This window comes from Eubalaena glacialis, chromosome 2 (assembly GCF_028564815.1).
Source record: "Eubalaena glacialis isolate mEubGla1 chromosome 2, mEubGla1.1.hap2.+ XY, whole genome shotgun sequence".
Lineage (NCBI taxonomy): Eukaryota > Metazoa > Chordata > Mammalia > Artiodactyla > Balaenidae > Eubalaena > Eubalaena glacialis.
In genome coordinates this window covers 131,328,862-131,442,492 of record NC_083717.1, presented here as the reverse complement: position 1 = coordinate 131,442,492, position 113,631 = coordinate 131,328,862, and the positions used below count along the sequence as shown (strand labels likewise).

General features: G+C 36.9%; 1 protein-coding gene across 3 annotated transcripts; it reads left to right on the top strand.

The window, feature by feature from the left end:
• Nucleotides 1–11,581: 11,581 nt before the first annotated feature.
• BAZ1A (bromodomain adjacent to zinc finger domain 1A) lies at nt 11,582–108,830 on the top strand. 3 transcript variants are annotated; one of them, XM_061180776.1, is made up of 27 exons: nt 11,582–11,785; nt 12,250–12,420; nt 23,133–23,411; nt 46,058–46,201; nt 48,787–48,888; nt 55,338–55,425; nt 65,307–65,441; nt 66,248–66,347; nt 67,141–67,307; nt 69,242–69,337; nt 70,035–70,173; nt 71,486–71,632; nt 75,863–75,958; nt 76,075–76,299; nt 77,756–77,921; nt 78,154–78,267; nt 81,257–81,381; nt 83,980–84,576; nt 86,334–86,497; nt 87,215–87,369; nt 87,694–87,842; nt 101,256–101,503; nt 101,596–101,822; nt 103,328–103,797; nt 105,463–105,605; nt 107,975–108,062; nt 108,514–108,830. In XM_061180776.1, exons 2-27 carry the CDS (start codon nt 12,308–12,310, stop codon nt 108,708–108,710), a joined length of 4,674 nt encoding a protein of 1,557 aa, XP_061036759.1. In that variant the 5' UTR covers nt 11,582–11,785; nt 12,250–12,307; the 3' UTR covers nt 108,711–108,830. The 3 variants fall into 3 exon arrangements, with proteins under 3 accessions (XP_061036759.1, XP_061036760.1, XP_061036758.1); XM_061180775.1 differs by lacking the exons at nt 11,582–11,785; nt 75,863–75,958 and having other exon boundaries at nt 12,276–12,420; XM_061180777.1 differs by lacking the exons at nt 103,328–103,797; nt 107,975–108,062; nt 108,514–108,830 and having other exon boundaries at nt 105,463–105,581.
• The last annotated feature ends 4,801 nt before the right edge of the window (nt 108,831–113,631 follow it).

The following is a 113,631-nucleotide window of genomic DNA, read 5'->3' as shown; positions in this document are numbered from 1 at the left end:
GAAATGAAATCTGACTTTTATACTAGCTTGTAGTTATCTCTACTTTCCAATGAAATACATGATACAATAAATATGAATTTGTGTCTTCTTGTTTGTATTAGAAAGCTCTTAAAAATGTGAAAGGACAGGGATATCAGCTCGGTGCTTTGTGACCACCTAGAGGGGTGGGATAAGGAGGGTGGGAGGGAGACGCAAGAGGGAAGAGATATGGGGATATATGTATACGTATAGCTGATTCACTTTGTTATAAAGTGGAAACTAACATACCATTGTAAAGCAATTATACTCCAATAAAGATGTTTAAAAAAATGTGAAAGGAAAAATTCCTCTAGTTGATTTCAAGAAAAAAATTCGCCCATTTTCTGACTTATTCAACATCTTACTGCGATGACAGTATTCACAGGAGATGGTCCTGTTCCTTTCTTAAAGATACTCTTATGGATGTAGAAATACAATTCTTTTAAAGCCAGGATAAGGTGACTTCTCATCAATCAAGGAAGGACTTTTCAGGAGTGGTCAGAATGGCATGAGGACTGTAAACAACCTTTCGAAGGAAAATGAGGTAGCAGACGGTTAGAAGAGTGCTGTGGAATATGGGGTATGGTGTGGAGCGAGAAAAAGGAATGGAAATAGGGACAAGTAGAGTCATTTTTCAAGACGAGACCTGTGTATTTAATGTAGTTGGATGGGTCCAGTGGAAGAGACAATAATTAAGCCAGGTTTCAAAGGAGACTTGCGATAAAGGTGATAAAATCAACAACTTCGGTGGAAGGGTTAATCTTGGGAGAGTAAATTCGTCTTTACTTGTGCAGATGGGCGGCAGGGGAGAAGACAGAGGAGTTGTCAGCTAACAAATGTAAACACCAAGAATGCAGGAATCTTCTGTCTTCTTCCCTGATGTAGCCCAAGTCTCCAGAACAGTATCTAACATATAAAAGGCACTCAGAAGTATTTGTTGAATATATAGACTTTGATGGCTAATCAATCTGAATTCGAATCCCAGCTCTTCCACTTGCACAGTGTGGGGTCTTGGATGATTTACCCTGATATACCTCAGCTTTATTTTCTCTAAGACAAGAATAATAATATAAAATGTAGTTTTCCGATACATATTTGTAACACAGACTTTTAATCTGAGCCATTATGACTTTCTTTTTTTTGAATTTTTGAATTTTATTTTATTTATTTTTTATACAGCAGGTTCTTATTAGTTATCTATTTTATACATATTAGTGTATATATGCATTATGACTTTATTATATTATACTTAAATATTAAGCTCAGTGCTTGGCAAAGTGCTTTATACCTAGCAGTTGCTCTCTAAATGATTTTTAATTGAACTTTTATACTTAATTATAAGGAATAAACTTGCTTTATTATAGGTCATAATATCTTTAGATATTTTTCAGAAGTTTTCTAGCTGCGGGGCCTTAATTTTGTTGAGATAACATAAAATACATATATTATTGTTGTAAAATTATAAAAATAACTTTTTCTAAAAGTTGGTTATACAAATTAATTCGTTTTTACATAGCTCATTCTTTAGCTTTTAAATCCCAAATACTTAGCAATACATTCTGGCATTTTCTCTAACTTCATCAACAATTAGGAAGGCAGCTATAGTGGACCAGGGCGAAAAGGTAGCTTTTTATGATAGAAGGAGAAACGTAGGTGTATGTGTAGCATACAGAGGGGAAGGCACTGTCAACTTTCCTGCTAGAAAGTTCTAAAACATAAATAACTTCTATGAAGTAAGATTAATTGTACCTAAATTAATAGTGGAAAAAAATTAGTGTTCTCAAGGTGCCTACTAGGTTTAAAACTTGACTTCCCACTTCTTATGTTAACTTCTACATTTGTTGCCATAGGGATTGCCCAAGACTCTTGCTTCCAGCCTTAAATGAGTATAATTGCTATTGTTATAGACATCAGAAAAATCCTGACTTATGACTAAGAGATAACCATCACATGACAACTCTAAGTGCATTTACAATTTTAACTCCTTCGAAACATAAAGATAAAGGCAAAGTAGTATTATATTATTTATTGTTTCTCAGAAGTCAGCATCCCAAATCTCTCACAACTATTTCTTGATTAGTCATAACTAAAAATATTTTATGATTAATTTATCACATGATTTCTGCCCTACTGAAACTTACATTTTGGAGACTATGACACAAACATATAGGACATACTCACATAAGTAAAACTGCTCCAGCAAGAATTCAAACCACTATCAAGATGACATATAGTGGTAAAGTTTATATTACTTAGTAACACCAAAAAGGAGGAATAAGATGGTAGCTCTGAGGAAATCAAATTGAAGGAAAAAAGGTTTTTTAAGGATAAGGTGGGCTTGAATTTGTTAGTAGGCAAAAAAAAAAAAAAAAGAGCAACTGAAGTGGGGAGATACAAGAGAAAGAAGTCATGGAATAAGAACCTAGAGGTTGAAAGAAATATGATCAAAGGCACAGCTGTAGCCCTGGAAAGGTGAAGACAATAGTGAAGGAAAAGAAGGTGGGGTGAAAAGAAAATTTGGGTTGAGAACAGAAGTTGTTCTCAATCTGAATGGCGCAGATTTTGTAAATAAATTAGGAGGCAAGGTGTGGCTAAGAAAGGAAGATCAGGTGAGAGGCTTGAGAAAAATGAAAAGAGGTTTAGAAAAACTGTTGTAGGGTGTTCAATAGAATGTCAACGTGAGATGACTTTAAAGGAGGTTAGCGTGTCTGTGAGGCCCTAAAATGTGTCTGTGAGGCCCTAAGATTAGAGAGCACGTTTTGTAGTACCTTCCAGTGATCAATCAGGAAGAGGCAACAGAAAGCAAATGCTGGGGGTTACCCATGGTGGGAACAGGAGTGCTGGTGAGTGTCTAGAGCATCCTGTTACTTGAGCTGAGCACTTGAGTAGAGGAAAGAATATCAAGAGGTTTATTTATTTAGCAAGGATTAACTATTTACTGTATACCCATCAACTTTAGTAGCTTTTAAAATCATATTTCTGGAAACAGTTCCCTAATCTATAGCCTCAATCCTGATTTCTCTTTTGATTTCAGAGCCCAGTCTTCCAACTGCTTTGCTATTCCATATCTAAAATCCAATGCTTCATCTTCCTCCCAAACCTATTTCTATACCCGATTACTCCAATTTTGTTAATGTTATTACCTTTCCAGTCTCCCAGATCTGAAATTTTTGAGTCATCTCTGACCTTTCCTCTCCTTTCTTTAATGTGTCATCAAGTTCTGTCACTAAATATGTCCACTGAAATATTTCCCCTGGCTTTAATTCAGCCTGGCAATAATTCAGGCTGTTGTCATTCCACACTCGTACTTTTCCTGTGTCTTCTCAATTGGTTTCCCTGCCTCCAGGTTCTACCCAATACAGTCAGTCTTACCTACCACACCCAGTTTAATCTTTATAAAATGTCAGTTTGATGACTCATTCCTCATCTCAAAAAATCTTCAAGAAGCTGTGGTAGAGTCCCCAAGGAAACAAGAAGACCCTAGACGAGCTCATATTCCAGTGAGAATAGGGGCAGTTAATGTAGTCAGGAGGAGATACTGGTTTAGAACAGGTTTCCCTGAGGAGTGACGGGAGACGAGAAAGGATGGAAGACAGCTGGGAAACACCAGGGTTTAGGGTAATAGGCTGAGGAGGAAGAGGTGATGCCAAAGAGACTCGGGGCAGTTCAGAGGGGTAGGAGGAAAACCAGGGGAGAGCGTGTCACAAAGGCCAAGGTAGGAGAGGATGTCAAGGAGCAGAATGAATGAGGTGGACTCTTCCTTCGTTAGAGTCTATTGGATTTGGCAATTAGGGACTCAAGAATCAAAAGCAGCTTTAGGGGAGGATGGGGAGGATACAGAGGGTTAAGAAACAAAAAAGTAGAAACAAGGAGCATAGGTTTCCTTTTTTAAATGTTGGTTGAGAAGAGAAGAGAAATAGTGCTGAAGATAAAGAAAAATGTACTTAATCCTCCACCCCCCACCCCCATGAAAGAAACTTGCACTAGATTACAGCCTAAGGGCAGAGATCTCAATGGTGAAGGAAAGCCTGATATTGGATAGAAGGAAGATTGATGGAGCAAGATCCCTTTGGAGGTCTGAGGAGATAGAAACTAATGAGGGAAAAAAGTCTTTGTCTGTTTATAATCATCCTCTTACTATATACATGCTAATTCTGACTCTATGTATGTTATGGTTGTATATGGTTAAGGTGAAGATGCATTATGAAATGACTAGATGAATTTTTTGCAATTTGGAGGAGTAGCAGTTGGATGAATCATGACAGAAAACTCTAGAAATAGGAGTTGCTAATAACCTCAGCTTGAAAAATCTAAATCTTTCATTAAAGTTCAAAGATATCATTCTTTATGATTTTCATTGCTATGAAAATCGGTTGAGAATTAAGAATATTTTCATGCTGGATGTATTCCTTTTCTATTGCGACTTTAACAAATTACCAGAAATTTAGTGGTAGGTCAGAAGTCCAACACAGGTCTCACTGGGCAAAAATAAAGGTGTAGGCAGGTTCATGTTCCTATCTGGAGGCTTCTAGGAGAGAATCCGTTCCCTTGCCTCTTTCAGCTTGTAGAGAGCACCACATTCTCTGGTTTGTGGCCCCCTTTCTCCATTCCAAACCAGCAACATCCTATCCCTCTAACCTTTATTCAATCCTCCTATCTATTTCTGACCACACCCAGAAAAGGTTCTCTACATTTGAGCACTCATGTGATTAGATTGGGCCCACCTGGATAATCCAGGCAGCTTGCCCCATCTCGGGGTCCTTAACCTTAATCACATCTGAAAGTTTCTTTTGCCATGTATGATAACTATTCACAGACTCTGGGGATTAGGCTGTGGACATCTTTGGGGGCTATTATTCTGCCTACCACACCGGAACTGAGAGTGAGGTCTTTATTTTAACAGGGAAGTTTGAAATGGTAAAAAGAGAGGTGTTTAGTATTGGGGAATTTGGTTTTTGTACTTGAAATAGGCAAGATGCTTGTTCTGGTAGGTAAACTAGTTCCTAGACGCCAGGTATGTGGTTTCTAGATGCTAAAAAGTTACTGAGAAAGAGTTTAGCTGGTAGCTAAAAAAGCTTTTTCAGCTGAAAAAGATAAATTTCAGTTGTGTCAAGACACAGTGCCAAGATACACCCAAAGATGTTTATTGACCTAAACATTTAGACTAGAGAAAATAGGATAGTAGCATGACTCCTGGGTTCTAGGTATGATGATGGCAACAGAGGTAAAAGGGAGAAAACCCTAAATATTTTATCTTATACTGCCTGTAGCATTAGCACGTGTTTCACCAGGAACTCTTAGATTAGAATTTAGCGGTAATATGTTCAGAACTGGTTTCTGAATTTTAACTGTCTTAATTCTGTCTCTTCATCCATAATTGCCAGGTAGTCCATGTATGCATTACAATATGGGGCTAGTTATCAGTGTCACACTTGCAGTATACCATGAATACCATGCTTCAACCACTTGAGCTAACTGGTAAAAAAAAGACATGGTCCTAATTATAAATATTATAAATTTAATATTATAAATAATATTTATTTAAATATTATAAGAAAATAAGAAAAAGGAAAGAACTTAGTACTTTTCTATAATAGGTTTTGAGTGCCTACTGTGTTCCAGGCATGGTAGTAAATCTTTTTTAAAGGATTTAAAAAATTATATAGTAATATCTAAAATAATATCTGATAATAGGTTATAGCCTGAACACTAAAGAAAAAGAGGAACAAAGTAGTATATTCCAGTATTTTATACTCAGTATTAACAGAAATTAGTAAATGAGATGGTAAATATTAGTGCAACTTTTATCTGGTAGCTATTTTACCAGATAAACTAAAACTTAAAAATTAGTTTTGCAGTTGATAAAAATAAGATAAAGAACCCTATACTTCAAATTTTAAAACCTTCTACTTGTTCCTTATATGTCTTACTTTAAAAAATAATAATAAGTCTATTTAGCTGAATATAGTATGACTTGTTCTGTAAATTGGTATATAGCTAATAATTAACATAAACAGTCTAGAGGGAGTTTCTTGGAAATGGGTAATCTAAATTCTATTTCTAGGTTAAGATGAAATCAGCCACCCATATGACTCTGTTTCTTTTACTATAATCAAATTAAGTTTGTATTTTATATATCCATCTAACCGTTCATCCATCCAACAAATTTGTATTGAACTTCATGGGAAGAGCACTATGCTAGGCCCTGTAAAATATTTAACAGACATTTTTACTTTTTATTTGCAGTTCTAAACTTATTTCCAATTGATGCATTGAGGACTTTATTATATCAGCTATCTGTCCTGACCTGCCGCTTTAGCATCTAATCTCTGTATCTTAAAAATTTTTATTCATCTTTCTACGAAGTGAAAAGTCTTCCTTTGATCCCTGTCCCCTAGCAACTCTTTCTCCAGAGGCAACAAATGTGTTATTTTCCAATATATCTTTCCAGGTCCATTTTATGTATCAAGCAAATATGTATATATTAAGCCCCCCATACATATTTTAATGAACTTTTTTTAACTTTCTCATTCTTTCTTATGTCTGCATACCATTCCATTGTATGAACACACCATAATTTTGTTTAATCATGGACATTTCCATTAATTTTAACATTATGCCATTCCTAACAAAGCCAAACTAAAGTTTTTGTGGGGTTTTTTGTTTTGTTTTGTTTTGTTTTGTGAATTTTTGGCTGCGTTGGGTCTTCGTTGCAGCGCGCAGGCTACTCTTTGTTTCTGTGCGCCGGCTTCTCATTGTGGGTTGCTTCTCTTGTTGCGGAGCACCGGCTCTAGGCGCGCGGGCTTCAGTAGTTGTGGCTCGCGGCCTCTAGAGCGCGGTAGTTGTGGCGCACGGGCTTAGTTGCTTCGCGGCATGTGGGATCTTCGCGGACCAGGGCTCGAACCCGTGTCCCCTGCACTGGCAGGAGAGTTCTTAACCACTGCGCCACCAGGGAAGTCCCTAAAGAGCCTTATATTCAAATATACTTGTGGGATATCTTCCTAGAGATGGAACGTTTATGTACATTTGTAATTTTGGATAAATATCACCAATTTGCCCTTTATAGAGGTTGTGCCTGTTTCTCCGGACTTACCAACATATGATGGTGATCTTTGCAAATCTGAAGGATGAAATGTGTCATCTCAGTGTAGTTTTAATTTGCTTTTCTCTTATTATGAGTGAGGCTGAGAATCTTTTTATATGTTTAAAAGCCATTTATATTTCTTTTTCTGTGTCTCTTAGGTTATTGTGATTTATTAGTAGATAGGGAAATAGGAAATTATATATTAGGGAAATTATCCCTTTGTCAGTGAGTTGCAAATAATTATTTTCCCAGTTTGATATTCATCTTCCAACTTTGTGGTAGCTTTTTTCATGCAGAAATTTTTAATTTTTATTTTATAGAATTATCTTTATGGATTCTGGGCTTTGTGTTATGGTACTTAGGCTTTCCCCACTCTGAGATAATTTTTTAAATTCTCCATGGTTTCCTCTAACAAACATTCTTGATCATTACAAGTTCTAAACCGTTTAGTGCATTGGCTCAAGTTCCCTGTTTCAATTTATATCTGAGCTAGATTAGCAAATCAGTCCCATGGAAATATACAGTAGTACAATAGTAAGGAGCTTGGACTCCAGAGTTGATAATTTTGGCTTTTCTGCTTCTGGGCTGTATGACCTTGGGCAAACTACTTAATTAACCTCTGTGTGCCTCAATGGCTTCATCTGTAAAATGGAAGTGATAAATAGTACTTTGTTGTAACAATTGCATGAGATGATTCACTTAAAGCCCTTAGCACAATGCTTGACAAGTTGGAAGCATTCACTAAATGTAAACTATTACTGTGATAATGATGATGGCCATAGACATTCTTTCAACCCCTCCTACCATCCCATAATTCATGACTATCCAAATGGTTGGATAAAAAATGAATTCCAAATTTGCCAACATTACTACTTCAGCATTAACAATCCAATCTCCTCTAAGCATAGTAGTTCTCAGCCTTGGCAGTACATTAGAATCATCTGAGTAGATTTTTAAACCCCAGCTGCCTGGGTCCCTACCCCAGAAATTGTTTTAATTAGTCTAGGGTATGACCCAAGCATCAGTATCTTTCAAAAACCCCTCTGGTGATTTCAATGGGCAGCTAAGGTCTAGCACCACTATCCTAATACTAGGCCAATGGTTTGATATTCATTGCTTCTAAAGAACAATATATATAAATCTTTTATAGGCAAAATGCCATGAATTAGAAAGACATTAAAAAGAGATCATAGAAGAGTTGAGACAGGTGTCAGGTAAAGATACTAAGGAAAGGAGTTACGAAGTTGAAGATACTCCTTGTATATATTTATAAGACATCTTTCTCAGCTATACTCTAAATACTTGTATCACTGCTACTTAGAGGTAAGGGACATGAAGTGTTTATATTTGTTAGATGTGTTAACTGAAGCATGGAGATAGGATTTGTCAGCTCTTCAATTGGACAAATTTAGGATTCGTATTACTCCTATTGCTTTTCTGGATAATTCTCAAAAACTATTGTTTCTGATCATGCGTAATATATCTTATCCCCATACACATTTTAGCAGTTCAGGAGGGATTTGTAATAGTATTTTAGCTCATTTACAGATACAGTGCAAGTAGGGTATACAAGAAAATTAGATATTATCAAATCTACAGAAAGAGCAGTGTGGTCTAAAGAGACTAGACAAGGAGTCAGGAGGCCTAGATTTCAGTTCCTGAGCTTCCATTTCCTCAGCTGCAAAATGAGAGAATTAAGAGTTCCCAAAGGTTTCTTTCAGTTCTAAGTAATTACTGTCTCACCAAACCACCTAAGTAAAGCCTTTCTTAATCAGTCAATAGAAGACAGGAAAAGTATACTAGCTCAAGCTTTTACAAATATATATATTTCATAGTCTTGTTTTATCTTTACGTATCCAAGGCAGTATACCTTCTCAAATATTAAACTAGGTCTTGATGATATTAGATTGATATATGCCCTAACTAGTATATTTACATTTTACATTTAAGTGGGGGCTACTGGTGTCTTCACCCAGAGAGGTGACAGAGGGTGGAGGGTTGCATCTTGAGACTGGGGAGGATATGCTGGAACATGAGCTTTATGTTGCCCTTCAAATCATGCCCTGCGGATAACTTCATTTAGGACCGACCCTGGGTCCCGCTTTTATTGTACATTTTCTTTTAATCTTTTCTACTTCTCTTTTTGCATTATATTACTCATGATCATTAGGACTCACACAATCCTTGTATTGTTTGTCTTTACATCATCTCTTACCTACAAGACTGTACATTTTTTGAGGCCAGGATACATTTATATTGTATCCCTTACATGAGCTAGTACAGTGTCTTGGCACATAAATGGAGGACAAATATTTAACTGAATTAAATTATTAAAAATTTAAATTAATTTGTTTCTCCTTTTTTCCTTTGTGATACCCTAACTTTTATAGTTTCCTTTACAATATTTCCAATTTTTTTTTACACAATGTCCTATTTTATGACAGTATCCTTTACTTTCTGAATACAGCAATGAGCTTTTCACTCTCAAAAGTCTAGAAGTAGTAGTAAAGCAAGGAGGTGATCATGATACCAAAATATGAAATAAATATTAGGTAAGTTTTTAGTAGTAAATATGTAGGATAACTTTAAGAGACGTGTTACTTTGAGGTAGCTTAGGTATGCTATCAATTTGATCAAACATTATAAACATATAAAAACTAAACCTTTTAATATATTATTTATAATTTACTAAACACGTTCTGAAATAACTATGTATAACATTGGTTAAATATCATAAATTAAAATAAATCCTATGTATGTAACTCAGAGAACCGAGTTATGATGGTATTGAAATTTGAGTATGGTAGTAGGGACATTGAGATGATAGTATTTTGAAGTCGAATAAAATTTCCATTTTAGGTGAGTATAAAAAAAAGAATCCAGTTGTTAAAAAATTATTTAATAAAAGTAAAATCAACATTACTATTTTTGATGGTGATTCTAACAAGATTATTTTAGCAGCTTAGCAAATAGTGAGATCTAAGAAAGATAAATACTATATAATCAAATAAAATTTCATCTATTTTTAGCTTAACAGTTAAGGCGGGATTTTGAATTTTGAGAGTGATGCTTCAATATCAGTTGAAAATTATCTTTCCTCCTTGTCCCCATTTTTTGTAGGCTCTAAGTTTTTCACCTGGGAAATTACTTTCTATGAAGGGAATTCTATATTGTCACTCAGTGTACTAGTTGGAGGCCAGTTTAAAACACCAAATCTTTGCATGCATAATTTTTTGAAGACCTTATCCAGGCTAAGGAATATACTTGCTACTCAGAGCATTTCCAAGCCTCTTTGACTTCTGTATCTGTACACTAAGATGCATTAATTTTATTAATGATTTTTGAATCACAAAATTTTATTTTGCTAGCCACCATAGAAGCATCTTAAAAGAAGTTTAAAAATAATAACTCTTGAGATTTGGATAGATTCCTTACATTTTCTGCTCCAATGTACATATGTACTTAATTTGAAGATACAAAGATTATCCCACGTTGTTTTTACAACTGAGATCATTTCATAGTATTAGTAATTAGTTACATCCTTTGTTGAAGGACTTCTTCAAACTTATTGTCTTTTAGACCCATTCTTACAGGTTAATCTGCAAATAAGCAAATGTCAAGGGCAGTAGCAAAAATGACCATTTAATACAAAGCTGGCAAATATTTGGAGTTATTTGTAGTTTCGAAAATTTTTTACTTCAAAAGTCACATGTATTATATACATTAAAATTAGTTCCACAAATGGAAATCATAGATATGGGACAGTTGTTTTAGGGGAGATTTCACTAGTAAATTCATAATCTTTAAAATTCTGAGTGATTGAATTAAATACTGATCCCTTGCATAATATATTCAGCGGCGTATTCCAAATATTACTTTTTAAAGGTGTGGTTTTTAGTTTTAAATATGAGCGGGTCCTATAGGCATGATGACATTTTCTGACGTATACTTTCTTGGTCTTTTCCTCTGCTAAGACTTTGAATTGTCCTAAGTATTAAAGAGCACGGTGTCAAGAAAGGTATTTTCAAGACGAATGTTTACACAAGCAAAGTATTTTTTTAGACAGGTGAATTCTAATTCTGAAGAAGAAAATTTTAAAATACTGTTCACTTCTTATTCCTCATCTCTCTTCCCATCCTTAAAATGCAAGTTAAATCTTAATTGGAATCCTTTTCCCATTGTGGAACCAAGCGCTGGTGTCAGACTTGAAGAGGAAGGCTTTACTTTGTTAGCTATTTGTCTGAAACCCCAGCGCTCTTCCCAGATCTTTGGGCTGATAATCGCAAACATGGAGGATGCTTCTGATTCTTCACAAGGGGTTGCTTCATTAATTAATAATGTAGCTCTCCCAGGCTCTCCGCCGTCTCTTCCTGTATCAGTGACAGGCTGTAAAAGTCATCGAGTAGCCAATAAAAAGGTAGAAGCGAGAAGTGAAAAGCTCCTCCCAACAGCTCTTCCTCCTTCTGAGCCGAAAGTAGATCAGAAACTTCCCAGGAGCTCCGAGAGGCGGGGAAGTGGCGGTGGGACGCGATCCCCCGCGAGGAGCCAGGCCGTGGCAGCTGGAGAAGCGGCGGCCGGCGGCGCGGCGGGGCCGGCGAGAAGCGACCCCCCGGGGGGACAGAGCCTCCCCTCGCCGCCTTTGTAGTTGAGAAGGTGGAGAAGTGGCAGCCGGCGTGCTCGCAGGTGAGGGGCTTGGTGTGGTCGCTCGGGAGCCAGCCGGCGCCGGCAGAGAAGTGTAGGCGAGCGGGGGAACAAAGCGGAGCGGCGCCGGGGTCCGCCCGCAGCGAGCTCCCTCGCGGCGTCGGGCCGGCCGGCTGCGCGCCGAGCACGTTGTGAGCCCCGCGGCCGCTGCGGCGGCGGGCAGGGAGCGGGCGCTGGGGGAGGGGGCCGCTGCCGCTCACGCACCGCCTGCGCGCGGCGGGGCGTTCGGTCCCATTGTGAGCCGGCAGCCGGGCGTGCGGAGGTGGGGCGGCTCCGCTGGCTCAATACCCCGACCGCGACAGGAGCGACCTCGGCTCGGGTGGCAGCCGTGGCGCGTCAATCACACAAAAGGCAGTCGAGCTTCCCCCGGCGCGCGGACCGGCCCACGCCGCCGCCGCCGAGCGCTCCCCACCTTACCGGTTTTTCTTTCCCTCCAATTTTGATAGGGAAGCGGGGCCGGTGCGGGCGGCCGAGGGTCCGGGTGAGCCCGCGGGCGGAGACGAGATGCCGCTGCTACACCGAAAGCCGTTTGTGAGACAGAAGCCGCCCGCGGACTTGCGGCCCGACGAGGAAGTTTTCTACTGTAAAGTCACCAACGAGATCTTCCGCCACTACGAGTAAGGGCCGGGCCGGGCGCGGGGGGTGCGAGGGAGTGTGGGGACTCCCTCCCCAGCGTCCTTTTGTCTCTCTCCTTTTCCAAGCCCCGGGTTTCTGGCGGGGCGACTGGAAAGTGACGGGTGGCCGCGGGCCCGCGTTTCTCTGGCTCCCGCGTCCGACACGGTGACTGCGCGGGGCCCCCGGGAGGCCTGATCGGCCGAGGCGTGCGTGGGGAGAGCCGGCCGGGGCAGTGGAGGCTGGGGTCCCTGGCCGGCCGCGGGGACAGCTTCTAGTCGCGGCAGCCGCCCGGCCGCCGAGCGGCGGAAACTCCCCGCCTCGCCCCTCCCCGCCGCGGCCACACGCGCGCTCCGGGGCCAGTTCCGGGATCCCCGCCCGGCGGCCGAGGGGATCCCCGCTCGGGTCAGCGGCATGGAGTCGCGGTCCCCCGGTCCGGGGAGGGAATCCCTGCCCCCGGGGGCAGGAAACGACCGGGCTGGGCGTCGTTTCCTCGGTCGGGAGTGGAGCCTGACGTTGGAGCTGCCCGGGGTAGGGGCGGGGGTGGGGTGGGAGCGGAGTTGAGACTCCGGGGAGGGGGCTCCCCGGCAAGCCCGGGACGCTAGAGCCTCCGCCGGCCGCCTCTGGTCCGGTGCGGCTAGGCCTCGGAGTGTGCGAAGCGAGCCGTGCGCTCTGTCACCGCCTCTTTTCGGTGACTAACTCCTGGCCCCGGGGAACTCGGCGTCTCCGCCCCCGGGAGACCGGGTGAGGAAGAAGTCGGGACTGGGCGGGGGAAAAGGAGGGGGAGAGAGCAGGGCCCTGGGCGCCCCCTCGTTTTCACTTTTGCGTAGCCCGGAGCGCGGCGGTGGGAGTTGGGGGAGGGGGCTAAGACAAGTTCAACTCCAACCCCAGCCAGCCTCCTCTTTATCCCCCTGCGCTTGGGGCCGCCTGACATGTGCCACTCGCTTTTGTTTTGACAAGAATCCGGAGCTGCTGCCTGTGTAGTTTCAACCCCTCAATTTTTAGTCCCTTGCCTGGTTTATCCCGAGAGATCCCCTTGTCCCGTGACACCAAATAACGGGGCGTTTTAGAGCTCTGTGTTTAAACAGGATCTCCAAGTGAGAACCTGAATTGATCAATCGCTGAAACAGCCTGATCCTCCCTTTTTCTTATGCTTTATCCTCTCCACTCAGAAGGAGTCCCTTTGTGGCTTAGAAACCAAGTGTTATAGCAACCAAATAAATTGGGTGTAGGAGGCACCTTTTCTGAGTGGGGGCTTGCTGGAGGGAGGGCGTTAAGCAAACTCTGCACCTGTCTGAGAAATGACTAGTGAAGTTAGAAAGGACAGTTCCTTTGAGCTTTTATTTTAAGCAAGCCTTCTTTTTTCTTCGGCTCCACAGAAGGAGTTACACGTAAACATGTCATATCTAGAGAAGTTTTTCAGCAGACAGTACTTTTAAATAGGAGTGCACATCTTACTCTGCTCCTGTACAGACTTGTTTTGTTACTCAAATAGAGTTCAGTCTTATAACTACCTAAGTGAATTTGGATTAAGTAACTTGACAAGGATGATGTCTTATTTTTAAAGACGATTTAGGTTAAAATCCTTGGTAATTCTGAATTTTTTCAAGAAGTTGTATTTAAAAGTGCCAACAAGATAGGAAATGGGCTTAAATTTAAACTTTTATGTAAGCAGTCTTATCTTTTTGAGACACTCCTCTCACTTTAGAAGGGAGCATAAATATGGCCCCTAGCCTCTTTGAATTTGAACACTTTTCAGATACTTAGGTTCTTGATGATAAAGGAAGAGATTTTTGGTATTCCAAACCTACCTTCCATTAATGTTAAGGAACTGTGTCCCCTGTAGTCTTATGACATTAAAATTTAAATGTTTTAATTTTGTCCTTTGTAGTCTTATGGCATTAAAATTAAAATGTTTTGTTTTCTCTTTGCTCTGTGCTGAAGCGTTTGGGTTTTTGGAAATTACAAGCAGTTTAGGAGAGGTGATTGGTTTGGGAGCAAAGATATTTAATCATTTACCCTGACCAAAGCAGAACTACTGATGTTCTTAGCTATTAACGTTTATGACTTGGAATTGGCATAAAACTGGAAGAAGACTGCCATTTAATTGTGTTAAAATTTGGATTACTTTCTCTTAGATGATTACAAAGAGATCTTTCTAAAAATGCATTCATGGTGGATGGTATATGGTGGTCTGCAGATTATGGTAATCTGACCCTTGCCACAAGTCTGGAGAAACTATGAAGGAAACATCTGTTTTCACTAATTCGTTAAATCACAAATTGGTTTATGTGAATTTGTTTGAAGATTATCCTTTAAGTACATTATTTTGAATATTTTTCTTTTGTATTTGTCTGAAGATCACTATGCTCACCTATTTGCTCATGTTTTTGATTTCTTGAATATAACTTTCTCTAATCAGTCTCAAAGAGTTTTACTACACCTCCGCACCTTTTTCATTTCCCAGCATAATGCGAAGTAACTGCCTCTAACTCTGGTTAGTACAGGTTGCCAGTGACCTTTTAATTGCTAAATAGTGTTTTGTGTGTCTTACCTGATATTATAGCCTAACACTTCCTCCTTTGTCCTTCTAGCAGCAACGGTCACCCTCCATTTTATCTAGTGTAACATCTGCAGTTATTGCACGGTAATACAATGTATTTGTTGCATCACATTTTCTCTTTTCCTAGACCCTGAGTTCTTTGAGACAGGGACTATGACAAAGATGGTTACTTGGTGATTATACAGTTCAAACTCCTTTATTTTGTTTGTTTTTTTTTTAACTATATGCTCTTTAACTAATTGCTAGCTCTTGTTTGACCTGCTTTCCATAAATAAAGAAGACTTATTAAAAATAGCACATTAACTGTAGGTGAATGCATAAAGTGCAAAAGAATGAAACTGGGCCACTGTCTTACACCATACACAAAAATTAACTCCAAATGGATTAAAGACTTGAACATAAGACCTGAAACCATAAAACTCCTAGAAGAAAACATAGGTGGTAAGCTCCTTGATATACGTCTTGGCAATGATTTTTTTTTTTAATTCGACACCAAAAGCAATAAAAACAAAAATAAACTAGTGGGTGGGACTACGTCAAACTAAAAAGTTTCTTCACAGCAAAGGAAACCATTAACAAAATGAAAAGGCAGCCTACGAAATGGAAGAAAATATTTGTAAATCTTATATCTGACAAGGGACTAATATTCAAAATATATAAAGAGATCATATAACTCAATAGCAAAAAAAAACAAAACAACTTGATTTAAAAATGGACAGAAGATCTGAACAGATATTTTTCCAGAGAAGATATTCAGAGAGCCAACAGGTGCTCTACATCATTAATCATCAAGGAAAGGCAAATCAAAGCCATAATGAGATATCACTTCACACATGTTAGAATGGCTGTTATCAAAAAGACTAGAAATAACAAGTATTGGGGAGGATGTGGAGAAAAACAAACCCTCATGCGCTATTGATAAGAATATAAATTGGTGCAGCCATTATGGGAAATAGTACGGGGGTTCCTCAAAAAATTACAAACAGAACTGCCATATTGATCCAGCAATTCCATTTCTGGGTATTTATCCAAAGAAAATGAAAACACTAATTCGAAAAGATATATGCACCCCCATGTTCATTGCAGCATTATTTATAATAGCCAAGATGTGGAAACAACCTAAGTGTCCATTGATGGATAAATGGGTGAAGAAGATGTGGTACATATACACAATGGAATATTATTCAGTCTTAAAAAAGAATGAAATCTTGCCATTTACAACAATACCTATGGACCTCAAGGGCATTTGCTAAGTGAAATGTTGGACGGAGAAAAGCAAATACCGTATGATCTCACTTATATATGGAACCTAGGGGGAAAAATATGAGAAAAACGAAGCTTGTAGATAAAGAGAACAGAATACAGTGCATAGTTTAATCTTTTAAAAGAAATAAAAATTTATTCTGTAATTTAGTTAGCAGACAACAATTTTGTTTAAAAAAATTTTTTTTTTTTTTTTTGTCTGTGGATTGTTCAAATAAGGAGCAGTCAAGTCTGAATACCAGAAATTCTAGCTTTGTGGGCTAGGAAAATGGTTTGTATTACCTAGTGACTTTAATCTCCTTAATAAAATGACTTCTTTTTTTAGGCATTTAGACTCTTGGAATTGGAATGTATTTCCCATCTGTGAGTGAATCACACTTTTCATATACAATGTAGGAGTCTCTTCCACAACATCACTGACAGACCAGCTTATGTTTCAACCTGGCTGTCCAGTGAAAAGTGTTTGACTAATTTATAAAGCATCCTGTTTTCATTGTTCATCAGCTCCTCACTTGTTAATTCAGTCCTTTCAACTGTCCTCTTTTTACAGATGAGGAGGTTGGGATTGAGGAAGGAAGAGTAAGTCCAAGATCAGTTCAAAAACTACCTATCTAGCAATTGGTGACACTAGAGTTCTCACTCACATACCTCAGACTCTAGAGTTTGTGTTCATATTTACCATCATGTAGTGTTTATCATAGAGAATTCTTCCTAATATTTGTTAAAGTTTGCATAAGTATGCACCAAAAACATAGGGGCATTGCTTGGAATTCAAGCTGGCTGCCTAGATCTTTGTGTAGGTACCATTATCTACAGTCTGCTCAGACATTTGACTTTTTTTACTACACTCCCAAGTGATTAAATTCTAGATACTATATGTAAAAACCAGAATGCCATTAATTTATAGTAGGGAAAAATGCCCTTCACATAGACCAGTCCCCAAACTGATAATCAGCTATGTATGAAATCTAGTTATTATCAGAAGGCCCTTTCATGAGAATAGGGTTTTCAAGGAGAGTAGGATAATCTTAATAGCTAGCGTCTTCAAATTAGATGTTCAGCTCCTCTTTAGGAATAAGTCTGCCACATGGCCCAGGTATTTGGGTCTATGAGTCCTTTTTCTGTGGATGGTATAACAGAGATTCCTAAATACTTTTTTTTTTTTTTTTGCGTTTTAACCTTTTATCTGCTTAGCAGGCTACCATGTTTCTTTTCTGCAGACGGAATATATCTATCAGTTATTTATAACACGCCACTCTAAAACTTAGTGGCTCAGACAGCCATCCATTTTGTTTGGCCACTATTCTTTGGGTAGCCATTGTGGTTTCTGCTCGTCTCTCTGTGCTCTTTCATTTAGGTGAAGTCAGATGAAGTCAGGCTTGGCTGAGGCTAGATGGAGTAAGAGGTGGCCTCAGTCATATGTCAGGGACCTCAGCTGGGATGGCTTTTCTTTGTGTGTGTGTGTTTTCCAGCTTCATTCAGGTACAAATATTGTAAGATATTTGAAGTGTACTATGTGATAATTTAATATACTGGGATGGCATTTCTCACCATGTGGTCTTTCATCCTCAGAAAGCTAACTTGGGCTTCTTCTTCCTGAGACCTTGGTCTCAGGGTTCCAGGAGGGTGAGAGTAGACATCTGTCAATGTCATTTCTGTATTTTGTTGGTCAAAGCCAGTCTCAGGTCCAGCCCAGATTCAAGGGGTGGTGAAATAGACTCTACCTCTTGTGAGAAGAGTATGAAAGTCATTTCTAAGGCGCCTGCACACCTTCAACCCTCTTTGCAAATAGCCTACCACTATGCACCTGATAAGATTTTATACTTGGGTCATCCAGATTGGATTTTGGATGTTCACTGATAATCCATCTACAGTTAATTCCTTTTCCTACCCTCCTTCCCAATGCCAAACTTTCTCTTCAAAGATTCTCAGGTCTTATATGTGTTCTTCTGACATTGTTGCTCTACCATACAGGTTATTCTTCTGTGTATTCTTGTAGGATCTCTCTGCGAATAGGGTACCTAAACAGTAAGAATTGATATGTTTATTGAGTGCACATATAGTATGTTGAGCATACTGTATTATTTAATTTTCATATTAACTGTTTATGGAACACATTGTCCCCATTTTACAGAAGGGGAATCAGGTTCAGTGAAGTTTGTATAAATTACCCAAGTCATATTGTACAAGTGACAAAGCTGAGTTTCAGATACTTTCCTTTCTTCTTCCCATTCACATGTGTACTTTCTCTTTTTAGATACACATAAAAGTAAATGTGGACTGCCAATGAGAATATATTTGCTTATTCTTGACACTGTACTTTGGAAAGTCTTTGGAGATGCTGAGATAATTTGTCCCCCTCTAGTGAGAAGTGAATGTATGTCTATAACACAGTGGCATAAATCACATATGTGCTGAAGAGCCAGTGTAATGGAAACATAGAAAATGGAACTGATAACTGCTGGGGAATTGAGGAAGCCCTCAGATAGGAGATAACATCTGAGTTGGGTCCTGAAAGATGGAGCTATGTTTCACCTTTGTTGATTTCTACTTAAGGCTTCAGTGTCTAGATTTTAAAAATCTGTATTGCTATTCCTCACCTTAATGTCATCTGCAGATTTTAGGAGCCTGCCTTGTATGTCACTATCTAAGTTTGTCTGAGGCAGCACTAAGTAAAGTGCAAAGTAATAGTAAAGTGTTTTTTTAAACTAAGCTTTATAATTAAACTTTCCCCCTCACCATTTATGAATAAATGTAATAAATGTAATTTTCATCTAGTAGTTATTTCTCCCTATAAGGCATGTATAGTCTGCCATGCCCATGATCACCTAATCTCCTGCTCTTGTAACCCCTTCAGTGAAGGAAATTGTTAGAACAACCCATGCTGTCTTTTAGCAATTACTACTTTTCTAAGCTTATAAACCATACTTTCCTTCTCTTGCATACCATATGCTGTTTTAGTCAGGAATTGTGTTAGTTTTTAACCTATGGCTGCATTTCTCAGTTACTAATTATTTTGTAGACAGAGGAGTTTGCTTATGTCCCTTAGATCTTTTCTGAAGTATTGGGCTGTATCTTTCTTACCTTGTTTTATGTCTAGTTAATACATTTTGGGCCATTAAGTAAATAGAGTATGCTTTGCATTTATCTTTTCTGAATTGTATTTGGTTTCTGGTTTTTATGTCGCTTCATTCTTAATCTTATTCTCTTAGGTTTTTAGTTTTCCAAATACCCAGCAAGTTAACAGTATGTTGCCCTTTGTTCCTTAATTTGTTGACTTTATTTTAGAAGTGTGTTCTTACCAGTACTTGACCTGGTAACTCAGAAGCAATTTTTCCTTAAGAAATAATGGCAAAGGGCAGAGGTCATCAAACTTTTTCTTAAAGGGCCAGATTGTCAATATTTTAGGCTTTTCAGGCCATTAGACGTGTGTTGCACCGACCCAACTCTACAGATGTAGTGAGGAGGCAGTCATAGGCAATACCTAAAGATGTGGGTGTGGCTGTGTTCCAATAAAACTCGAAAAACAGGTGGAAGTCTGGATTTGACCTCCGGGCCAGTGGTACGCCCATCTCTAGTAAAGAGGATTGTTGAAGGAATGTAGCAATAAATTGGAGACATAATAACCTGTATTAGTCTAAACTGATGTAAAATAGTACTTTGTATTTTATAAAATTTTACTCACAATAATAAAAATGTGCTTCTTGTAAAATTTTCATTATTTATATTCTTATAATATTGAAATTGAAGAGGCACTGTAACCTATCCCCTAGAGTTCAGCATTATTAACAAAATCCTACACATTTGAATGTGTATGATGAATGGGTGAAGAGCAGAATATAGAAGTGGAAGTAAGTGAAGGTATATAATGTTAGAGATGGTGCCATGATGAATAGGGAGAAGTAGCCTTGGGCTTTAAAATGGCCACTGTGAAAGAAAATTCCAATAAAAATTAATTTAAAAAAATGGCCGCTGTAGTAGTGTGTCCTACCTCCCTCCTCCTGAGGGTGGATCTTTGTGCACAGCAGGGATATAATGTAAGACCTTTGTCGGGTAGATAGACACAAAGGAAGCAAACAGAACAAACACTTTGCAGGAGGCTGTGGGAACCTGGGTGAAGAAGGGTAGCTGTACTGTCGCTGGTTACTGTCTATCCACATGTTTAGTGGAGGTTTGTGGCACTTGTACCATTCTTCTCCTTGGTATTTTGAACAATGGTAACAAATCTAAATAGTGTTTATTGCAGCTCAGTCTAAAGTCTGTCCGCCTGCCATGGCACCAAATACCCCAGGCTATCAAATACCCACCTGCTATGGCTAGAGCTGTGCTGTCCAATGCAGGAGCCATTGGTCATTAAGAACTTGAAATGTGACTAGTCAGAATTAAGAGGCGCAGTAAATGTAAAATACATACTGGATTTTGAAGACTTGGTACCAAAAAAAAAAAAAGTAAACTATTTCAATATTGATTACATATTGAACTATTTTGGAATATATTGGGTTATATAAAATATATTAATTTCATTAGTATTTCTTTAAAAATTTTTAAATGTGGCCACTAGAAAATTTTAAATTATATGTGTAGCTAGCATTCTACTTTTGATAGCACTAGCTTAGAGACTAGTTAATGTATAACATATCTAGATTTGAAATATATTTTTCTTACAGTTGACCATGGATAAGGAGGGCTGATGGTAAAGTTATACACAGATTTTTGACTGTGTGGAGATCAGCACCCCTATCCTCCCCTCCCCCCATAGTTCAAAGGTCACCTGTAGTACTAGATAAATAGTTTAAATTATTAGAATATCTCACACACGTTATATATGTGGCTTGGGAATCTGTGTTTGTTTCTAAAGGAAAAAGTTTAAAACTTCTATAAAGCTTTCTAAGAGAACTGCAGTTTTAGGCAGTAAAAACTAAATAAGACCTCTTTCAAGATCCATCCATTTATTCATTTTATTCTGCCCTGTTGATAACCCTCTATTGGGTATGTCTGTTGCCTCTCACTTAGCTATTTATCTGACATAGATTTTATTATAAGAATCAGATTATATTCATTTTTTTTCTCTCTGGCATTTTTTTTCCTTCAACTCCACTTTTCCTTTTCATCCTAACTCTTCATGCCAGTTCCTCCCAAAGATGTTCTAGCATTTCTTGATATTTTGTGCCTGCCTCTCCTCCTTCCCTTCCTCTGAATTCCAGAAGGATATCTGCCTCTGTTTTGTAAAGATGATCACTTTTTACTTTGTATTTTAATGATATACACCCATTACCTCCATTACTAAAGGGTACATACTTCAAAAGGATTTCCCTTGTACTGAATTAGTCATGTAAGTTGGCATATGTATATTATCTCTTTAGATCTCATTTATGTTAAGGTATGATTAGTTTCTCTTTACTTCCATAGATTTCATTTTTTGTTGTTCTCGTAGAATCTACAGACAAATTTGCAAATGAAACTATCTTAATGGAATTACTCCAAATCTTCTTTGGAGATCAGACTACTACAGGGGTAACCTGTACAGATATACTAACAAGGAAATAAACATGTAACAGTTTTAATAATTTTTAGAATGATGAGAAAGAAAGGGGTATTTCAGGAAGGAGAAAAAGTTAGAGAATAGTGAATTATGTTGGTTACATATAACTGTTGAAAAGTAGACTGAAATATAGAGGCGGGCAAAATATTTACCCATATCTTAACCACTTAGAGGCAACTACTGTTAATCTTTTTGCATATGTCTAACCTTTTCTGTTTAAAAAATATTTTTATTATAAAAACAATATGAATACATGCTCATTATAAAAATTCAAACAATATGGAAATATTTAGAATAACAAATTTTCCTCTTCCTTCCTTCCCAGTCCCTCCCTTTCTCCATAGGGAACATCTGTTTATGGTATTTGTATAAATATGAACATTTGCACATTTTTGCTATTATTATAATTAATGCATATGGAATTATGTCATTCAGTGAGTTTGAGTTTTTTTCTCTTTAATATACCTTAGAAATCTTTCCATATAGTAGGTCTCTCGCATTTTAAAAATAACTGAATAGAGTTTTTGAAAAGAAATTAGTGCTTATAGTAAGAAATCCCAACAGTGCAGAAAAGCACTGGGTAGAATGGTCCCTAAGTCCCATCCCCACTCTGTAGCTGTTACCTTGATTTTTGTATAACATTCCAGGAATATTTTACGCTTCCTTAAGTTATCTTTCTCTACTTTCCTTCCTTCCTTCCTTCTTTCCTTCCTTCTACCCTTTCTTTTTCTTCCTTTCTCTTTTTTAATTTTAACACAGGTGGGACCATATTATATATATTATTTGGATAAGCTTTTACTTTGAAAAAATATAGGAGGGAAGCAGACTGGAAAGTTGTTTTCCCTGTTTACATTATTTAGGAACTCTCCTTCTGTTTCATGACTGTGATTTTTCATTATATGAAGTACTGTAATTTATTTAACTTTTCTCTTATTGTTTGATGCTTAGATTTCCCAGTTTTTCACTATTATGTTAAAGCCTTTCAAAATTCATAGTTAAGTGCTTGAATTGACAATGTTTTGACTGCTTTGGAACAAAAAGCTTAAAAATTAGAAGGAAAAAAGAAAGGTTGAGTTTATTTTGTTTCACTTCAGTTTCAAAACTGATAGAAATCAAAGTCCAATTTTGGCTGAATGTACCTGTAAATTGCAAAATATAAATGTCTAGTTTAAATATACTTTCTCTTATGTTTGTAATATTAATGTGTAAGTTGACCAGTTACTAAACTTTTGTTTGAGTTCTATGATTCTATGTAAAATTTTGCAATAAAGGAACAATCCTTTATCAGCTTTTAATGTAAAATTTGTGAAATGATAGGTAATGGATTTTTGTTTTTGTTTTTTCATCAGTGACTTTTTTGAACGAACCATTCTGTGCAACAGTCTGGTGTGGAGTTGTGCTGTGACGGGTAGACCTGGACTGACCTATCAGGAAGCACTTGAGTCAGAAAAAAAAGCAAGACAGAATCTTCAGAGTTTTCCAGAACCACTAATTATTCCAGTTTTATACTTGACCAACCTTACCCATCGTTCACGCTTACATGAAATTTGTGATGATATTTTTGCGTATGTCAAGGATCGATATTTTGTTGAAGAAACTGTGGAAGTCATTAGGAACAATGGTGCAAGGTAAAGTACTTTTAATTTTTTCTTTTGTTATACATACATTCACATTGATCAAATTCAAAGTACACACAGGGATGAACTGAGGAAAAGCTTACCTTTTACTATTTTCCACCTACCATGTTACCCTCCCCCAAGATAGCCCTTGTGTTAACAGTTTCTTATGTATTTTTCCAAAGCTAATTTTTATATAGACCACCAAAAACATGTACATATGCGCGCGTGCACACACACACACACAATCTCCTGCTCCTTTCAACGCGAAAGGTAACATACTGTAGTTTATACCTTTTTTCACTCAACATATCTTGAAGATTAGTCCATTACTTTATAAACCACCTTCCTCCTCTTTTTTATTTACTGTATGTTCTATTATATCGAAGTTTCACCTCTATTTAAGAGTAAAAAATCTTAAAGATATCTACTGTGTTTTCATTACGTTACCTATTAGTTTAAATATGCCTGTATTTCTTGCTGGGTTTTAGTAGTTCTTTGATAAGATGAAGACTGAATTTTATATACTCTACTAAGTTCTCTTCTCTTTTACCCAGGTCTTCAAGAAAAAAGTGGGGTTTTCGTATTGCAAAGTTAAACTGAGTTTATCTATGGCACTAAATTAAAAAGTATCATTGCTTTCCTGAAATCTTAAGCATTTATGATTGGCTAGTCACTGATATTTATTACAGTAATCCTTATTTGCATTAAAACTTTTTATAGCCTCCTGACTTTTGAGGCAGTGACTATTTTGGGATGCTTTTTCCCCTTTGTTAACCTGAATGAAAATTTTTTTCTTTTTGAATTTTATTTTTTAAATATTTATTTATTTATTTATTTATTTATTTATTTATTTGGCTGCATTGGGTCTTAGTTGCAGCATGTGGGATCTTTCGTTGTGGTGCATGGGCTCTTCTTTGCGGTGCACGGGCTCAGTAGTTGTGGCACACAGGCCTAGTTGCCCCGCAGCATGTGGGATCTTAGTTTCCAGACCAGGTATCGAACCCACGTCCCCTGCATTGGAAGGCTGATTCTTAACCACTGGACCACCAGGGAAGTCCCTCTTTTTGAATTTTAAACTTTAGCAGTCAAAACTTACTATATATGTTTTTTTGTTTGTTTTTTTTTGTTTTTGGCTGTGTTGGGTCTTTGTTTCTGTGCAAGGGCTTTCTCTAGTTGCGGCAAGCAGGGGCCACTCTTCATTGCTGTGCGCGGGCCTCTCACTATCGCGGCCTCTCTTGTTGTGGAGCACAGGCTCCAGACGCGCAGGCTCAGTAGTTGTGGCTCACAGGCCTAGTTGCTCCGCGGCATGTGGGATCCTCCCAGACCAGGGCTCGAACGCGTGTCCCCTGCATTGGCAGGCAGATTCTCAACCACTGCGCCAACAGGGAAGCCCCACTATATATGTTCTTAATTATATGTCAATAATTATGTTCTTTATTATCTTATTTTGGAGAATCATCATGAGTTTTTATGCAATTTCAGAATAATGTCTTTAGTATAATCCATTTTAGTTATTAAATGCTACTCTGCATGAATCTTAAAAAGCCAGGAGGTGTTTATATTAAGATCTGAATTCGCTTGGATTTGATTTTGGTGAAGAATTGAAGTTCTTTTTTTAATTGTAAAAGCAACAAATGGTAAAAATTGAAGGATTTTTCATTTGTCTCATGACTTTTGGGGAAAAAAAATCTTTATTTTCAAGAGGAAAGATTGATATGTCACCAGTAATCCCACCGAGAACATACCAATCTATATCACCAAAAGGAATAATAGGGCCTGTTTGGGGACCAGGACAATTTTTTTTCTCCTTATAGTCATTGTTTTATTTGACTTATGCCAAAAGTGTTTTCTAACTTAAAAATCATTGGGATACGTTAACCTTTAACATTAGGTTAAATATTGCTTACATCTAGAAATATAGTTGTTCAGTGTTTTTTGTATAGCTTTTTTTGGTTGTACCTTAAAAATGGGCTTCAGATAGTTGTAGCTTTAATGACAGTAGTAAACTAGGGTACATTGTAGATGTGGGAAATCTGAGAGTCACAATTTTATTGATTATTCATTAGAAACATACTTCTTGGGACTTCCTTGGTGGCACAGAGATTAAGAACCCTCCTACCAATGCAGGGGACAATGGGTTGGATCCCTGGTCCGGGAAGATCCAACATGCCGCGGAGCAACTAAGCCTGTGCGCCACAACTACTGAGCCTGCACTCTAGAGCTGGTGAGCCACAACTACTGAGCCCTCGTGCCACAGCTACTGAAGCCCATGCGCTTAGAGCCTGTGCTCCACAACAAGGGAAGCCACTGCAGTGAGAAGCCTGCGCACTGCAACGAAGAATAGCCCCCGCTCGCTGCAACTAGAGAAAGCGTGCAGCAATGAAGACCCAACGCAGCCAAAAATAAAATTAATTAATTAATTTTAAAAAAAGAATCCTATAGTGGATTCAATGTGAACCTCAAAAAGAAAAAAAGAAAACACACTTCTTCCGGCTTATGAAGCTTTTAAATTGTAAAGTATAAGAAATTGGTACTTTTCTGAAAATTTTTTAAGGCTTAATTTTCATGATACATACTGGCCATTCTTAATCTTTGTGCGGGAAAGGAGGAATCTTGGATGGCTCATTGACTTTTTTGCCTTCAGCAGCTGGGTAGATGGTAAGATGCAGAGGCCTCAGGAAGTAATACTATCAGAGTCTAGCCATCTTTGCTCTCATCTCAGACCCAGATATTTCTGATTGCTCTGATTTTGCCTTTCACAGACATGTTGCTTAGGTGATTCATGAGTGTCACTTAGAGGCTAGACACTAGTTACTAGGGATATAACAAGGATTAAGATGTCCTTAAAGAGTTCAGTGAAGGGAGAGACAAACATGTCAACTTGCCGGGTATTAAAATAAACGTATGAATGAGGTAATTCAGGAGCATCCAGGTCCAGAGTGCCATAGAGGCTAGGCCTGGGTACCCTACGCTCACACTAACACTGGTTATTTTAGTCTTTTCATCTTTGCCAAATCTGATGATATCTCAGTGTTTATTTGCTTTTCAGGTCCTTTGCTCATTTTTCTTTTGGCTTTTTTGTCATCAGTAGATTTATGAAAGGTCTTTGTTAAATACTAGGCATATTAAACTCTTTGTTACTTTGTTGCAAATATTTTTGTTTCATTTTTTGCTTTTTCTTAAATGTGTGGTAAATGTAAAAAGGACTTAAAAATATGTATGAAGAATAATGATAGAATTAAGGAATAATGAATAAAACTTCAATAAATACACATTCAACACTTGGTTTTAATAGAATACCTTTATCTTTGATGTTTGTTTATAGTTTGAGAAAAGTTTTTTAGTTTTATGGGAAGCAGAATTGTGTGATAGTGAAGGGTTTAGGCTTTGGAGTCAGACTGACCTTGTTGGACAATGACATCCTTTCAGGTTATTGTGAGACTAAAATGAGTGTGTGTGTGTGGGGTACACATTTTTGAATTGCTATATAAGTAGAATATAGTGGCATTTTACTAGGGGAATAATGCTCCTGTTGACCCAAGAGGGTTATATAGAAGTTAGTATTTTTCTTCTATTATTGGCTAGGTTTTCTATTATTTTATATTATAATTAAGCTTCAAGCCTGACTTGAGATTTCTGCAACTTTCGATACTAGTTCCTGCATACACCTTTATCCTTCCACCTTTTTAACTTAAATTTCAGTTCAAATAACTTTAATATATAAACTTGACTAGATTTCCTTTGGTTGGAATTGTACCTCTCCCATCTGCGTACTACTTGTGTAACTTTTGGGGAAGTTATTTAACATCACTTATCTCTTCTTTGTGTATGTAGTAGAATTATTGTGAAGATTGACTGAGAGGCTGTATGTGATGTTCCATGCACACAGCAAGTATTCAATAAATGACAAGTAAAAAGAGTCCATCTTTTTCCATTTTGATTTTTTTGGTTCTCTGTCATGCTTGTAAACTCTTATTCTATTACACTGATACGAGGAGAGGACTTGGCATGATGTTTTTCATTTGGAAAGTGATCTAGACCCCAAGGAACATGTGTCCCTTCTGGCTTCACATCTGCTTGTGTAACTTTGGGGTTCAGTTCAGTTTTGAGGTGATGATGCTAGTGATAAGGTTCTGGCGTCCTCAGGGGGTCAACTAGGGCAAATCCAGCTTCAGTGATGAGAGAAGCTCCAGGTTGAGTTTCCTCAGTATCCCTGTTGACTTTTATCTGCAGGCTCCTGTGGCCTTTGTATCTGACTGTGGCTTGAGGCTTATCCTTACAGGGCTTATTTAGAGAATTCAGTGGATTTCTTCCAGTGGCTGAGAAATAGCAGGCACTTACTATCTTCATGGGATCCATAGGATCCACAGTATGAGATGTCTGTGCTCCTACTCCCACTTTCCACTCTTTGAAAGTTAGAATGTGACGTTAGAAGAATTTGCTTCCACAGGACATACATCTCCCTCTGCTTTTTAAGTTAAATGTGCTTTATTGAGATATGATTGACACACTGTAAAATTCGCCCATTTAAAGTGTACAGTTCAGTGGGTTTTAGTTACGTGATGATTTCCACTAATTCCAGAATATTTTCATAACCCCAATAAGTCCTGTACCAGTTAGCAGGCCCTCCCCACTGCACTCTCCCCTCAGCCCCTGACAACTGCTAATCTGTTTTCTGTCTCTGTGGATTTGCCTATTCTGGACATTTCATATATGTGGAATCATAAAGTATGTACCTTTCTGTGTTTGGTTTCTTTCACTTAACTATAATGTTTTCAAGGTTCATCGGAGTTGTAGCATGTATCAGTATTTCATTTCTTTTTCTTGAGAAACAAATTCTACTGTATGGATCTATCACATTTTGTTTATCCATTTGTCAGTTAATAGATGTTTGAGCTTCCACTTTTGGACAATTATAAATAATGCTGTTACAAACATTCCTGTACAAGTTTTTGTGTGAACATATGTTTACAGTTCTCTTGGGTATATACCTAGAAGTAGAATTGCTAAGTCATTTGGTAACTATGTTTAACACTTGAGGAATCTCCAAACTTTTCCAAAGCAGTTGCATCATTTTACATTCCTTCTAGCAATGTATGAGAGTTCCAGTTTGTCCACATCCTCACCAAGCCATATGTATGGACAATTTATTATTGTCCGTCTTTTTTATTTTGCCATCCTAGTGGATGTGAAGTGGTATCTCATTGTAGTTTTGATTTGCATTTCCCTAGTGACTAATAACATTGAGCATCATTTTATGTACTTACTGATCATTTGTGTATCTTCTTTGGAGAAATGTCTTCTCTGGTCCTTCGCCCATCTTTAAATTGGGTTATTTATCTTTTTATTACCGAGTTGTAAGAGTTTTTTGTGATTTGGGGTATAAGTCCCTTAGCAGATATATGATTTGCAGATATTTGCTCCCATTCTGTGAGTTGTCTTTTCACATTCTTTATGGTACCATTTGCAGTACCATCTCCCTTTGCTTTTTTTTTTTTAATTTTTTTTTTAATGAAGCTAATATCTCTGGTGATCTTTTATTATTTATTTATTTATTTATTTATTTATTTATGTCTGTGTTGGGTCTTCGTTTCTGCGTGAGGGCCCTCTCCAGCCGCAGCAAGCGGTCTCCCTTTGCTTTTAACTTTTGTGCTACTTGTCAATAACATCTACCTTTTGTTTCTATCTATGTTGGCAGAACTTACCAGTGGTCCTAAAGACTTCTTCATCCATTAGAATTACTAGATTAGATTTACTGGAAAGAACGTACTATGTTACAGAGAAGTGGATGGGCCCATTCTTAGGCTGAATTATTTCAGTATGGGTACTCTGGATCTTCTCACTTCAGTATTCTTATTGTCTCATTTACCTTTAGATATCCCTCCCTCTTTTCTTTTTGCACCTTACAAGTATAGATTAGGTGCTTCCCTCCCCACCAAGACTTTCTGTTTTGAAATTGGCAATCCGAAGACAGATTCTTCTAGAATATCCTTTGTCATTGCTATTGCAGATGAAGTAAAGAGAACAGCAGACTACTTGACTGAACCACACCAGTTTAGTTCTTTACATGCCCCATCCTGATTACCACCAGCTTGCCTGCCAGTCATGCTGCCATTTGTTTTCTGCTGCTTCCTTGGAGCCTATGGGAAAAGTGAGAGGATGGCTGGTCTTGTGAAGAAAACACTAAACTGGTAGTCAGGTCTGTTAATTCTTAAATAACTACCAGATGCTTTGTATATACATTATATCAGCAGATATGAGACAAGGACTTACGGTTTCTATTTACAGATGGGGAAACAGAGATCCAAAGAAGCTGTGTTTTTTTTGATAGTTGTTTACCATGTATTTAATGATACCTGCTATTTATTGATACTTGCACTGTTCCAGACACTGGAGATACAGCAGTGAACAAAGCAAAGTCGTGGAGCGTCCATTCTAATCTTACAAGCAGTAAATTGTAGGATTTAAATTCAGATAGGGCTGACTTACAAAATCATTTCTTTCTCAGTATCACTGTGTCCTTGGTTTTGGATTCTGCCATTTGTGATTAGCTGTACGGTTCTGTGCAAGTAATTTAAACTCTTAAGTGTTAGTCTTTTTTCATGTGTTAAATGGACCCCCCCACCTTACAGGGTTGCCTCACAGGGTAAAATGACATAATGAATGTGAATTTTTAAAAGCTGTATTATATAATATTGCCTTTTTAAAAAATATTTATTTATTTGGTCGCACCGGATCTTAGTTGCTGCAAGCAGGCTCCTTAGTTGCGGCATGCAAACTCCTAGTTGCAGCATGGGTGTGGGATCCAGTTCCCTGACCAGGGATCGAACCCGGGCCCCCTGCACTGGGAGCGCGGAGTCCCATCCACTGCGCCACCAGGGAAGTCCCAATATTGCCTTTTGATGTAGGTGTCTTGTTAGTATTTGAATCTGTTTATTGGTGGTCATGCAGTTTTGCTTTGTTTTTGTTTGTTTGTTGGGATATGCCAGTAGTGATGTGAGGCTGCAGTAGCTGCCTGGGACACTGTAACTTGGAATCAAATTTCTCTGTTGCAACTCTGAGCGGAAACCCCATAGTTAACAATATCAGTGTCTTAGAAAGACATAGTTGTTTGTTTTTGAAGACAATCATCCCTCATTTGTATGTGATCTTCTAAAAATGCTGCACAAGCAGATTTCAAGACATCCAAGTTTCAAGTAACTTTATCTTTTTTTTTTTTTTGACGAGCCTGATAACCATTGTTTAATAAAGGATTGGGAGGATGGTGAGCTAGAACTCAAATAATTGCATGGTAAACTCATCTTCTCTCCCCAGCCCTAGAACTGGTGAATTGAATCAGGAAAAAGGAGGTAGAAATCACACAACAAAAAACATTTTGGACTGTTGAGTCATCATTCAGTGTAAAGAAAGGACTAGAGTTTGAAAGAATTTTTAAAAATGAGTCAGAATATAATTGTATATTTGGTAATTTTTTTTAGTTAAAGTAGGCTTTGGGCAACTTGTTTTCAGACATTTTATAAGCACAGTCAAGATGTCCTGGGAGCTGAAAGATTCATAGGAAATGTGAAGCAGCAGGTGAGAAGGTACTTCTAAAAGTATTGGGTTGGCCAAAAAGTTCATTCGGGTTTTCCTGTAAGATGTTACGAACTTTTTGGCCAACCCAACAGATATACTGACAAAAGCAAGAAGTGGCACCTTATAGCAAAGGAGGACATGGAGTAAACATTAACTACAAAGTATACTGGCCTGGCTCAGTATATAATTTGGTAACATTAGAAAATGTTGCAGAATAAAAATATGCTAGCATTTATTGAACTTTTCCTGTATGCTAGGCAGTGTGCTAGATGCTTTCATTTTAATTCTCATGATATTGATGGGTGACCCAGAATTTTTGAAAAGGTTATTTGTTTGTTGGTATTTACCTGAAAGAGTTGAAAACTTATGTCCACACAAAACCTGCACACGAATGTTTATAGCAGCTTTATTAATAATTGCCAAAAGTTGGAAGCACCAAGATATCCTTTAGTAGATGAATGAATAAATAAACAGCAGTACATCCAGACAATGGAATATTATTCAGTGCTAAAAAGAAATGAGCCTTCAAGCATGAAAAGACATGGACGAACCTTAAATGCATATTACTAAGTGAAAAAAGCCAATCTGAAAAGGATATGGTATGATTCCTACTATATGGCTTTCTAGAAAAGGCAAAACTATGGAGACAATGAAAAGATCGGTGGTTGCCAGGGGTTGAATGGGGTAGAGGGGAGATGAATAGGTTGAGCACAGAGGATGTTTAAAGCAGTAAAAATACCCGGTGGTACTATGATGGATACATTTGTCCAAACCCATAGAATGTACAGCACCAATAGTGAAACTTAATGTAAACTATGAACTTCAGGTGATAATGATGTGTTAATCTAGGTGCATTGATTGTTAACAAGTGTTACTTCTCTGGTGTGGGATATTGATAGAGGGGTTATGCATGTGGCAGGGGCAGGGAGTATATGGGAGATCTCTGTCTTCCTCTCAATTTTGCTGTGAATCTAAAGCTGCTCTAAAAAACCAAAGTCTTTAAATTAAAAAAAAAATTATATGCTCTGCTTATCAAGGCTGAAGTTTATAATTTTTTAAAAATCTGCTTTTATTTTTCCTATAAAAATTTATATACAAGAGAGAAAAGTAAAAGGTGAAGGCCTGGAGTGCATTTCCCAAATGCTCCTTTCAGAGATAACCACAGTCAAAAAATTAGTGCATAGTTCTCTTTTTTTCTATACTACACTAAATTAAAAAAAAAAAGTAGCTTTTTCACTTAGTAATGATTTGGATGTCTTCTTACATTAGAAAACCACATGCACCACTTCTAATTGGTTTTGCATAAACTCGCTAAACTGTGTGTTCCTAAAAAGCTTACTTGGAATATTGCCTTTTTCTGAGGATGGAGAAAGTTAGTCCTTTTGTTAGCCTTTTGTGAATTTGGTATTTGAAAATAATGAACTGCATTTTCTTCCACATAATCTCTGACCTATGACTTAATGACAGACCTTTTCTCCAATGTAGGTTAAATCAATACAGTAGCAGAATTGGATGTGCACCGGAGTTTCACTGATAGCTAGATTTTCCCAGATATTATCCCCATACTATTTAGATTTAACATTTAGAAATGCTATCTAGTCAAGAAGCATAAGAGACTACAGTTCAGTATTGTTTTTAGAACTGCCTTGTAAAATAAAGATTATGAAATTCTTTTTAATCTTACAAACTGATATCAATTTTGGCATCAAATAGAGACCAGCCACCTAGAGCTCTTATCTATTCAGATATCAAGGTGTATTCCCTGTGGCTTTCTATGTTGCATTGGTGGAATGCTTCAAGCACTTTAGTCTAATGAATAAAAGAAAATTAGCATAAAAGCCTAAAATATAGAGAGTAGGTACTTATTATATATTAGAATTGGAAATGAGAAAATGGACTTTTTAATCTTTGAGCTCCTTTTTGTATTGCTAACCTAAATTATATTAGTGGATCATAATTAATTAAAATGCATTAATGTTGAGGACAAAGGGAAATACTAAATATATTGAGGAGATAAGATGAACATAAAAGGTGTAAGTGAGGAACAATACAGTTATTTTGATTTAAACATACATGCTTGGATATCAGTGAGTGGATCCAGGTGGGATTAATCCAAGGAGAAGTTTTTGGAAAAGGGTTATTTGACTAGAGATTTGAAGACAGAGAAAAATATAAATTAGTAGAAAGGATTGAGGAGGAAGGCTTCTTATTTAGGTGCAGATATAGTATATAACTTTTAACAACGTATATTAATTAAGTTTATTGTAGTTCTTTCAAATAGAAGGCTTTCTGTTGGTCAGCTTATTCTACTGCCCTTTTAAGGTCAAAATTCCTGGTTCTTAGCCAAGAAGAGTCCTAAGGAACATCCTCAAATTGTTGTTTCAGTCTTTAGTTCCTGATGACCCAAGTATGCTGATGATATAATTATTAATAGAAAAAAAAAAAGGCTATTTGGGACAGCTGTGCTTTCTTTGGAATTCCTAGTTAGAGTCTTCTTTAGATATATATTGTTGTATGTATCGGAGACCCAGACTTACAGCCTGACTGACTGCTGGATTGTTGTTGCAAGTTGAACAGTTAAAATTTAGAATCCTTATTTACTTGTATAATAATATAAATTGGAGGCCATCCTGGGAAACCCTTTTTATATCCTAAAAATCCCTATTAAGTAGTCACAAAAATAAATGAAAATGAATTTGTTTTTCTAAACGTGTTTAATTCAAATAACATATAAAGCTTCTGTTGTAAATATGTCTGTATGGATTCAACTGCTCAATTCTTAACAAAATAGTTCAGTGAAGTTTAGACTGATCATACAAATGTATTCATTTTCTTCAGTGTTCTAAGGACCTTCAAATTTGCATTGGCCATTAGGAGGATCTGCCTAATGCCTCTCAAAAGTCTTTGAATGGTAAATGTTGGAGGAGGGTGGTTGGTTTCTCTGGCAACCTCTTTATTGATCCTCTGCACTAATACCAAGTGCAAAGAGTCAGCTGAGTCTCCGCCAGGACTTAAGGTCTTTATTGTGGGAGTCTTACTGTAGTAAGAAAAGTGATAAAAATGGGGGATGGCAAGTAAATTGAGGTTCACCTCTTTTCTATTATAAAAGGAAAACAATGTTTACTTCAATTTGTGTCTCATTGAACTGGTTAGCAGCAGGATGGTGAAGTAGACTAGTAGTAGTCCTGAAGTTCTTAGTTCACTATGGCAGGAGAATATTAGAGACGAATCTCACAAAAGAGAGAAGACTATGTATAGCTACTTCTGTCCTGAAATCCCTGTTAGGAATAAAAGGGAAGTCCATTTCTACGTGGTTATTACACAGGTTCAGGCCTGGGAAGTTAGAGGTCTTCTGAATAAAATCTCTCTCCTACATCATCTTCTACCTCCTTTATGGTCTGTTCCATTCAGCCAATATAAGATCACAGTGGTTCTGAATAACCATTTTTAAAATGGGGTTATCTGGAGCAGAAATAGAGACACAGATGTAGAGAACAAACGTATGGATACCAAGGGGGGAAAGCGGCGGGGGGGTGGTGGTGGGATGAATTGGGAGATTGGGATTGACATGTATACACTAAAGTGCATAAAATGGATAACTAGTAAGAATCTGCTGTATAAAAAAATAAATAAATAAAATGGGGTTATCTGCCTTTCTTAGACAAATTCAGAGATTGTCCAAAGATAAAAATTAAAAGAGAACTAAGAGAAGTGACGTAAGCTAAAATAATTTTCAATGAAAGGAAAAGGAGAGATAAAAGTACAAAAAAAGTCTGCTCATCACTAAAGGCCAGGCAAAATCCTTTGTTTAACTCAAAAACATATGCCAAGAGAATAATTCCGAGTAGAGGTTGGCACACTTTTTAAAAAATAAAGGGCCAGATAGGAAATATTATAGACTTCGATGTCCATATGGTCTCTGTCACAGCCAGCCAACTCTGCTGTTATAGTGCAAAAGCAGCCATAGACAATAAATGAATGAGCATGGTTGTATTTATAAACACTGAAATTTGAATTCCATGTTATTTTCACATGTCACAAAATATTCTTATTTTTATTTTAAGCCATTTAAAAATGTAAAAGCCATTCTTAGCTCGTAGACCACACAAAACAGGCAGTGAGTTGAATCTGGCCCATTGGCCATAGTGTGCTAACTCCTGGTAGAGAGGAAAGATTACTGCTGAAATAAGGGTTAAAGAATAAAGTCCCCAGAGATACCCTTTTAATCTAGAACCTCAGAGTATGGCATGTAGATGTGGCTTGGTATGGTGGGAAAAGCCTTTGGAACCAGACTGAGTTGCTAGTTCTGGGAATCTTCTTTACTAATCTGTAAAGCAAGTAATATCTACATTCATATAGCGGTTGTATTAGTTAGCTTTTGCTGCATAACAGACCACCCCCAAAACTTAGTGGCCTAAATCAATAAACAGTCTTATGATTCCGTAGTGGGCTGGAATGTTCTTATTGTCTGGGGCTGTATTGTCTAGGTCGCTTACTCTAGCCTTGCTCACATGTCTGAGGCCTCAGACTGGGGTGGGTATTTTCATGTGGCCTCTTATCCTTCAGGAGGCCAATCCGAACTTGTTCCCAGGGTAGGAATAGAGTTCCCAGCAGCAAGAGAAGGCAAAGCTCCAATGTGCAAGCACATATCAAGCCTCAGCTTGCTCCATGTTTGCTAGTGTTCCCTTGACCAAAGCAAGTCACATGAGCAAATCCAGAGTTAATGTGTGGGCAGGGGGATCAAGGAGGCCTGTGACTCAGTGGGGGCCATAACTGCAACAGTCTGTCACAGTGGTTAATATTTTTTAGGAGCCCAGCATAGTGCCTGGCACATAAAGCACTCAGTAAATGTTAGATCCTTCCTGTGCTTGTCAGGGACAAGTGAAGAGCCTGCCAGCTGTGATGACTCATCTTTTTTTGTAGCCAGTCCCTAATTTTCTTACATCACAGTCACTGTTTTTCAGAGTTCACTCTATGTCATTTTAGGGAGATGATGACAATACCAGTAAACTTTTGAGAGCTTATTATATGCCAGGCACTGTTCTAAGCTTTTTACTTATACTATCTTATTTAATTTCCACAACAGCCATATGTGGTAGGTGCTCATTTGCTCATTTTACAGTTGAGGAGTTCATACACAGAGCTTAATTAACTAAAACTTGCCCAAGGTCACAAGTGATGAAGTTATCAAGCACAGGCAGTGCTTCTGTGTGGGCGGAATGAGTGTGAAAGAAATACTAAAAGATAGCCCTTAAGCAGGATTGAAAGATTATAAATTGAATGTACTTATTGATTACTCACTATTTACTTTTCACTTTATTTGCGCATTTTATAATTTCTGTCAAAGTGTGAAGCAACATAGGATTGTATATAATGTGGTCAGATTAAGCTTTTGATCATTCATTCTGAGTGATCCATATTGTTGAGTGTCTGAAAATCAGCATCATTTTATGATCATTGATTCAAAGGGAAAAAAGCTCCTTCATTTAAACAGGTTCTCCTGCTATTTATATTTTTAACCGCTGTACTCATCAGAGGGTGCCTTAATTATTTTACTTCTGCATTCTGAGCTGATTAAGCTTTCTTCTTTTCAAATATTTTGCTTGCAGGTGAAAGAATGCTATCTAGTGGCAACAAAAGGTGACTGCAAGCATGGGGAAAATAGAATTTTTTAATGTATTTTTTTGATAGGATTTTTTAAGTATTTATTTTTATTTATTTATTTGGCTGCATCGGGTCTCAGTTGCTTCACGCAAGATCTTTGTTGGGGCGCTCGGGTTTCTCTCTAGTTGTGGCGCGGGGGCTCCAGAGCACACGGGCTCAGTAGTTGTGGCACACAGGCTTAGTTGCCCCACGGCATATTCCCCGACCAGGGATCGAACCCGCGTCCCCTGCTTTGGAAGGTGGGTTCTTGACCACTGGACCACCAGGGAAGTCCCAGCATTTTTATTTATTTATTGTTTTTCTATCTTTTGGCACAGTTTCCAGGGATGAAAAATGCAATTACTTATGACTTTTTCTTAGAGGTGGTAGGGAATATTCTGATTTAGTACTTAAAGTATACACAAAGCCAATTTTTTGTGATTCATTCAATAAACATTGTGTGCTCAGTGCTATTGTAGGTATTGGGAAGAGGGTAGTGAATAAGATAAGGACTAGGGACTTATATTCAAGTGCAAGAGAGAAAAACACAAATCAGGATAATTTCAGATACTGATTAGTGCTGTAAAGAAAATAAAGCTTGATGGGATAGTTTTGAGTCATTTTTTGTTTTAGCCAATTAAATTCAGTATCTTCTCTGAAAAACCACCGTGTTAGATGCAAGCAGATAATCAAATATGAGAAAAGCATTAGTACTTATTGTTCTCAAACATTATATAGTCTGTTGGTAGTAGGAATAGAATTTGTAGGGCAAAGATAAGTAAAATACATATGAATGACTAATAAAGGACTAAATAAGATAAATACATTAAGAGGACATAGAGGGGAGGGGAATTGGAGGAAGGGTAGTCAAAAGGTACAAACTTCCAGTTATAAGTAAGTACTAGGGATGTAATGTACAACATGATGACTATAGTTAACACTGCTACATGATATATAGGAAAATTGTTGAGATTAAATCCTAAGAATACTCATCACAAGGAGAATTTTTTTTTCTGTTTCTTTTTTTTTTTAACTGTATGAGTTGCTGGATGTTAGCTGAACCTATTGTGGTAATCATTTCACAATATGTATAAATCAAACCATCATGCTGTATGCCTTAAGCTTATACAGTGATATATGTCAATTATTTCTCAATAAAGCTGGCAAAAAAGGGCATAGGTAAGTCTTACTTGGCTAGTGAATATATCACTAACATTGAAATAGAATGAATAAAAGGTACTGTAATGCTAAATTAATTTAGTGCTCCATTAATAATTTGCTGTGATTGGCCATTAGAATGGGCTGATGTTTACCGTTTATCTTTATAAAGATGTTTTTGTATCTTTCTTTATCTACTTCTAGTCAGTCAGTCAGTCAGCATGTTGATTTCATTGTTGTCATATTAAGAATGCTTATTGACCATAAGGATAATAGATAATATTCGGGTTATTTTGTTTGAGCTTCCAGCTCAAAAAATTCGAGAATGCAGGAAGTAATAAGTATAATTTTGTCATCTTAATTTGTTAGTTATATAATAATTTCTTTGCAAATTCCTGTAGTTATTTTTTGTGCACTGTATTTTTTTTTATAAATTTATTTATTTAATTTATTTACTTTTGGCCGTGTTGGGTCTTCGTTGCTGTGCGCGGGCTTTCTCTAGCTGCGGTGGCTTCTCTTGTTGCGGAGCACGGGCTCTAGGCGCGCGGGCTTCAGTAGTTGTGGCTCGCGGGCTCTAGAGCACAAGCTCAGTAGTTGTGGCGCACGGGCTTAGTTGCTCCACGGCATGTGGGCTCTTCCCGGACCAGGGCTCAAACCGGTGTCCCCTGCATTGGCAGGTGGATTCTTAACCACTGCACCACCAGGGAAGCCCTATGCACTGTATTTTGATGTACAGAAATCATCTGACTTTATTTGATTTGGTTATCTCACGTTGTAAGAGAGAACACCAATATATTGAACTTCTTCCATGAAAAATAGGGATTTCAAGATGAATTGTTATTATGTTTATAGTTGAAATGGAAACAAATTATAGAAAAGGACTCCCTTTATGGAGTTTTTGCATTACAAAGAACTCTCTGGCTAGTCTTCTGATAAGTATAGCAGGACCCATCTATACTTCAATAAGTTCTAACAAGTAGACCGACTTCAGTTAGCCATTTTCGTATATATTGTTTTAAGAAAAGGAATAAATGTTTTACTTTTAAGTTAAAGGATAATTTAAATTAAATAACTTACATTCAGATAGGTCTTTATCCTAAGTAATCTAAATTAATAAAGCTTAATTAAAGTACATTACTTTCTTATGATATAATTTATCCTTTTTATTATATAGCTCTGACTCTGACTTTTGATGCATAGTCATGTAACCCATCACACATTTTTACTATGGCTTGCAGGGTCTTAGTTCCCCAACCAGGGATCGAACCCATACTCCCTCCAGTGGCCTTTGTGCCTCTTTGTAGTCACCCCTTGCCCTCACCTTCTAGACTCTAGCAACCACTGATCTGTTTACTGTCCTTATAATTTTGACCCTTCCAGAATATGAATATAAATGGAATTTTGGGTCTATTTCTGGACTCCCTTCTATTGAGCTGTATGGCTATCCTGCCAAAACTACAGTGTCATTATTTACTGTAGCTTTTTAGTGATACATATACATTACTTTCGTCTTTTTATTGATTTTTTTCCCCCGTGATGTGAAATGTATGCTTTTAATTGGAGTTAATATTTTCCTAATGTTTATCATTAGCATTTTTAAACTAAACTTTCTATTTTGAGATAACTGTAGAATCACATAGAGTTGTAAAATAATACAGAATTTCCCCCAGTGGTACAGTATCACAACCAGGATATTGACATTAATATAATCATGGTACAGAATATTTCTGTCACTGCAGGGATCCCTCATATTGCTGTTTTATGCCACACCCACAAATCATAGGTTGTTAAATTTATTTTTCTACTTCGGACTTTGTTTTCTGAAACAAATATGACTTGAAAAATCTGTATTGCCAGTGACATGGTAACTTTCAAGTTTGAAAATCTTATTCAGCATTTTTGGCTGAGTTGAAGAATGCAGTACTCTGACTCAAAATAAATTTAACATAGATCAGGTTATAAACTGATTACTGTTTAATAAAAATACCTACTATACCTAATAGATTGCTTATATTGCTTTTCCTCAGCTGGAATTTGACTTGGGTGCCTATAATAGGAAAAATTTTAGGGACATTAACAAAATAGAAATTTCTCTCATGTAGAACTAAGTACTTCAGTTGTAGTGTTAGGGCAGGTCTACAAAGTTGTCAGGAACCCAGGCTTTTTCCTGTTTTCTGCTCTGTCATCCCAAGGTTGTGACCATTGTTTTCCTTGTTCAGGATGGTAGCAAGATAGAGGAAAGGCAAGAAGCCTGCTTCTCTTCCTTTCCTATCCATCCTTCACATTGAGGCCAAGTTAAGTGTTCTAAAATACTATTATCATTTTGAAACAGAAGTCACTTGCTGCTAAGTCTGTGGTGGCTTTTCATTATATTTAATGTTTTGTTTTCTCTGATCTGCGTGTGTTTGTCTTGCCTCCTCATGAGGTTATCATCTCTGTTGGCATCAGTATGTCAGATTAACATAAAGCTGAGCCCACAAACACTTTGAATATCTATTAATTTGAATACACTAATTGGAATTTTAAAGTATTTTGGTGAGGCTTTCATTTATTTGGTTGATACCTTAACCAAACTAACTCATGTGGCTTTAAGATGATAATTTTGAATACTAAAGAGTTTAAACAGTATACTGATAATATCCAGATGTTTGAAGCTTTAGAGGTATGTAGGATTTAACTCATATATCTTATATCTAGAATTTTCTTTCCAAAGATTTTTATTTGTATTATATATACCTTTCAATAACAGATTTAGTTTTTAGCAAGAATCTAATGATTCTAGTTGTCTTATGATATTTAGGCTTATAATAGATCAAATGCCAACTGGAGAAATAATAAGATGTGGTTCTCTGGTCCATAAAGAGTCTCAGAACAGTTCAAAATGAAACATTCTTTGAGCTGCTGTGACCAGTTTGTCTAAAAAGTGAGAGGTTACAAACAAAGCAACGTTTTCTGACTGCTTCTTCCCCACTGACAAGTAATCAACATAATTCACAGTCTTTTTGTTTGAAGTAGGCAGACTTGTTGAGTGGTCTAGTTTCCTCCACTTAAAATGAGGTATCACTTAACCTCCTTAACTTGAATTTTTTTTAACTCTAAACTTCAAATTAAGCAGGTTTACTCTGTTTCTACCTATAAAGTTGAAGTAATTATTCAAGCATAGCATTTTAAAAATAAATGTTCTTGGCACCTGTATTACAAGAAAATAAAAGGTTAATGAGGCAGCACAGGTGAGCAGGTGTGAAGCATGCCATAGAGTCAGCATATTCTATTTTTAGAGACCCAAACAGAGAGGGGCAGTCCTTTTATGTCAAGTAGGTCTCCCCAGGTTTCTATTCTTCTTTCCTTTTGCTGTTAATTATTTATCTTCTACCCAAATACCTTGTAAATATTCTGCATATATTTCAATTCTAGAATTTGCTTTTGTTTTAATGAATTTGTATTTTGAGATATAAATTGAACTATAACTATTGTTAAATGACTATTAAAACAAAAACAACTTTTGGGGGGAGATATATATATATACCATTCCAGAATATTCTCATAGAAGGCTCTTTCCATGTTTAGCTGGTCACTGTTAGAAGTTTATGGCGAACTTCCGCTCTAGCCTCATTCTGTGCTTGCTGCTGCTCCACAGACCTGCTTTCACTCTGAAACATGTTTAAGTTTGAAATGTGTTTCGGAGAGGCTCCAAAAGTGCCTCTTGACTGCCTGGACTTAAAGCTCTGAAATACACTTGGGTCAATATAGTGTTGTGTTACCCCTCGACTCCAGTAGTAGAGTGGAAGATTAGAAAATATATGGGCTTCAGAGTCAAATAGTTAAAGTTTTGGCTGTACCGTTACTGGTTGTGTGACCATAAACAAATGCTTTAACTTCTCTGACCCTGAATTTCATCTACTGAAAAACGTGTACCTTGCAGAGTTGATACGACGAGAGAAATATGTGAAAGTGATATACTTATCTGGCACACAGGAACGCTAATAATAATAAGGACCTTTCTTTGATTGTCAGCCTCCACTCTGTCCTCAAAGAATGGAGCATAACATTAATTTAGAGTTTCTGTACTCTCCAAGACCCACTAGCTGGGTTTTAATTCGTGATTCTTTAACCTTTTTTACACCCCAATCTTCTTTGGACTCCCTAGAACCAAGAAATTGCAGCAAGAGGATTTGAAAGACATAGACTAAGTCTCTTTGGAAATCTGTTAGAACGTGTTGACCTGACATCTTGCAGTTAACTGAAGTTTAGCTAAGCACCAGTGAGAGGCCTAGCCTTGATTAGATTAGCAAGAATTGACCTGTGGTTTGGGTGTGGTACAAAGTTAATAGTAGCATTGAAAATAACTAGGATAATTTATATATAAAACATTTACTACATTATAGACAATGTCTCTAAGCTGTACTGGTTTCCTTCTCCCTTATTCCTCTATCAGAGAATTGTATTTCTGTTAATTTTCTGTTAGTTTTAAATGAATTAGTTCTTAAATTATTGTAGCTCTGTGGGCCCTACTGGGATCATAGACTATTCCCTTCAATGGACTGTCAGACCATTTTAGGCACCACACCAACCATTCCTGTGCCCAGCGTAGACCCGTTTACTTTTTCTCTGATGACAACCACTACTGCCACTTAGGGGCACTCACCTGGACTCTGCCAAGTGAAAACTATCTCTTTTTCTAACTTGAAGAACTTTGTCACAGGTTCACTGAAAAGCTTTCTTTATCACCTCCTGGAACCCTGAGCCATATGATCCCTGGATGTCATACCTAGGCCCTTCAAAAGTGGATCCATTTGATTCCTTCCTTATTTTCGTGCAGTTCATGTCACTAAATTACAGAACCTTTTAACCATTAGACTACATAATTGCCTGATATAATTTCCTATAGTTGTTCCTCTTTAGAAACACTGGTTTATTTCTATCAGCCAGTGGCGAAAGTTAGCCTGCAGTTCTTTTGACACCATTTCCATTTGCTACCAATGTAGGCTTGGTAATTGGGCCTTCTTCAGCTTTACCCTTAGGACAAAAAAAATTTTTTTTTAATTGTGGTAAATAAACATGAACTTTACCATTGTAGTCATTTTTAAGTGTATAATTAAGTGGCAGTAAGTACATTCACAGTGTTGTGTAACCATCACTACTATTTCAAGAACTTTTTCATCATCCCAAACAGAAACTCTGTACCCATTAAGCAATGACTCCCCATTTCTCCCTCCTTCCTGCGCCTGGTAACCTTTATTCTACTTTACGTCTCCATGAATTTGCCTATTCTAGATACTTCATGTAAGTGGATTCATACAATATTTGTTTTTTTGTGTGTTTGGCTTATTTCACTGAGTATAATGTTTTCAAGGTTCATCTGTATTGTAGCATGTATCAGAATTTCATCCCTTTTTATGGTTGAATACTATTCCATTGTATGTGTATATACCACATTTTTTAGTCTATTCATTTGTTGATAGATACTTGAGTTGTTTCTGCGTTTTGGCTACTGTGAATAATGTCATTATGAACATTGGTGTACAGGTGTCTGTTGAGTTCCTATTTTCAGTTCTTTTGGGTATATACATAGAAGGGGAATTGCTGAGTCATATGATAATTGTGTGTTTAATTTTTTTAGGAACTGCCATATTGTTTTCCACAGCAGCTGTACCATTTTACATCCCCACCAGTAATGCATGAGGGTTCCAATATCTCTATATCCTCCCCAACACTCTTTATTTTCCATATTTTTTAATAATAGCCATCTTAGTGGGTATGAAATGGTATTTCATTGCAGTTTTGATTTTGCATTCCCTTTATGACTAATGATGCTGAGCATTTTTTTCATGTGCTTATTGCCATTTGTATCCTTTTTGGAGAAGTGTCTGTTTAGGTCCTTTGCCCATTTTTGAATTGGATTTTTTTCTCTTTTTTTTGAGTTTTAAGAGTTCTTTATATGTGTTGCCATATCTTTGTCTGGTTTGTGTATCAGGGTAATGCTGGCCTTATGAGTTAAGAACTGTTCTCTCCTTTTCAATCTTTTGGAAGATTTTAAGAAAAATTGGTATTAATTCTTTAGAAGTTTGGTAGAACTCACCAATGAAGCCATCTGGTCCTGGGCTTTTCCTTGTTGGGATATTTTTGATTACTGATTCAACCCTCTTAATAGTTACAGATCCATTTAGATTTTCTATTTCTTCTTGAGTCAATTTGTGTGTTTCTAAGAATTTGTCCATTTCATCTAGGTTATCCAGTTTGTCAGCATAGTTGTCCATGGTATTCTCTTATAATCTTTTCCAACTTTACTTCTGGTTTTAGTAATTTGAGTCTTTTCTCTCTTTTCTCAATTCTTTTTTTAGGAGCAAATTATTAAGGAGTCATATATGATACTTTTTTAAAAAATTAATTAATTAATTTATTTATTTTTGGCTGCATTGGGTCTTCGTTGCTGCACGCGGGCTTTCTCTAGTTGCGGTGAGCGGGGGCTTCTCTTTGTTGCGGTGCGCGGGCTTCTCATTGCGGTGGCTTCTCTTTGTTGCAGAGCATGGGCTCTAGAGCGCAGGCTCAGCAGTTTTGGCACACGGGCTTTGTTGCTCCGCGGCATGTGGGATCTTCCTGGACCAGGGCTCGAACCCGTGTCCCCTGCATTGGCAGGCAGATTCTTAACCACTGCGTCACCAGGGAAGTCCCCACATATGATACTTTTAATTGAATGTTTATAAGTCTCAGAGTGAGAGGAAGTGAGTTGAGAAGATAAGATGCTTTGAGAGTTTTAGATTCACCCACATAGTCTACATTTTGTTGATTCTTAAACCTCAGGGTGCTGTGGAACCAGTTGGTTTCTTCTATTTGTGTATAGTGCAAAGTTCCTAGCAGGAAATCCATGGTCCTGATTTTCTCTGTGCCTAATAGCAATATTAGACTTTGTTGGGGATACTAAAGATGTTCTCCTAAAGGAGAACATAAGCAAGCATACGCTAAAATGTACACTAATGAAAATAAGTGCAATCACCTTGTAAAAATTCACCAGCTTCCCAAAATGAATCAGCTCTAAGTATACTGTTTGTCTTTCTGGAATTGTATGATTCTGTTTTGGCTGTAAATGCAAAAATTTATTTTGAAAACATGTAGGCAAAAGGGCAAACTACTTGTAACCACTCGTCTACTTTCTGTCTCTATGGATTTCCCTATTCTGGATATTTCATATAAATGGAATCTTTTTTTTTTTAATTTTAAAAAATTTATTTATTGATCGATTTTTGGCTGCGTTGGGTCTTCGTTGCTGCGTTCCGACTTTCTCTAGTTGCGGCGAGCGGGGGGCTACTCTTCATTGCAGTGCATGGGCTTCTTATTGCTGTGGCTTCTCTTGTTGTGGAGCACGGGCTCTAGGCGCGTGGGCTTCAGTAGTTGCAGCATGCAGGCTCAGTAGTTGTGGCTCGTGGGCTCTAGAGCTCAGGCTCGGTAGTTGTGGCACAGGGGCTTAGTTGCTCCACGGCATGTGGGATCTTCCTGGACCAGGGATCGAACCCATGTCCCCTGCATTGGCAGGCGGATTCTTAACCACTGTGCCACCAGGGAAGTCCCTGGAGTCATATATTATATGGCCTTTTCCATCTGGTTTCTTTAATTTACCATAATGTTTTAAAGGTTCATCCATACTATAGAGTGCATCAGTATTTCATTCCTGTTTTTTGCTGAATAATGTTCCATTGTATGGCTATAGCAAATTTAAATTATTTATCAATTGAAAATCGGCACAGTAAAAATGAGATTGGGAAATATTTCAGTTGTGGTGAGTGAGTCTGAAATTGCAGCCTATAAAATCCAGACACAGCAGGCAGAGGTAAGGGAAGCCAAAATAGGGTAGAGTTAGTGAATAGAAAGCTTTCCAGAGATCAGAAATCACAATATAAGTTACAAAGAGAATAAAAAAGGTTACGATCAGGAGAATTTGAGAATTTAAAATATTGAATGCTTTGAAAAACTCTTGTAAGGCCTAATCTGTATAATGAGATATTATACCAGTATTTAATTTCTAAACAGTAACTTTAGTGATGAATAGAATTGCTAAGAATCGTGATAAATTGACTTTTAAAATAGTCTTGTATTGTGTTAAATCGTAGCTAACCTTTACTTAAATTGGATGTTACAGATTTTCTCTTTTATTAAATGGGTTATAGTAATCAGCCATAGTTTCTACAAAATTGCTTTTCATTTGTTCAAAATAGATTGCTCTGAAATGTTTGATTATAAAATATCAAATGATTTGCATTTTTAAAGGTATCATTTTCTTTCAGGTTACAGTGTAGGATTTTGGAAGTCCTCCCTCCATCACACCAAAATGGTTTTGCTAATGGACATGTCAGCAATATAGATGGAGAAACTATTATCATCAGTGATAGTGATGATTCAGAAACACAAAACAGTTCTTTTCAAAATGGGTAAGTGATTTTTAATAATTTTTAAAATGTATGAATTCCCTGGCTGTCCACGCTTTCACTGCCAAAGGCCCGGGTTCCATCCCTGGTCGGGGAACTGAGATCCCACAAGCCATGTGGCACAGCCTAAATAAATAAGTATGTATGTATGTATGTATTTATTTATTTAAGTAAGTATGTATGTATGTCAGATTGGGTACTGATATCCCATTGAAATAATTTTTTCTCTTCCTTTCTAGTCATACACTGGTATACTATGCATCTAAACAATATGGTTCAACAACACCTTAGAATTTGCAAAAACTGAAACTTACCTAGTTAATTCTAGTCAGCTGCTCAAGAACAATTGAAGCTCACTTCATTCAGTTATACATTCCACTTTTGTTTACCTGGGAAAATTCATTCTGTCCTTTATTATTCACTTTATGGTGCATATAGTAAAGAAACTGTAAGTTTCTGAGATTTAGTCAATTGACAGCTTTGGTCAGCTGAGTGCTCTTGGAGAAAAATCATATAAATCCATATAGATTGGCACTGTCTGCAGTGTGTGTACTGTATTTATATCACTTTGACTGTATCTTACTTTCATTACCCAATTGCCCAATGCTTCTGTTTATCATCCTTTATATCATTTTCTTCTCTATAACCCCCACTTATATCCCCTTTACATATACGATTGCATTCACAGAGGCAGCTTTTCCAGAATCTAACCACTTTTCTCTACTGCCACCACTACCCTCTTAGTCTGTACTGCCAACATTTTTCTCACTTAGTTTTATTGCATTAGCTTTCTAACTGGTATCCCTGTTTGCACTCTGTTCCCCTCATCCCAGCCAGAATGATCCTTCTGAAGTGTAAGTTAAATCATTATCACCCCATTATTCAGAATCCTCCGGTGTCTTTTTCTTTTTTTTTTAAATTAATTTATTTATTTTTGGTTGTGTTGGGTCTTCACTGCTGCGTGAGGGCTTTCTCTAGTTGCAGCGAGAGGGGACCGCTCTTTGTTATGGTGTGCGGACTCCTCATTGTGGTGGCCTCTCTAGTTGCGGAGCACGGGCTCTAGGCGCGCGAGCCTCAGTAGTTGCACTACTTGAGCTGGACTACTTGAGCTCAGTAGTTGCACTACTTGAGTTGGACTGCTTGAGCTCAGTAGTTGCGGCGCACAGGCTCTGTAGTTGTGGCACATGGGCTTAGTTGCTCTGAGGCATGTGGGATCTTCCCGGACTAGGGATCAAACCCATGTCCCCTGCATTGGCAGGTGGATTCCCAACCACTGCGCCACCAGGGAAGTCCCTCCTCTGGTGTCTTTACTCAGAGTAAAATTGAAAGCCCTTAATGATAACCCGTAGTCTGGCCCTGCTGCTGCCTCTCTGACTGAACCTTCCTCTTTTTCTCCCTGTTTATTCTGCTTCTTGTGCAAACCATGCATGCTTCCCCCTCAGGACCTTTACACACTCTTTTCTTTCTTCCTTTAAAAACTCATTTTCCCAAGAGTTTTTTCATGGGTTGCTCCCACATTTTTTTCAGATCTCTGCTTAAATGTCAACTTCTTGGAAGGCCTACCTGGTCAATTTATCAGGGATCATCACCCTATATGAAATAGAGACCTTTCACTCTGCATTCTGTTCCCTTCATAGCACTTACCACCTACCCTGTTGTCTGTTTTGTTTGTCTCCCCACTGTATTTCTATTTTGTTCACCAGTGAATTCTTATTCTTTAGTATTTGGGACATTGTAGGCTCTTAACTATTTAGTGAATGGATGGATGAATGAATGAATATACCCTCAAAAGAGAAGAAAAAATGAGAAATTGGTAGGGGTGGAAATTAAATGTGTAGCCTCTTTGCTAGTTCTTGAAACAGGGTAAACTACATTATCTCCACTTTTGCTCTTGGATTACATAGCTAAAAAAGGTTTAAAAGTAAATCCAAGAGCTATTTGTTTGTTTATAAATTTATCTAACCTAAACTGGATAGTCTGCTTATTAATCTGGAGTTAATTTCTTCACCCAAGGAAAATTTATTGAATGAGTAATTAAAGTACCTACCAAACATAAAATAGTGCTTTGTACTATTTTGGCTAATAAAATAGTGAGGCATATCAGTAACTTATAAAATCATAATTAAAATTAAAATGCATTAGATTCTGTTATAGTATGTCCTTAGAAACTAGATTTCATGTAAAATATCATGTTTCCAAACAAATTTTTTTTTTAATTTTTTATTTATTTTTGGCTGCGTTGGGTCTCTGTTGCTGCGTGCGGGCTTTCTCTAGTTGCGGAGCTACTCTTCGTTGCGGTGCGTGGGCTTCTCATTACGGTGGCTTCTCTTGTTGCAGAGCATGGGCTCTAGGCACGTGGGCTTCAGTAATTGTAGCGCGTGGGCTCTGTAGTTGCAGTGCATGGGCTCCAGGACGCAGGCTCAGTAGTTGTGACACACGGGCTTAGTTGCTCTGCGCATGTGGGATCTTCCTGAACTAGGGATCGAACCCATGTCCCCTGCATTGGCAGGCGGATTCTTAACCACTGCACCACCAGGGAAGTCCCCCAAACAAATTATTAACTTATTTTGTGTCTTTGCTCTTTTTAGGAAGAAGAAAGATACAATCGATCCCTTATTATTCAAGTACAAGGTGCAACCCACTAAAAAAGAATTGTATGAGTGTGCTATTGTTAAAGCAACACAAATCAGGTAAAATTCCATATCTTCTGTATGGTGGTTTAAAGTAGAATAATTATGTTCAGTTAAGGAGATTTGCTGTAGAACAAATGGGTAGTAGCGAGTGATTGCTTCCCTTTTTAAAATACATGTATATTTATATGCTCATAGCCTGATAATGTGATTCCTAATGAACCATGAGCCCTTTGTCTAGTTTAGTAACTAACTCCAAATAGTCTTCACATCTAAAAAATTAAGAAGGATTCTATTTATGAAGCACTTCTCATGAGAGAACTCAGTTTTCAAAGCTGAGAAACTTGGTGCTTAGAAATACATCACATTTGTAATATTATGTTCATTAGACACAAACATCTGATCAGTCTCTGCCCATTTCTGAGGAAGTTAAATAATAAAAAATGAGTATGTTTAAAAATTCCTGTTTGTGACCTAATCAAAAGATAGAGGTAGTCATGAAACAACCTAAATGTCCTTTGACAGATGAATGGATAAAGCAGATGTGGTATATATATATACAATGGAATACTACTCAGCCATAAAAAAGAATGAAATAATGCCATTTGCAGCAACATGGATGGACCTAGAGATTATCATACTAAGTGAATTGTCAGACAGAGAAAGACAAACATCATGTGATATCTCTTATATGTGGAATCTAAAATATGACACAAATGAACTTGTCTACAAAACAAAAACAGACTCAGACATAGAGAACAGACTTGTGGTTGCCAAGGGGAAGGGGGATGGGGGAGGGATGGATTGGGAGTTTGGGATAAGTAGATGCTTTGCATTCTATACATCTGTTATGTATAGAATGGGTAAACAACAAGGTCCTACTGTATAGCACAGGGAAATATATTCAATATCCTGTGATAAACCATAATGGAAAAGAATATGAAAAAGAATGTATATATATGTATAACCAAATCACTTTGCTGTACAGCAGAAATTAACACAACATTGTAAATCAACTATACTTCAATAAAATTTAAAAAATAAAAAAATAAAAGGAGAAAGAGAGGTACTGAATTGTTAATATTTAAAAGAACTGGCTCTAGGTTACATTGATATATTTTAGGAAAATCCCTGTTGTTGCCTGTTGAGGTTAGTCTCTTAGTCACCTGAAAGTAAGTAGTTGACATCGTCAGCCAACTATCAACTTGCCACCTAGGAATCAGTCTTGCATTTTGTTTTATGTAAAATAATTTTATTTATTCTCTCATCCCTGTTGCCCCCCCCCCGCCCATATACTCATAAGTCCAAAGAAAAGTGATAACAATATTATAAATATTGAGTGGATCCTGAGTCAGGTATATTACTTTCTATAAACTGTATGGGTCTGTGCAGTTTTTTGTTTGTTTTTGGGGGCCTATCATTAATGTAAGATCTCTGGAGCATTCTCCACTTTATTGTATATTGAAAAATAGCATTTCCAAGATAATGCTCATGAATTATTCAAACTTTTGAATTTATTCAGTTTATGGGCTAATGAATAGCATAGATGAGACAACCAATGTTTTCCTTATTCACTGTTGAGTTTTTTCCTTTTTTTTTTTTTTTTGGTTTTAGTTCAAGATATGTTTTTTATGTAATGTAATTCCCTATTTAATATTTTTCACTTTTCTATTTACTTTTTGACTTATACTGTAAATATAATTCTGCTAGATCTTGGCTACAGTTGTATTAACTCATTTTCTTCTTAATTGGTGAGGCAAAGAATTATAAGGTGGAAAGTTATACTTGATAATAGAAGACTTAAATGACTTGCAGCTCTTTGTTAACACCAAAAGATAATACTGTTCCATAGATGCAAAACTCCTCAACAAAATACTAGCAAACAGAATGCAACAGAACATTAAAAGGATCATACACCATGATCAAGTGGGGTTTATCCCAGGAACGCAAGGATTCTTCAGTATATGCAAATCAGTCAATGTGATACACCATATTAACAAATCGAAGGAGAGAAACCATATGATCATCTCAATAGATGCAGAGAAAGCTTTCAACAAAATTCAACACCCATTTATGATAAAAACTCTCCAGAAAGTAGGCATAGAGGGAACTTACCACAACATAATAAAGGCCATATATGACAAACCCGCAGCCAACATCATCCTCAATGGTGAAAAACTGAAACCATTTCCACTAAGATCAGGAACAAGCCAAGGTTGCCCACTCTCACCACTATTATTCAACATAGTTTTGGAAGTTTTAGCCGCAGCAGTCAGAGAAGAAAAAGAAATAAAAGGAATCCAAATCGGAAAAGAAGAAGTAAAGCTGTCACTGTTTGCAGATGACATGATACTATACATAGAGAATCCTAAAGATGCTACCAGAAAACTACTAGAGCTAATCAATGAATTTGGTAAAGTAGCAGGATACAAAATTCATGCACAGAAATCTCTTGCATTCCTACACACTAATGATGAAAAATCTGAAAGTGAAATTAAGAAAGCACTCCCATTTACCATTGCAACAAAAAGAATAAAATACCTAGGAATAAACCTACCTAAGGAGACAAAAGACCTGCATGCAGAAAATTATAAGACACTGATGAAAGAAATTAAAGATGATACAAATAGATGGAGAGATATACCATGTTCTTGGATTGGAAGAATCAACATTGTGAAAATGACTATACCACCCAAAGCAATCTGCAGATTCAATGCAATCCCTATCAAACTACCACTGACATTTGTCACAGAACTAGAACAAAAAATTTCACAATTTGTATGGAAACACAAAAGACCCCGAATAGCCAAAGCAATCTTGAGAAAGAAAAATGGAGCTGGAGGAATCAGGCTCCCGGACTTCAGACTATACTACAAAGCTACAGTAATCAAGACAATATGGTACTGGCACAAAAACAGAAATATAGATCAATGGAACAGGATAGAAAACCCAGAGAGAAACCCATGCACATATGGTCACCTTATCTTTGATAAAGGAGGCAAGGATATACAATGGAGAAAAGACAGCCTCTTCAATAAGTGGTGCTGGGAAAACTGGACAGCTACATGTAAAAGAATGAAATTAGAACACTCCCTAACACCATACACAAAAATAAACTCAAAATGGATTAAAGACCTAAATGTAAGGCCAGACACTATCAAACCCTTGGAGGAAAACATAGGCAGAACACTCTATGACATAAATCACAGCAAGACCCTTTTTGACCCACCTCCTAGAAAAATGGAAGTAAAAACAAAAGTAAACAAATGAGACCTAATGAAACTTAAAAGCTTTTGCACAGCAAAGGAAACCATAAACAAGACGAAAAGACAACCCTCAGAATGGGAGAAAATATTTTCAAATGAAGCAACTGACAAAGGATTAATCTCCAAAATTTACAAGCAGCTCATGCAGCTCAATATCAAAAAAACAAACAACCCAATCCAAAAATGGGCAGAAGACCTAGATAGACATTTCTCCAAAGAAGATGTACAGATTGCCAACAAACACATGAAAGAATGCTCAACATCATTAATCATTAGAGAAATGCAAGTCAAAACTACAATGCAGTATCATCTCACACCGGTCAGAATGGCCATGACCAAAAAATCTACAAATAATAAATGCTGGAGAGGGTGTGGAGAAAAGGGAACCCTCTTACACTGTTGGTGGGAATGTAAATTGATACAGCCACTATGGAGAACAGTATGGAGGTTCCTTAAAAAACTAAAAATAGAACTACCATATTACCCAGCAATCCTACTACTGGGCATATACCCTGAGAAAACCATAATTCAAAGAGTCATGTACCACAATGCTCATTGCAGCTGTATTTACAATAGCCAGGACATGGAAGCAACCTAAGTGTCCACTGACAGATGAATGGATAAGGACAATGTGGCACGTATAGGCAATGGAATATTACTCAGCCATAAAAAGAAACGAAATTGAGTTATTTGTAGTGAGGTGGATGGACCTAGAGTCTGTCATACAGAGTGAAGTAAGTCAGAAAGAGAAAAACAAACACCGTATGCTAACACATATATATGGAATCTAAGGAAAAAAAAAAAAAGGTCATGAAGAACCTAGTGGCAAGACAGGAATAAAGATGCAGACCTACTAGAGAATGGACTTGAGGACACAGTGAGGGGGAAGGGTAAACTGGGACGAAGTGAGAGAGTGGCATGGACATATATACACTACCAAATGTAAAATAGATAGCTAGTGGGAAGCAGTCGCATAGCACAGGGAGATCAGCTCGGTGCTTTGTGACCAGCTAGAAGGGTGGGGTAGGGAGGGTGGGAGGGAGGGAGACACAAGAGGGAAGAGATATGGGGATATATGTATATGTATAACTGATGCACTTTGTTATAAAGCAGAAACTAACACACCATTGTAAAGCAATTATACTCCAATAAAAACGTTAAAAAAAAAAAAAGAGGTAGAGGGGAACCTTCAGAGACAGATCAACCCATCATAATATGCAGACCTTATATGGATCTTGATTCAAATATACTAACTGTACAAATGAAGCAAAACAACTAAATCTGAACACTGAAAGGACATTGGATGATATTAAGGAATTATTGTTACTAATTTATATTTTACATAATGCTTTGGTGGTTATATTTTTTAAAGAGCCACTCTCTTTTAAAGATACATACTGAAAAACTTACAGATGAAATAATATGATGTCTGGAATATGCTTCACATAATATGGAAAAGAGGAAGTATTTGAGTTATTGCTGCAAAAAAAGAAAAAGATAATACTGTTCCTATAATAAAGAAATGTTAATATTCCTGTAAGGAAGACTTGATATGATAGAGTAGCTCTGACAAGTAGAACTTTCTTCAGTGATAGAAAGGTTATATGTGTGCTGTCCAGTATGGTGGAAATGTGGCTAGTAATAGTGAGGAACTGAAGTTTTAATTTTAATTTCATTTATTAAAAAAAACCAAAAAGAACAAAACAGGGACTTTCCCTGGTGGTCCAATGGTTAAAACGTCACCTTCCAATGCAGGGGGTGCGGGTTCAATCCCTGGTCCAGGAGCTAAGATCCCACAAGCCTCTTGGCCAAAAAAACCAAAAATATAAAACAGAAGCAATATAGTAACAAATTCAGTACAGACTTTAAAAACTGTCCACATCAAAAACGTCTTAAAAATATATATATATATGGCTAATACGTGCCAGGTAGGACAATACATTTCTTGAGGACTAGTATATTTAGTCAATAGTCAAAAGATAATTACCTTCTCAGCTACTGTATGGTGCTGGGATCCTTTTTCAGATCCTTTTATTCGTATAGTCCTTCCTGTAGTTTAGGAAAAGAATATATATTTGGGGAGGGCTACTACTTTAAAACTCCTATATTGTTTGTTTACTCATAGAAGCTTTTAACTTGGCTTTTTCTTGAAAGGAATACTTTAAATTTAGTTGAAACATTTGCTTTCTTTCCAGAACCTTTCCAGAAATACTTGTGTGTTATTTTTTTGTTCTGCTCTGTGTATGGTGGTGGTGCTGTTTTTTAATTTGGGAGCAAGGGAAAATGAAAAGGTGTATTTTTAGAATCACAATAACTCTAACTCTCTTTAATTTTAATCCCATGAATTTGTTGGCTGCCATATGATGTTTAAATACAAAATATTTTAGAATTTGATAAAAACCCATGTTCAGTTCTATTCTCAATATCCTTTTGAATGTTGATTTACATAGTATTATGTGATAATATATGGTAATCTACGAATTTTTATTATGTTAAGAATTTTAATGGTGATACTTGTAGGAATGATCATCTAATTTTATAAAATTTGGTTTACTCTGTGTGGTATATTTTCCTTGAGGTTTATTTGATTTCTGAGTGGTTCCTAAGCAACAAATGCATATGCTGTTTTTTTTCTTTTTTAAAGGTCAAAGTGCTATGGCGGGCAGTGGGGGAAGGAAAGTTTTGTTGTTGTTGTTGTTTTTAATTTATTTATTTATTTATTTATTTTTGGCTGTGTTGGGTCTTCGTTTCTGTGCGAGGGCTTTCTCTAGTTGCGGCGAGCGGGGGCCACTCTTCAGCATGGTGCGCGGGCCTCTCACTGTCACGGCCTCTCTTGTTGCGGAGCACAGGCTGCAGACGCGCAGGCTCAGTAGTTGCTCAGTAGTTGTGGCTCACGGGCCCAGTTGCTCCGCGGCATGTGGGATCTTCCCAGACCAGGGCTCGAACCCGTGTCCCCTGCATTGGCAGGCAGATTCTCAACCACTGCGCCACCAGGGAAGCCCCATATGCTGTTTTTGTAATGGACTTTTATGGTAGATCCACTCAAGCTGATTTTATAACATTCTACATAAATACTTCTATATGAAGTTTCTCATAACTTCTACATAACTACTATTGGAAAATGAAATTTTCTTCTTTTCCTAGGCTTGAAATTGAGGTTATGCATTCAAAAGAGATGATGGAGTTCAGATTGAATTCTTTGATACTAACACTTTCTTCTTTCTCCTCCTTTTCCCCTTGTAGCCGGAGAAAACACCTATTTTCTCGTGATAAACTAAAGCTTTTTCTGAAGCAACACTGTGAACCACAAGATGGAGTCATTAAAATTAAGGTAATCAGAACAGTGATATTATTTGTTGGAAAGAAGGGGAAAAAAGAGAAAAATGAGCGGTGTTATAAAGTTGTAACATTGCAGAAATGTTACTCCAAATTTGGTTGAAAATAGCTCTCTTTTTATCTGGAGCCAGTTTTAGTAATTTTCATTGGATTAAATACTGTTTTCTGCAATTGCTAGAATTGCTAAGTCAGGTACTTCCACTTTTTTCCTTGTATAAAAAAGATCAACCAAGACAGATGAGAATAGAGGGAAAACTTGGAGAAAGAAAAGTTATGGGGAGAATTCCCTGGTGGTCCAGTGGGTAGGACTCCACCTTTCCACTACAGGGAGCGTGGGTTCAATCCCCGGTTGGGGAACTAAGATCCCGCAAGCCACGCGGCTAAAAAAAAAAAAAAGTTATGCGTGTAGGGCAACTAGTGCTTTCTAATAGTGTAGTACTGGCTCACAAAAACAGAGTCAAAGAACAATGCTAAAATAGATCCTACTAGATAGGAAAACAATATATATATAATAAAAAGAATCTCAGAGACCAATACTAAGCAGGTAGATTATATTTTATTCATAACCATTCAGAGGGAAAAAATCAAGTTTAGAAACCTCACATTGTATACTAAGTAAAAAGTTAAATGGTGAAACTAAAATTGATTTTTTTAAATGAGAAATATTTAACTCATACTGGGAGAGAGACACTAAGTAAAAAAGCAAAAGAATGGGTTAGAGAGATGTATGCATGTGTCAAAAATCAGCTACTGTATGCTTAAGATTTGTGCATTTCATCATATGTAAATGTTACATCAAAAGAAAAGATATGAAGTAAAAGAATAGATGTATTTATTCTATGTGAAAAGTAGCATTTCAAATCTAGAGACCAAGATAGATTATTTAATAAATAGAACTGGGACCCTTGGTTAACTATTTGAAAAAATAAAGTTGGGTCTAACTCAAAAAAAAAGGACATGAGATAACTCTTAATGTCATTTATGCTGAAGTACTTAGAAGGAGCAGTAGAAAAGAAGTACCAAAGATGAGATTGATTTGACAGTATAAACTTAGGTAGGTTTAAAAATGTCATGAATATATTTCAAGGGCAAGTGCTGGAGGAAAAATACTTTCAGTGAATACAGTGAGGAGCTCAAATCAATTATAAAACATAAACACCCCATTAGAAAAATAGACAGACATGATCAAAATTCACAGTGGATGAAGTATTAAAACTTGAAAACACATAAGATAGAATCATCTGAAAGAAATCATTTCTAAAATATTTGTCTTTGATAAGAGAACATAATTTAAGCATTCTGTCTATATAGTATTGAACAGGTAGCCATGTAGAATGATGCTTGCAAAAAGTTGATTTAGATACTTGTGATAAGTGGCTAGAACAGTGCCTGACACTTGATAGGCAGTCAGTGAATATGTGAATAGTTGCATATGTGTGTCATAAATAGCCAGTTGGCTAATTCACCTAACTTTCTAAGATCTCTTACACATCAGTGAACAAAAACAACCTAATTAGGGAAAAAATGTCGAAGGACATCAGCAGTTATTCACCAAGGAAAACAAAGTCAGTAAACATGAAAAGAAATTCAACTTTACTTAATAAATATTGAAAGTTAAGGTGACAGTAAACATTTTTCTCTTAGAGTATAATGAAAGATGGTTAGTGGATATTCTAGTATACTTGCACACATGCACACACCCCCTCAAAACAACAAAGTTCGGGGACTTCCTTGGTGGTCCAGTGGTAAAGAATCCATCTTCCAATGCAGGGGACGCGGGTGCTATCCCTGGTCGGGGAACTAAGATCCCACATGCCGCAGGGCAACTTAAGCCTGTGTGCCACAACTCCTGAGCCTGTGTGCTCTGGAGTCCGCGAGCCACAACTAGAGAGCCTGTGCACTGCAATGAAAGATTCTGCATGCCACAACTAAGACCCGACGCAGCCAAATAAATAAATAAGTAAATAACAACAACAACAAAGTTTGATACCCTGTGTGTGAGTGTAGACTGTTGTTACGAGTACCTGCAAGAACACAAAGATGTGGTATTTTTGTTTATTGTGTGTGTTGTGTGTGTGAATGAGGACACCTTGGCAATTAATATATTAAAACCTATTTTGACCTTTTTTGGGTATGTATTTGAGAAGAAACCACCCATTCATACTTAAAGGGCAGTTCTCTACATTCACAGGTTATTTAAGTGGGATAGTAGACAGCCATCTTAATGGAATTTACTTTAATGTAAAATCTTAATGGACTCTAGATTTACTCTGATGGCCAGAACTGATTGACTTTTAGGTGTTAAAAGCTATGTTCTACCAAAAGTAAAAATATTATATAGAAAATTGAATTCCAAGTAGAAGCATTCCTATTTTGTTAATAACTTAAAATTTTGTATCATCACATTTTCTGTATTTCTGTAAATGGCATTTTTTTTTTTGGAGAGAAAGAAAGAGTGATGATCTTGGCTGTTAGACCAAAAGTAATCTTCAGAATTGCTTAATCAAAATTAAGAAGTTTAGGGACCTCCCTGGTTGTCCAGTGGTTAAGAATCCACCTTCCACTTCCCTGGTGGTGCAGTGGTTAAGAATCCGCCTGCCAGTTCAGGGGACATGGGTTTGAGCCCTGGTCCGGGAAGATCCTACATGCCACGGAACAACTAAGCCCGTGCACCACAACTACTGAAGCCCGCGCGCCTAGAGCCGGTGCTCCGCAGCAAGAGAGGCAACCGCAGTGAGAAGCCCATGTACTGCAACGAAGAGTAGCCCCCACTTGCCGCAACTAGAGAAAGCCCGCGTGCAGCAACGAAGACCCAATGCAGCCAAAAATAAATAAATAAATTTATTTATTTATTTATTTTAAAAAAGAATCCGCCTTCCAATGCAGGGGACGCAGGTTCGATCCCTGGTCGGGGAACTAAGATCCCACATGCCACGGGGCAACTAAGCCTGCGCACCCTAGAGCCCACACGCCACAACTAGAGAGCCCGCGCTCTGGAGCCTGCGCACCGCAACTAAAGATCCCGTATGCCACACCTAAGACCTGATGCAGCCAATTAAATAAATAAATATTTTTTAAAAAGAAGAAGTTTAGAGTTGGACATAGATGAAAGGTGAACAAGTTCCGAATACGAAGTAGAAGGAGAGAAACTCTTGATTTTAGCAAATTATCCTAGAACCACACCACTCATGGTAAAGATGAGGTTGACTTCTCCGAACTTAAATTTTGAGTTGAAACTTTATAGGAATTGATCAATATTTCTGCTTTTATCCAGACCAACTTTAAAATTTGATACATAAAGTATCTAAGTTATCACTCCAAACTGGGGGGGAAATCTAAATGTTCAGCAGTTAGAAATGGCTAAGAATGTATTGGTTTAATACAGTGGATTTTTTAATATTAAATATATGGATTATTTACTTACATAGAAAATCTCATACAAAATTAGTCAAAAGCAAACAAAAAAGATTATTGTATAAATGTAATTTTGAGATAGTTTTAGAATTCAGGAAACTGTTGAAGCATTCTTTTTTTTTTTTTTTTTTTTTTTTTTTTTTTTTTTAAACATCTTTATTGAAGTATAATTGCTTTACAATGGTGTGCTAGCTTCTGCTTTACAACAAAGTGAATCAGTTACACATATACATATGTTGCCATATCTCTTCCCTCTTGCATCTCCCTCCTTCCCACCCTCCCTATCCCACCCCTCTAGGTGGTCACAAAGCACCGAGCTGATCTCCCTGTGCTATGCGGCTGCTTCCCACTAGTTATCTATTTTACATTTGGTAGTGTATATATGTCCATGACACTCTCTCACCCTGTCACATCTCACCCCTCCCCCTCCCCATAACCTCAAGTCCATTCTCTAGTAGGTCTGTGTCTTTATTCCCATCTTGCCACTAGGTTCTTCATGACCTCTTTTTTTTTTTTTTTTTTTTTTTTTCCCTTAGATTCCATATATATGTGTTAACATACTGTATTTGTTTTTCTCTTTCTGACTTACTTCACTCTGTATGACAGACTCTAACTCCATCCACCTCATTACAAACACCTCCATTTCATTTCTTTTTATGGCTGAGTAATATTCCATTGTATATATGTGCCACATCTTCTTTATCCATTCATCCGATGATGGACACCTAGGTTGCTTCCATGTCCTGGCTATTGTAAACAGAGCTGCAATGAATATTTTGGTACATGACTCTTTCTGAATTATGGTTTTCTCAGGGTATATGCCCAGTAGTGGGATTACTGGGTCATATGGTAGTTCTATTTTTAGTTTTTTAAGGAACCTCCATACTGTTCTCCATAGTGGCTGTATCAATTTACATTCCCACCAACAGTGCAAGAGTGTTCCCTTTTCTCCACACCCTCTCCAGCATTTATTGTTTCCAGATTTTTTGATGATGGCCATTCTGACCGGTGTGAGATGATACCTCATTGTAGTTTTGATTTGCATTTCTCTAATGATTAATGATGTTGAGCATTCTTTCATGTGTCTGTTGGCAATCTGTATCTCTTCATTGGAGAAATGTCTATTTAGGTCTTCTGCCCATTTTTGGATTGGGTTGTTTGTTTTTTTGTTATTGAGCTGCATGAGCTGCTTGTAAATCTTGGAGATTAATCCTTTGTCCGTTGCTTCATTTGCAAATATTTTCTCCCATTCTGAGGGTTGTCTTTTGGTCTTGTTTATGGTTTCCTTTGCTGTGCAAAAGCTTTTAAGTTTCATTAGGTCCCATTTGTTTATTTGTGTTTTTATTTCCATTTCTCTAGGAGCTGGGTCAAAAAGGATCTTGCTGTGACTTATGTCATACAGTGTTCTGCCTATGTTTTCCTCTAAGAGTTTGATAGTGTCTGGCCTTACACTTAGGTCTTTAATCCATTTTGAGTTTATTTTTGTGTATGGTGTTAGGGAGTGTTCTAATTTCATACTTTTACATGTACCTGTCCAATTTTCCCAGCACCACTTATTGAAGAGGCTGTCTTTTCTCCACTGTATATGCTTGCCTCCTTTATCAAAGATAAGGTGACCATATGTGCGTGGGCTTAACTCTGGGCTTTCTATCCTGTTCCATTGATCTATATTTCTGTTTTTGTGCCAGTACCAAATTGTCTTGATTACTGTAGCTTTGTAATATAGTCTGAAGTCAGGGAGCCTGATTCCTCCAGCTCCATTTTTCGTTCTCAAGATTGCTTTGGCTATTCGGGGTCTTTTGTGTTTCCATACAAATTGTGAAATTTTTTGTTCTAGTTCTGTGAAAAATGCCAGTGGTAGTTTGATAGGGATTGCATTGAATCTGTAGATTGCTTTGGGTAGCAGAGTCATTTTCACAATGTTGATTCTTCCAATCCAAGAACATGGTATATCTCTCCATCTATTTGTATCATCTTTAATTTCTTTCATCAGTGTCCTATAATTTTCTGCATACAGGTCTTTTGTCTCCTTAGGTAGGTTTATTCCTAGGTATTTTATTCTTTTTGTTGCAATGGTAAACGGGAGTGTTTTCTTAATTTCACTTTCAGATTTTTCATCATTAGTATACAGGAATGCAAGAGATTTCTGTGCATTAATTTTGTATCCTGCTACTTTACCAAATTCATTGATTAGCTCTAGTAGTTTTCTGGTAGCATCTTTTGGATTCTCTATGTATAGTATCATGTCATCTGCAAACAGTGACAGCTTTACTTCTTCTTTTCCGATTTGGATTCCTTTTATTTCTTTTTCTTCTCTGATTGCTGTGGCTAACACTTCCAAAACTATGTTGAATAATAGTGGTGAGAGTGGGCAACCTTGTCTTGTTCCTGATCTTAGTGGAAATGGTTTCAGTTTTTCACCATTGAGGACAATGTTGGCTGTGGGTTTGTCATATACGGCCTTTATTATGTTGAGGAAAGTTCCCTCTATGCCTACTTTCTGCAGGACTTTTATCATAAATGGGTGTTGAATTTTGTCGAAAGCTTTCTCTGCATCTATTGAGATGATCATATGGTTTTTATCCTTCAATTTGTTAATATGATGTATCACGTTGATTGATTTGCGTATATTGAAGAATCCTTGCATTTCTGGAATAAACCCCACTTGATCATGGTGTATGATCCTTTTAATGTGCTGTTGGATTCTGTTTGCTAGTATTTTGTTGAGGATTTTTGCATCTATGTTCATCAGTGATATTGGCCTGTAGTTTTCTTTCTTTGTGACATCTTTGTCTGGTTTTGGTATCAGGGTGATGGTGGCCTCGTAGAATGAGTTGGGGAGTGTTCCTCCCTCTGCAATATTTTGGAAGAGTTTGAGAAGGATAGGTGTTAGCTCTTCTCTAAATGTTTGATAGAATTCGCCTGTGAAGCCATCTGGTCCTGGGCTTTTGTGTGTTGGAAGATTTTTAATCACAGTTTCAATTTCAGTGCTTGTGATTGGTCTGTTCATATTTTCTATTTCTTCCTGGTTCAGTCTCGGCAGGTTGTGCATTTCTAAGAATCTGTCCATTTCTTCCAGGTTGTCCATTTTATTAGCATAGAGTTGCTTGTAGTAATCTCTTATGATCGTTTGTATTTCTGCAGTGTCAGTGGTTATTTCTCCTTTTTCATTTCTAATTCTATTGATTTGAGTCTTCTCCTTTTTTCTCTTGATGAGTCTGGCTAATGGTTTATCAATTTTGTTTATCTTCTCAAAGAACCAGCTTTTAGTTTCATTGATTTTTGCTATTGTTTCCTTCATTTCTTTTTCATTTATTTCTGATCTGATCTTTATGATTTCTTTCCTTCTGCTAGCTTTGGGGTTTTTTTGTTCTTCTTTCTCTAATTGCTTTAGGTGCAAGGTTAGGTTGTTTATTCGAGATGTTTCCTGTTTCTTGATGTAGGCTTGTATTGCTATAAACTTCCCTCTTAGAACTGCTTTTGCTGCATCCCATAGGTTTTGGATCGTCGTGTCTCCATTGTCATTTGTTTCTAGGTATTTTTTGATTTCCCCTTTGATTTCTTCAGTGATCACTTCGTTATTAAGTAGTGTATTGTGTAGCCTCCATGTGTTTGTATTTTTTACAGATCTTTTCCTGTAATTAATATCTAGTCTCATAGCGTTGTGGTCGGAAAAGATACTTGATACGATTTCAATTTTTTTAAATTTACCAAGGCTTGATTTGTGACCCAAGATATGATCTATCCTGGAGAATGTTCCATGAGCACTTGAGAAAAATGTGTATTCTGTTGTTTTTGGGTGGAATGTCCTATAAATATCAATTAAGTCCATCTTGTTTAATGTATCATTTAAAGCTTGTGTTTCCTTATTTATTTTCATTTTGGATGATCTGTCCATTGGTGAAAGTGGGGTGTTAAAGTCCCCTACTATGATTGTGTTACTGTCGATTTCCCCTTTTATGGCTGTTAGTATTTGCCTTATGTATTGAGGTGCTCCTATGTTGGGTGCATAAATATTTACAATTGTTATACCTTCCTCTTGGATCGATCCCTTGATCATTATATAGTGTCCTTCTTTGTCTCTTGTAATTGTCTTTATTTTAAAGTCTATTTTGTCTGATATGAGAATTGCTACTCCAGCTTTCTTTTGATTTCCATTTGCATGGAATATCTTTTTCCATCCCCTCACTTTCAGTCTGTATGTGTCTCTAGGTCTGAAGTGGGTCTCTTGTAGACAGCATATATATGGGTCTTGTTTTTGTATCCATTCAGCCAGTCTGTGTCTTTTGGTGGGAGCATTTAATCCATTTACATTTAAGGTAATTATCGATATGTATGTTCCTATTCCCATTTTCTTAAATGTTTTGGGTTTGTTATTGTAGGTGTTTTCCTTCTCTTGTGTTTCTTGCCTAGAGAAGTTCCTTTAGCATTTGTTGTAAAGCTGGTTTGGTGGTGCTGAACTCTCTCAGCTTTTGCTTGTCTGTAAAGGTTTTAATTTCTCCATCAAATCTGAATGAGATCCTTGCTGGGTAGAGTAATCTTGGTTGTAGGTTTTTCTCCTTCATCACTTTAAGTATATCCTGCCACTCCCTTCTGGCTTGCAGCGTTTCTGCTGAAAGATCAGCTGTTAACCTTATGGGGATGCCCTTGTGTGTTATCTGTTGTTTTTCCCTTGCTGCTTTTAATATGTTTTCTTTATATTTAATTTTTGATAGTTTGATTAATATGTGTCTTGGTGTGTTTCTCCTTGGATTTATCCTGTATGGGACTCTCTGTGCTTCCAGGACTTGATTAACTATTTCCTTTCCCATATTAGGGAAGTTTTCAACTATAATCTCTTCAAATATTTTCTCAGTCCCTTTCTTTTTCTCTTCTTCTTCTGGGACCCCTATAATTCGAATGTTGGTGCGTTTAATGTTGTCCCAGAGGTCTCTGAGACTGTCCTCAGTTCTTTTCATTCTTTTTTCTTTATTCTGGTCTGCAGTAGTTATTTCCACCATTTTATCTTCCAGGTCACTTATCCGTTCTTCTGCCTCAGTTATTCTGCTATTGATCCCATCTAGAGTATTTTTAATTTCATTTATTGTGCTTGTCATCGTTTCTTGGTTCCTCTTTAGTTCTTCTACGTCCTTGTTAAATGTTTCTTGCATTTTGTCTATTCTATTTCCAAGACTTTGGATCATCCTTACTATCATTATTCTGAATTCTTTTTCAGGTAGACTACCTATTTCCTCTTCATTTGTTAGGTCTGGTGTGTTTTGACCCTGCTCCTTCATCTGCTGTGTGTTTTTCTGTCTTCTCATTTTGCTTATCTTACTGTGTTTGGGGTCTCCTTTTCACAGGCTGCAGGTTCGTAGTTCCCGTTGTTTTTGGTATCTGTCCCCAGTGGCTAAGGTTGGTTCAGTGGGTTGTGTAGGTTTCCTGGTGGAGGGAACTAGTGCCTGTGTTCTGGTGGATGAGGCTGGATGTTGTCTTTCTGGTGGGTTCGTCCACGTCTGGTGGTGTGTTTTGGGGTGTCTGTGGCCTTATTATGATTTTAGGCAGCCTCTCTGTTAATGGATGGGGCTGTGTTCCTCTCTTGCTAGTTGTTTGGCATAGGGTGTCCAGCACTGTAGCTTGCTGGTCGTTGAGTGAAGCTGGGTCTTGATGTTGAGATGGAGATCTGTGAGAGATTTTCGCCGTTTGGTATTACGTGGAGCTGGGAGGTCTCTTGTGGACCAGTGTCCTGAAGTTGGCTCTCCCACCTCAGAGGCACAGCCCTGATGCCTGGCTGGAGCACCAAGAGCCTTTCATCCTTTTGGGAGGTCTGACGTCTTCTGCCAGCGTTCAGTGGGTGTTCTGTAGGAGCAGTTCCACGTGTAGATGTATTTCTCATGTATCTGTGGGGAGGAAGGTGATCTCCGCGTCTTACTCTTCCGCCATCTTGCCCCTCCCCTAAATGCTAATTACTTATTCTTCATTTCTGTTTCTTTGATCAGCCCGAGAGGCTTGTCTGCTCAGCCGCCGGGGCGGGCGGGGGCTGGGAGCTGGGGCTCGGGCTTCGGTGCTAGCCGGGAGGGAGTCCGGGAAAAAGACTGCAGCTGCCAAAGAGGCAAGAGAATTTTTCTTGCCTCTTTGTTTCGCGGCGCGCAAGGAGAGGGGATTCAGAGCGCCGCCTAAACGAGCTCCAGAGACGGGCGCGAGCCGCGGCTATCAGCGCGGATCCCACAGCAACAGCTTGAAGCATTCTTGAGTACTTTATGGTGAAGCAATCCTTTGAATTGTTGTTTTCTTTATGGTAAATCTGATTAATTATATAGTTTTTAAAAGGATCAAGAAATAAAATATATGTTACTGCATAATACACATAAAATTCTAATGGTTTTGACCTGGTCTTTAACAGTAATCATATGACATGTTAGAGCTTATCTGTATATGGTTTACTAATGTGTTATTATTGTACCGTGTCTTTTTTTAATGAAGGCATCATCTCTTTCAACATATAAAATAGCAGAACAAGATTTTTCTTATTTTTTCCCTGATGATCCACCCACATTTATCTTCAGTCTGGCTAACAGAAGAAGAGGGAGACCTCCCAAACGAGTATCTGTTAGTCAGGTAAGTAGAGAATAGATAAAAACTACATTGTAGTTCTTAATAAAACTAACCAAAATTAAGAGTGGGATTTGGCTCCCTTCACCTCTGTAGCCTGTAAGAAGGAACACATTCCTTCACACACAAAAAAGGTGGGTACTGTATGTTAATAACTGCTTAGCAATGAGGCTTGTAGAAGTTTCAAGTGTGAATTAGGCGTGATTCTCATGCCACAGGGATTTTATACTGAAGTGGAAGCAAGCCTATAAGCAATCACTAAAATGTAAAGCAGAATGAAATACAGGGAATAAGTTATGGAATTGAAATGTAAAGATCATTTAAAAGATACGAGATAATGGTATCACAATTAAGCAGGCTAGAGACCTTAATCTCCCAAGAAATAAAGTAAAAATAAACTTTTGACATGTTCAATATTGGCTACAAAAATGTCTCTGACACGTCTTTTCTCTGTCCCTTTCTTATTTGACATCTACACCATCTAGTTTATAAAATACCCTGGAAGATTTTTGTTTGTTTGTTTTTCTAATGCATATTTTTAAGCCCCCTCTTATATATTACTGGTTGTTTTTCCTGGGAGGTTTTTGTACTAATTTGTAGAACTATAGGATTAACTCATATTCTGTATGTTACTATGATTAGAGTTAATAAATGTTCAGTTATACTTTAGAGTAAAACCTTAGTATAAAGTATAATTGAATTTTTTGTTTTTTATTTTTACTGTGAGAACAAAGCAGACCATCAGTTTACAACTTTAGTGGTTCTACAACTTTAGTTTTCTGGGTTTTTGTTTTTGGTTTGTTTTTTTTTAGGAGGACAGCATTGCTAATAAACAGACTGTTGCAGGTTATAGGAACAGAGCTACTAAAGAAAGAGACAAACTGTTGAAACAAGAAGAAATGAAGTCACTGGGTGAGTTTTAATGTAAAGGATATACCAAAGATCTTGGCAAACAAAACAGGCTTAATAAATGTTAGTTCTCCAATTCCTTCAACTTCATTTGTTGTCTGCCTTCTTAACACCTTTTTTCTCTCCAAAAACTGTTAGTTATAGGAAAGAATATTTCTCTGTGCCCAGGCAGGGCGTGTTTCTAAAATGGCATATTTCTGTTTTTGTTTTTCTTAAACATAGTTTTTTCCCTCAGATTATAATTAATTTCTTTACTAAATGAGACCTCTGTTTATCTCTTAAAACAGTATTTCAGGGTATAACATATCCCCTGTTAAACTGACCTAATGCTAGATTAAGCACAAGTTGGCAAGTTTCTAGGGCTTTCAAACTGTTTTGGGCCATTTTTGTTTGATTCCTACAGCCTTATAAAACATTGCTTCCCAAATGTGACTGTACACAGGAATCTTAGAAATCTTACTAAAATGAAGATTCTAAATTAGTAGGCCTGGGTGGGAGAAGAGATTCTGCATTTGCAACAAGGTGATACCTTGCTGCTGGTCTTAGGACCACACTTTGAATAGCAGGGCTTTCAAAGGCAGGTATATGTTTGTCCCACCGCAGTAGTTTGTCTTAAACACAGTCAACTTGCTGTTCCCATTTTAATCACTTGCTGACTCCCTCCAGGAATTTACAACCCCTGGGAGTCTCTCTTGATCTCATTTAACCTTAAGATATTTCAGGGATTCTTTTGTTACATTAAAAAAATGTGTTATTTTCTGTCTCTGTACTTTTCTAAGTTTGACCTTCTCCACAGCTTTTGAAAAGGCTAAATTAAAAAGAGAAAAAGCAGATGCCCTAGAGGCAAAGAAAAAAGAAAAGGAAGATAAAGAGAAAAAGAAGGAAGAATTGAAGAAAATTGTTGAAGAAGAGAGACTGAAGAAGAAAGAAGAAAAAGAGAGGCTTAAAATAGAAAGAGAAAAGGTATACTCAAGTATATTAGTTATGCCCTCCACAGATAGTTAATAGTACTTTATATATTTAAATTCATGGTTAATTTTCAAATGCTTTTATCACTTTCATTTACATTTATAGTTGTGCATAGAGCACTGATAAACAGTACTGGTTTATCTCCCTTTTGCTTTGGAAGATTTAATGAATGATTTAAGGTTCAACATATATGCATGCCTTTACACCTCAAAGCCTCTTCTAAAGTACAATTCTAAAGTTGATTTTCTTCATTATTTAGACTTCCATATTTAGGGAAGACAATATATGTAAAACTTTCAAAAGTAAAATACATCGTTAGAAAAGTACAATAAAATGCATGATTAATAAGAATTAGTGCAGTGTTCTTATTCTCCTTAAAGAATAAGGTATCTGTGATAATAGGTATTTCAGCAAATCTTTGATTATAACCTTCAGTGGTAGATATTCCTTAGAGAATTCTGTAGCTGGTTTCTTCTAAAGTCAGTCATTGTCATTGGTTTTCTGGGATATTCACAAGTAGCCTAGGTGTTACACATTGTGCTCATTTAAATTGCATGTGTTTCTTGAATTATTTCATATAGCCCCTTGGGTGGGCGTAGGGAGTGTCTGATACATGTTTACTCCAGAAAAAAGTAGAAAACAAGAAAAAAAAAAACCACTTGTAATCTAAATGGTAACATTTAGAGATAGCATTAATGCTTTGATTAATTTATTTCTAGTCTTTATTCTGGGCCTTAAAGAATAAGATCCAGTATTTATAATTTTGTATATATATTTTTTGTTTAACATTATAAACATTCCATCATGGTATTAAATAAACTAAATAAGTGAGGTGGAATTTTTAGTGACTGCATATAATCGTTAATCAAATAGATATAGGTAAACGTTTAAAAATTTTTGCTCATAAATAATGATACTTTGTTCAAATTTATGAACAAAAGTCTTTCCTCTTTTTGGATTGTGTCTCTGGATAAATTTGTAGAACTGAAATAATAGGTCAAGGGTAAGAACATTTTTTAAACTTTCTGTACATCGTGGACATAGGTATTTGTTTGCCAAATGTACTTATGTATATTCACTTAGCAACAGTGAATGAAAATACCCATCTCATTACATCCTGCAAGAATTATTTGGGAGGAGGGGGAGTTTATTTCAGCAGACCGCTCGAAGCACAGTTAATAAGTTCTGTAACTATCTAGTTGTTTCATGTTAAATTTGATAAGTGTATATCTGTTTACTTTCAGTGTTACTAAATTTCAAAGAAAGAATATTAACGTATATTAAACATATATATTATTACATACAGTAACATATATTTATTGGAAATAATTATAATAAAATATTTTGTTTACATTTTGCTTTATTAGAGACTTTTTAGGGTCAGTATTTATCTTGCAGTTTCAAATACCAGAAACAAGAAGTAAGGGTTTCAAAAGACCAAGTGAGCAAAAAGTTCACCAATTGTATACTGTCCCCTCTGTGTGTCTCTAGGCAGTTAGTCAGGTTTAAATGAATCTTGAAAACAAATGTATTACAAATATAAGGGGAGGTTTTATTTTAGGTACTCTAATAACTTCTTACCTCTTTAGTTACGATCTAATTGATTTAAAGTAGAGGGAGAGCTGCCATAGACAGGGTTGGATTGAATTAATATTTATCCAGGAGCTGCTATGTGTTGAACATTTTTCGTCTTTGTAGCAGTTCTATCAGGCAGGCATTGTTTTCATCAGTGGTTTTAACACTTTAATGTGCATCAGAATCACCAGAAGTGCTTATTAAAACATCAGTTGCTGGGTCCCAACCCCAGAGTTCATGGTTCAATAAGTCTAGGTAGGGCTCAAGTAATTGTATTTCTTACTAGTTCTGAGGTGATGCTGATGCTGCCTTATAAATTTCTTATAAGAATTTTTATTAACCTTTTGTTTTAGGAAAGAGAGAAATTGCGTGAAGAAAAGAAAAAGTATATGGAATACTTAAAACAGTGGAGTAAACCTAGAGAAGATATGGAATGTGATGATCTTAAGGTATGAGCTTGTTCTGTGATGTTTCACACACCTGTGTAACAGAGGAAATAGCCAGTTAAGCAAATGCTTATATTTAGAGTTCCGAAGTAACATTGTTAGTATTTTATAACAAGCTTTGATAATGATTCTTAGTCTGTGGAAATAGTTGGTCATCTGTGCTATCCTTGGTAGTCCAGTAACCACTGGGGCCAGGCATACATTTAGTTTGATTGCTAGACAAAGATTCTGCTCATCTCCAGAAATAACCAAAGTATCCAAACCAAACTCATTCATCTCAGTTTATAAGGAACCATTTCTAAGTCAATAGATGATGGATTAATTCTGTTCCATATCCTAAGGAAAATACTGCATTGAAGATCATATTGACATGGCTAATGCCTTGACCTCAGAATCTAGGTTAGGAGTCCTTCTTAACTAGGAAAGGTAGTCAGAAGTATAGTTCAGCCTAAAGTTATGTTCTTAGTTTGATGAAGGAAAAAGTCCCTAGAGACTGTGATTTAGTAAAGTTGGAATAAAGCCACAGCATCTATAATTTTTAAAGTTCCAAAGGGGATTATGATAAACATCCAGTGTTGAGAACCACATGAAATAGTTCTTTACATGAAATTATTCTTTTAGGTAAAGAGTATATCATATCTATCTTTTACAATTTCCTGTACTTGGTTCAAATAGTTATATAAATTGTTCAATCTTGCAGGAACTTCCAGAACCAACTCCAGTGAAAACTAGACTACCTCCTGAAATCTTTGGTGATGCTCTGATGGTTTTGGAGTTCCTTAATGCATTTGGGGAGCTTTTTGATCTTCAAGATGAGTTTCCTGAGGGAGTTACCCTAGGCAAGTGCTATTGCTGTGTTGTAGTTCACGCTAAAATTAGTGGCTTAAAGGAACAAGTTATTCTCTCTCAAAGTTCTGTGGAGTCACTGGACCCAGCTGTCCAGTCCTTTCTTGGGGTCCTTCATGTGATTACAGTCAGACAGTGGCTGGGACTGGAGTCATCTGAAGGCTCACCTGGCTAGATGTTCAAGATGGCTTCTTCACACACGTGCCTGATGCCTCGGTGCTCCTCCACATGGTGTCCCACTCCATCAGAGTAGCCTGCACTTCTTATGTGGCCGCTGAGTGCTCCAAGAGGCTGGAAGCAGAAACTGCCAGTTTTCTTAAAGGCCAGGCCTGGAACTAGCAAGCCTTACTTCTGCCATATTCCATTAGTTAGGCCTGCTGGGATTCAAGGAGGCAAAGGAATAGACTCTACTTCTTGAGGGTGGCATGGTATGTAAGTGCAGGGAGGGGAGAAATTGAGAGCCGTATTTGGAGACAAGTTATTGCCTAACTTTAATTTATGATTCTGTTTTGCCTCTGCACTTACATACTATTACTTTTTATTTACATCATTTATAAGAGCTAAATTAGTATGAGAAGGGCTTTGGATCCCATTTTAGATTTTTAGCTGACCAATAGCAAAATAATTTTCTTAAGATCCAAATAAAGATTCTCAAAGACAGAATTATAATGCCACTCTTATTTTAATAAGAGTAAATTCTTCAGGAGGGCTTTCACATTCCCTCAGTTTTTCTTTATGAGCTAGGTGAAGCATGAATCATTGTGCCTTACAGATCAAGAAGGTCTAAACAACGCTGGTTTAGGTAAGAAGTTTAGGTTAGATGAATTAGATGAGAAACATTTATGACTTGAACACAATTTTAGGATTACACCTAATGCTGATGATTACCTCTTATGTGCACTATTTGGTAAACAGTAATGTCCCACATAGCTCTTCAGAACAGTGGGACAACAATAATAAATCTTTGGCATTGTTATTCAAATTAGAGTAAAATTATAATTTTTAATATATGCCTTAATTTGCGTCTCAAATTTAAACTTAGATGAAATACTGTATCAATCTACTGAGACTAATTTGGCTTTCTCTGCAGTGATTTTGGCTTTTGATTTTATTGTATTTTATTGTAATCATTATAAATTATTTTTGATTTTGGCTTGAATAATACTTGGCTCTACTTTGATAAATGGGCAGTTAAGAAAATAGTTACACAGGCTATTGTTGATTAAAATGTTTATTATTCCAATGGAGTTGTTTTTTCAGTACATGACCAGAACTTTAAATTCATTTTAAACATTTTATTCGCAGAAGTGTTAGAGGAAGCTCTTGTAGGAAATGACAGTGAAGGCCCACTATGTGAATTGCTTTTTTTCTTCCTGACTGCCATCTTCCAGGCGATAGCTGAAGAAGAAGAGGAAGTAGCCAAAGAGCAAATAACTGATGCTGACACCAAAGGTCAGAATTCAGTGTTATTGCTTGCTGATAGTAGCTTTGTAGTGAAACTAATTTTTGATCAGTTAATTTTTAACTTTACTTGGCTTTTACAGTTATAAAATTACTTGATTTTTGAGTCATATACTAGCAACACATCATCAGTTGTCTTAGAACAACTTTGTTTTAATGTATCCTGTTTCTGATGGCCTTAAAAATGCTGCAGCCCCCACCCCACCAATCTGTCTTGCTTTCTACTCCTTTAGATTTCTCCTGCTATTTAGGAGCATTGCAGATTTCATTGACTAGTATCTGTAATTCCAGGAAATTCTACTAAATAGCACTGATTTTTTTCCCCCACCTAAGGAATTACTTCAATTGTTGTTATTAATACTTTAAATTGAAAATATTACCACTGATTTCATTTCCTATCTGACAATTTTTAGACCAGAGTTAAGTAAAATTTAGTTTTTAAATTTCAGTAATAGGTTTGAACTAGAAATTTTGCTCTTTAAATTCTATACAGTTAAGTATCTAGAGTCAGCGTGTGGTACATATTAATGTAGGAATAATTCTTGGGGAAACCCTTTTTTATTTTTAATACAGAGTAGAGTATGTTCACTGTTTTATTTAGGATTTACCTCAATCAGGGGAATTGTTAAGCATTTATATTAAAAGGTTGATTTGACTTCCTGAATAATACTCTCTGTGAATTTTGCCACATTATGAGATGAGACTATTAAACAATACTTTAGTGTATTCCATAAAAATTTACAATAAGAGATAACTATTTGGAGACATCTTGATAGCAGAATCTTGGTAGAAAAAAAATGGGACATTCCTCCATTCAGATAGCATGGTTGGCCATAGATAATTTGAACTAATTTCCTTTATGCCTGGTCGATGAAGCAATAGGATAATTATGAGTATGTAGCCAATGTCAGCTGCCTTTTGATTTTACAGGCTGAATTCAAGCAAAATATATTCTCTGGCTTGAGTGCTAATCACCATAGGTCCCTTATCAAGGCCATTTTAGCAATGTGGTCCTCATTGTCATCTCAGATGATTTAGTCAATTAAATGAAACTCTACTAAAGGGAAGACAAAAGGGTAAATCCATTTATAAAACACCTAAAGATTTTCTAGTGACAAGTATGAGCACTAAAGACGGATTATCTAAGAGAGACAATGTAACATATATTCGTTCTTTTAGCCTTTAGGTTTTCTTAATGACCAATAACATCACAGGGTTATTGACCAAATTCTGACCTTAATACAAGACAAAAAGCTTTTTTTAATTCAGGATTTGAAGCAGGTGAATTTTGTAGTTTTGGAAATCCTGATGACAAACAGTGGAGTCAAAAGGAAATTGTATTGGAAAATCAGCTAATGTAAAGGAAAAATATATGTAATGTTGACGTTTGTATTGCCATTGTATTTTCTATTCATGATTTGTTTGATCTGCAATTTTTATAGCTCTACTCCTATACAGAACTGTCTATAAATATAAAGTCTACCTCTGAATATGTATTGACCATTAAATAAAGGTTTTAATGCTCTTTTTGAAACTATTTAAATGTTAGGGAGGGAGAAAAAAATACTCCAGGAATTTCACCCTTCTCTCACTTGTGTATTATTATTGGCCACATTTTAAATGGTTATTTCAGTTTCGTTAAGGGCCCTAGGCTGTTCCCCTGGATATTTTTCATATGTTCTCCCATCTCAGTAACAAAAAAGCTCTTCCATAGTCTTCCTGAAAGCCACTGAATAATCAAATGGGATTGAATATTCTTTTACTTCCTCTTTAGCTGGTCTTATTATGTAAGGTGTTTCTAGCTATTTTTAGAAATCGGGAAATTGGGCAGAAGATAAAAGCATGAATTTACCTTAGTGATGAAAAAACTGAGGTTCAGGGAGGTTATTTGCTGAAGATCACAAAGATAGTAAGTGACCACAAAGCTAGTAAGACACTATATATGCGTTGTTTCATTTAATCCTCATACCACCCTTGTGAGGAAGATGTAATTATTTTCTGCCTCTTACACATAAAGAAACTTAGTCTTAAGGAGTCTAATTAACTTGCCCAAAGACATTTGGCTAATAAGAAAGTGACAGGATAAAAACTCAGGCATTCTGGCCTAGAGCCTCATAATGACTGTTATATTACCTTCTTATATGGCAAAGAAGTAATTATCTGTCTTCAAGAACATCTAGTTTCTTTGGTCTTTGGTCTCCCTGTTTTTATATCAAATCTTGGAAATTTTGACCAGCAATTTTTTAACTCTTCTATTAAAAATATCAATTCCTCTCGTTAGTCTTACATCATGAACTTAATGCCTTTCAAAGTACAGGAAAAAGAGCATTCTCCTTATATAGAATAGTTTTGTGTATTTGCTGAGATGTTATTGTTTAGTGTTGAAATTGTGTGCACCTAATTCTAGATTATGATGGTGATAAATGTATCTGTTTCACATAGTCAAGCCATATACAGTTCAGCTATATTCTCTTGGTATGATGTACCTGAGTGACTGTCTCGGCAAATCCTAGAATGATATTTACAGTTTCTTGAGAGTGCAATTTGGTAGATAACTGAGTTAAAGAATACATATTTTAACATGTTAAACACAACTAAAAGTAAGCTGTCATTTTGTTGGTTGTCCATTTCCTAAGGCCTTTGTCCTAGGAAAATTATAACTTACTATAGATAAAATAGGTTGAATTGCTGCAAAGGAAGAGAACCAGTACACTTATACAGCTCTGTAACTAGGACTGTTGTTAATTTTAGACTGCCTGTATTAATTTTAAGTTTGTTTGGCTTTATATGTAAAATGAAAATTGAAAAAGTTTTAGGTCTAGTATTTCCCTAGTGAGGAAGAATATAACGTCTGTCATTTTGACTAGATTCATGGCCTGGTAGGAATAACTTATGCATATATGTAACATTTAGTCAGATAACTTCTCCTGTGTGGTAGTGTTTATGCTTTAAATGCCATGAAATTGTCAATGACTGTAATCGGACATAATCCCAGAGCCGCCTTTTTCCTTTAGTAAAGGACAGCACTTCTGTTCTCTAAGGTTCATTTTTTCAGCTTGTGAACTTTGGGGAGGGAATCATATAGTGGAAAGTTAAGGAACCACAGAACCAGGTTAGCCCAGTGATTTTCCAGCTCTAATCCATGGAGCTCTACAAATTGTACAGGGATTCCTCTGTGCTACTGCAGCAGAGTTGGAAAAATGAATGGGCAGGATTGTCATCTCTATTCCCTACTTTAACAAGGGCATCTTTTATCTCTTTTATATTGTACTTCCAAGAAATACTTGAAGAATTTGAAAACTGCTGATCTAGACTTACCCCTGTAAGAAAAATGAAGCCAATTAAGTGACTGGTCTAAAGCCTACGTAACTAGGAACTAGGGATTGGCAGAGTTAAGACTAGAATATACATTATCTGACTCTTAGTCTGAAGCTGTGTCTGCTGTACTTTGGTATAACAGAAGGGCTTTTTATCAGCTTAAAGTTTTTTCATAGGTGACATTTTAATTTTATTATCTATGTAAGGAATAATTATATATCCTAATGGTTTAAATACATTTGTGCCAGTAGATTTGCTCTTTAGTCCTATTTGTAGGCTAAGCACTGTTTTCAAAGCTAAAGGAATTTACTTTGAAAATACAGGGATATCTTCCTATTGTTTCATGGATCGGCAAGTTTTCAAAATAAAAACAAGCAATTTAAATGAAGAGGATAAATCTCTGGTTAAGTGACAGCAGTACTGTCTTTAAGTTCTTTTAGCTCTTTTTCTGTGCTGGTTTTGTGATGATTACAACTTATACTTTGTTATGATTCAATCTTAAAATATTTATAAAAGATTTGGGTATCTTCAAACAGATTCTGATTTTCAAAGTAGACTTTTCTAAAGTTATGTTGAGCAAGGAGATTTGTTTTTCATTCTAAAGTGTATTTTACCTTTTTTTTTTTTTTTTGGAATGTGTATGTGCATCTTGTTTGTAACTTGGAAATTGTCTTCTCTCTGTTAAGTAAGGGAAAAATTAGTGTGTAGTGCATGTCTTAGGATTTATAGTTTTAGTTGGATACTAGGCAGAATGTGAAGGATGCTTGTTGTACCTAGTGTTGGTTCTTTTGAGGTTCCTGAATGTTAAGCTGTTTGCTGTTTCTTTCATCATTTTAAAAGGGTATTATTCCCAAATATTCAAGCTTTCATTTGCACTAGAATGAAGTATTTATTTCCTTAAAGATTTAACGGAGGCTTTGGATGAAGATGCAGACCCCACAAAATCTGCACTGTCTGCAGTTGCAACTTTGGCAGCTGCATGGCCGCAGTTGCACCAGGGTATGTGTAGGTTTTATTTTTTTGTTTGCTTTTTTATTTTTATAAAGGTATATTTTACATTGCTGAGGACTTATTGTTTATATTCTAAATGACTATATCATTTTTAACAACTATAGGCTGCAGTTTGAAAAGCTTGGATCTTGATAGCTGCACACTTTCTGAAATCCTCAGACTACACATCTTAGCTTCAGGTGCTGATGTAACATCAGCAAATGCAAAGTACAGGTATCAAAAACGAGGAGGATTTGATGCTACAGATGATGCCTGTATGGAGCTTCGTTTGAGCAACCCCAGTCTAGTGAAGAAACTGTCAAGCACTTCAGTGTATGATTTGACACCAGGTAAACTTTGCAAGTTAGAATTTGTATAATCTGCCTACTTCCTACCCTCTTATCCTCTTACGCCCAGAAAACTTGGTAGCTGATGAGAAAATTTTTGGTGATGTTCAGTTTTAAAAGAGAAGGAGAGGGATTTGCCTGGTGACGCAGTGGTTAAGAATCCACCTGCCAATGCAGGGGACACGGGTTCGAGCCCTGATCCGGGAAGATCCCACATGCTGCGGAGCAACTAAGCCCGTGCGCCACAACTACTGAGCCCGCGTGCCACAACTACTGAAGCCTGCACGCCTAGAGCCCGTGCTCCACAACAAGAGAAGCCACCCCAATGAGAAGCCCACGCACCGCAACGAAAAGTAGCTTCCACTCGCCGCAACTAGAGAAAGCCCGCGCACAGCAACGAAGACCCAACACAGCCAAAAATAAATAGATAAATTTATTTAAAAAAAAAAAAGAGAGAAAGCAGTCTTTAAAAAAAAATTGTTGGAATACAGTGATGTAAATTAACTACTGTTGTTATTCATATTAGCTTTAATTATTATGATTTTTTCTTTTTCTATTTGGATTTTCTATTACTTTAAAAATTTATGGGGACTTCCCTGGCAGTCCAGTGGTTAGGGCTCCGCGCTTCCACTGCGGGGGGCGTGGGTTCAATCCCTGGTTGGGGACTAGGATCCCACATGCTGCGTGGTGAGGCCAAAAAAAAAAAACAAACAAATTGTGGTTAGTTTACTACATCTACTAAGTTTAGAAGGATAAGTGAGAAGTAGCTAGCTTTCACTTTTACTTATTAGTATATCAGAAATTTAAGCTGTAGCTGCAAAATTCTAATATTCATTTGAGTGTTTGTGCCTCAGTTTTACATATGAGGCACAATATGTAAAAATAAGATGAAGTTATTTTTCCCTTACTTTTCTAAATAAAAAATTATAATGTACAAATATATAGAATTGAATTTAATATGCTTAATGGAACATATAATAAGGGTACCTAATTCCTAAGATTCATATAGTTAAAAAAATTTTTTTTATTGAGATATAGTTGATCTAACATATAATTTTTATAATTTATAGTAGTGTTTTTATGCAGTCTTTTCAGAGTAGCAATTTGCGTATTGCCTTTTTTTGTTTTTAATTCATGTGGTTATAACTTAGTTTTGATTTGAACTTCATACATGAGCCTGAAAATTAAAACTTGAAAATTAATTCTTTGCAATTAGAAAATTTTTCACATCTGTTTAATTAGTATATAAGGTAGTCATTAGTATTCGAAATGCCTTGTCTATCACATAACTGTTAATTGGATTCAAAGTTGCTTTTTTTCCATACATGCCATTGGCATGTTTGATCTTCAGAAACTTTTCCCTGGTCTTTATTAAACATTTTCACAAATGTTTATGAGCCACAAATTAAAATTTTTCTTGTCATTGATAATCCAGAAGTTATTTACCAATTTTTGACAGGAGAAAAAATGAAGATACTTCATGCTCTCTGTGGGAAACTACTGACCCTAGTTTCTACTAGGGATTTCATTGAAGATTATGTTGACATATTACGACAGGCAAAGCAGGAGTTTCGGGAGTTAAAAGCAGAACAACATCGAAAAGAGAGAGAAGAAGCAGCTGCTAGGTAAGAAATAATTATAGTCAGTTGTGCTAATGAAAGCTGTTTATTTCTTTGCATCTGAAACCATGTTGGGCTGCAGTGTGGCATTGGCTCACACTGAGAGGTTATGAATAGATTAACTACTTTATGGTTTTGTGATAACATTTGGAGCATTTTCTATAATTTTATGATTAAAGGCAAGATACTAAAAGTTAAAAGTATCAGATAGACTATAATATTTTATTTTAACTTTCAGAATTCGTAAAAGGAAAGAAGAAAAACTTAAGGAGCAAGAACAAAAAATGAAGGAGAAACAAGAAAAACTAAAGGAAGATGAGCAAAGAAATTCAGTTGCAGATATATCTATTGGGTATGGTTTGAATTACACTGCTTATCTGGATCACATAAAGAATAAAAATCACCTTAAACTCTAAAATGCTTTCAAAAGTTTTAGAAAACATATAATAGTGTCAGCAAGCCTATGAAATTTACATACAGACAGTCCTCAGATATACATGTGTTATGTTTAAAAAGAAAAAAAAAGCACTTCTAGGGAATCTAGAACTCATTTTCTCATAGAATTAATGTTATAAATTATAATTTCCCAGAAAACTTTCAATAGGCTATTGTTAACCAGTTTCTAGCATTACTAGTAGGATCTCTCCTCTCCACCATCATCATCACAGTTGTACACTGTGTTTACAGAGCTCCTTCAAGCCTTTTGAGGAATAGAGATGAGATTGGAGCTTTTGGTAGAAGGTGTAGGGAGAGGATGTCAGCATCTTAAATAATTTAGTGACTGCCTAAGTATTTCATTGCATTTCAGCATATTAGGGATGAAGATTGGCTGTGAAGACAAGTCGGAATTTTTCCCATACTGTAGATGGCAAATCATCTTCAAATTTAGCAGAAATAATCATTTTTAAATAAAATCTGCCAAGGAAGTTCTAAAAATCTCTGTATTCCAAATTTAGTGTATTGACTTTTGATTATACTTTCATGTAAAAATACCTATTACGTCTTAAGATGATAGGTCACAAACTTGCATCAGTTGTATTTTATATGGCCATCAGTAATACTTTAAGGAATTTATTTGGATACCTTAAGAAAGTTAATAGATATGACACCTAAAGTACAAGCAACCAAAGAAAAAATAGATAGACTTCACCAAATTTGAAAACTTTTGTGCTTCAAAGAACACTATCAAGAAAGTAAAAAAAAGCAACCCAGAGAATGGGAGAAAATTTTTGCAAATCATATATCTGATGATGGTCTGACGTCCAGAATATATAAAGAACTCATACAACTCGACAGTAAAAAGACAGCCCAATTTAAAAAATGGGCAAAGGATTTTAATGGACATTTCTCCAAAGAAGATATACATGAAGCTCATAAAAAGATGCTCAACATCATTAGTCATTAGGGAAATGTATATCAAAACTGCAATGAGATACTACTTCACGCTTACTAGGATGGCTATAATTCAACTGAGGGACAGTAACATATGTTGGTGAGAATATGAAAGAATTAGAACTCTCATACATTGCTCACAGGGATGTGTAAAATGGTGTGGCTGCTTTGGATAAGTTTGGCAGTTCATCAAACAATTTAAACCATATGTTACCATGTGACCAGCAGTTCCACTCCTAGGTATATACCCAAGAGAATTAAGAACATACATTCAAAAAAAAAAAAAAGAACATACATTCACTTAAAAATGTATACACGAAAGTTCATAGCAGCGTTATTCTTGATAGCCAAAAAATGGTAACAACCCAAATGTCTATCAGTTGATGAATAGATAAACAAAATGATATATTCCTTCTGTGGTATATCCATATAGCAGAATGTTATTCAGCAATAAAAGGAATGGAATTCTGATACATGCTACAACATGGATGAACATATTATGCTAAGTGAAAGAAGCTAGTCACAAAAGGCCATGTATTATATGATTCCATTTATAGGAAAAGTCCAGAATAGGCAAATCCATAGCAGAAAGTAGATGAGTGGTTACCAGGGGCATTGGGGGAAGAGGAAATGAAAATGGCTATGTGGTTTTTCTTTTGGGATGGTGAAAATGTTCTGGAATTAGATAGAGGCAATGATTGTATAACCTTGTTAATATTACTAAAAACCACTGAATTGTACACTTTAGAATGGTGATTTTTATAGTATGTGAATTATCTCTCAATTTTTTTTACATTTTGTAAACTTTTTCCAATTATATTGAGATGTAATTGACATAAAATATTGTATTCATTTAAGGTGTATAAAACAATGATTTGATAAATGCATATATTGTGAAATGATTACCATAGTTTCATTAATATTCATCACCTCACATAGTTACAAATTTTTTTTCCTTGTGATATCTCAAATTATTAAAAAGGGAAAATAGGCATGTTACAGATCCCACCACTTCATATTTTTTGTACTCATCTAGCCTCACTCATTTACATTATCTCTCTGGTTCCTGAATACATTTGAGTTTACAAAACTGTCTTTGAATGTAGAACATAAATGGTAGAATTAACTCAGGTTTCATACAACTTTAGTTTTGATTTGGACAATATAGTGGATTAGATAAAACATCCACATTGTGTTCATTCTTCCTACTTATTATATCTGAAGTTTGTCTGCTTCCCTCCTCCACTGTTTGTCTGTTTATCTCCTTTATACTCTGAGCCACCATCACCTCCCAGCCAGCTACCTGGACTATTACAGTGACCTCTTTACTGGTCTCCCCTCATCTACTTTCTCTCTCAGATGATTTTCCACATAGCAGCAAAAATGCCTTCTAATCATGTCATTTTCCTTTTCTAAACTCGTCCACGTTTTTCCCATTGCTTTTTGAATGATGCCTTACAAGGCCCAGTATGACCTAGCCCTGCTTTTTCTCATTCATATCTTGAATTACTTCTTTTTTGTTTACACCTTCTCAAAATTATAAGCTCCTTCCTTTTCCCTTGATCTCAGTGCCTTAGCATGTTATCCCCTCTGCTAGAAATGAAGATTTCTTCTTACCTGCCGCCTTACCCCTCCCCAGTCTCCATAGTCTCGCAGTTTATATGTCACTTCTTTAAGCAAGCCTCTCTTGATCCCTGAGACTAGATTTGGTTCTCCTGGAAATGCTTTCATAACATTTTGAACTTCTCCTTTTTTAGTATTTATTACATATTTTAATTTTACAATGATTTATATAATTATCTGTTTTCTCTGCAAGACTGTAAACTCTGTGTTATCTCGTTCACTACTTCCTAAGCATAATGCCTGGTACTTCATACGCAGGCAATAAATATTTCATGAATGGAATTATATATTCATTAATGAATATTATTTTTGTTTTCATCCTTAAGGGAAGAAGAAAGGGAAGATTTTGATACTAGCACTGAGAGCAAAGAAATAGAGCAAAAGGAACAAGATCAAGACACAGTTACTGAGGATGAAGATGACCCAGGATCACATAAAAGAAGCAGAAAGGGTAATACAGAATTTCTTAAGGGCATTCTTGCTTGTTTTTAATTGATAAGGCATTTTATTAATTCACTATTCTGAAATATATATTAGATTGCTTCCATTTGAGATTCCAAGGTGTGTTTGTTGAGTTTTCATATTTACTACTTTATATTGACCAAATAGAAATTTTTATTCTATAACATACTCATTCTACATGCATTGAATGCCTCTTAGTTGCTAGAGGTACAAGAGATCAGTAATGCTTGTAACTGGTGTCATATTGCTGGGAATGGATATCTCTGCTGCCGTAAAATAATTTCATAAATTGCTGGATCAAAGGAAATACATTTTTTTGAAAGCTTGGTACAAATTACTTCTGAGGATCTCTAACCATCTTCATTTGATAACTATTAAGGAGATCCTTAAGTTTATTCTGTGCCTCTATTTTGGATGGTATCTTTTTTTTTTTTTGCTTTATTTTCTAAATGGTTATTGTAAGTAGACAGAAAATCTCTTGTATCATGGAGGCTGTACTGTCTGATTACAATGCAGTTGATTTAGAAATCCAAAGCAAATAAACCTCATATTATTAGAGTTTAAAACAAACTTCCAAGTAATGGGTCAAAGGAGAAACCCTAATGGAAATCAGAAAATATTTAAAACCAGTTAATACTGCATATTAACACTTGTTGGATACAGTCCCTCTATTTAAAGGAAAATTTATATAGCTTTAATGCAAATTAGGAAAGAAGAAAGGCAAATTGAGCTAGGCATTCATTTAAGAAGTTAGAGGTAGAAACTGGAATAATCTCCCCAAATATAAGGAAACAGTAGATATGAGTAGAAATTAATAGAAGATAAAACTGCAGTAGAGAAGAACAACAAAGCCAAAAGTTTGTTCTTTGAAAAAGACACAAACTGGATAAACCTTTGTTGAAATTGATTTGGGGGGGGTGGTCACAATAAAAAATTAGGACTAAAAATGGAAGCAACATAACTACAGATGGAGCAGAAATTTAATGATAAGGGGATAACATAACAATTTTATAGCAGTAAATTTGAAAATGGAGGCCAAAAAGGAGCAAAATCCTAGAAAAGTGCAAATTATAAAAATGGATTAAAGAAAAAATTAAAAATGTGAATCGTCCTAAACCATTAAACATCTTGAATTCGTGTTAAAAGCCTTCCTATAAGGAAAACATCAGTCCTAGGCAACTTTATGGTGAATTCTGCCAAATTTTAAAGAAGCAGATAATTCCAATCTTACACAAACTCTTTCAGGCAAAAGAAATAGAAAGAAGAAACACTCCCCAACCATTTAAGCAATATGACAATGACTGAAACAAGAGAGAAGTCTAATTCTTCAACACAGCATAAAAGTCCAGGCAGGTCACCAGGAGTCCAGGCTCCTTCTGTCTTGTTGGTACTGTCATCCTTAGGGTTTTGCTGCCATCCTCATGTTCCAAAATGATTTATCACCTTGTCTCCATTCTATCTAGTTGGAAGAGCGAAAGAAGAAAAAGAGGCATAACCCAGAGGTTACATATAATGCTTCTGCTCCCACCTCTTTGACCAGTAGTTTCTAATGTAGCCATGTTTACTAGGGAAAGAGGGTCTGGGAAATGTTGTCCTTCTTTTGGATTGCTAGGTGCCTAATAATTAAGGGTTCTGTTACCTTAAAGCAAAGGTTAGTAAACTATAGCCCATTGGCCAAATCTGCCCTGCCCCCTGTTTTAATATTACCCATGAGCTAAAAAGAGTTTTTACAGTTTTAAATAGTTGAAAAAATTTTATGAAGAATGATATTTTGTGACGTGAAAATTACATGAAATTCAGACTCAGTGACCATAAATAAAGTTTTATTGAATATAGCCATGCTCATTCATTTGCATATTGTCTATGGCTGCTTTCATGCTACAGTGGCAGAGTTGAGTAGCTATGACAAAAACCATATGACCCACACAGCCTAAAATATTTACTAGCTAGCCCTTTACAAAAGTAGTTTGCTAACTCCTGCCTTAGAGGAAGGACTGAATGTATGTTGCAAATAACTAACAGACTGTGCCCACACTCTCCAGTATGGAGATGGAAGATTTTTGTGTGTCCCTTTATATTTAAGTGTGCCAGTTTCTTATTAACATAGTATATTAGTCTATTCATGCTACCATAACAAAATATTACAGGCTGGGTGGCTTAAACAACAAATTTATTTCATCACAGTTCTGGAGGCTGGAAGTACAAGATCAAGGTGCCAGCAGGGTTGATTTCTGGTGAGGCCTCTCTCAGCTGGTGATAGCACCTTCTTACTGTGTCCTCACATGACCTTTCCTCTGTGCCCACAAGTGGAGAGGGAGCTCTGGTCTCTCTTCCTTAAAGACACCAGTCCTGTCGGATTAGGGCCCTGCCCTTATGATCTCATTTAACCTTAATCACCTCGTTAAAGGCCCTGTCTCCAAATTCAGTCACATTGGGGTTTAGAACTTCAACCTATGAATTGGGGGTATGGGGGGTGGTGCATACAGTTTAGTCCAAAACGTGTAGCAACTTGGGGTAGCTTGTATCATATTTTTCTAATGAAAATTTAAAGTATGATGATGGTGATCAAAGGTTGTTTCGATTATAGGGAAAAGGGGACAAAATGGATTTAAAGAATGTACAAGGCAAGAAGAGGTCAACTGTGTAACAAGAGAGCCTCTTACTGCTGATGAGGAAGAAGCTTTAAAACAGGAACACCAGCGAAAAGAGAAAGAGCTCTTAGAAAAAATCCAAAGTGCCATAGCATGTACCAATATCTTTCCCTTGGGCCGCGACCGCATGTATAGGCGGTATTGGATTTTCCCTTCTATTCCTGGATTGTTTATTGAAGAGGATTATTCTGGTCTCACTGAAGACATGCTGTTGCCGAGGCCTTCATCATTTCAGGATAATGTACAGTCTCAAGATCCTCAGGTATCCACTAAAACTGGAGATTCTTTGATGTCTGAATCTACCTCCAGCATTGACCAAGGTCCGTGTGATGATTCTGTGCAGCTGCCAAAACCAGTGCATAAGCCAAATCGGTGGTGCTTCTACAGTTCTTGTGAACAGCTGGACCAGCTTATTGAAGCTCTTAATTCTAGAGGACATAGAGAAAGTGCCTTAAAAGAAACTTTGTTGCAAGAGAAATGCAGAATATATGCACAGCTAGCCCGTTTTTCTGAAGAGAAATTTCATTTTTCAGGTAAATTTTCAATGGAACCTATTTCCTTTATTTTTCTTTCCCAATAATCTCTGGCTCAGGATTAAACATTTTTCAAACTATTAGAGCTGTGTTTAAAACAACTTCTCTTTCATTTGGACTATGCTCTCAGTTCCTAAGTTAGGGAAAGTTTGCCAGTTAGAGAAATAAGGTTTTCTAGATTCCACTGGCTTCCATTTGGATTATGAGAAACACAGCTGACAATGTGAGAAGTTATGTACTCTTCCTGATCTCATTCCTTGATCAGTAGATTGAATACCTGAGGCACTAAGGTTACCATCGGTTTTTGAGATCTAAAGGTTTTGGCTGAGGGTCCAGGGACAGGTTCCATTAGTGATCACGCCTTTGGAGATGGGCTGCAAGGACAGATCAGGTAGCAGTATTTCTTATTTGATGGCTGGTCTATTGATGACAGATAAGAGAAAGCAGTAAGGCATTTTTAGGTGTAAATTTTAGCAGTAAGGCATTTTTAGGTGAAATTTTCTAGGTAGAGAACTCTTAAATTTAGGGTCATATTATTACCATGACTACTTTAATTCTCTTCAGGATTAAAAACTGTTGATCACAATTCTTTAACAGCTTTAAAGCTGAGATTTTAATTCATAACACTGTACAATTCACCCATTTAAAGTGTACAATTCAGTGGTTTTTTTTGTATATTCTTAGATATGTGCAACCATCACACAGTCAATTTTAGAACATTTTCATCATCTCAGAAAGAAATCCCATACCCTTTAGCTGCCACCCCCGTAGACCTAAGCAACCACAAATCTATTTTCTGTCACTGTAGATTTCCTTGTTTGAATATTTTATATGACTGGTATCATATAGTATATGGTCTTTTGTGATTGACTTCTTTCACTTAGCATAATGTTTTCAAGGTTCATTTAAGTTGTACTTCATTCCTTTTTATGGCCAATTAAATGTTCATTGTATACTACATTTTATTTATCCATATGTTAGTTGATGGACATTTCTGTTGTTTCCACCTCTTGGCTATTACGGATAATGCTGCTATAAACATTTGTGTACAAATTTTTGCTGACACATGTTTTCATTTCTCTTGGGTATATACCTAAGAGTGAAATTACTGGATCGTATGGTAATTCTGTTTAATCATTTGAGGAACTTCCAGACTGTTTCCTAAAGTGGCTCACCATTTTATATTGAGGGTTAAAATTTCTCCATGTCCCTGTCAACACTTGTTATTATCTGACTTTTTGATTCTAGCCATTCTAGAGGTGTGAAGTGGTATCTCATTGTGGTTTTGATGTGTATTTCCCAAATGACTAATGATCTTGAGCATCTTCTCATGGTCTTATTGGCCATTTGTATATCTTCCTTAAAGAAAAGTGTGTTCAGGGGAATTCCCTGGCGGTCCAGTGGTTAGGACTCAGAGCTTTCGCTGTTGTGGGCCCCTGGTTGGCAAACTAAGATCCCGCGAGCCTCGCAACACAGCCAAAAAAAAAGAAAGAAAGAAAAGTGTGTTCAGATCCTTTGCTCATTTTTTAATTCTATTATTTGTCTTTTTATTGAGTTGTAAGAGTTCTTTACATATTCTAGATACAAATCACTTATCAGATAAATGATGTGCAAACATTTTCTCCTTTTTTTTTTTTCCCCCACACTTGAGGATTTACTGAGTGTTTTTATATCCATTGTCTCACAATCATACAGTCAGATGGGTAACTATTTTTTAATGAGAAAATAATAATAAAGATATTTGATAACTATTTCAGACAAACCTCAAACTGATAGCAAACCTACGTATAGTCGGGGAAGATCTTCCAATGCATATGATCCATCTCAGATGTCTGCAGAAAGGCAGCTTGAGTTGAGGCTGAGAGATTTTCTTTTGGATATTGAAGACAGAATTTACCAAGGAACATTAGGAGCAATCAAGGTTTGTACCTGTTCCCATTTTAAATTTGCCTAATTACCAGAATTTTGGCCATATTTGTTAATTTATTTGATGTAGTCAAGGCATGTGTGTTCTGAATAAATACCAGGAAGTGATATATTTTTTATGAAAACTAACTTTATTCCCCTGTATCAAATTGTTTATATATAGATAGAAATCTTTCTTTAATATGCTGTATGACTATCTGCTTTCTTAAACAGAATTTAATGAACATAATTGACCTTTTTTAATATTAACTTTTGGTGTTTAAAAAGTATCTGTTTTATGGCATTTTCATCCGAGATGTTGAAATGTGTAAGGATATTTTCTTCTTCCTTGACTAGCTCCTGCCTCCTCTGCTGAGTCTGGTTTGTTTATTGGTTTCTTTGTTACCTTTTTAAAATCTGTAAGTAATTCATGCTTGGTATGTGTGTTCTGTTCATTCCTTTGCTATCATCTGTCACTTTTTTGCTCCTGTCAGGTGACCAATCTTAGAATTGTTTATGATTTCACTATATAGAGAGTAAGGTATTAAAGCTTCCATCTATGAATGATATGAATTCCATTTTGGCCACTTAGTAACCTTATTTTTAGATCCCTTTTTGATTCACAATCTGTTCTAGAATATTCATGACTTTTTCATATGTACATTGAACCTCGTACTTCTTAGGAACAGTATATGTCATTTATCAGGGTTAGTAAATTTGGGTTTTGTTACAGGTTACAGACCGAAACGTCTGGAGATCAGCATTAGAAAGTGGACGGTATGAGCTGTTAAATGAGGAAAACAAGGAAAATGGTATAATTAAAACTGTGAATGAAGATGTAGAGGAGATGGAAATTGATGAGCAAGCAAAGGTCATAGTAAAAGACAGGTACAAAAAGGATTTTCTAAAGTAATCATCACTTTTCCTTGCCATTTTATACTTTTTTTTTTAAAGTAAATGTTTCTTTTTCTTCAAAAAATTGTTCTAAAATCTTACTGTGAGAACCTTAATATTTGTAACCACTGAAGATCCTTGTTGTATGTGGCTGTAGATATGACAGATTTAAACTGGGAGTATTTTTCAAGTATTCCTTAGTTGCCTATTCTTTATTTTGTGGATTCGATTGAAGACTTGCTCTTAACAAAACTTCATGTGTGGTGCTATGGGGAATAAGATAATCCCTGTGCTCACTGTTCAATGTTTTAATTGTAGACTTTTGGGCATAAAAACAGAATCTCCAAGTACTGTCTCAACTAATGCAAGTACACCGCAGTCAGTAAGCAACGTGGTTCATTATCTTGCAATGGCACTCTTTCAAATAGAGCAGGGCATTGAGCGGCGTTTTCTCAAAGCTCCACTTGGTAAGTATCTGTTTTTAATTCAAAATATTAGTAATATTTTAAATGCTTTTGATTTGTCCTTTAATTGATAGAACTTTATTGGCTGACATAATAAAATTGATTGACTAATTTGAAAATTTTAAGATTGCATTTTCATTTTAAAATATGAGTTCTTTCAGGTGAGATTTATTTTTTTAATAATACTTAAATACTTTAAAAAAATTTTTTCTAGGTATTCATTCATTTTAATGAATGTCTATTTAACTATTTCTGTCAATCTCTTCTTTTATGAACTTTTCTTCTGAAGAAAGATTACCAAATCCTGTGACTAGCCAGACCCTGAATAATCAAAGACTATACATAAATTCGTTGTTGTTGTTATTTAAAACAGAACCTCAAGGAAGCTACTTAAATGTCCCCCATTAGGGGTATGGTTTAATAATGTGGTCACTCACCTGAGCACTGTGTACGAAGTACCAGATCAGAAATACCAGGTGTTAAAGGGTACACAGATGAGGAAATGCTCTATAATTTATGGTTAGGATGACAGAAATAATTCTATCAGGAATGTGTTTCAGCAATTGTGAAATTAATATGCTTTTAGGGACTAATCTAGGAACATACTCATTATGTCTTTAGGAAAATATATGTGTCAAGTTCCAAATCAGTTTTCATGTCATAACTGCCTCTACTTCCCTGTGGTCTTTCTGAAAAATGGAATTCATTTATAATTCATCATATTGAGAGAGTTTGTATCTCAATAGTGGGGTACTAGAAGAAACAATTTTTTTAAACCATATCTTTTTGGTCTCATATTGAGAGAGCAACTTGAGGAGACGAAAATCCTTTAAAAATGATTTGAATGTTACTTTGTTGAGTAGTAAGAACAAAGCTTTCATAAATAGATGGTGCTATCAGAGCAATTTTGGCACGTCAATATATTTGTAAAATGTTATTTTTAAATTGAAGGATTTGTGGCTAGTATCTCATTGTTCTAATAAACCTATCCATATTTTTATATTTTTTATAAATTGATAATTCCACCATGAGCTTAATAACTCACTTTTCACATCAAAAGTAGCACTTGTAAGAAATAAAATACATATGATCATAAAGATATTCAAGTTTGTATTTGTTGAATCACTGCTATTTTGTCTTCAGTATTTCTTAATATTTTCTGTGTTCAAATCAAATTACGTGTACAAGGGATCTCTGTATTGTTTCTTACAAACACATGTGAATTTACAGTTATTTCAATTAGAAGTTATTTGTAAGTCATAGAGCTCTTATAAATGTAAGATGTTATTACTACTCATTAATTCTGTGATTCCTAAAGGGGTGAGGGATAAAATGCAATTCTGCTGATTTTTCCACTTCTGAAATTGCCATAAATTAAAGTTATTTATAAGTTTGGGGGGGGATCAAATTAATTATTTAGTGTGTTTGTATTTTCTTCAGTACGTTTTATTAAATATTTACACAAAGGGAAAAAGTTAACACTGAGAGATGTTGCAACTTACATCTCCTAGGTTATGTAAGAGCAGAGAACTATAGTGTTCCTTATGCTTGTTTGTATACAGCAGCATTAGAACATTCATTTCATCCTGAGACATAGAAACAATTTTAATTGGGGAATCTTAAAAAAATAAATGAAATAAGACAAGTTCAACTTACCTTACTTACTTTGTAAATGTTGGTCAGAGTCAGATGTTGATCATTTGTAATATGGATGTTACCATCTACCATTGCTGCCTCAAAGTTAATAGAAGAACTGGTGTCTGTAACTCTTTGTTTAAGCCTTTGAACGGTCTGTTTTGAATGAGAACACAGAAAATGGAGGTACCTCTAGAGTTTTAAGATAGTCTAAATATTTGGAGCAAGGTAATCAAGAATATCCTTAATCCGGAAGAGAAAAGGGGGCTCCACTTCATGAATGTTTGAGATAGAATATTTATTAAAATCCTCCATTCTCCCGATAATTTTTCAACATTTCAGCAAATTAACTATAGTAGGAATTTTCCCAGCTTAGCTTCAGAAATTATTTGTTTCTTGAGGAAGCAAGTAAGAAATAAAATTTCTACTTATGTTCGACCTTCTCTAGTATGTCCCTCTTACGCTAGTGATCAATCGCATTGATAAAACTAGGCTTTTTTAACTTGGGGAACATAATCATATTTCAATTAATGATTTTAGGTAACATGTGAGAATTGTTTAAGTTGATAATTTAATCATTTATAAAGTCATCCGTATGGTTAAACCCTTAAGCTATGGGGAAAAAAATTGTCAAACTAACTTTATCAATTTGAAATTAGGTAACACAGAAATTAATAAAGATCAAAAGAGAGATAGAAAAAAAAAGACAAGAAAAAGAGAGAGGAAGATCAATCTAGTGTGACAGATGGTAAATTTTTAACTTTTTAAAGAATTCTGTATTTTTAAAGAACTATGATTTTACTTTCTTTACTGCTGAATACTGGTTTACATATTTAGCTTTTGAAGGAAAAACCTTGGATTTGGTTTTTTGGAAGAGAATGGCGGTGGGGGTAAATATCATCTTCCTAACATTTTTCTTTCTACATTTCATACCTCAGCTAATCAAACTCTTTTAAGCTGGTATATAAAAAATTGACATCGTTGAACCTTAGTATACTTAGTTATTAGTTAAAAGAATTAACATCTATGGAATGTATATTTACTTATTCTACATATAGTATTTATTCACAGCATTTTTTTTTCCTTTACTAGCATAGGGAGAATTATGGAGTAGGAGATGTTATTGTTTTATCTCCTAGAGAAGCTTACATGGCATGGTGACATGGATTAATGTATAGTGGCAGTTAACAGTATAAAATCTCCCAGTGTGATATTTGATCATATGAATCTACCATTACTTTATATTAGTAAAATATTTTTATAAATTTATTTATTTATTTATTTATGGCTGCATTGGGTCTTCATTGCCGCACGCGGGCTTTCTGTAGTTGCGGCGAGCGGGGGCTACTCTTCGTTGCAGTGCGCAGGTTTCTCATTGCAGTGGCTTCTCTTGTTGCGGAGCACGGGCTCTAGGTGCGCGGGCTTCAGGAGTTGTGGCTCACAGGCTCTAGAGCACGGGCTCAGTGGTTGTGGTGCACGGGCTTAGTTGCTCCGCGGCATGTGGGATCTTCCCAGACCAGGGATCAAACCAGTGTCCCCTGCATTGGCAGGCGGATTGTGAACCACTGTGTCACCAGGGAAGTCCCTAGTAAAATACTTTTAATTAGCAATATCTTGAGGAATTTATCTGTGCTAGCATAATGGAAAATAAAACAAGACATTTCTGCCCTTGAGAGCTGTATAATCTGGAGAAGCAAGGTTTAATATGAAAAAACAATTAACAGAAAAATGGAATCAATTTTATGTACTGTTTTTTATCCTTATTTAAGTACTTATATGAAAATAGAAAAATGTGGACATCCATTTATATCTTATATTTAGAATATTTAAAATGGATAGGAGTAGGTGGGATAAAAATTGGTCCTTGAACTACCACTGGTTTAATTTTCTTAAAGCACCTTTTTGATCAAAACCCATAGTGTTTCACCAGCCTTTGAGTTAAGAACCATTCAAACTGACTTTCTAGGTTCCAAAAGTTCTTCATAATTTTTCTTCCATTGTTCCACATTGGCCTCTGCAACCTTATTTCTTGCCATTACCAATAAGAATGCTCTCTGATTTATACAGAAAGATTTCTTCAAGATCTTTGAACTAGCGATTCTTGTTGCCTTCTTCCTTGGAGGTCCCACTCAGGCCAGAACTTTTCATGAAGACTTATATTAGAAAATTAAGATAAATAGAAAGCTCAAAACGAGAGGGTGGAAATAAATCAAGTGGACTGTATTATTGCATTTATATCCCTGTTTGCTGATATTTCTCTTTAGCTTTGTCTAAAGAGTCATTTGACCCATCCATTTTTTTTCCCTCTCTCGTTGAGTTATAAATCTCAATTATCTTTAGAGGTCCAGATGCTTTTTCAAACAGCTTGGTCATTTACTCATACTTTCAAATGTTTATTTCTTAAGATATATTAAACATAGTTGTTTTTCTTTACAAGTTTGTGGGGGTTTTTTGTTTGTTTGTTTGTTTTGGCTGCGTCAGGTCTTAGCTGTGGCACGCAGGATCTTTGTTGAGGCGTGCAGGGTCTTTCATTGTGTCGCTCAGGCTTCCCTCTAGTTGTGGCGTGCGGATTCTCTCTTGTTGAGGCGCATGGGCTTAGTTGCATGTGGGATCTTAGTTCCCCGACCAGGGATCGTACCCGAGTCCCCTACATTGGAAGGCGGATTGTTTACCACTGGACCACCAGGGACGTCCCAAACATAGTTATTTTGTATTGTGTCTAATTCTGCGTCTCTTGTCTTTATGGGTCAGATTCTGCAGGCTCTTGCTTAAAATGTTTCCACATGTGCCTTGTGGGTTTTGACTATTAACTCTCATTCCTCAGAACTTAGTCTATGGAAATTTCTTCAGAGAGCATTTGCAAAGATTTGCCCTTGTTTCTGCCATTTACCTGAGGTCACTATGAATCCTGGACCACTTTAAAATCTTAGTTTGTGTTTTTTCAGGTTTTAAACCTGTTCAAGGCTTTGCTTGTAGTTACATAGTAGTAGACTTATTTCCCCTTTCCACCCAACACCAAGGTCCAGATGAGCAGATTTACTTGCTACCTCTTTCTTTGTAGCAGCTGTGTCCACCCTGATGCTTTCAGGTGTAGCCTTTGGGGGTCCTAACTTTTAAGAGAGGACTCACCACATTGAGTGGGCCCTGGGTTTCATGTCCTGTCTCTCCCTCCCTGCCCAACATTCAGACAGAAGTTCGAGATCCACTAGTGTTTGGCAGGTCTGTTGCTTTATGACTTCAACTCATTGTGTATATCTTCACCCTCCCAGCTATATTAAAATTTTCTTAAAGTCAGGGGCCATAGAATAGATTTGTTTCATATCTTCTAAAGTACTGCATATTGGAGGAACAGTATGATGGAGGAGTAATGATAACAACAATAGCATTTACTCCATGACAGACAGTTTACATGTCTTATATGTATTATCTCATTTAATCTTCCCAACAGCCCTCAGAGGCATAAACTAACCACATACTACTGCTGAGGCACCTGAGGCACAGAGGGGTTGAGCAACTTGCCCAGGCTCACATAGGGGAGCTAGTACTCAACCTCAAGACAGACTGACTCCATAGCCTACATTCTCTTAATTATTATGACACGGCACATGAGGTTTTATTTGAGGATAATAGTAGAAAATATGGTGTGATAGGACCAAACTGTGTGTGGAGTCATATATCTTGCAGAATTTTGACATGATGTGGTAGGCCCTGTATAATTAAGTGTAATGTCTTGGGAAAACTAAGGTAGTTGCAGTATTGAAGATCAATCGAAGGTGGATATCACAAGCCAATGTACAATGATAGACGGCCTAGATTAATGGCATCCAATTAAATGACTCATTTTTTTTTTTTTTGGTGGTGGTTTTTATTTTATTTTTGTTAACATCATTATTGGAGTATAATTGCTTTACAATGGTGTGTTAGTTTCTGCTTTATAGCAAAGTGAATCAGCTATACATATACTTATATCCCCATATCTCCTCCCTCTTGTGTCTCCCTTCCACCCTCCCTATTCCACCCCTCTAGGTGGTCACAAAGCACCAAGCTGATCTCCCTGTGCTATGCGGCTGCTTCCCGCTAGCTACCTATTTTACATTTGGTAGTATATATAAGTCCATGCCACTCTCTCACTTCGTCCCAGCTTACCCTTCCCCCTCCCCATATCCTAAAGTCCATTCTCTAGTAGGTCTGTGTCTTTATTCCCGTCTTGCCACTAGGTTCTTCATGACCTTTTTTTTTCTTCCCTTAGATTCCATATATATGTGTTAGCATACGGTGTTTGTTTTTCTCTTTCTGACTTACTTCACTCTGTATGACAGACTCTAGGTCCATCCACCTCACTACAAATAACTCAATTTCGTTTCTTTTTATGGCTGAGTAATATTCCATTGCCTATACATGCCACATTGTCCTTATCCATTCATCTGTCAGTGGACACTTAGGTTGCTTCCATGTCCTGGCTATTGTAAATACAGCTGCAATGAGCATTGTGGTACATGACTCTTTGAATTATGGTTTTCTCAGGGTATATGCCCAGTAGTAGGATTGCTGGGTAATATGGTAGTTCAATTTTTAGTTTTTTAAGGAACCTCCATACTGTTCTCCATAGTGGCTGTATCAATTTACATTCCCACCAACAGTGTAAGAGGGTTCCCTTTTCTCCACACCCTCTCCAGCATTTATTGTTTGTAGATTTTTTGATGATGGCCATTCTGACTGGTGTGAGGTGATACCTCACTGTGGTTTTGATTTGCATTTCTCTAATGATTAATGATGTTGAGCATTCTTTCATGTGTTTGTTGGCAATCTGTACATCTTCTTTGGAGAAATGTCTGTTTAGGTCTTCTGCCCATTTTTGGATTGGGTTGTTTGTTTTTTTGATATTGAGCTGCATGAGCTGCTTGTAAATTTTGGAGATTAATCCTTTGTCAGTTGCTTCATTAGAAAATATTTTCTCCCATTCTGAGGGTTGTCTTTTCATCTTGTTTATGGTTTCCTTTGCTGTGCAAAAGCTTTTAAGTTTCATTAGGTCCCATTTGTTTATTTTTGTTTTTATTTCCATTTCTCTAGGAGGTGGGTCAAAAAGGATCTTGCTGTGATTTATGTCATAGCGTGTTCTGCCTATGTTTTCCTCTAAGAGTTTTATAGTGGCTGGCCTTACATTTAGGTCTTTAATCCATTTTGAGTTTACGTTTGTGTATGGTGTTACAGAGTGTTCTAATTTCATTGTTTTACATGTACCTGTCCAGTTTTCCCAGCACCACTTATTGAAGAGGCTGTCTTCTCTCCATTGTATATCCTGGCTTCCTTTATCAAAAATAAGGTGACCATATGTGCATGGGTTTCTCTCTGGGCTTTCTATCCTGTTCCATTGATCTATATTTCTGTTTTTGTGCCAGTACTATACTGTCTTGATTACTATAGCTTTGTAGTATAGTCTGAAGTCTGGGAGCCTGATTCCTCCAGCTCCGTTTTTCTTTCTCAAGATTGCTTTGGCTATTCGGGGTCTTTTGTGTTTCCATACAAATTGTGAAAATTTTTGTTCTAGTTCTGTGACAAATGCGATTGGTAGTTTGATAGGGACTGCATTGAATCTGTAGATTGCTTTTGGTAGAATAGTCATTTTCACAATGTTGATTCTTCCAATCCAAGAACATGGTATATCTCTCCATCTGTTTGTATCATCTTTAATTTCTTTCATCAGTGTCTTATAGTTTTCTGAGTACAAGTCTTTCTCCTCCTTAGGTAGGTTTATTCCTAGGTTTTTTATTCTTTTTGTTGAAGTGGTAAATGGGAGTGTTTCCTTAATTTCTCTTTCAGATTTTTCATCATTAGTGTATAGGAATGCAAGAGATTTCTGTGTATTAATTTTGTATCCTGCTACTTTACCAACTGCATTGATTAGCTCTAGTAGTTTTCTGGTAGCATCTTTAGGATTCTCTATGTATAGTATCATGTCATCTGCAAACAGTGACCATTTTACTTCTTCTTTTCCAATTTGGATTCCTTTTATTTCTTTTTCTTCTCTGATTGCTGTGGCTAAAACTTCCAAAACTGTGTTGAATAATAGTGGTGAGAGTGGGCGACCTTGTCTTGTTCCTGATCTTAGTGGAAATGGTTTCGGTTTTTCACCATTGAGAACAATGTTGGCTGTGGGTTTGTTATATATGGCCTTTATATGTTGAGGTAACTTTCCTCTATGCTTACTTTCTGGAGAGTTTTTATCATAAATGGGTGGTGAATTTTGTCAAAAGCTTTCTCTGCATCTATTGAGATGATCATATGGTTTTTCTCCTTCAATTTGTTAATATGGTGTATCATATTGATTGTTTTGCATATATTGAAGAATCCTTGCATTCCTGGGATAAACCCCACTTGGTCACGGTGTATGATCCTTTTAATGTGCTGTTGGATTCTGTTTGTTAGTATTTTGTTGAGGATTTTTGCATGTATGTTCATCAGTGATATTGGCCTGTAGTTTCCTTTCTTTGTGACATCTTTGTCTGGTTTTGGTATCAGGGTGATGGTGGCCTCGTAGAATGAGTTTGGGAGGGTTCCTCCCTCTGCTATACTTTGTAAGAGTTTGAGAAGGATAGGTGTTAGCTCTTCTCTAAAGGTTTGATAGAATTCGCCTGTGAAGCCATCTGGTCCTGGGCTTCTGTTTGTTGGAAGATTTTTAATCACAGTCTCAGTTTCAGTGCTTGTGATTGGTCTGTTTATATTTTTATTTCTTCCTGGTTCAGTCTCAGAAGGTTGTGTTTTTCAAAGAATTTGTCCATTTCTTCCAGGTTGTCCATTTTATTGGCATATAGTTGCTTGTAGTAATCCCTCATGATCCTTTGTATTTCCGCAGTGTCAGTTGATACTTCTCCTTTTTCATTTCTAATTCTGTTGATTTGAGTCTTCTCCCTTTTTTTCTTGATGAGTCTGGCTAGTGTTCTATCAATTTTGTTTATCTTCTCAAAGACCCAGCATTTAGTTTTATTGATCTTTGCTCTCGTTTCCTTCATTTCTTTTTCATTTATTTCTGATCTTTATGATTTCTTTCCTTCTGCTAACTTTGGGGGTTTTTTCTTCTTCTTTCTCTAATTGCTTTAGGTGTAAGGTTAGGTTGTTTATTTGATATGTTTCTTGTTTCTTGAGGTAGGCTTGTATTGATGTAAACTTCCCTCTTAGAACTGCTTTTGCTGCATCCCATAGGTTTTGGGCCGTCGTGTTTTCATTGTCATTTGTTTCTAGGTATTTTTTGATTTCCTCTTTGATTTCTTCAGTGATCTCTTGGTTATTTAGTAGTGTATTGTTTAGCCTCCATGTGTTTGTATTTTTTACAGATATTTTCCTGTAATTGATATCTAGTCTTATAGCATTGTGGTCAGAAAACATACTTGATAACAATTTCAATTTTCTTAAATTTACCAAGGCTTGATTTGTGATCCAAGATATGATCTATCCTGGAGAATGTTCCATGAGCACTTGAGAAGAAAGTGTATTCTGTTGTTTTTGGATGCAATGTCCTATAAATATCAATTAAGTCCGTCTTGTTTAATGTGTCATTTAAAGCTTGTGTTTCCTTATTTATTTTCATTTTGGATGATCTGTCCATTGGTGAAAGTGGGGTGTTAAAGTCCCCTACTATGATTGTGTTACTGTTGATTTCCCCTTTTTATGGCTGTTAGCATTTGCCTTATGTATTGAGGTTCTCCTATGTTGGGTGCATAAATATTTACAATTGTTATATCTGCTTCTTGGATTGATCCCTTGATCATTATGTAGTGTCCTTCTTTGTCTCTTGTAATAGTCTTTATTTTAAAGTCTATTTTGTCTGATTTGAGAATTGCTACTCCAGCTTTCTTTTGATTTCCATTTGCATGGAATATCTTTTTCCATCCCCTCACTTGCAGTCTGTATGTGTCCCTAGGTCTGAAGTGGGTCTCTTGTAGACAGCATATATGTGGGTCTTGTTTTTGTATCCATTCAGCCAGTCTGTGTCTTTTGGTTGGAGCATTTAATGCATTTACATTTAAGGTAATTATCGATATGTATGTGCCTATTACCATTTTCTTAATTGTTTTGGGTTTTTTATTGTAGGTCTTTTCCTTCTCTTGTGTTTCCTGCCTAGAGACGTTCCTTTAGCATTTGTTGTAAAGCTGGTTTGGTAGTGATGAATTCTCTTAGCTTTTGCTTGTCTGTAAAGGTTTTAATTTCTCTGTCGAATCTGAATGAGATCCTTACTGGGTAGAGTAATCTTGGTTGTACGTTGTTCCCTTTCATCACTTTAAATATGCCCTGCCACTCCCTTCTGGCTTGCAGAGTTTCTGCTGTAAGATCAGCTGTTAACCTTATGGGAATTCCCTTGTATGTTATTTGTTGTTTTTCCCTTGCTGCTTTTAATATTTTTTCTTTGTATTCAATTTTTGATAGTTGGATTAATATGTGTCTTGGAGTGTTTCTCCTTGGATTTATCCTGTATGGGACTCTCTGTGCTTCCTGGACTTGATTGACTATTTCCTTTCCCATATTAGGGAAGTTTTCAAGTTATAATCTCTTCAAATATTTTCTCAGTCCCTTTCTTTTTCTCTTCTTCTTCTGGGACCCCTATAATTCGAATGTTGGTGTGTTTAATGTTGTCCCAGAGGTCTCTGAGACTGTCCTCAATTCTTTTCGTTCTTTTTTCTTTATTCTGCTCTGCACTAGTTATTTCCACTATTTTATTTTCCAGGTCACTTATCCATTCTTCTGCCTCAGTTATTCTGCTGTTGATTCCTTCTACAGAATTTTAAATTTCATTTATTGCATTGTTCATCATTGTTTGCTCTTTAATTCTTCTAGGTCGTTGTTAACGTTGTATTTTCTCCATTCTATTTCCAGGATTTTGGATCATCTTTACTATCATTACTCTGAATTTTTTTTTCAGGTAGACTGCCTATTTCCTCTTCATTTGTTTGGTCTGGTGAGTTTTTACCTTGCTTCTTCATCTGCTGTGTGTTTCTCTGTCTTCTCATTTTGCTTAACTTACTGTGTTTGGGGTCTCCTTTTCACAGGCTGCAGGTTCGTAGTTCCCATTGTTTTTGGTGTCTGCCCCCAGTCGGTAAGGTTGGTTCAGTGGGTTGTGTAGGCTTCCTGGTGGAGGGGACTAGTGCCTGTGTTCTGGTGAATGAGGCTGGATCTTGTCTTTCTGGTGGGCAGGACCACGTCCAGTGGTGTGTTTTGGGGTGTCTGTGACCTTATTGTGATTTTAGGCAGCCTCTCTGCTAATGGGTGGGGTTGTGTTCCTGTCTTGCTAGTTGTTTGGCATAGGGTGTCCAGCACTGGAGCTTGCTGGTCATTGAGTGGAGCTGGGTCTTAGCGTTAAGATGGAGATCTCTGGGAGAGCTTTCGTCGTTTGATATTACGTGGAGCCGGGAGGTCTCTGGTAGACCAATGTCCTGAAGTCAGCTCTCCCACCTCAGAGGCACAGGCCTGACTCCTGGCCGTAGCACCAAGACCCTGTCAGCCACATGGCTCAGAAGAAAAGGGAGAAAGAAAAGAAAGAAAGGAAGAAAAAAGTAAAATAAAATAGTTATTAAAATAAAAAATAATTGTTAAAAATGAAAAAAAAAAGTAATTAAGAAAAGAAAGAAGAGAGCAACCAAACCAAAAAACAAATCCACCAAGATAACAGTGCTAAAATCTATACTTAAAAAAAAAAAAAAAATGGACAGACAGAACCCTAGGACAAATGGTAAAAGCAAAGCTGTACAGACAAAATCACGCAACGAAGCATAGAAGCATACACATACACACTCACAAAAAGAGAACAAGGAAAAATATATATATATCGTTGCTCCCAAAGTCCACCTCCTCAATTTGGCATGATTCATTGTCTAATCAGGTATTCCGCAGATGCAGGGTACATCAAGTTGACTCTGGAGATTTAATCGGCTGCTCCTGAAGCTGCTGGGAGAGATTTCCCTTTCTCTTCTTTGTTCGCAAAGCTCCTGTGGTTCAGTTTTGGATTTGGCTCCGCCTCTGCGTGTAGGTCGCCTGAGGGCGTCTTTTCTTCGCTCAGACAGGACGGGGTTAAAGTAGCAGCTGATTCGGGGGCTCTGGCTCACTCAGGCCAGGGGGAGGGAGGGGTACGGAATGCGGGGCGAGCCTTCGGCGGCAGAGGCCGGCATGACATTGCAACAGCCTGAGGCGCGCCGTGCGTTCTCCTGGGGAAGTTGTCCCTGGATCACGGGACCCTAGCAGTGGCGGGCTGCATAGGCTCCCGGGAGGGGAGGTGTGGATAGTGACGTGTGCTTGCACACAGGCTTCTTGGTGGCTGCAGCAGCTGCCTTAGCGTCTCATGCCCGTCTCTGGGGTCCGCGCTGATAGCGGCCCCTTGCGCCTGTCCCTGGAGCTCCGTTAAGCGGTGCTCTTAATCCCCTCTCCTTGCGCACCAGGAAACAAAGAGGCAAGAAAAAGTCTCTTGCCTCTTCAGCAGCGCCAGACTTTTTCCCGGACTCCCTCCCGGCTAGCTGTGGCGCACTAGCCCCCTTCAGGCTGTGTTCACGCCACCAACCCCAGTCCTCTCCCTGCGATCCGACCAAAGCCCGAGCCTCAGCTCCCAGCCCCTGCCCGCCCCGGCGGGTGAGCAGACAAGCCTCTGGGGCTGGTGAGTGCTGCTCAGCGCCGAGCCTCTGTGCGGGAATCTCTCCGCTTTGCCCTCCACACCCCTGTGGCTGCGCTCTCCTCCGTGGCTCCGAAGCTCCCCCCTCCGCCACCTGCAGTCTCCGCCGGCGAAGGGGCTTCCTAGTGTGTGGAAACCTTTCCTCCTTCACAGCTCCCTCCCACTGGTGCAGGTCCCGTCCCTATTCTTTTGTCTCTGTTTTTTCTTTTTTCTTTTGCCCTACCCAGGTACGTGGGGAGTTTCTTGCCTTTTGGAAGGTCTGAGGTCTTCTGCCAGCGTTCAGTAGGTGTTCTGTAGGAGTTGTTCCACATGTAGATGTATTTCTGATGTATTTGTGGGGAGGAAGGTGATCTCCACGTCTTACTCTTCCGCCATCTTGAACACCTCCTAAATGACTCTTAATAGGTTCAAATGTTTCTGTATAAAAATTGGTGCTGAAAGTTCTTTTTAAGGGGGTATTAACATTTTTTTAATTTACCTTATTTTAAAAATAATACTTTCTTAGGTATAGAAGACAGTATCGTTGGCATTTATACATAATCAATATTTTTAATAAGTTAGATTGAGATATATTTCGCATATATAAAATTCACCCTTTTAAATTGTACAGTTCAGTGGTTTTTAGTATAGTCACAGTTGTACAGCCATCCACCACTATCTAATTTCAGAACATTTTCATTATCCCCAAAAGAAGCCTTAAATATGATTTATACTTAGAGAGCAGTCCATCTTTTATCTGAAATGAGGCAGTAACATTCTTGATTCAAATGAATAGTAGCTGACTTGTAATCATATATAGCGAGCTTTCTAAATTACGTCAAGATTTGATACAAAGAACTAGATTACTAGATTGAGAACACATTGCCTAAGTTATTTTTCTCTTTTAACTATTGAAATCCCCCAGCATTTGGTTTATGGATTTAAGTAATTCCTTATGTCATAAATAAGATGTGGCTCAGCAAATTTTCTTTAACACGAGGTTTTTGTTTTGAATATCAACGTGGTCTTTTTGTGAAGTATTAGGAGAGAAGAACTGTGAATTCCAACCTATTTACACTACCAAGAAAATAGTTCTAGGAGATATCTAGGGTTTGCCTAGGAAGTTTAATCACTTTCCCTTTTCATTTAAGATGCTAGTGACAGTGGGCGTTCTTATAAAACAGTCCTGGACCGTTGGAGAGAGTCTCTCCTTTCTTCTGCCAGTCTATCCCAAGTCTTTCTTCATCTCTCCACCTTGGATCGTAGTGTAATATGGTCTAAGTCTATACTGAACGCCCGTTGCAAGATATGCCGAAAGAAGGGTGATGCTGAAAACATGGTACTTTGTGATGGCTGTGATCGGGGTCATCATACCTACTGTGTTCGACCAAAGCTCAAGGTATTTTTTTCTTCTTCTGCTTCTCAGATTAGAATTGAGACACTGAGATTTTGAGTGACAGATGATTAATGATCATTTATGTGATTTATCAGACTGTGCCTGAAGGAGATTGGTTTTGTCCAGAGTGTCGGCCAAAGCAACGTTCTAGAAGACTCTCCTCTAGACAGAGACCATCCTTGGAAAGTGATGACGAGATGGAAGATAGTATGGAAGGTGAGGATGATGAAGTTGATGATGATGATGAAGAGGGGCAAAGTGAGGAGGAAGAGTATGAGGTAGAACAAGATGAAGATGATTCTCAAGAAGAGGAAGATGTCAGGTAAGTCCTACCATGCAATAAAATGAGAGTTCAAGTCTTTAACTAGACAGTCTCTTGACTTTTCAAATGCAAATGGAATGGTTGGGGCCCGTAATTTAAAAACAAAAAACTAGTGTGCAATATAGTGTCATAAAGTTCCCCTTGCTTTTTATGTATTATAAACATATGAAATTATTCCCAAGGGAGTATAGTCGCTTTGTGAATTTAGCCAGATCATAAAATCAAGTGTAAGTTTAAGTTTGGTTAGGATGTCAATTCAGAGCCACATCGAGGTTGATATTACTTAATTTTTTGCTGAAAGCAGCAAATAAGCAGTCCAGAGGATATTCATGAGATAGAGATGAATGCAGCTCCCGATGCCTCTTTTGCTTTTCTCAAGGAGTTATACCCAAATATTGGTGATCTTGGCAGTCTACAGAGAGAGAGAGAGAAATGCCAGGAAGCACATTGTATTTTTATACTCCTACCGCATCAGCACCTAGAAACAACTTCTATACTACTGTATAGCCAAGTATTCTGCAGCTTAGCAAGCTGTGTCACCCAGGCCTAATGAATGGCTTTGGTTATTCCTGCCGTGGCAGCACTGGGGCCGTCTCCCTTTATTTGTCCCTAAGACCTCCCCTTGTTTTTAACATTTGAACTCCATTCTTGTGGAATCAAGAAAATGAATGTGAAGCAAGGGCAACCTAGAACCAACACAGTACAAAAAGGCCAAAGACTGAGGAGGATGAGTAGAGAGAGCCACCCCCTCTACTTTAAACAAGTTGTTCAATAGCTCCAACTAGCAGGAGCCATTTTCCCTGTAGCTTGTAATGACAGTATTGTGTTAAGCATAAAGATGATAAGGAACTTGGAGAATTTTTGGAAATATTTTAAGTAAACTGGAAGTTCAGGTATGGGGGGAGATGGATATAAGGAGGCTTAATGGGGTTGTATCATCCTTGTCTACAACTTAAAGGCAATTAAAGGGTTGAATCTAGTTTTGTATCTTACAGTAAGAATCAAAAGATGGCAAAGAGATTCTTGGCTTAGTGTTGAGGAACAGTAGGTTTAAGACCTACTTTTGTGGGATCCATTGGCCAAAAGTGTAGGTTACCTCAGTATCAATAGTAATGAAAAGTGACAGTTTCCTGTAGCATAAGGAGACAAAAGATTTGCATTTTAAGTTTTTCAACATGATTAAGTCCATTTTTTCGGTTCTCCTGAGGATTTTATTACAGTTTATCACAACCTAGGATTTGATTTTCATGATGATGTCCTGGAGTTACCAAGAAATTATTAGACATTGTCTTTGCATTACAAAGAAATATATGAAAGCACATTTTAGATTTCCATGAAGAGTTTGCTGATTCTAAGTTTAAAGAACTGAGTACAGGATAAGTCTCAGTAACACAAAAGTTATGTATGTAGAACTCATTGGCTGAGTAGTAGAACAAGGGGGATAGAAGTAATTCATATGTTCATCATTGCTCTGTACAATAATTGTTTCCTAACACTATTTATAGCCCACCAAAACGAAGAAGAACACAAGTTACATTACCAATTAAAACAAGAGGGAGACTTAGCTCTTCTTTCTCAAGTCGTGGCCAACGACAAGATCCTGGAAGATATACTTCAAGGAGTCAGCAGAGTACACCAAAAACAACTGTTTCTTCTAAAGCTACTGGTAGAAGCCTAAGAAAGATAAAATCTGCTCCTCCTACAGAAATTAAATCTTTAAGAATTGCCAGTCGTTCTACTCGCCAGAGTCATGGCCCACTGCAAGCAGATGTATTCGTGGAACTACTTAGTCCTCGTAGAAAACGCAGAGGCAGGAAAAGTGCTAATAATACACCAGAAAATAGTCCCAACTTCCCTAACTTCAGAGTCATTGCCACAAAGTCAAGTGAGCAGTCGAGATCTCTAAATGTTGCTTCAAAACTTTCTCTCCAAGATAGTGAATCCAAGAGAAGAGGCAGGAAAAGACAATCTACAGGTATGAAGAAGTCTAATTTAAGCTATTCTTACCTAAGAAAATTGAGTAATTTGGAAAGATTGAATGTTGAGATACTTTGTATCATTTTTGAAAGGCTGTCCACTATACAGAGTTATTAGGGAGCAACCTGACCTGAAGCATAATGTTCAAGGAAGGGGCAGGTATTTGGAATAAAGGTAAACTACAGTACTAGTATTTCTACTAGTGTAGTAGGGTAGTTGCAAGAAATTTGCAAACAGTGTTCTGTGTTTAATGGAGAGATTTGGCCAATACTTGAACAGCCTCAGTATACCACATTATAACACGTTTCATTCTCTTCCACCTTTGCTTCCTTCAAAACACATGTACTTATCGTCACCTAGACAAGCTACATTAGGTAATTTGATAAGGTTCCCACCTGACATACTGAATTTCGGGGCAGGGAGAGTTGGGAACAGTAATATTGTTAGGGAGTGATCGCCAGCTGTCTTTTTGATTCTGATAATTGTTGTTTTAATATTTATATATATATTATATAAATTGTTTATATATTATATATATTTATGTAAGTTGTTGGTAATATTTATCCATGTAATAATCTCTTTACCCATTTATTTCTAATCCTATCCTCTTTTTTCTTTAATGTCAGTAGTAGTAAAACTTTGATATTTCAAAAAATGAAGTTAAACATAAAAAATGGTACTACTGTTCTTTGAAGAATTTTAGATAGTTTGTATTGCATTATTCAAACCCATGACAGGATTAAGGAATTCACTGGTGGAAGAATGGAACATAATGCAGTCGCCAGGTCGTCAGGTTTGGCAGCGGGGTGGGGGTAGTATCAGGTAACTTTGCACCGAGATCTAATTTAGCTTTTCCTATCCCCTTATGTGTTTTGCTCTTCCCCAATCCTGAACTCCAAGCTATTTGGAAAATAGTACACCTGAAGCATTTTTGTTTTAAGAAAGAAAAAAAAAAAACTCTGCTGAAAAAAATATTGTTGTTGTTAATTGATTTGTGAACTTACTAGCCTGGTTCTAAGGACAAATAAAGGGGGAAATGTGTGGATTAACATTTAAGCAGAGAATTTAAACACCTAGATCTATATATGGACTATACTACTCTTTTCTACTAATTAATTCACGTTAGATCTCATTATATACCTTACATTTTATGAGAAAGCATTTTGCTTTAAGAAAATTCTCCATATAAAATTAGATTTATAAGAATAATCTTTTATTTCATCATTGAGAAATATTTTCTATTATGCAAGGTAATTTATAAAGAGGCCAAGTTTCTAAATCTGAAGAGGTTATTTTCCTAAGGTTGTATTTCAGGAAATGCCAGAGGATTTCATTTTACTGTAGTTAAAAACATATTTTTAATAAAATGGAGTAACAACCCACAAACTTTGTGTTCTAGAATTTCCTTTTGTATTACACTCTTTTTACAATCTGTTCCCAATGAGTGTTTATTTCAATTGGAAATTTTTAAGATCGAAAGGAAATAACGAATACTTGGTCCAGATTTACCTGTCTCTCAGAATGTAAGTCAGTTTAACATCTCAGTGTGTAGAGTGTCGATTTTCTGTTTGAATTTAGTTTGTATTTATATGTCCTGATTAGTTTATGGTGATCAAATATCTTGTTTTGTCATCACCTAAAGTTAACATAATTATTTATTCAGAATCATCTCCTATGACACTTAATCGAAGGAGTTCAGGTCGACAGGGAGGAGTTCATGAATTGTCCGCTTTTGAACAACTTGTTGTGGAATTGGTACGGCATGATGACAGCTGGCCTTTTTTGAAACTCGTTTCTAAAATCCAGGTAATACTACTAGACTTTATAAAATGTATTCATGTGTATTATCTGATTTAGTCTGCATGGCAACTTTAAGGTAGTCAAAATACTTGTTTAGTCACTGTCTACTTAAAAAACAAAACAAATCTTGGAACGTTTGTTCCTATATTGAAAAAAATGGAGCTAGCGTAGTCTCCTCAGTCCCTTCTAGTCCTGTGACTGATTCTTTTTTTTTTTTAATTAATTAATTTATTTATTTATCTTTGGCTGTGTTGGGTCTTCGTTGCTGCACGTGGGCTCTCTCTAGTTACGTCGAGCGGGGGCCACTCTTCGTTGTGGTGCACGGGCTTCTCATTGCAGTGACTTCTCTCATTGCGGAGCATGGGCTCTAGGCACGCTGGCTTCAGTAGTTGTGGCACGCGGGCTCAGTGGTTGTGGCTCGTGGGCCCTAGAGCACAGGCTCAGTAGTTGTGGTATACGGGCTTAGTTGCTCCACGGCATATGGGATCTTCCCGGACCAGGGCTTGAACCCGTGTCCCCTGCATTGGCAGATGGATTCTTAACCACTGCACCACCAGGGAACCCCTGTGACTGATTCTTATAAATGGTGACAGTGTGTTGAAATAACCTCACTTTTTATTCTGTGTAATGAATATGAATAGAGTTGATTCAACTGAGTACCATTATTGGCATTTCTATTATGTAAAACAGTGTTTCTTAAACTTTAGCATACACCACAGTCAATGGAGGGCTTGTTAAAACACAGCTGACTGGGCCCCACCCCAGTCTGTTTCACTAGGTCTGGGATGATGCCCAACCATTTGCATTACTGACAAGTCCCCAGATGATGCTGATGGTGCTGGTCCAGGGACAGCATTTTGAGAAACACTGATGTAAAAGATGGGTACTCTTGAATAACAGAGATAGCCTGACCTAACTAAGGGATTTGAGCTGTTATTTATATATAGGTATGGCAGAATGTGATGTGCCATAGCAGAGGTAGGACAGTGTTAGTTATACTAGAAGTTTAATGGTCTTTCAGAAGTAGAGAAGAGAAGGAATTGATTTGAGCATTTCAGGAGGAAGGAATAGCAGGAATTAGAAAGTTTTTTTATGGAAGAACTATTTGATCTGGTCACTGAAGAAAGATGGAATTTCAACAGTGAGAAATGGAATGAGGACATTTTAGGAAGAGGGGACAACAAGTTAAGACCTAGAAATGAGAATATGGGAATGATGGATGGTTTGAATGGAGCAGAGGGTGTGTTAGAGGGGCCCAGACACAACTAGATTGTAAAGGGCCTCACTTGTCAGTATCAGGTGAAGGTTTCTGAATGAAAAAGTGACATCGTCAGAATTCTACTTTGAGAATTTTAGAACCAGAATGTGAAAGATTAATTAACATTGAATAGCGTCTTATAAAAATTAACTCTCTGGGACTTCCCTGGTGGTCCAGTGGTTAAGAATCCACCTTCCGGGCTTCCCTGGTGGCGCAGTGGTTGAGAGTCTGCCTGCCAATGCAGGGGACACGGGTTCGAGCCCTGGTCTGGGAAGATCCCACATGCCACGGAGCAACTAGGCTCGTGAGCCACAACTACTGAGCCTACACGTCTGGAGCTTGTGCTCCGCAACAAGAGAGGCTGCGACAGTGAGAGGCACGCGCACCGCGACGAAGAGTGGCCCGCACTCGCCGCAACTAGAGAAAGCCCTTGCGCAGAAACGAAGACCCAACACAGCAAAAAATAAATAAATAAATAAATAAATAAATATTAAAAAAAAAAAAAAAAAAAAGAATCCACCTTCCAACACAGGGGACACAGGTTCCATCCCTGGACGGGGAACTAAGATCCCACATGCCACGGGGCAGCTAAGCCCACGTGGGGCAACTAGAGAGAGGCACACGCGCCGCAACAAAAGATCCCACATGCTGCAACTAAGACTCAACGCCGCCAAAAATAAATAAATAAATAAATATTTAACAACAGCAAAAAAATTAACTCTCAGTTGGACTGTAACTTATTTTTCCTGAGTAGTTTTGTGCTGAATTAAGTTTTGTTACATGTATTTTATTCTTTATTACAAATTCAGTCATGGTCATTATAGAAATTTCTTTATAAATACATTTATGTATCTATATATAGAGAGAGAGACAGAGAAAGGAAGAGAACACACAAGCAAACCCATAATCTGTTTTTTCACAATACATTAACGTTTTTTATAGTATCAAATAAGCTTTTACAACATTACAATGACTGAAATGTATTATGTAATTTTAATGGAATAATAGTATTCAGAAGTTAATATTCAGTTGCTTTTAAGGGCAAAACTTGCATGTATTTGACTACTTATCTTCAATAAATTTTCTATAGGAGAGATATATTTGAATTATTTTACAGGTCCCAGACTATTATGACATCATCAAAAAGCCCATTGCCTTAAATATAATTCGTGAAAAAGTGAACAAATGTGAATATAAACTAGCATGTGAGTAATTTATGTTTTTCTCTGATAATTATTTTCCTTTAAGGAGGTAAAGGCTGTTTTTCTTTTTATTTAAATGATGTATATTAACGTAATTGTGTAGATGGCATCCCAAGAAATCCCTAAAATGCTTATGTATGCATATATGGAAATGAAAGGTGGATGGGGATTGAATGAGTTAAAGATATTTTATAGAATCTCATCTCAATAGATGTTCTTTTCAGTTATATAAAATACATCTAATTAAATAATTGTATAATTTCAATAAAACAGTTTTTTAAAGTATTTATAAACAATTTTAAGCTTCAGTTCTGCCACCTTGTTTCAGAGTCTTCAATTTCTAAAGAAAAATGTGGACTTCTGTTTTCTTAATGACATTTCCAGATATGATACAAAGATTGTATTTATAATTTACTTTCTTTCATTCTAATCTCATTTGGTTTTTTCATTCTAGCTGAGTTTATCGATGATATTGAGTTAATGTTTTCGAACTGCTTTGAGTACAACCCTCGTAACACAAGTGAAGCAAAAGCTGGAACTAGGCTGCAAGCATTTTTTCATATTCAGGCTCAAAAACTTGGACTCAACATCACACCTGGGAGTGTGGATCAAGTTAGCACACCACCAGCTGCAAAAAAGTCACGAATCTGATTTTGTCTTTCTAAAGGATATATTTGAAGAAAACAAATTGTTCATGAAAATGGAACATTAAATCATGCTCTAAAGCAGACATATATGTATAAAGCAATAACAACTGATTGACCACATTGAAGTGTGGCCTGCACTATATTCTCAACTTTAATATTAAGCACTCAGGAGAATGTAGGAAAGATTTCCTTTGCTACAGTTTTGTTCAGTATCTAATAAATTTGATAGATGTATTGGCTACAGTACTGGTTTACAGAGATTTTTGTGCATTTTGAGATCATTCATGTGTCCCAGTATCTCAAAAAATATTTTTTCACCTATGATTTATTTTGTCATTGACTTTTTTTTAGAAGTGTGGTATTAAGGGAGATTTATCTACACAGATAAATCTTCCATGATAGCACAGTTTAGAAAAAAGTGTATACATCTAAGAATTGTTTAATGAGCAGATTCTTTCAACACTATACATGAATGAATCCAACTTTATTCCTTGAAGTGCTGTACCAGTGCTGGCTGGAGGTATTGAGTCTGAGTTTATTAACTAGATATTTATTTAGCATTCAAAGTAATTTGTGAATTTGTTTTGTATTTATAAAATTTGTACCTGGAAAATGTTCTTTAATTTTTTAAACATTTTATTGTGTTTTTGTTTTATTTCTCTAACTTCCTTAATGATCAGTCAATAAAAGGTAACACCCTCCCTTTTCCCTGGCAATTCTTTCAGTTTTACAGAACTGTATTATAAGTTTCTATGTACAACTTAAGTGTACAAATAAAATGATACTTTTTTTTTCAAATATTCTGAATTTCTGGAATATTTTACAAATCAGAATTGGACTTCTACATGTGATAAATAGACCATAGGAACCATTGTTTTATTGTACCTGAGTCTCTATAGCAGTGATTTGCATCTTTTTCTGCCCAAACCCTTGAGGAGTAAGATACCTCCCATCAGTAACAGTAACATTCTATGGCAGGGATTCTCATTAAAAAGAGAAAAGAAAGTTTGGAATACGCCCACAACCCTGAAAATTTTTTAAAAATAAAATAAATGCTCTTTCCTAGGTATGGAAAACATAGGGGCCTCAGTTTTGGAGGAATAGCTGTTCCTTTTTAGGATGCAGAAGGAAGTCAGGTATCCTCTGTAGGGCTTTTAGGGAGTCAGGAAACAGAACCATCCCTCTATTTTCTCATCTAAAATCCTGAGGATTTAACGAGGTTCATTTGGGGACTTCCCTGGTGGCACAGTGGTTAAGGATCCGCCTGCCAATGCAGGGGACACGGGTTCAAGCCCTGGTCCGGGAAGATCCCACATGCCGCGGAGCAACTAAGCCCGCGAGCCACTAAGCCCGTGAGCCACAACTATGAGCCCTCGTGCCACAACTACTGAAGCCCGCGTGCCTAGAGCCTGTGCTGCGCAACAAGAGAAGCCACCACAATGAGAAGCCCGTGCACTGCAACAAAGAGTAGCCCCCGCTCACTGCAACTAGAGAAAGCCTGCGTGCAGCAACGAAGACCCAACGGAGCCAAAAATAAATAATTAATTAATTAACTAGGTTCATTTGTTTGGGAAGTTATCCCTCTTTGCTTTCATTTCTTTTTCATATACTCTGAGATGATCAATTCCCTGGCTTCTTTACATGAATATGTTCATATCTGTAACCTTTGGTAAATTTGTAATAATTTCATATGCCAATAACCAAATTTCTTAGAAAGTTTTACTTAATAGCATTTAAGGGAATTCCCTAGTGGTCCAGTGGTTAGGACTCCGTGCTTCCACTGCAGGGGGCACAGGTTTGATACCTGGTCAGGGAACTAGGATCCCGTAAGCCATAAGCCACAAGCCATGTGGCCAAAGAGAAAAAAAAAAGCATTTAAATATTCAAAAGAGAATTCTAAAATATAATTACATTTTAATAGTAAATTACCTGATTACTTAATATTCTTCACTCTTTAATAACAAGTAACTTTTATATTTGTTTTTCTTCTAAGACAAACGTAAAAAGGGGTCATTTCTGATCAACTAATTGTTGAATTATTCAGTCTGAAAGTCAGTCTTAAAACATGCAATTTATCTTATATGTTGCCTTTCTCAGACTCAGTTAAAGTAGAACACTGACTTTTTGGGGAGCAGCGGGGCACACAGCTTGCAGGATCTCAGTTCCCCGACCAGGGATTGAGCCCAGGCCATGGCAGTGAAAGCCCAGAATCCTAACCACTAGGCCACCAGCGAACTCCCAGGACATTGCCTTTTAACCTCCCAGCCAGATTGTCTTATATACAAAAAGCAGCATTTATTCCCATACATATCTGCAGTAATTGAAATTTTACAGAGCAACAAGGTTAACACACAAGGACGTGTGGTAATGGCTGAGAATGTCACATTGCCATGATCAAGAAAGCAGTCAGCATTATTTGACTTCTGTTTTGCTTTTACATTTTTATTCAAGGAGAGAGAACTGCATAATGGAACAAGTAGACCAAAAACATGATTGAGAAAACTTGACAGTGAAGGAGACATTTCAGTCAGTTGGGTATCTCTTACTGAGTTCAGATGAATTATATTTCTAACAGCACTTGATTTGTAATTGCAAGAGAGTGCCAGAAGGGAAAGGAATTAACACATCCTGCTACATACCAAGCCCATTAATATAAAAGTTTTTATCCTTTGTATCTAATAACTATGGGAAATGCTTTTTATGTTAAATAAGGCAAGGACTTCCCTGGTGGCGCAGTGGTTAAGAATACGCCTGCCAATGCAGGGGACACTGGTTCGAGCCCTGGTCTGGGAAGATCGCACATGCCGTGGAGAAACTAAGCCTGTGCGCAACAACTACTGAGCCTACGCTCTAGAGCCTGTGAGCCACAACTACTGAGCCCTCATGCTACAACTACTGAAGCCTGTGCACCTAGAGCCCGTGCTCTGCAACAAGAGAGGCCACCGCAATGAGAAGCACGCCAACCGCAACGAAGAGTAGCCCCCGCTCGCCGCAACTAGAGAAAAGCCCACGCTCAGCAACGAAGACCCAACGCAGCCAAAAACAAATAAATAAATTTATTTTAAAAATAATAATAAATAAATAAAGCAATTGGTTTTGTTATTATTGTTGTTATTCTCTCCATTTTTCAAATGAGGTTTAGACTCAGATGGATTTTGTTTTTCTAAGTACTTGCCCGAGATCACAGAGTAAATGATACCAGGCTGTCAATGTTCTATCTTTCTGGTACACTAGGGTGCCTCCAAGAAGATGAGAAATATGCAGACTTATCTTTGTGAACACTGTAAAAGGGTGGACAAAAGGGAAAATAGAGAATGTATATGTACGTTTATTCGTGTCAGATAATAATCTACATCGCATTTTTTGGAGCAATATTCATTGTAAACACATGATTCTTTTCCTTTTTTATTTGTATTTCTCAGGATCTCTGTCCTAATGTTCTTTATTCATGTACTGAAGGGTGCATTTGTATTGTAAAAGCTGCAGTCTTCCGAACTTTGGATTTAGTTACCATGTATATTTGGCTACAGGGTCCTTATTAATATTTAAGCATATGCAGAAACGTGTGAGAAGCAGAAATTTAATACCTATGCCAAGCTTTGAAGGTAGCAGTTCTTGCAATATCATTCAGTCTCTTATTTGTTTGCTATTTTTTTCCAGTGTTAGAATATTTTAAAATTTTAGAACTTTTCTTGAGAGAAAAGGAGGTATGGTGAGTTACACACGTGGGTAAGTTGTTTGATTTCAGAAAAATGGGCAGAATGCTTAGGTTAATTTCACTAACAAGAGGAAGATTGTACTTAAGCTACAAATTCCACATTAACCTTTATACTCACTGTTGAAGAGAACTTGTAGTATTAAGTAAAGATATCGAAGCAAACCTGTAGAAAAAATATGCAGGAACATCAGTGTATAAGTAATTTAATGGTATATAAATGACTGAGCAATCCTTTATAATCTTTCCGTTCATTCTTTTTCTCAGTTAAAGTTTTATCTTGGGAACCAGTAACTCTTCCTATCAAAGAAATTTGAGGAAATACATTCAGAGTATTGATGGACAAATCTCTGTAAAATTTAAGGTTGTGATTTAAGCCTTTGATTTGGTCAATATTAGAGGTGTATTATTTTTTTCCCCAGTAAAATGAAAAATTTACTTCTTCTAGATATAAAATTAATTAATGGTCATTGTCCAAAAAATAGAAAACAATAAATATATAAGAAATAAATTTGATGTATAATTTTTCAGATTATTTTCTTCAGCAAAAATGGGATCGTGGTATACAAATCATATTTTAAGCAGTTTTTTTCACTTGGAATACATTGTGATACTGTATTCATCTGTGTGCTGTCTAGTATTCCACTGTATCTAGGACTCACCTCGTTTGGAACCGTTCTCTCAGATACCCCAGTCCTGCATTTACTTAAACAGCTAGTCATTTTCATGTATATAACTGCTTCTGTAATCAGATCATTAAAAATGATCTAATGATCAGAAGAGTGAAAAACTAAAAATTGGATAATGGGGTGGTGTAGCATTTCTACAGCTAATAGACATTTAATCTTAAATATTTTCCTGCCTTGGCTTCTTGTGGTATTTCTTCTTTTGCCTGATCCCATGCACTTTTCACTGTTCAGTCCCCACAGTCCTCTAGGACAGGGCTCAGCAAACTTTCTACAAGATAGGAAATATTTAAGGCTTTGACAACCATCTACCTGTGACATAACTATTCAACTCTGCCATTGTAGCACAAAAGTAGCCAGAGATATACATAAATTAATGTGCGGCTGTATTACAGTAAAACTTTATTTGCAAAAACAAGTGGTGGGCCAGATTTGGCCTGCAGGCTGTAGTTTGCTAATCCCTGATCTGGAATGAATAATAATACATATAGATAATTTAAACAAAGGTGTTTGACAAATAGGAA

Bases quoted from the DNA above. Each gene is read 5' to 3' on its own strand.
- BAZ1A (XM_061180776.1), top strand. From the start codon at position 12,308: ATGCCGCTGCTACACCGAAAGCCGTTTGTGAGACAGAAGCCGCCCGCG. The intron at 12,421-23,132 runs GTAAGGGCCGGG...TTTTTTCATCAG, and splicing joins GAGATCTTCCGCCACTACGA to TGACTTTTTTGAACGAACCA. The intron at 78,268-81,256 runs GTATGGTTTGAA...TTCATCCTTAAG, and splicing joins GTTGCAGATATATCTATTGG to GGAAGAAGAAAGGGAAGATT.